The sequence below is a fragment of the Pantherophis guttatus genome, chromosome 5, assembly GCF_059756535.1.
Source record: "Pantherophis guttatus breed Tessera chromosome 5, ASM5975653v1, whole genome shotgun sequence".
Taxonomy (NCBI): Eukaryota; Metazoa; Chordata; class Lepidosauria; order Squamata; family Colubridae; genus Pantherophis; species Pantherophis guttatus.
Window position 1 is genome coordinate 83,862,530 of NC_142067.1, and position 130,578 is coordinate 83,993,107.

Consider the following 130,578-nt stretch of genomic DNA (forward strand, 5'->3'; position numbering starts at 1 on the left):
CCGAGGAAGGACCTATGCTCCAAGGATGCCAAGGTGCAACACCTGCAATCGTGTGGGACATGCCACCCGGGATTGTCCCCAACGAGTTCCAGCTCCTGTCACATACCAGCCCAGAGGAACAGATTCCAGAGGCAGAGGCGGAAGACAAGGTCGTCGTGGTCCCCGGCGTGATCCACAAACTCCACTCGCCACACTGGCTTTAACCAATGATCCACAACCTCAACCAGAGTACGACAGACGACTCCTGTGGACTTTGGACAGTGGTGCAGCATTGCATGTTACCTACAGAAAGGAACTTTTCACAGAAATGCACGAGCCTGAACCAGAACTACGTGAACTTTATTCATTTTCAAATCATCCTTGTTAGGTCAAAGGAAAAGGAACTGTTTATGTTGAAGAGCTCGATGCATTCATTCCTGATGTTTATTACATACCAACAGCAACCAGTAATTTGCTTAGTCAGTGTCACTTGTCTAGAATGTTAAAGTTCCAAGTTCACCACCTTGAAAAAGCAAGTTACATAGTTAAAGATGGAGATATTGTTGCTGAAACCATGTTAATTGGTGGTGTTTATTACTTAAAGCCAAAGCCTAAAACACAAACACAGGCAAGTATGCAAACTCCAAAAAGGGAACGCACGGGCCCAGAGAGAGATGCTCCAGTGAGAGATCCTGTTGCTATTCCTAAGGCTCCTAAAGCCAACAAAAATAGAATTGGTAAACAGGTTGCTCAGAGCAAGCCTGAGGTTCCGCATAAAAATGTTAATGTTGAGAATTCACTAACTGGTAAACCTTTGCATTCCAGGTGTATCCACAAATGGCATAGAAGATTGGGGCATGCCAGTTTCCGTGTTCTTAGGAAGATGCCGGAGTTCGCAAAGGTTTGGATCTAAAGGGGTGTAAGGTGTTTTTGGATTGTGCTGTATGCAAGAAGGCCAAATCCAAAGCAGCAGCCATTCCCAAACGCGCTACACGCCTGTCAACACGCATTTTTGATTTGGTTCACATTGACATAGTTGGTCCTTTCCCGCCATCATTTGGTGGTAGAAAATATTTTCTAACAATTGTTGATAATTACTCTAGATATGGATATGTATATCCTATGAAAGAAAAATCAGAGACTTTTCAGATCTTTAAAGACTTTGCAACCCTTGTTTCTACCCAACACCAAGTTCGCATCGCCAGAATCCAGAGTGATCGTGGTGCCGAGTTCATGTCTCAGCGTTTCCAGGACTGGATGCGTAAGAATGGAATTGTTCATCAGACGTCGGCCCCTTACACACCGGCTCACAATGGAGTCGTAGAACGAAGACAAGGGGTCCTGCAAACCATGATGCATTGTCTCCTAGAAGACGCCAACCTTGGTAAGATATACTGGGGTGAAGCTATCAAGTATGCAAATTACATTGTCAACCGTACTTGGAGCAGTGTAACAAATCAGACTCCTTTCTTCATGTTGTATGGCTACAAGCCCGATCTTAAAAACATCCATATTTTTGGTTCATATGCTATGGTGAACATTCCCTTAGCTCAAAGAAGAAAAGGAAGTCCAGCAGCAAAGAGACTGAGATTTATGGGTATTGATGATAACTCAAAATGGAGCAGATTTATTGACTCTAAACATGCAATTGTGATTTCCCAATCTGCTAATTTTGAGGAAGATATTGACTGGTCCAGGATTCATTCCAATGATCCTGGAGTTTATTTTCCTAGAGATGATACTGCTGATGCCACGCAGATTGATGACCAAGATTCCACTGATTCTTCTCAACCCGATGTTCCGTCTTCGCAAGCCGCAGATGCTGACGCTAGCGACGAAAGTGAGGACGAGGACGAAGCAGAAGACAGGACAGTTGTTCCGAGACGTTCCAAGAGGGCCACAAAAGGGATCCCTCCACAACGATATTCTTGGCAACTGACAAAAGCACCCTTGCCTTTGATTTGCAATGTTACACTTCCACCTGATAATTTCACGCAAATCAAGCAGCTCCCTGATTCAGAGCAAGACAAATGGTATGATGCAATGCAGGTTGAAATGGACAGTCTAAAGAAACTTAAAGTATTTACACCTGCAAAACCTCCAGCAAACAAAAAGGTCATTGGCACTCGATGGGTCTACAGAATCAAAAGGAAACCAAATGGTGAGTCATTGTACAAGGCCAGACTTGTAGCTCAGGGTTTCGCTCAACGTTATCCTGAGGACTACACAAATACTTACTCACCGACAGTCAGAACTGAGAGTGTAAAAATTGCTTTAGTAACTGCAACTATCCTTGGTTTAGAAGTTTTCCAGTTTGATGTTGACACGGCTTATCTACATGCAGACCTAGACGAAGAGATCTACGTGAGAAGTCCTCCAGGATTCCGACAGCAAGAAGGGGATACCTGGTTCCTAAACAAAAGTCTCTATGGTCTGAAACAATCTGTTTTAATGTGGTATTTATGTCTTACTGACAAACTAAATTCAATGGGCTTTATTAAGTCCGAAACTGATGAGTGCGTGTTCACAAAAAGATCTAACAATGCATATGAGATAGTTCTTGTTTATGTTGATGATATTGTTTATATTGGTCCAAATAAGCAAATGAGCGAAATTTTTGCCAAAGCTTTGCAGAGATACTTCACATTGAAATCATTAGGTCACATTAGCACTTATTTAGGTGTTCAGATTGAAAAAACACAGAAGGGGTTTAGTCTTTCACAAGAAGATAAAATTGAACAAGTTTTGCATCATTGCAACATGAAAGATGCTAACACAACAAAGACACCCATGCAAACAGATTTTCACAACTTGACACATGAAGTTATTGTTAGAACCAACACATACTGATTATGCAGAATTATGTTGTTATGCAGATTCTGATTGGGCAAGTGATAAGAAATCACGTAAAAGTACTTCAGGTTATATGATGTTCTTAAATGGATGTCCTGTTTATTGGCAAGTACGTAAACAGAATTTTGTTTCTTGTTCATCTACTGAAGCTGAATATGCTTGTGTTTCAGATGCATGTAATTCTCTAACTTGGTTTGATGCTTTAGTCACAGATATCTGGACACACCCGATCCGACCGATCACCGTGATGGAAGACAATGAATCGGTGGTTTATATTTCTGAATCTCATTTCACAGGTTCTAGGTCCAGACACATTGACATCCGTTATCAAAACATAAAACATTTAGTGAAAAAAGGTTTTGTCAAAATGCAGTATGTATCTACACAAGATCAAATTGCTGATATGCTCAACAAACCACTTCCAGCAGCTCAACACGAGTATCTGCGTAAGAAGATGTGCCTTATTTGATGATGTACTGATATTCGCTCAACTGGCAAAGAAGGGGAATGTCACTGCGTTATTTTATTTCCCAGCTGAACTCATCATTTCTGGACTGTCAGACTCTCCGTAGCTTTGCCAACTTCTTATCAGTAAGCTACGTGTTTCCGTATCCACCCACTTTCCTTCTCACACCACCTTCCTTTGTTCTCTTGCCACGGGTGCCGGTTGCTGAAAGGCAGCTGGCCCAAATTACTTCCAAAATGTAACAATTTACTTTTCTTAGTTAGTGAGGTGTTTTATTTTCTTTATAACAAATAAATGAGTTTTATTAGAAACCTTTCTCGCGTTTCTTTTCAGATTATTGCAACTTGGAATAAGCCACGATACATCTCCTCTAAACCAGGGTAATTAGTCCCAGAGCCAAACATGGGATTAATAAATGCCCTGACATCCCTCAGTCTCAGACCTTCGTTAATAATAACCGCTACCCCCCCGCCCCTACCCTGCAACCTCGGCCGATGGAATGCGCGGAAACCTGGTGGGCACATTTCAACGAGAGGGACCCCCCCTCTTGGCCCAGCCAGGTTTCCTTAATACCTGCCAGGTCCGCTCCCCCCTCCTGAACAAGATCACAAATGAGGGGGGCTTTACTTACTACAGACCTGGCATTGCATAACATCAGACGGAGGCCAGGGCCCTGAGGATCTGCGCCACCTGGAGAATGAGTGGAGCTTTGGGGGCCGGAGCGCACCACTGCTTGAAGACAGCGGGCGCGCGCTCCCCTAACACGATGTGGCCCCCTACTCCCGCCATATCTACCCCTCCCACCCACAGTACTGATGGTAGAAACTTTATCTGGATGAACTTTAGCCCCCCGCCTTGACCCCAGGCCCCCACCCCCCGTGCCGTGCTCCACAGCCATACCCGGCCCTCCCCTTAGTGGGTTATCCCCCATACCCATGGCCCTACTTCTGATCCAACCCTCCCCGCCCGGAACCCCTTAAGAAATTCGCTAAAACTTTATATAAAAAAACCCTCAAGCCCCTCTTCGCAACATGCCACCTCTCTGGGTTCCAAAGCCCTTCATCGAGGTAGGCCTTCGGTAACGTGGAAGGCCAGGCTTGCGAGAGGGGGGAGTCTTGCAAGGCAAAGAGCTCAGCCGGTGAATACATTCCTACAAGTCCGCCTGGGGAAATGGAATAAGGCTAAGGATTCAATGATGGTACATTTAAAGGTCCAGGAGAGACAGTCCACCATTTTGGCGCGGATCAAAACCGGGGCTCCACTATCCTCTCACGGCAGTGGAGAGGAGTCTCAAGCCAATGCCCCGAAAAGCAATGACCAAGCGACCCTCTCTCGGCGGCTGGTATCGACAGGTCTAATTCGGTGGCAGTAACAGCAAGGTGACTCCCTCGGTGACCACACCCAGGCTTAAGCCTCTCCTCACAGCAAGGCATTATAAATGTGACTGGGACTGATGATATAGCCGGAAACCGGGGGTCAATTATAGTCAGGTCAGGTCAGGGGTCCAATAAGTCCAAATGCAGTCCAATACCGGTGCAGTTAATGTCCAGATCAAATGGCCACAGCCCCAACCACGCCCATAACCAGGCCATGGCGGGAAAGGGAAAAATGGATACAGACCAGGGGGAGGCAAGCCAGTCACCCAGCTTTGCCAAACCCCCAGTCTCCATAAGGTCTTCTAATCCCCTTTAAGTCCCCGGTCTTCAGGGGTCTTCAGGAGTCAGCAACCGGTCAGACTGCGTTCTTCCCTTCCTCCCCTCCGCAGTAAATAACCGACCCTGATAGAAAAGTCTAAAGTCAGTCTGAAAACAGCCAGGGTAGCGCCGTTCCACCCAGCACCACCCCAGCGGCCGTCATTTCATCCCCAGTCACCGCAGCCGCCGCTCCAACCGTCACCGCCGCCGCTGACAGCCGGGAGCCATTTCGGGGTGCTTTTCCAGGGGGAGGGATCCAGCGACGCTCCAACGAGCTGCTGTCTCCCCACACCCCTCCCTGCTCCGGCCGCCACTGGGGGGGTGCCAAGGCAAACCGGCACCGCCCTGACCTTGCTCCAGCCTCCTGTTCGCCGCCGCCATAACCTCACGGCATTTTTTGGCTCCAGCCGGCCATGCCGATCATTTGGGGGAGCTCAAAAGCTCACAACAGGCCGCCCACACATTCCTCTTGCTGGGCTGGGGCCAACAGCTGATATTCGGCCCCTCGAGAGTCCTCAACAGGCCCTACCTCTCCCCTGAGGCATCGGAGCTTCACCTACGAGCCGCCATCTTCGCGCATGCTCAGATAAAACCTAATTTGTCTTGGAGTCCTTCTGTCTCAAGTGGCAGTGGCAGGACATTGTTGTTGAACTGGGGCAGGGGCCAGGCACTCAGAAGCTTGATGTCCCAGTTGTCCACACCGATAGCATTTAATTGCCCCTGCTGGTTCAGGGTGTGTGTGTGTGTGTGACTTCAGCAGGCTTTGAAAGGGTAGGTAAAGCTCTCCGAGAAGGCTTCTCTGCTGGGGTTTTGCGGTGGGGGTGAATTTCTCTGTCTAGAGCTATGGACATGGCATACCAGTCGTGCAGTTGCTCAGGCACCCCCACAGATTGTTCTGACTTCTTGATCAATGGCCTCTTTAAAATAGTGTAGGAGTATGCGGTCTGGCCAATGCCCCAGGTTCTCTGAAACCCGTCTAAAGTCCCATACAAAGTCTTTTATGGGTTGATTACTGTGCTTCATCACCTTTAGTGTGCCTTCATTTTCATTTATTCGATCTGGGTCTTCAAATCTGGCCCAGAGCAGCACAACAAACTCATCGACATCATTTAGTCCACAGAGCCTTCATTGTGCAGCTGGGCTATCCATTCAGAAGCCTCCCCTCATTCATCCCATCAGATGAATCGCTGATACCAAGTCCTGGTCTGACTCGTATTGGTCTCCATACTGATCTACATGAGCCCAGACCTGCTGAGGAAGTAAGCCAGTTTGGCAGACGTACCATCAAAGATTGCTCTGAAGCAGGGTGGCGTTGGCCTCGCGGGTTGATTGGGCCTGGCAACAGATGGCTGAGCTGGAATCTGTGGTGCTTCTGGTTGCTGGACTCCAGCCAGCTGCTGGGGGAGGGGGGCTGGCTGCTGAGCTGTTTGCTGGGCTGCAGAAAGGGGGGGAACTCCAGCCAGCTGCTTGATTAGCCCCCCTGTGGTACCGGGATCGTTGGGCCATATTGGGGCCATGGGGATCCCTGGAAAATTGGAGCAGACAACGCTGGATACCACTGGCACTGGACCCACCTCTGGCCAAGATAGAATCCCCAGCCTGGAAGTATACATTCAGCAGGAAGTAGCACAAAGGCACGCTTGCGAAGGGCCCCAGCAGGGGGTTTTTGCATTCCCCATGCTGGCTGTGTCTGATGTCTCCCGGCTGCAGGATGGCCATGCTGCACTGATCTGCTCATTTCACCCCTGGCCGGGTAGAGAGGTGCCTGTGCCACACTAATTCCTCTGCCAGGTCCTGGATCACGGAAGGTGAATGTAGGTTGCGCTAAGCTCCATTTCACTTGAGGAAGTTGAGAGGGGGATGCGTAACTTCCCACTTCCATCCGTTTGAAACGCTCAGGAAGCCCAGTTAACAATTGGCTTTGCATTGAGGGCAACAGATTCCAGTCCCAGGAGTCTCCAGATCCCATAGCTGTCCCTCTTCTCCACTCTGGCTCATGGGGCGACTTCATTGGGCTGGGAACAGCACTATATCCAGGGGGTCTCTCCTCTGGTCCCCTTTCTGGAGTTGGGTCAGACTGGCAACTTTTCTAGGAATCTGACTCCTTGGGCCGAACGCCTAGCCTTTGGGCCTCCTCTGCAGCCTCAATGGCTCACACCATTTCTTCAGAAGGAGAAAGCAGGGTGTCGGTAAATCCTTGAGTATCCATTCCCACCGCCCCCTCTGTGATCACTCCTTTCTCCTCCATTTTCACTGAGTCTTCACACCACCTGAGGTTTAGGAAGATGCTGGGGCTCAGCACCCCTGACAGCCCCCTTTCAGGGTGCCGTTATGCTTCAAGGTGGATTTGGGTTAATGTCAGTGTTCCAGAAAACCCCCCAACTCCAAGTAAAGACTCTGAAGCAGGCATTTTTCAAAGTTCTATTTACTAGAATTGGTAAACTAGCACATCTGGGAACACCCAAATCTGAGAGGTCTGGGTTTTCCCTCAGTAAATCAAAACCCACAAAACCATCCCCTCACTCCTCAGTCAATCACATGCTCCAATCAACTGCCGTCCCATCTCGACACATTACTCCGACCACTCCTTCTCCAGATGCAGGATTGCCCTGACCTTGACTGACAGAAAGAATGCTATTATGTCTACAGACAACCGCACTACTAAATCCCCCCTCCTTCTTTCCCACACATGAGAAGGTGGCAGCATGGAAACTTCCAGCCTAATACGGCTTCCAAAGCTGACAGGAAGATGGCAGTTTTGGAAGATGACAGGAAGCTGTTCCAAGATGGCATTCACTCTCTCTGTGCCCCATCAGTTTTGGGGTGATGGGCGGACAACAGACACACTTGTGTCTGCAATTCCATGAGTAAGGTCTGCCAAAAGCGTGCCGTAAATTGCACACACACACATCCCAGTCCGACACTACTCAGTCTGGTAACCCATGCAGCTGAAGCATATGGGTGATCAATAACTGGGCCATCGCCTGCACGGAAGGGTGACCTGCACATGGAATAAAATGAGCAATCTTGGTGAGCATGTCCACCACCACCAAGATGGTTGTGGCACCCTTCGATGGGGGCAACTCAGGTGTGAAATGCTCCCGTTTCGGACCGGCTAGGGCAAGTAGGTAGCAATGGCGGCAGGCAGTTCAGAGAACCGGTAGCAAAAATCCCTGCCCCTGCCCCCCATGCCGAGCTGAGCCCCGCACCCATCAGAGCCTTTTTTTCCTTTTAAATGGCTCTGACCAGCCAAGCTCTGACATCCCAGCTGAGTTGCCTGCTAATCAGGCAACTCAGCTTGGATCGCCAGAGCCATGTAAAAGAAAAAAAGTTTCTTTTTTTCTCCCCCCCCCCCAGCCTCCAGCTTGCTTACCTTAGCTGCTGATCGCATGACGATCGCAATCCATGCATCAGCAAGCAACTGAATCTCCCTGCCTGCAATCAAGCTCATCGGTGAGCAGCTCTTTCTGCCTGCCTGCCTTCCTGCCTAGACTTGTGGACTTCAAAATGTGAAGTTACGCAAGCCCAAAACTTAAGAGAGAATTTTTACAAAATGTTTTATAGATGGCATCTAGATCCTAAAAAGTTAGCTTGTATGTATCCAAGTGTGCAACCTAAGTGTTGGAGATATGAATGTGATGATGCCACGTATTATCATATATGGTGGACATGTAAAAAAATTAAGGCATTTTGGATAAAAATATGGTGGATTATTCAAAATATTCTCAAGAAGATAAAATTTACTCCACAGTTCTTTTTGTTAGGTATAATTACAGACTGTACTTGTCAGATATATATTGATGGTCGTGCTCATTTGGTTCTATGAGGAAGTTATTTGGTCAATACAGCTTGAGGTTCAAAAAGTTGTTTTATTATTTACAAAATATATACATGCATACAATAATGAACAAGGTGTCCTGTTGCACCTTTTACCCTAACTGTATGACTCAGATGTTGAGAGGAGAGATAAGTTCACGTGTTGTCTTGCTGAGAGATAGATGAGAGAGAGAAAAAAAACAGGGAAGATGTCCAAGTGGTTTCTGGGTAAGAGTTCATTGGCTGATATACTCACATGTGATGTCTGTAAAGACTTTACCCCTTTCTAGTCTCTGGTACATCATATGCAGGCAATATTCTGACAGACCCCTTCTATTGCCAAGTGTGATGGAACAGTGTTCAAAGATAATAATAAACACAAGTATAAGAAAAAATAAATTATAAGTACAGTCCAACTGATTTGCAGCGGTTCCAATGTATTTCACAAGGTACAAGTTTAGTTAAGAAATCGGCAATTTGGTCCTTGATATCGCAATGAACAAATTCATCAAAACCCTTTTTAACTAGGTCTCTCACATTTTTATAACGTATATCAATATGGCGAGATCTGAAGCTGACATCATCCCTGACTGAAGAGGCTATGATGGACTCATTGTCCTCGTGGAGAGTGATAGGTAGTGAAGGTTGTGTCCAAATATCTGAAACTAATTCGTATATCCATGTGAGAAGTGTGCAAACGTCAGAAGCACTGGCATATTCAGCTTCGGCCGTGGAATTAGCGATGAAGTTTGGGCGACAAACGCGCCAGTCTATGGGACAACCATTTAGGAAGTATATAAAGCCTGATGTGCTTTTTCTTGATTTTTCATCCCCTGCCCAATCGGCATCTGAATAACAGATAAGTTCTGTGGTGACCCCTTCATCAGGTTCTAATAATAAGACCATATCTTTTGTATTATGCAAATATCTGAGTAACCTTTTCATAGCAACCCAGTGTTGTTCTTTGGGCTCATTTACTTGTCTAGATAAGAGATTTGTACTTAAAGACATATCGGGTCTACTCCATCTGCTGATATAAAGGAGTGATCCTATGATGCATTGATATTGAGTTTTATCATGATGCTTGTTACCGTCTAGATAAGCAATTTTATTATAGTCAGTGCGCATGGGTGTAGCAGGCAGTTCGGAGAACCGGTAGCAAAAATCTCTGCCCCCGCCCCCCATGCCAAGCTGAGCCCCGCACCCATCAGAGCCTTTTTTTCCTTTTAAATGGCTCTGACCAGCCAAGCTCTGACATCCCAGCTGCTAATCAGGCAACTCAGCTTGGATCGCCAGAGCCATGTAAAAGAAGTGCATTTTGGGTCTAGCACAGCTGCTTTTACATTGTGGGTGAGCCAGTTGTGTTGTGTTGTGTTTTGTAGGTTAAAAAAGGGCAAAGAAGTGACATTGACTTGGCCACACCCACCCAGTCACCTTACCACCAAGCCACGCCCACTAATTAAGCCACGCCCACAGAACTGGTAGCAAAAAAATTTAGATTTCACCTCTGGGGCAACTCGGTTATGAAGTCCAGTGAGACTGCCTCCTAGGGTCTTTCCGGCATGTATAGTGGCTGCAAGAGACTAGGGGCCACACTGGTAGCATTCTTGGCCTGTCGACAGATCCCCTCATATCCCAATACATCATGCCAGAGTCACGGCCACCAAAACATCCTGGAGTTGAGGTGCAGCATTTTGAAGACCCCAAAGTGACCCGCTGCTGGGCTGTCATGACACTGCCGCAGCATGAGGCCATGAAGAGGTCCTCCAGGCATGTAGTTGTGGTCACGGAAACTCAACAAGTCCTCTGTATACATCCAAGGGCTTTCCCATCTCCCATCACCTTCCAGCTCTCAACGATGAGCCGCCATGAATGGATCCTGCCGCTGTGCCTCCTGAATCCTAACCTGGAGGTTCACAGGCTCCTTGGTGCCTATGGGAGCATAGGCCTGTAGGAGCACCACCCCAATGGCCACATCCGATGCATCCAGCTCCACCACAAACAGTCAGAATGGATCAGGATGCTTGAGGATGGGCTCGGAGGTGAAGGTGGCTTTCAGTGCATTAAAGGCTCTCTGCTCCTCAGCACCCCAAAGGGAACTTTTCCCCTTTCTTGAGTAGATTAGAAATGGAAGCACTCAAGGCAGCAAAGTGGGGAACAAATGTGTAGTAATAGTCTGTGAATCCTGAATCCCAAAAGTCGCTGCACGTCTTTGACCTGCCATGGCAGTTGCCACACCTGCAATGACTCGACTTTCTCCTGGTCCATCTCAACTCTGGCAGGCGAGAGACAATGACCCAGAAAGTCAATCATTGTTTGTGCAAACTGGCACTTCTCTCACTTTGCAAATAGGTGGTTGTCCCACAAGCGTTGTAACACCAGCAGCACGTTTCCAGTGTTCCTGCGGGGATGATGACTAGACCAGGATGTCATCAAGGTAGATAACCATGAACTGATCCAGCAAGTCCCAGAAGACGTTTTGCATAAAATGCTTGAACAAGCTGGGCGCATTGGTCAATCCAAACAAAATCATGATATATTCAAAGTGACCGTAAAGTGTGTCCAGAAGGCTTTCTTCCATTCATCACTGGCATGAACTCAGACCAAGTTGACACACACACACACCCCGTAGGTCCAGCTTTGTGAAGATCTTGACCTGACGAAGCCGCTAGATCAGTTCAGGGATGAGGGGAAGCGGGTATTGATTCCGTACTGTTATCGCTTTCAACTTGCAATAATCACAGCACAGGCACAGCTCCCCTGACTTTTTCTTGATGAACAGCACCAGCGCAGCCAATGGGGAGGTAGAAGGCCAGATAAACCCCTTCCGGAGATTCTTCTCAATAAAGTCCCACAATATTGCCAACTCCAGTTCCAACAGGGAGTAAATCCGACCCACTGGTAATTTGGCATCAGCACAAAATCAGTTGGGCAGTCATAAGACCAATGCTGGGGCAACCAATCTGCCTCCTTTCCCCCAAACATGCAAATAGTCCACCAACTCCATATGTAGGTCCAGGTCCACGTGGGTAGCCACAACCCCTGCACAGGCATGCAGGTGACGGGTGGCACACTTCTTACCAGGGAACCACACTGCCCCAGATGACCAGATGACCTGTGGATCATGAGCCCGAACCACTCCAGCCCCAGCACTAGCAGGAATGCGGCCTGATGTGCATGTGAAGGGTTCTTGCCACTGCAACCACAGGGCCTGAACGTAGGGGCCGACTGTCAATCGTCTCCATCAAGACAGGTGGTGACACCTGCTGCTGGGGGATGGACCACTGCATGGCAAAGGCTGAGTCTATGAAATTGGCTGTGGCCCCCAAGTCCACCAAAGCCTGGATCTCCACCGCTCCCTAACCAGGCACGAACACACTCATTGCTAGCACAAGGTGCTTCACAAGAGTCAGCGAGGGTGAAGGTGGCTGGCCCATTGCCCAGCAAGTCTGACCTACGGAGCACTCTAGGCCGGGCCATGCCCATTTCCCTCCGCTGCTCCCACTGCTGCTTTGGGGTGCCTTAGCAGGACACTTGGCCACCATATGGCCTTGGCCGCTGCAATACAGACAAAGGCCTCTACTGTGGCACTGATCCTTTTCGGCTTGTGTCAGGCGAGGTCATGCAGCCCCCAACTGCATTGGCTCGTCTGCAGGTGGTGCCGATGGCAGCGTCTTGACAGGTACAGGCATGGCCTCTGTCCATCTTAGCACCTGTCGCTGCTGGAGCCTTGCGTCGATGCAGAGGTACAGGTGCATGAGCTCCTGCAGAATGTGAGGGCATTCAGTGCATGTCAGCTCATCCAGGAGACCTTCCTGAAACTGGTCCATAAGCGCTGCCTCGTTCCATTGCAAATCCTGGCAGACCACCCAGAAGTGAGCGATATAGTCTGTGAGTGAGCCATGCCCCTGCCACAACTCTCTCAGCTTCCTGTTTGCCATTTGGGCCCTAACAGGGTCCTCAAACATGGCCCTTAGCTGATGGCAAAACTCGGCATAATTATCCAGCAATGGGTTGGGCTGGGTCAGCAGGGGCATCGCCCAATGTGCAGCTGCCCCGACAAAAGGCTAATCAAAAACCATTGCTGGATCCTCTGAGAGAGTCTTAATGTAAACTGAGATTGATTTCTAGCTTTTTTCTATTTTATAAGTGTTCATTATTATTATCACATTATCAGATTTCCATCCAACAAAGTGAAGCCATACGTTTTACTGACATTTTTGTGAAAAATATTGCATTACTAGCCACACAATTGCTTGAAAACCTCACAGATGAGTAAAACCTCAGGATTATGCCATTGGAGTCCTTCTTCCAAACCTTAAATACATTATCATCACCTTACTCAATCTCTTTAACCTTTCTGGATTTAATTTGAGATATAATGTCATAATGAGTTCCAAAATTGAAAATGTGAAATGAGTGGGAAGTGGCAAAAATGGAAATGACTTTAAACAGCTTAACAGACTGTTCTTCTCTTGGCAAATTCTGCCCTCACAATTGACAGCAATGATGTAGCACACAGTGAACAAGAGTTAGGCTGCCTAGAACATTGACACAGATGCTTCAGGGCAGATCTGCCATACCAAATACAGCATCCGTGACATTAGTGACTGCTTGCCAAGTGCTCCAAACTTCTGTGTGGTTTGCCATCTGAACTAGGCAGCAAAAATAAATCTTCAGAGCCCGTGCGGACTGCTTATTTCATTTGGATGATGGGCTAGTTAGATTGTATTCACAAGTGGTGCCAGGTATACTGAAGCAGCTTTCCTCGGTTTGGCAACTTCTAAATATTTTCGGATACAACATCAGAACCCTAGCTAACATTGTCAATAGTCAAGCTGCAGTTGATGTATTTACCATTGGTTGGAAAAATAAAAAGTGATCTCAAGAAAGTATGAGGTGTTTGAGAAAGATGAAAGAATTTGAAACCCTTCTAAAAAACTCATATCAGTTACTTATATAATCATGTATAAATGTATATAGTGATAATAAAATGATTAAATTTATATGCCATCCAGCTTTGGGGACTCATACCAGGGGTGGGTTCTACTTACCTTTACTACTGGTTCACACCGGGATCGCGCGCGCGCGCTCAGACTTATTATTTCTTTTAAAAATTTATATGACCACCAGTGTCACAGCTGTGACTCTGGTGGCTAAAAAATGAATTAAAACCAAAAATAGCAGAACTGTAATTAAAAACAATAATTAAAAAAATAGATCAACCATTTGTAGAGGAATGGCCTTTAAGGACAAGGAAAAGATGCTAGCAAGATAATGATCAGCCAAGGCAGGGCTTGAGTCCATTAGTTTCTTGGTCTGTTCCATCTTATATGGCTCACACAATTGACACAACCTGTGTCAAAAGTCTAAATAGATTTTTCCATTAAAAAAGTGCTGCAATATATTTTATAACTTGTATTCAAAATTGCAGACTGCTGTAATTGCCTATGTTTTTTTTTATTATTTTATTTAAATTTTTTAAAAATACATACATTCCATCTTTCTTTAAGCAGTGTGTCATCTGGGTACAACTATCTCTGTGCAAAATCCTTCAATATTTGCAACATCATTCACATTCACATCAACATTACTTCTCTTAACTTTAAAATTACAATACATTAAATAATTAAACATGATAAAACTCTTTATTTTCTTCTTACTATCTTCTAACAATAGTACAGTAAGAATATTGAACATAGTTATTTTTGTTATACATATGCTAAAAATTATCTTATTTATATCTCTACCTTAATATACAGTATTTTCTATCTTTCTTTAATCTTCTTCATTTCCAAATTCCTTTTTTATTCTCTAAACATTGATAAAATACTTCCCATATCATATAATATTCAGTTTGTTCTCTCTCCTTAATTACTAGTGTTAAACTGTATCTGGTGGCACTTCCAACATTTAGCTTTAAACATCTTTGCCAACCTCGCTGGTGCAAAGTGCCATCTATAAAACATCTTATACAAGTTCTCTTTATATGCAGTTGACATTGTTAATTTAAAATTAAGAGCCTTGATAGTACAGTGGTCTACGCACTCTGTTATTAACACAGCTGCCTGCAATTTACTGCTGGTTCGAATCTCTCCAAGGCTCAAGGTTGACTCAGCCTTCCATCCTTTCTAAGGTAGGTGAAATGAGGACCCAGTTTGTGGGGGCAAAAAGCTGACTTTGTATAAATATACAAAAGGATGAAGGCTATTGCTGAGCACATTGTAAGCCACCCTGAGTCTCCGGAGAAGGGCGGCATATAAATCAAATTAAAAAAAAAAAATTCCTGTCCCACAATTTCTGCCATTTATCTAGTTGGGTCTAGGACTTTTCGGCTCAAACTCTTGGTACTGCCTGTTTCTCCACCAGGGTTTCGCCTCCATGTTATTACGCCTCGGCACTTTGGGCCATGGCCCCTCCATCCCAGTTCGTTCGCTGTGGCCCATTCGTCACAGTACAGTTCGCATTGGGCTTTGGACAGTTCGAAGCCAGCCAATCGATGAAGGGGCTTGGGTGCTTTGGGAATAGAGCGGGGGCTGCATTTCAGAGGGAGGCTCTGTCAGTTCGGAGCCTCCCGAGGCAGCCGAGAGGAGCATGGGGGAGGGATCAAGCCATAAAAGATGGGGGAGGGGGTGGTAGGGGTTCCCAGGGCTTCTCCCTGTGGAAGAGGGGGCTGGGAGGCAGCAAAGGTATTTCTATTCCGACCGGGGCTGCCCTAGTTAGTAGAGCTTGGGGCTGTGAAACCCCTACCCTGCCCCAGCCAGGAGCTTCTCACCTGTCAGTTCAGAACCTCCCGAGGTGGCCAAGAGCAGCGCAGGGGGAGGAGGGCTGTAGAGGACGAGGGATCCATTAGGTGGGGCTTTTGCAACCAGCTGGCCGGCCTGATCTTTTGCTTTTCCTTGTGGTTTCTGAAGATCTTTTGCTTTTCCTTCTCCTGGTTTCTGAAGACCTACCTGTCCCAAGAGCCTTGCTCTCTTCTAACCCCCATCCCCACCTCTGCGTTCCCTCTCTGCTTCTCCCAGGTTTCTGGGAGTGAAGTATCTGGCATTTGTCAAAACATGGGTTAGATTCAGTGATGGAAGAGACAGACACAGCTCTTTAGTGACAACAGCTCTTTATTAGTAGACCAGTGCAACCCAACAACCTGCTTGTCTGGCAGCATCCTCTTTTATAGAGGGCTGCCAGACAGCTTAACCAATGAGCTTCAAATATTTTCCTGCCATTTTGGAGGACTTGAGTGAAGCCTATGACTAACTCCTTATATGGTCATAACCAGTGGTGGGATTCAATTTTTTTAACAACCGGTTCTCTGGGCGTGGCTTAGTTGGGGGTGTGTGGCTTGGTGGTCATGTGACCGGGTGGGCATGGCTAGCTGCTCATGTGACCAGGTGAGCGTGGCTAGCTGGTCATGTGGCCGGGTGGGTGTGGCTATCTGCATAGAGACTACTCAGAGGGCTGAAAAAAGTCATTTCTGACTGGTCCTCGCACTTTTGACCGGTCCTCGCACTTATGACCATCCTCATATTTATGCCTGTTGCAGCATTCTTAACAACTGTGTCATTCATTTCACAACTGCTTCTCTTCATCATGGTGACAAGATAGGGCAAAAATGTAAAATGTGAGGACAGTCATAAGTTCGAGGAGTGGTCAAAAGTGCGAGGACCAATCAAAAATAACTTTTTCAGCCCTCTGAGTAGTCCATATGCACAAAAGGACTACCCGGAGGGCTGAAAAAAATGATTTCTGACAGGTCCTCGCCCTTTTGACCTGTCTTCACACTTATGACTGGTCATCATTTATACCCATTGTAGCATTCTTAGCTCATAGTCTCCTTGTTGCAGTTTTTAAAAAGCAGATAAAAAACTGGAGGCCGGATCCACACTGCTTCTCTTGTAATTTGTTGTTTTTCTTTCTTCATATTGAAAATATTCATATAAATCCCAGGTGCAAAATGAATTGTTACATTGCATTAAATTTTAAACATGCCGGTAAATAAAAAGTGTTGCTAATGTACCCATAAATAAAATATGGCATGCAATGTTAAAGGAGAATGTGTTTAATTCAGTGGTGGGATTCAATTTTTTTAACAACCGGTTCTGTGGGCGTGGCTTAGTTGGGGGTGTGGCTTGGTGGTCATGTGACTGGGTGGGCGTGGCTAGCTGCTCAAGTGACCGGGTGGGCATGGCTAGCTGGTCATGTGACCGGTGGGCGTGGCTATCTGCATAGGGACTACAGAGGGCTGAAAAAAGTCATTTCTGACTGGTCCTCGCACTTTTGACCGGTCCTCGCACTTATGACCATCCTCACATTTATGCCTGTTGTGGCATTCTTAACAACCGTATCACTCATTTCACAACTGCTTCTCTTCATCATGGTGACAAGATAGGGCAAAAACGTAAAATGTGAGGACAGTCGTAAGTTCGAGGACTGGTCAAAAGTGTGAGGACTAGTCAAAAATAACTTTTTCAGCCCTCTGGTAGTCCATATGCACAAAAGGACTACCCAGAGGGCTGAAAAAAGTGATTTCTGACTGGTCCTCGCCCTTTTGACCGGTCTTCGCACTTATGACTGGTCATCATTTATGCCCATTGTAGCATTCTTAACAACCGTGTCACTCATTTCACAACTGCTTCTCTTCACCATGGTGACAAGATAGAGCAAAAACGTAAAATGTGAGGACAGTCGTAAGTTCGAGGACTGGTCAAAAGTGCGAGGACCAGTCAGAAATAATTTTTTCAGCCCTCTGAGTAGTCCATATGCATAAAAGGATACAGCAATAGAGAGGGATGAAGGAAGGGAAGGGAAATTAGAGTAGGAGTGAGGGTAAGAGAGGGAGGAAGAGAGGAGGAGAAGGAGAAAGGAAGAGGAAGTAGGAAGGAGAAGAAGGGGGGAAGAGAAAGTAAGAAGGAAAGAAAAGAGAGGGGTGGTAGGTTTGAGGAGAAAGATTGCTGTACAATAAAAAAGATGAAAGGGAAGAAAGCCAACCCCAAACAAATATAAAGATATTAAGATAAAGAATGTATGGTTAAATTTTAAAGAATAAAAGAGAGCAAATATGAATAAATAATAATTATTATTTATTATAATTATTATAAATAATTATTTATAATAATAATTAATAAATAACACACATACAAACATACAATGTATTTTCTTTGAACAGAGTATTTGGCCGGTTCACAAATTTAAACAGTGTTTAGTCATTTCAATTAAATTTACAATTTCTATATTTCCTTTTTGCCATATTTATTCCTCATCTATTTTTGTAAAAAACCAATATTACCCTTCATCCTCATCTCTAATCTTAATCAAATTCAATTTTTCCCTTCTATTCTATATTATACCCTTTCCCATTGTCATCTATTTTTATATCCATCCTCACATTGGTTAATTATGTAATATTACAGTTGTTTAATATAAATTCAACATTTTAATATAAATCAATTAGTTATATAACTCTCTTTTTTGTATATTAATCAATATGAACATGAGTATTCCAATTATTTCCATGCAATCCAATTTCTCACAAATCAATTAATTATATTTACCAATAATAATAAACCAAATAATTTCCCCCATATATTCCTCCAAACCACAACTTAACCATTTCTGCTTTCAACACAATATACAATTAATAGTATCTCAATTATTACAATTCCCTAGTTAAATAGAGCTTTTTTTCTTTTGTGTTTTAAAATCTTGAACTCTCCTCTTTTCCCCTAAATTTCCCATTGTTTGCACCTACCTTTTTCGGTGAGGAAAAAGAAAAAGAAAAAGAAATCTCTCTCTACCTCATTTTGCCACATTGCAACAACAGCAAAGCCAACAGCCTGCTTTACTTTCTGTTTCGTTTTTCAGCATAGATAGGGGGAAAAAAATCAGCACTCTTTGCAAGCAAGCAGCAGAGCCATGAGCAGAACAGCTGAGAGCAAATCAGCTGAGAGTCGGAGCCGATCAAAGCAAGGGCTAATTAGCCTATGCTGAAGCTCAGCGGGCCAATAAAATTACAAAAAAACACCGAACCCTTTGTTAAATTGCTGGTTCGCCCGCCCCTCGCCCACCACTATTTATTGGCAATAAATAGTGGTGCGGAGGGGCGCAGCAAGGGGCGGGGCGAGCCAGCAATTTAACAAAGGGTTCGGCCGAACCCCCTAGAACCGGCAGAATCCCACCACTATTATAAACTGCCAGTGTTCCTCTCTGTAACATGAAAACAGGATGTTCAATATCGGAGAACTAAATCCTGTCATGCTACATTTAGTATTTTTTCAGCATCATGGGAATAATTCATGCTGATGGAGATTGCAGGCAAGTACCAAAATTGGCTTCTCTATTAGCCAAATTAAATATTGACAAAAGAGAGCAACAACTAGATCTACTTGTGGTCATTCATTTCTGAATCATTTATACACAAAAGCATGTGGAGATCCTGCAAAAATTACTCAATCAGAATCAACCAATTTTAGGTGCATCCAACAATGTATTTGTTCTAATGGAAAATACTTATAAAAGAACTTATAATTGACTTCAGGAGGAAGAGAGATGTACATTTACCATTGTACATAAATGGTGAGAAGATGGAGAAGGTTGGTAGTTTTAAATTTCTGGGCAATTATATCTTGAAGGACCTCTCATGTACTATGAATGTTAATATGCTTGTGAAGAAGGCACAGAAGAGGCTGTACTTCCTGAGAATGCTCAGGAAGATAAATCTATCTCAGCATGTACTTCTGTCCTATTATCACAGCACCAATGAGAGTGTCCTGACATATGGCATTCTTGCATGGTATGGGAGCAGCTCTATAGCAGACAAAAATGCTCTACAGAACATCATTAAAACTGCCCAGAATATCATCAGGCTCCAGCTACCAGCCCTGGACGACATCTTCGAATCTCACTATTTGAGGAAGTTGTATAACATTCTCAGAGACTCTTCCCATCCTGCTTACAATCTTTTTGGACTGTTGCATTCTGGCAGAAGATACAGAACAATTAAAACTCGGACCACACGTTTTCTGAATAGTTTTTATCCCAGAGTTATAATTGCACTCAACAATGAACTAAAGGGCCACCATCAGTGAGCTGTTGGACAGCATTACTTGGTCTGTTGTGTGGATGTTTGGGTGGTTTAGGGGTGGGAAATTTGTGGTGGGTGGGGGGTGTGTTTGGGGATTGGTATGTGTGTTGGACCTGGTCTTTGGGTGTTAAGTGAATTTCATTGTATGGGTATACTGTGTATACATGTACAATGACAATAAAGTTATTATTATTATTATTATTATTATTATTATTATTAGTAGTAGTAGTAGTAGTAGTAGTAGTAGTAGTAGTAGTAGTGATACAAATTGAGATTTCCAACATTTGCTGATTCTATCCACAAAGCAAAGAATAGTTTTGAAGGGAATAAAACAAGAGGTTATGAGGATTAGCAATAATCTGTGCTTTGACTTGTAACAACAACAGAAGCATTGTTCATTATACTGTAGAGGAAGATTCACTTATTTTATTTGGAAAGATTAACATGATTAATTTTCTCTCTTTCAGTGAAATAGAATAACAATATAACTAACATGAACTTGATTTATCTATGTTTATTGTTTTAATTGCTGTTTTGATTGTACACCGCCCAGAGTTACTTCAGGTGAAATGAGCAATTATATAAATAAATAAATTTATATTAGATGCAAATATTTTTTTTTTGTTTTTTGTATCTAATCATATTTATGACTATGTCCAGGTCGTTGTTGTGGAGAGGGATGTTAGTATTTATTTAAGGCAGAAGTACACATTCATCACATTAAAAAAAGTCACAAATGAAAAACAGGTTACTTCCTGTAACTAGTTCGGTTTGATAACAATCTGCTCATACAGTATACGCCTCATCAACCTGTATGGAAGATTGTCAGTGTCTTTTATAATTGATGAGGTTGTTAGAAGATTATCTGTTCCATGTTTATCCTCCCAAAAACAATTCATTTTTCCCTTTGTGTTACAAAGAAGTAATGCGGGCAGTCTTGGGCTCCAGAATACCTAAGTAAGCACTTGCACAGGAAACAATGCCAGAGTTTTATGGATGCTCAGCTGATCACTTGAAAGAATTCTGGTAAAAGGTAGGTAAAATTTGTTTCTTTGATATGGTTTCTTTGAATCATGCTTATCTAGACTAGGATGTAGAGCACTTGTCTTCTATTAAGCCATGGAAAACAATATTGCTCTGACTTTTCACAGGCTGTCACAGTAAGAGATTTGCCAACTAATAAGACAATGAAGATTATCTTTAATTTAATAGGCAGATCTACAGGTCCCTTCCTATAGCTGGAATAACACTTTTGCTATATATTTCACATTTAGTATAATGACAATACTGAAATGTATTGTGTGAATAAAGAATGAAAAAAAAATGTTCCAGATTTGAGGTTGATACAAGGGAAAAGTAGGAAAAGCAGTATTGGTTGAGATAGAATGTGGCATATCTTCTTAGAGATAGGTACTGTAAGTTCAGTCTTACAATCTTAGTTGGAACTAGAGGAACAGGGGCTCCCAGTGAAGAATACAGAGTTCTTACACCAAACCACAGATATTGATTACCAGAAATATCATCTTAAAGAAGAAAGGATCTGCCAAAAAAGATTTAGAAGGCTAAAAGCATATGGATCCCAGGCTGAAATAAGAAGTTTGATTTACGAAAAAATACTAGCAAATCTAAAGATAAATTCCTCAAGAGCTGTTTGAAAAAGGAGTTATTTGTCGATATGTTGAAATAGGAGAGAAAATAAACCTTAAGGAAGATTAAAGCCTGGCTCCAAATGTTAAGAAAACAGAAGGAAGTAGAAGATTGGACAGTAGTAGGCTGTAAATCAAGCCCTAATGAAATAAGATAGATGCTAAGGACTAATATGAAGGCTTTAATATATGGACTTTGGGCAGGAGCATTTGAAATCAAGGATCTAGACTGTCAGATCTGATGGAAGATCTGTCTCATATTTGGACAGGTGATCTAATTGCATCAGAAACCAAAGGTAAGGCAGTTTCCTTGTCCCTGAAGGAATGAAGGAAAGTCTCATTGGTATGTGTCATATTGTTTGGAGAATTCTGATTATAAGTAGAATCAATGACACACATATATAAGAACTTCTGGCCAGTCTCAAAGGAAAAAGTATCCATAGAGGCAGGATGATTTGTTGAAGGCCATAGTGCCATTCTCTGAGGTCACTTGTATCACTTTATCTTGAGCACCAAGCTAAAAATATAGTTCTTTGAAAAGATGATGTACTTCAAGTAGTTAATATGATAATGATCCTCTGCAACCATTTCAGGGCCCAAATAGTAAAAATCAGCTCCTGAGGCTTTCATTAGGACATTTCTTTAACAGTCTTCATGGGAGGTTGATAGAAAGTATATCTTCAACAAAGTTTTTTTTTTTTTTAATTCTGCCTAATGGAGGTAGTCTTGTACTATGATTGGGATATAATGACATAGTCTGGTAGTCTATTTTAGGGCTTTCAAACTCCTGGCCCAAAAGCCAGATGCATCACACGCTAGCCACGCCCACGCCTAGTTTAGCAAAGAGGAAAAAAGTCCTGATACGTCACCATGACACCGCTGTGATGATGTGAGTCTGACACCTCTGTTCTATTTCATATACTAGGATCAAAACCAGTATTGAAAAAATGTTTTTGTTATCATTTAGCTATAGCTAAGAATTTTGACTATGATAGCTGCCATGTGGCTAAGAAGTTGATCTATTGACTTCCAGTGGCACCGCAGGCGTCAAAGACGCTCCTTTTGCGAGCGCCAGCCCTGCGATCTCGTAAAGCTGCTAGAACAGCGCAAATCAGCTGTCTAGTGGCTTGAAAACTTTCTCCCCAGGAAAAGGGGAGGAAGAGAGCAGACGGGTGCATGTAGAGCTCCCCAAGAAGCCCCAGGAACAATTCTGGGGCTCGAAGGGTGAGAGCTCCCTGGAAGCCCGACAGAGCTCCAGATCCGGGACGATTCTGCTTTAAGCCGTGACTACCCCTGCAAACAACGCTTGGAATAAAACATCATTTGGAAGCAGGCTGAGCAAACCAAATGTGTATTAACTCCAAATTTGTATTACTTCCTTCTGATTTACTATGGGGAGAAAGTGAAACCAAGATGGCGATTGAGCTTTAATGGGGCATGAAAGCGAAAGTTAAAAAGGAAAGTTTCATTTAGTGCTGGTAGCCCCTGTTCAAAACTAGAGATTTTTGCTTTAAAGAAAAAAGAAGATTAAGGCTAAAAAGATTACAGCAGCGACTTTTTTTTTTTTTAAAAAAAGGATTGATATCATTTAAAGATTGGGAATTTTTGGAGTTGGTGGATTTGTTATTCTGGCTGCTAAACAAATTCAAATTGGAAACTAAAAATGGCTTCAAAACAAATAAAGACTATTGTTACCAAAAGTTCTGGGACCTCGCCAGCTCAAACATCCAAATTGCAATCTCTCTCTGTTCCAACAGAATCACCAATATTAACACTTGAAATGTTGCAGGAAACCCTTAAAACACAAGCCTCTGCTATAGAAAAAAAAATGTTTCAATGTTTGAGGATAAAAAATTGCTGGTACAGGCCCAAAGGGAAGCTTTGATTACTCAAGAAGATTTAATACAACTTTCAACTACTGCTCAAGCTTTGGAGATGTTCGATAAAATAGAAAAACCTAAGGATCAAAGACAGACCCGAGCAGCAGCCAAGCGTCAAGAAGAATTAAGAGTGCATCAACTTCAAATGATTCAAGATACTACAAAAACAGAAGCCGTGGGAGGAGCAAGGCCAAAAAGTAAAATGCATGGAGATTTCCAGCATATGCTCCAAATGCTTCAGGGGGCCGAGAATGCCAACTAGATTTCTGACTTGGAATGTTAATGGCCTAAATTCACCACAAAAGAGGAGAAAAATATTTCATTACTTGAAACAGTTTAAAAATGATGTAATTTGTTTACAAGAGACTTACATTAGAAGTAAAGATCAAAAATACTTAATAAATGCAAGGTTAGGTATACATTTTGTTGCATCTGCTCCCGAGAAGAAGAATGGTATAGTTATATACCTAAAAAAAGACTTAATTGCCAAATTAATTGAAACAGATGATCAGGGAAAATTTATAGCAATTGAACTTTTAATAAAAGGAGAAAAAAATACTTTTAATTGGAGTATATGCACCGAACCAACAGCAGGAAAAATTTTAAAAGCTTTTACATTCCAAGTTACTACAATGGAATTATAAATCATGCATTTTATTGGGCGATTGGAATGGAGTTTTGGATACTAAAAAAGATAAGAAGGGACTCTTGCAAAGTATCTCAACGTGTGCTAGATTGCCAAAATCGTTTTTTGAAATGATGGATGATATGGAGTTGGGAGATATTTGGAGAGAGAGGAATTTTGAAGAAAAAGACTTTACTTTTTTCTCTGATAGACATCAGTCCTTCTCTAGGATTGATTTCATATTAATTACTAATGATCTTTTTTCTAGGGTGAAGAAGACAAAGATCTGCCCAAGAGTTTTAATGGATCATAGTCCAGTTTGGATGGAATTAGAGTATGGAATGGGATCTAAGAGGTCTTGGAGGCTAAATGAAAGTCTGTTTAGATATGAGGAAAATGTAAAAGAATGCAAAAAATTTTTGAACTAATTTTTTACTATAAATATGCATCAGGGTACATCTATGGAAATGGTTTGGGATGCAAGCAAAGCATATATGAGAGGTATTTTGATATATTTGAATAATAAACATAGATGCAAACAGGAGAAAAAAAGGAAGGATTTAGAAGAGGAAATTAAAAAAAAAGAACAAGCTTTGATATTGAACCCAGCAGACAAGAAAATAAAAGAGGCAATTAACTTATTGCGAGGGCAATTTAATATGCTAATGGCAGATCAGGTCACAATTAATTTGCAATATGATAAACATAATACTTTTTGCAATGCTAATAAACCAGGGAGATGGTTAGCATATCTGTTAAGGAAAAAACAAAAGTCACGGACCATAGAGAAAATAGAATATAAAGGTAAAGAGGTTTATCAGCAAAACATGATTTAAAAAGCATTTTTAGAATTTTACATGAGGTTGTATACTAGTGATAAAATTCAAAGTATAGATGTAGATAGATATTTACAGAAAGAGAATATTTCTATAATTACAAGAGAGCAAAGGGAGGGTTTAAATCAACCAATAACTTCTGAAGAGATCATGCTTGCAATTAAGCAGTTGAAAGTGGGTAAAGCCCCGGGGACAGATGGTTTGACAGCTGCTTATTATAAACACTTGCAGCTAGAAATGGTGGGACCACTTAAAGATTTATTTACCAACATACAATCTGGAGGAGATGTACCCCCATCCTGGAGGACAGCTTTTATTTCTTTGATTCCAAAGGAAGAGCAAGACCTCACTCAGCCAAAAAATTATAGGCCTATATCACTTTTAAATACAGATTATAAGATTTTTGCTAAAATACTAGCAAATAGATTAATGATAGTCATGCAACAAATGATTCATAATGATCAAACTGGTTTCATAAATGGTAGACAAATGAAGAGTAAGGCAAGTGGTTAATTTATTAGAGTATTTGGGGAAGAACAACCAAATCCCTGCGGTGCTAATTTTTCTCAACATGGAGAAAGCATTTGATCGATTGAATTGGCATTTCTTATTGAAAATAATAGAAAAGATATAGTTTGGAGAATATTTTACACAATCTATTAAGGCAATATATCAGAAACAAACAGCGCAAATAATAATTAATGGTAGTTCAACAGATACTTTTAATATAGAAAAAGGAACAAGACAAGGATGTCCTTTGTCTCCATTATTGTTTATCTTGACTTTGGAATTTTTGTTGAGTAAGATACGTGGGTCGGACAAAATAAATGGAATTAAAATTAGACAGTATGATTACAGAGTACGAGAATTCACAGATGATTTGGTTGTTACTTTAACCCAACCATTACAGTCGGTTGTAGGTTTAATGGATATAATTAAGCAATATGGGCAAGTATCTGGATTTAAAATAAATGCAGGGAAAACGAAGATAATAACTAAAAACATGACTACAAATCAAAAAGATGAATTAGAAAGATTAACAGGATTTGAAATAGTTAAAAAAGTTAAGTATTTGGGGGTTTATATTATGACATCAAATGCAAAACTATTCACGCATAACTATGATCCATTGTGGCAAAAAATACAGAGAGAGATGGAAAGTTGGAAAAAGTTACAGTTATCCTTGTTAGGAAGAATAGCAGCAGTAAAAATGAATGTTTTGCCTAAGTTTTTGTTTCTTTTTCAAATGATACCAATACTTAAAAAAGATGAAAATCTGAAGATATGGCAGAAGGGTATTAATAATTTTGTCTGGGCAGGGAAGAGACCGAGAATAAAACAAAAAATAATGCAGGATATACGTGAAAGAGGAGGTCTCAAAATGCCCAATTTAAGACTATATTGTGAGGCAGCTGCCCTATGAGCAATGAGCGATTGGATAAACTCAACAGAAGAAAGAATATTGAATAGTGAGGGATATGATTTGGTTTACGGGTGGCATGCTTATTTATTATATGATAAGAAAGTGGATAAGACTTTTAAAAGTCACATATTAAGGACTTCTTTATTGCGTGTCTGGAAAAAGTATAAGTATAAATTAAACAAGAAGTTACCAATGTGGGCAGTACCCAGACACGCGATAGAGAATACAAGCGTAGAGCAAAAACAAGATGTGATTACATACAAAGAGCTTCTTAACAAGGAAAGAGGTATACTACAATTAAAATCTTTGAATCAACTAAGAGAAGAAGGGATAATTCAAGCATGGTTTCAATATGTACAGTTGCAAGCTAGATGGAGAGAAGATCAGAAAATTGGTATTTTGCAAAATGAGGAGAATTTGGTAAAACAGATTAGAGATCAAAGTCAAATGCATATAAAAAGGTTGTATAACGCATTGGTAGAAATAGATTCAGAAACAGAGTTAGTTAAGGATTGTATGATAAAGTGGACACAAAATATTGAAGAACCAATAATGATGGATACGTGGGAAAATATATGGGTTAGAAATGTGAAGTTACGCAAGCCCAAAACTTAAGAGAGAATTTTTACAAAATGTTTTATAGATGGCATCTAGATCCTAAAAAGTTAGCTTGTATGTATCCAAGTGTGCAACCTAAGTGTTGGAGATATGAATGTGATGATGCCACGTATTATCATATATGGTGGACATGTAAAAAAATTAAGGCATTTTGGATAAAAATATGGTGGATTATTCAAAATATTCTCAAGAAGATAAAATTTACTCCACAGTTCTTTTTGTTAGGTATAATTACAGACTGTACTTGTCAGATATATATTGATGGTCGTGCTCATTTGGTTCTATGAGGAAGTTATTTGGTCAATACAGCTTGAGGTTCAAAAAGTTGTTTTATTATTTACAAAATATATACATGCATACAATAATGAACAAGGTGTCCTGTTGCACCTTTTACCCTAACTGTATGACTCAGATGTTGAGAGGAGAGATAAGTTCACGTGTTGTCTTGCTGAGAGATAGATGAGAGAGAGAAAAAAAACAGGGAAGATGTCCAAGTGGTTTCTGGGTAAGAGTTCATTGGCTGATATACTCACATGTGATGTCTGTAAAGACTTTACCCCTTTCTAGTCTCTGGTACATCATATGCAGGCAATATTCTGACAGACCCCTTCTATTGCCAAGTGTGATGGAACAGTGTTCAAAGATAATAATAAACACAAGTATAAGAAAAAATAAATTATAAGTACAGTCCAACTGATTTGCAGCGGTTCCAATGTATTTCACAAGGTACAAGTTTAGTTAAGAAATCGGCAATTTGGTCCTTGATATCGCAATGAACAAATTCATCAAAACCCTTTTTAACTAGGTCTCTCACATTTTTATAACGTATATCAATATGGCGAGATCTGAAGCTGACATCATCCCTGACTGAAGAGGCTATGATGGACTCATTGTCCTCGTGGAGAGTGATAGGTAGTGAAGGTTGTGTCCAAATATCTGAAACTAATTCGTATATCCATGTGAGAAGTGTGCAAACGTCAGAAGCACTGGCATATTCAGCTTCGGCCGTGGAATTAGCGATGAAGTTTGGGCGACAAACGCGCCAGTCTATGGGACAACCATTTAGGAAGTATATAAAGCCTGATGTGCTTTTTCTTGATTTTTCATCCCCTGCCCAATCAGCATCTGAATAACAGATAAGTTCTGTGGTGACCCCTTCATCAGGTTCTAATAATAAGACCATATCTTTTGTATTATGCAAATATCTGAGTAACCTTTTCATAGCAACCCAGTGTTGTTCTTTGGGCTCATTTACTTGTCTAGATAAGAGATTTGTACTTAAAGACATATCGGGTCTACTCCATCTGCTGATATAAAGGAGTGATCCTATGATGCATTGATATTGAGTTTTATCATGATGCTTGTTACCGTCTAGATAAGCAATTTTATTATAGTCAGTGCGCATGGGTGTATCTGTGGGATTGCAGTCTTCCATGCCACATCTTTGTAACAGGTCTTCAATCTTATCCTTTTGTGAGAAGCAAAAACCTCTATCAGTTTTAAAAATTTGTACACCCAGATATTGGTCTATATGATCTAAGGTCTTTAAATTAACATGTTCTCTTAATTTGTTTGCAAATTGTTTGCTGGATTGTATGTTGGGCCCGATATAAATCAAATCATCAACATAGATTAAAATAATTTCTTTTCCCCCTTTATAAGGTTTTGTCATTACGCACTGGTCTGATCGAATCTGATTATACCCCATTGATTTTAAAATTTTGGTAAGGCAGTCAAACCAGAGTTTGCCTGATTGTTTTAAGCCGTATAACCCATTGTGTAGCCTCCATGTTTTGCCGAATTCAACTTGGAATCCTGGTGCCCCATTGACATAAATTTCCTCCTCTAATGGTGCATGGAGGTATGCGGTTTGGACGTCAAATTGGTAGACTTCTTGATTTGAGACAATGTCTGAAGTCAGTGCCGTTTTTACGCCTTCTGGTTTTACTGTGGGGGAGTAAGTTTCATCGTAATCTTCGGGAAAGCATTGGGCAAAACCTTGGGCTACGAGGCGGGCTTTGTATAGATATGTGTTGTCAGGGAGTGTTTTAATTTTGTAAACCCATCGAGTGCCAATCGGGTGTTTGTGTTGTGGAGGTGCTGTTTTTGTGAATACTTTTAAATTTATTAAACAGTCTATTTCTTTGGACATAGCATCCCATCATTTAATTGTTCTGATTCCGGTAATTGGAGCATGTGTTTAAAAATTTTTTGAGTGATGGGTATTTGGTCTGTCTGTGTCACATTGTTCACGTCAAATCTTTTAGGTGGGATGCCTTGTGTAATTCGTTTGGATTTTCTGATTGGTAGTTGTGTATCTGTGTTGTTTGTTCGTGGTGTAACTTTTGGTGTTGTTGTTTGTACATGTTGAATTCTCTGTGGTGTATCTGATGTATTTGTTTCTTGGGTTAATACGTATGAGTCATTTGAGTGTATTTTGGTCCAGTTGTGGTTTTCTATGAATGTGGCTGAACGGGAAAGTATTACTGTGTTGTTGTTTTTTATGAATCGATATGCTTTCGAACCTGGTGCATATCCTATGAAACGTAATTTTTTGGACACCTTATTCCCCTTCCGTCTGAGTGGTTTGGGGATATTGATGTATGCATAGCAGCCAAAAACACGAAGATGTGTGAGGTGTGGTTGAGTGCCATATACAAGAAAGTAGGGTGTTTGGTTAATAACCTTATTCCATGTGCGGTTAAAAGTGTAATTGACATATGCAAGGGCTTCTGCCCAATAGCTGGGGGTACATCAGCATCTAACATGATGCTGCGCATCATAACATGATGCTGCGCATCTGTAATATTCCATTTTTTCTTTCACAAATCCCATTCTGCTGGGGGGTAAAAGGAGATGTTTTGTAGTGTATAATGCCTTTGGAGTCAATCCAGTTTTGAAATTGTACAGATGCGAATTCGGCTCCACAATCTGTTTGAATTTTCTTTAATTTGATATTGTGTTGGTTTTGTATGAGAGTGTAAAAATTTTTTATTTTTTGGAATGCTTGAGATTTTTCAGTAAGGGTATAGATATGTCCGAAACAACTGAAATCATCGACCAAGTTCAAAAAATATTTGCGTTTGCCCAAAGAAAGTGGAAAAGGGCCTACAATGTCAACGTGTACCAATTCGTACATGTGTTTTGATCGTCTGGTGCTGGTGTGGGGAATTGGAGTGGCCTTTGATTTTGCAGCTTTACAAATCTCACAGTCAAGTTGGATAGGGCAATCCTTAGTGTATATGCCTTGGGAATTTTTTTTTTTATTGCAAAAGTTTTACAATTACATTTTCACCCTATTTCCCCTGCCCCTCAACCTGCCCAAATCTCCCAACCTCATCCTCCCTAACCCTCCCTAACCCTCCCCTCCCCCCGGACTTCCACACAATATACTCATATCAAGTAAAAAAAAACCTTTGTATAAAACTTGAACCCCTCCCTCCCCTGTATAATTTTTCATCTTGATTACATTAAAATATTTCTATCTTAATATAACATTTTCAAATAAAAGCTATTTGATACTTCCTAGTTTGATATTTGTTCTGAACATAATCTATCCACTTTTTCCATTCCCATTCATAAGTCTCTTGTGAACTATCTTTTAAATATGCTGAAATCTTTGCCATCTCTGCAAAACTGGCCATCTTCAAAGTCCATTCCTCGATCGTGGGCAAAGCTTCATTTTTCCAGTATTTACCTATCAATAATCTCGCAGCTGTTATCATATACAATATCAACTTTGTTTCACCCGAGGTAAAACCCTTAACTATACCCAATAAAAACAATTGTGGAGAAAATTGAACTTTTTTCTTCAAAACATTCTGCATAACCCACCAAATTTTTATCCAAAAAGCCTTAACTTTCTTACAGGTCCACCAAACATGATAATATGTAGCATCTAAGCAATCACATCTCCAACATTTTGGCTGAACATTTTATAACATTTTATAAAAATTTTCCCTTAAATTCTGCGACTGTGTAAACTTAACGTTCTGAACCCAAATTTTTTCCCATGTTTCCAACATCACTGGTTCTTCAAAATTTTGTGCCCACTTAATCATACAATCTTTAACCAATTCAGTTTCTAAATCCCTTTCTAACAAAACATTATAAAGCCTTTTAATATGCATTGGACCTTTTTCTTTTATATGTCTAACCAGTTCTTCCTCATGCAACATAATACCAGTTTTTTGGTCCTCTTTCCATCTCAGTTGAAGTTGATTATATTGTAGCCAAGTTAAGTTAATCCCTTCGTCCAACAGTGTCTCTAATGTCTTCAAGTGCCATCTGCCCGCATCTGTAAAAAGAACCTCTTTATATAAACCCCCCCCGAGTGACATTATATTTGTATTCCACATAATATGACCAAGATCCAGCCATAGCGATATTTTGTAATCCCATTTGAATCGGTGCTTCTTCCAAACCCTCATCAAAGAGTCTCTAAGTATATGGCTTTTAAATACTTTATCCACTTTGTTCTCATAAAATAAGTAGGCATGCCATCCGAATTCAAGATCAAAACTTTCTATATTCAGTATTCCAGTCTTTTTCCTTCCAAACCAATCACTTGCTTGAGTCAAAGCTGCTGCTTCATAATATAATTGTAGGTTTGGAAGTTTAAGACCTCCCCTTTCTGGAACATCTCATAATTTTCAGTTTCACTCTTGGTTTTTTCTCGTTCCAGACAAACTTGTTCACTCCACTTTGCCACTCTTTCAATTGTTTATCACTTTTAAGCACCGGAATCATTTGAAACAAGAAAAGAAATCTTGGCAAAATGTTCATCTTAACTGCTGCTATTCTTCCAAGTAAAGACAGCTGCAGTTTTTTCCAATTCTCCATATCTTTCTGAGCTTCTTGCCATAACACCTCATAATTATTTTGAAACAATTTCATATTTGATTCTGCAACCTGAACACCTAGATATTTTACCTTTGGTACAATCTCAAAACCTGCCCTCCTTTCAAGCTTGTATTTGCGATCTTGTGTCATATTTTTAACTATCATCTTAGTTTTTTTCTGGTTCAGTCTAAAACCTGAAACTTTACCATAGTCTTGTATAATGTCTTTCATCTGGATTATTGATTCCATTGGCTGTGTTAGGGTAACAACCAGATCATCTGCAAATGCCTTTATTCTGTAGTCCTCTTGCCTTATCATTAATCCTTTCAAGATATTAGAGTCCTGAATTGTGTTTAACAAGACTTCTAATGTTAAAATAAATAACAATGGGGATAACGGACATCCCTGTCTTGTTCCTTTTTCAATTTTAAACTCTGTTGTCAAGCTTCCATTGATGATAATCTGTGCCTTTTGCTCTTGGTAAATTGCTGAAACCGCCTGTATAAATTGATCCCCAAAGTCCATCTTTTTTAAAGTCTTTAATAGAAAGTTCCAATCCACTCTATCAAAGGCCTTTTCCGCATCCAAAAAGACCAGCACTGCAGGTACCTGTTTATTCCTCTCAAGATATTCCAATAAGTCTATTACTTGCCTTACATTATCCTTCATGTATCTACCCTCGATAAATCCCGCTTGATCATCATGAATCACCTTTTGAATTACTGGCATCAACCTGTTGGCTAGTACTTTTGCATAAATTTTATAATCAGTATTCAGAAGAGATATTCGTCGATAATTCTCCGGTTTTTTAGGACCTACTTGCTCTTTTGGTATCAAGGAAATATAAGATGTTGTCCATGATGGGGGTATTTTACCCCCTTGTTGAATATTACAAAATAGATCTCTGAGTTGTTGCACCATTTCTGCTTGCAAAGTTTTATAATACACTGCAGTCAAACCATCTGTTCCAGGAGCTTTAGCTGTTTTTAATTGTTTAATTGCTACTATTATCTCCTCCTCTGTTATAGGATAATTCATTCTTTCCTTTTGTTGATTAGTAATTTTTGTAACTCTTTTATTATCTAAGTATTTTTCTATAAGTCCATTCTGCATATCATCTTTAGCATATAGTTTAGTATAGTAATCCACAAAAGCTTCTTTAATTAATTTTTGTTGAAAGATTTCTTTCCCTCCAATATCAATACTATCAATAGTCCGTATACTCTGCTTCTTCCTTAATGTATAGGCCAACCATCTGCCCAGTTTATTGGCGTTACAAAATGTATTATGCCTTGCATATTGTAAATTAGTTGCAACTTGTTCCGCCATAAGCATTTGAAATTGATCTTTCAGAAGTTTAATAAGACCACGTGTTCTTTCATCTGTTGGATTTTTAATAAGTAGCTGTTCTTTATTCTTTATTTCTGCTTCCAATTCAGATCTTTTCTTTTGTCGATTCAATCTATGTTTAGAGTTCATATAAATGAGTACCCCTCTCATATAGGCTTTACTCGCATCCCACACAATTTCAACTGGGGTACCCTTATTCAAGTTCATTTCAAAAAATTCTTTCAACTGCTTTTTAAGTTCTGTTATATTTTTTTCATATCTAAACAAATTTTCATTTAATCTCCATGATCGTCTCTCAATTTTAACCATCTCAATTTCTATCTATACTGGGCTATGGTCGGTCAAAGTTCTTGGAAAAATCTTTGTTCTTTTTGTCTTAACAAGTAGATCATCTGACAACAAAATAAAGTCAATCCTAGAGAAGGATCTATGTCTATCAGAAAAAAAAGTATAGTCCAATTCTTTTGGGTTGTGTATTCTCCAAATATCTTTTAATTCCAAGTCTTCTTTCATATCAAAAAAAGTCTGTGGTAGTCTAATCCTAGATTTCGCCAAACTCTTTTTATCTAGTTTAGAATCAATTACACCATTCCAATCTCCCATAATTAAAGTAGATCTATAGTCCCATTGCAATATCTTAGTGTGTAGCATTTTGTAGAAATGATCCTGTTGTTGGTTGGGAGCATAAATTCCAATCAAAAGAATTTGGCCGTTTACTGTAAGCAATTCAATTGCTATAAACCTACCATCTTTATCTGCTTCTATAATTTTAGCTGTCAGTCTTTTGTTTACATAAATGACCACACCATTCTTTTTTTGCAAAGTTGAAGCTATAAAATGTGTTCCTAATTTAGAATTTATCAAATATTTTTGATCTTGAGTTCTAATATGAGTTTCTTGTAGACAAATTATATCATTATTAAATTGTCTCAAATATGCAAATAACTTTTTCCTTTTCTGTAATGAATTCAACCCATTCACATTCCAAGATAAGCACTTAATTGTCATCTTTATCGTTTTGAAGCGACGAGCCGAATAGCCGAAGACCCTCCGAAATCTTCAGTTTTGCTCCCCCCATGGCTTCAGACTCTTGTGTAGTACTCATAGCTCCCTTTTTGTATTGTCTTTCCTGTTGTTGCTTTTCTTTAAGTTGCTTAGATTTTGCACGAGTTATACGCTGGTCTTTGACATCAACCATCCGAGCCGGGTCCAAAATTGGAGAAGATTCTATCAGGTGCTCCTCCAAGAAACCTCCTACAGCACCCTGCACCTCTGGCTCCACCTGCTTAGACTGTTCTTGCAACTCTTGCTGGAGTTGCTTCTTATCACTCTCCTTAATCTCCAACACTGTAGACGTATGTGGAGATGGTGTTCTTTCTTTAAGAATATTAGAATAAAAATGCTCCGCCTTCTCCACAGTATTCAAGCGATGTCTTTCTCCATTATATTTCAAAATTATACCAATTGGGGCATCCCACCGGAATGGTATCTCTTGTTTTTTCAGTTCATTTACTAGAAAGCCAAAATCTTTTCTAGCTTTCAACATTTTGGGTGGCAATTCTTTATAAACTCCAATTTGAGCCCCCCCCCACTTGCACAGAGGAGAGAAAAGATTTTTGCAGGATATCATTTCTTATTGCTCTGTCTGTAAAATATATCACCACATCTCTAGGCAGTTGTCTCTGTCTGGCCACCCAGGAGTTCACTCTGTAAATTTTGTCTATTTTATAAAAAACCACATCAGGATTAATTTTTAATATCACTGCCAAAGCCTCAGCACAAGTCTGTCTCAAATCCTGTCTGTCATCCTCTCTGATTCCTCGAAGCCTTATAGCAAATTCCATGGCCCTGAATTGCATCATTACATTTTCATTTTCAACTCTCTGCATTTTATCCTCAACATCAGAAATTTTATAATCATTGTCCTTAATCTTAACATTGACTTCTGATTTGAGTTCTTCCACTTTAGAGTCCACTTTAATAATAAATTCTGCAAGGCCAGACGCCACATCCGTTATTTTTTTAGTCACCTTGCCATAATCCTGTTTCACCATATCTTTAATTTCATTAATTTCCTGCATAATTTCCTGTTGAGATTTTTGAAGTTTATCATCTATTTCCTGTTGAGATTTTTCAAATTTATCATCCAAAGCCTGAGAAATAAATTCTTTTAAATTTTCAAAGTCAAAATCTTTTTTCTGAGTCTGTTGGGCGGAAGGAGGCTGTGATTCATGTTTGTGTGTGGGGGATCCCCCCCCTTCTGCCTTTCCTTCCTGCTTCTTTGAGGCCATCCTGCCACGTAAGTTAGTTTTTCTGAAAAGGGAAGTCCTTTTTTCTTTTCCACCTCCATAGAAACTTCTAAAAAAGTCCCCCAGGTTTAATCAAATAGAAACTAGACTGGAACAGACTCAGATTTTAAAGAAAAAGTTTTTTCCTCTTCTCCTATTCCTCTGTATTACAGGCAGAGTAACTTTGTAGCAGATCAAAATAGCTTCACAGAATCACTTTCACTACCTCGTTAACTCTGCTGCTGGGCACCATTTTTTTTTCAAATCAGTTTCACTCGATCGTACTTTCTCTAAGTTAAAAAGTCACCAAAGCATTAATACTTGCAATTTCCAAGTTAGGGGGTTCAAGTTGATATTTCCGCTGTTTGTTGAGGTTGGTTTCGTTCAATTAAAATGTTTGTAGCAGCCGGCTTGTTCTGCAGGAAGCAGAATCGTCCCACACCGTCCGGAGTCTGGCAAGTTGAAAGGGAGCCGCACCTGTTTCCTCCCCAGCAGCGATTCTCTGGGGGCTCACAGGGGCTCAACCAGTACCTTGCCGTCTCTCCTCCTACAATCCTTCGGATTTTGGAGTTTTCAAGCCGCTTCTCGATGTCGAAGCGGCTCTACAGACGGCGGGGCTGGCGGTCCTTAAGAAGAGACCGTCTTCGCCGGCGGCCAACAAACCGGAAGTCCACCTTGGGAAAATTTTGAGTATTGTCTACAGCAACAGTATTGGCATGTGCTAAATGTCTGCGTAATAAATGGGCACAATTATCATGTAAAACTATACGAGTTTGAATTTTTGTTTTTGAGGTTCGTTGGTTTTGTGATGTGGGTGACGTTGGAGAGAGGTGTGGTGTGGTGTGTTGGTCGTTATGTGATTCGGAAGTGTCATGTGTATTGGTATGGTGAGGTGTGGTACCTTCGTGGTGGGTGTCAGGGGTACAGTCGGGATGATTGTCAGGGTCAGGTCTCGATGAGGATTGAGGTAGTTGAGTCATGGGTGAGGATGATGTGAAGGAATCTGGAATAAGAAAAGGTAAATCATTAATGACAGAAATATTAGCAATAATAGTGTTATCATGTTTGGATTTTATAAAACAGTGTTGATCATCAAGAGATATTTTAAAACCGATTTTACCTAATTTTGAAGTACTCAAAATATTGTGGCCAAAGGTAGGTGTATAGAGCACTTGACTAATTTCCCCTATACCGGGTATAAAGATAGATCCTTCATATTCAACTGTATTGGAAGTACCATTTGCTGCTGTAATTGAAATATTGGTTGGGTGTATATCATAAAATATGGATTTGTCATTGGTGGTAAGGTGTATGCTTCCAGAATCAATGACCCATAGGTGCGTGGTGTCACGCAGATATTGTTGGGTGTTGGGAAAGATGCTGAATGTTTGGGATTCGGAGTTAGAATATATAGATTGTTCAGTATGTTGTCCCCTTCTGTCTTTATAATCTTTGTGTGTGGGACCCTTTCTAATGTAAAATTCAGTGGCCATGGATCTTTTAGGTTCAGTATGTTCTTTGATAGTATGATTTCTTTTGTTAGTCTTGTCTGTAGGGGTGTATCCCTTTGTATCATGAGTGTGGGTGGTGTTGTCACCATGTGGAGGATGGGAGTTGTAGGTATGATGATGTCCTCTATAGTTACAATAATTAAAATTATTTTGATATTGAGAAGGGTGTTTCTGCCAGTTTTGGTAGAATGGTTTGTGTGAAGAATGGGAAGGATGGGAATCATGTTTAGGGTAAAAAGGGTGGTCAAAAGAAGTAGGGTATGTATCAGTATGATAGAGTCTTCTATCTTCGTCTATTAATTTGGATTTGATTTCAGCGACAGTGTACATGTGGGGGGGTAAGGAGTGGAGACTATTACTGAATCCTGACCAACCAGGAACGTGTTTAATAGAATTGAAAATGATACCAATCATGGCAGTTTCAGGTATAGGATGATTGCGTTGAATCAGTTGTTTTCGCGTGGATTCGAGTGGAAAAGATGTTTGGCCATAGATGTGCCAGGTTTATATATGGTGCTATAAAAGTCACTGGCAAGAATAGCGATAGTTGCAGGCAAGGGTTTGTTGTAATGGTTTTGTAAGTATTGCCATACTTCTTGTGCAGTAAAACCTGTAGGTATAGAATGAACAATATCACTTTCTAAAGTTGACATAAGAGTGGCATAAACACTATTGTGAAGAAAAGTTAAGTCAGATGACCAAGGTTTAGTAGGGGGAGATTCAATTATAAGAAACGTGCCTTCTCTTAAAAGATGTAAATGAGTTTCTTGTTCCCAAGTAGAGAAATTATTACCTGAGGTTTGTAATTTTGTGAAGTTTGGTGATAAAAGTAATGGGCCATGTTGTTTAAAATGTTGCAAAACAGTTTCAATTTCTAAAGATAAATTTACATTAGTAGATAAAGACAAAGAATGATTAGTTTCAATATTTAAATCATTACAGTTTATAGTAATAGAAGGCTGAAATGAGTTACTGTCAGCAGAGATAGGTAATTGACCGTTGGATTGTTGATTGGAGTCGTTTGGTGTGAGAGAAGATGTTGCAGGTGATTCAACGATAGGAGGAATAATGGAGGTGGTGGTTGTAGTTTGATTCAGAAGAGCTGCTGCGACGGCGTCGGCTGCTGTAGAAGGTAGATTGGCTTTTGATGCAAAGGCTGCAAAAATCGTATGAATTTGTTGTTTGGACGGGGCATCTGTAGTGTTGGAGGTGGCAGCAGCAGCGGCGGCATCTTCGGCGATAAGGGGGGAGTGAGGCGACAGCTGCAAAGACTGAAAAGGATCTTTTTACATTGGAAACAATATTGGTATCAGTAGAAATATATGCAGCTGCTGCAGCTGCAGCAGTATAGATGGGGAGGTCTGCAGCGGCGGCAAAAATAGAAAAGTTCTGAAAATTTAAAAAAAAATCGGGAGGATTCGAACTCGGTGCTCTGGATGAAGAAGGTAGGGAATCAGTCTGAATATCTCCAGTTGTGGGGTGGGTAGTAGGATGTATGGGGGTAAGGGGGTTGGATGAGACCTTGTGGTCTGAAGTGGTAGACGTCATTTTGTTTAAAGTGTGATCATATAAATTGTCGGCCATTTTGTGGACTGCATGGTGGAGTGTGGGGGTGGCCATTTTGTCGGCCATTTTTGAAGCCATGCTTTTGGGGAAGATGGAAGCCATATTAGAAGCAATAAAGTCAATAGGTGGGGAGGGAGGATTTTTAATATAATGGGTGTTTAAAAAGTCAGTCTGGGAATCTATGGGTTGAAGCAAAAAATTGTTGCTTACCAGATCTGGTAAGGTTGAAAGGGTGTTCAACAGTTCAAGAGTTCTTTGAGGAGTCCAGTCTGCATTTAGCAGGCCTGTCGCATGTAAAGCTTGATATAAATGCTGTTTTGGAGAAGCTTGAGAAAATAAAAGTTGGTCTGAAGTTATAGGGTTGGAACAGACAAGGGATTCAGAAGGTTGAAGTCCTTGATGATAGTCATGAAGTGGAGTAGAATTGAGATCGAAGCAAGGTTGTTGTAAGCGTGGTTCTGTTCTTTCGGTGTTCGGGTGAAGAGGAGAAAAAAAAATTGGGTCCTTTCGTAAAGAGGTTTGTACTTGCTGCGTAGCTTCAATAGAAAGTTTTTTTAGTTTTTTGGATAATGATTGGTGCTGTTTTGTTAAGGATACGGTTAATGCATCAATCTCTTGTAAAGATAATTCGTTCAGGTTCAAGGATTCCATGTTAGGAAAAATCGTTCTATGATTTTAAAATTTACAAAAAAATTCATAGACCTGAGCAATAATTTTTCATCGTCTGCTACCATTTGTCAGATATATATTGGTGGTCGTGCTCATTTGGTTCTATGAGGAAGTTATTTGGTCAATACAGCTTCAGGTTCAAAAAGTTGTTTTATTATTTACAAAATATATACATGCATACAATAATGAACAGGGTGTCCTGTTGCACCTTTTACCCTAACTGTATGACTCAGATGTTGAGAGGAGAGATAAGTTCACGTGTTGTCTTGCTGAGAGATAGATGAGAGAGAGAGAAAAAACAGGGAAGATGTCCAAGTGGTTTCTGGGTAAGAGTCCAATAAAAGAGTTCATTGGCTGATATAGTCACATGTGATGTCTGTAAAGACTTAACCCCTTCTAGTCTCTGGTACATCATATGCAGGCAATATTCTGACAGTACTGTTATAGAGACTAAGTTGATTTTAAATTTAATAACAGCAGCCAGACTTTTGGTGGCGCAGTATTGGAAGAAGGAAGACTTGCCTACTATTGAAGAATGGACATTAAAAATAGTGAATTTAGCAAAGATGGCTAAAATTTCAGCGTATTTGAAGGATCATTCAAATGAAAGATATATATCAGAATGGAGAAGATGGATTGACTATATTCAAAACAAATACCAGACTAAAAAGCTTCAAATAGCCTATGAATGAAACTATTTTTTTTAAAATTATGTTTTGTTACTGGAAAGGGGAGTTAAAGAGCAAGAGGGAATTAAGACCTTACAGAAAATTAGCATATTTTAGTTTATGTTTGTTAAATGTTATACTCTGTATTTGCTCTGGGAAGTCCGGGGTGGGGGGAGGGGGGTTGGAGGGAGAGGTGGTGTGGGAATCAGGTGGCCATAGTACATGTATAGACCAGTTTAATTGGTTGGACACGTGTATGGAATTTAGCACCGAAATAATCTGACTATGAAAAGCGGGTTCAGCTACATGACCATTGGAGGGGCCCTATTTAGATTGGAGGATGTGTTTGCTGCATAGCAGAGACATCTCCTTGTAGAACATTCCTGACAACTGAGGTAGATCTCTGGTAACGGGGCCTCTCGGTTGGCAGGTGATGGGATGCTGGGAACGAAGCCAAATATGATAACATAGCAGAGTTAAGTTTTGTTTTTACCTTAGGTATCGCTTTCCTAGAATTCACGTGATTTACTGTAATTGGTAGAATGTGAAACCTATATGGAGAATATATGGATGCTTTTCTATTTCATGTATGTAATATGAGATGTGTAGCCATAATAACGCCTTCTGATGACACTGTATTTTGATAACTAATAAGAGATGGCAGACTTTTGTTCTCTGCTTTCTCATCCCGAGAAACACCTGTCCTTGTGCTTTCTCTAATCTGGACTACTCATGAGGAGCCCGCCAGGGTAAATGCAACATCTGGTGACCCCGACGTGATAACCTTCGTGGCTATACGTCTCTTGGCACCCTCATACTCATTCGGCTGGAATAAGCCTCTGCAAACCAGGGTCGGTCGTCTGCGGATGAAGCACCCTCCCATAAATCGTGAGTATGGGGGCAGAATTCTCTAAGCCTCAGGTCGCGTACCTCCACAACTTAGGGAATTGGCCAAGTACCCCAACGTGATAACCCTTGAGGCTATACGTCTCTTGGAACTCCTGTTCTCACTGCCTGGAATGAGGCTGCGCACCCGATTTCGCCTGAAACACGACGATAATCTTTCGTGAGAATGGGGGAAGGTCTTTCCAAGCTACAGACGAAGCATCTGAAGAGCTTGGTGAGATATCCAAGACTAATATTACTATTTTAAAAGATAACGGGAAAGTCCTGCCCGTGAAAGAATTTGATTTACTTTCTAAAATACAATTGGCAACATTATCCGGCTTATCCGGAAAAGGGCTGTCGAGCCTCGGTTGGGTCTCGCCATCACTAGGGAGGACGACGAGGAGGGGGCAAGCTGTTGGACTCTCCGGGGGCGTGTCATCAGCTGTTTGAGAAGTCTTTACCACCCGCACACAAAACGAAGCAAACTCTTTCATCGGAGATGGGGGGGGCATGGTGTTTGCAGATGACGCTGCCTTGTGCTGTAACAGAGGCGCGCTCCTCCTACAGGCCAGCTTGAGGAAGGAGGGATGATGTTGACTGTTTGATTGTTAATTGATTTATTGTGCTCCTCCTTCAGGCCAGCTAGGGGAAGGAGGGGTGATGTTAACTGTTTAATTGCCACTTGATTTATTGCTGTGTATATAAAAGGCGCTACACTGCGATTGCGTGTAGCGCTAACTTTAAACCTTGTTTCCGGCTTGTGCCTTTCTCCTGCCTGTGTTTGCTGTGCTGAACCTAATTAAAGGATTGCAACTGCTTTATTCCGTTCTGGTGTTGGCTTGTTTCCAGTACAGTTGGGTGGACTGGCCGAGAAGGGCTCTTTAAAAGTGAAAATGTGGAAACAGATGGGAACATGCCTCCACGAACCTCCCCAGCCCTGAAAAAATTCCTGCACTCTGGAGATTGGTTATAGAGTGTTTAATGATGAAAAAAAAAAAAGCCTTCAGGACACTGTTAATGGTTCCTTTTCAGACTTTGTTGAGAGACTGCAAGTTGCGCTCTCGCGTTAAATCACCCACGCAGATGCACGGCATGAAATTAAACATCAGCTCCTTCTGAAGGAGTCAGTTACACCCCCACTAAGCAGAATTTAAAGAAACAGTTAGACAAAAAAAGGAGGGGGTGGAATATAGAAGAAATTCCTGAAATGCCTTCTGTCTGCTGCACGTTCCTTATCTGTATGTAGGGCATAAACTATTGCAATCTCTTTCTGCTCCGGCTTTTAAAGTTACCCAAAGTTAAATTTGCAACAATTACTGGGTACTATTAATTGGGACTGCTCATATTTTTCTTTACCTATGCATTTACTTAGCCCATTATTTGAGTTATTGACTAAAGGAAAAAAGCCAGGAGATTTAATTAACATCTTGAGTATTCAGTTTGTGGATTGGATCCCTCATAGAAATTGTCAGTTTGTTAATATTTCCTACTAGTAAGCTACCCAAAGGAGTATTGGCTGCTTTAAAACAGCAAAAAGTATATTGTATTGAATGGCTTTATTTGTCTCATTACCATCTAAAATGTTTTAATAAATATTATTATTTCTATCTCAAAATCTGACTTTCACTTTTATCTTCAGAATAATTCATCTCTTCAGTGTGCTCTAACTAATTATGTAATCTTATACTAATTGTCTGCGGCTATATTAGCTTTCCACACTTTTTCTCAACAACCTTTTAATCTGATCTCTGACTCTCAGTATGTTTCTCAGGCTGGAAAAAAAGAAATTGTTTATTGTTCTTCCCACCTGGGGTTTAGCAGGTAATAAAATTAGAGCCTGTCTAAATGGGAAGACTCAGATAATTTGAACTGATCAACTTGAAGTGATTTCTGTTTAAAATATTTTGTTGATGTACATCTATAATGATAGTGTGTGGAATTAAATGTGGTTGAATGCATTTTTGATATGCTTGGCTGGCCAGCAAAAATTGACTGGGCTTGAACTTGAAACTGTGGAGAGCCGGGCAGTGGTTACGGGCCCAAAATATGACCATTGTGATTATGATTGCTGCCTGTGTTTTCCGCGGTTTTGGGGATAAGCTAGTTCATTGAAATAATTTGAATGACTGATTTGCATGGAGGACGTATTATACAAAAGGTCTGATTGCAGTACAGATGTGAATGGGTGTGTATTGGATTGCATGAAATGTAATTTTGTGTATAAGCACCTTTTTTCTTTTCTCTTCCTGCCTTCCAAGGAGGAGGGAGGCTTGTCTGTTTTTTAAAAAAATTTTCCTTTCTCTCACCCCCTTTCCTTTTTTCCCTGGGAGATGAGAGGCACGAAGGGGGGGGGGGCTACGGGTTTTTTTGTTCCTTTAAACATTTTTTTCTCTCTCAGAGAACCAGCCAGAGAAAGGCGGGGTAAAGTGTGATATCTGATACCTGCCTTTGCAGTTTCAGAGCATTGACTCAAAGTACCTCATTTAGATTGTTTGTTTTATTTTTGAAGCTGTTTTTCTTACTCCTTTATGTTTTTATGTCTGCGTGCATTTTGCATACTTAACAGATGGCACGTTTGTTCTTTGTTTGTCTGTTGTTTATTTGTTTGTTTGTTTGTCAGCAGCATAAGCTGCTGCCTTTTTAGGAATTATCACAGAGATGAGTTAGAAATCACAATATGTAGACAGAGAGATAAAATACATAGGACATTTAATTAATGACAGAAGATAACACCTGAAGAGATGAGGAAATTTTTAGGATTGACTGGATATTGTAGGCTGTGAATAGATAATTGTGCTATTTTGAATAAAGACTGGTATGCAAAGAACCCAGTGTTACAGGGCATGTAAGAGAGAGTTAGTGAAGGAAAGCAGAAAGTTGACTTTTGGAAGTATGCTTGTTTTTTGTTTGAATCAAGCTCAGTTTACAAGGAGATTTAGAAGGACGATCAGATATTGGTGCAGAGAAGGAGTTGAATTGATTAAGAGAAGACATTTAGGTAAGTTGGTTTGCACAGACTTGGACTGGCTTGGAAGTCAGAATGGCAGTGGGAGAAAGGATTTGAATCTTTAGCGTTATAAGGAGATTTGTTTATTGGAAGGTTATAGATGTTGTGGGTGGCAGAGACAGAGATTTCCATCAAAATAAAACCCTGGTACAGCTGCGGCAGTGCCTGGGGACCATCAACTGGGCACGCCCGTTCTTGGCCCTCACCACTGCGCAGCTGACCCTTCTGTTTAATGCACTACCTGGGAAGCCCTGCTTTCCACATGTGATCAATTACAATTTGCACTCGCTGATTGGCCAGGAGAAGTGTCATGCCACCCGCCCCCAGATCAGAGATTGTCACCTTTAAAAACCATTCCTTTTGTTTGGAACTCCCCGTTGGCATCTGGCCCCATACTGAATGCTGCCACTGTGTTTGCGGATGGCGGTAAAAAATATGGAGCCTGTGTATGGCAACATAATGGAAAATGACAAAAAAAGATTACTCTCCCTCAAACATCAGCACAACGTGCTGAACTAGCTGCCTCTATTCTTGCCTTCCACACGTTTTCAAAATCTCCTTTCAACCTTATCCTAGAAAGCCTCGATGTCACTCAAATTGTTAAAACTATCTATGCCTCCTATCTTTCCCCCTCTCTCGACCCGCTGTTGCTCTCGTTGTTCCTCACTTTGCAACAATTAATACATTCACGAAGACACCCTTTCTATGTGGCTCACATAAGGAGCCATCAGCCCTTCCCTGGGTCCCTCCAGGAAGGGAATGATGCTGCTGATGCTGCGGCGTCCTCTGCCACCTCTGGCACACTTCTTCTCCACTCTTCTTTTACTGTTTCTGCTCTCACACCATGGGACAGCCATGCTTATTTTCATCAAAATAAGAAAGCTTTGGCGAAACAATTTGGTCTCACGGCAGCCGAAGCGACTGCCCTCATACAACAATGTCCTACCTGTAGTCAATAAGCTCATTCTATCCCTATGGATGTAAACCCTAGAGGTCTCAAAGCTTGTGAAATTTGGCAAATGGATGTAACTCAGTATCCATCCTTTGCCCCATGGAAATATTTGCATGTTTCCGTGGATACTTATTCAGGATTTATTATTGGCATTCCCAAAAAGGGGAGAAGCAACCAAACATGTAATAAATCATTGTATTCGGACTTCTGCATCGATGGGACGCCCAATTGAACTTAAAACTGACAATGGACCTGCGTACACCAGTACTGCCTTTGCAGACTTTTGTAACAAGTGGTCCATCACACACAAATTTGGCTTATAAATTGAAAGAGGAAAAATGCCTCGGACTCCCAGCCATGCAAAACAAACTCAATCTTTGCTTATATACTTTGAACTTCCTTAACCTGACTGGACAGCCTCCCACATCGGCTGCGACCCGTCATTTTTCTGCTTCTCCATCAGCTACCCCAAACCATAGGTCTATTTCCGCCAACTACCCGATCCTGCATGGAAAGGACCTGCTGACCTTATTACCTGGGGCCGTGGATACGCTGCTGTCCAGGACAATGATTGCATCATTTGAATCCCCAAAAGACACGTAAGACCATTTCATTTACAACAAAAAGAAGGAGAAACCCCTGGTGCTGAGATTTAAGAAGAAAACATCTTGCTGAGTTCTCCCGACAACAGACTCTTAACGCACGGTGGTGACCATCAGCTTTGCAGGACTACACCGGAAGCTAGTCCCCTGTGCACAACGGAAGATTCATCAGGAGGAAACTACCTTCACATTGTACATATACATTTTAACACTTTCTTACACATACTAATGTTAGTAGAAGTTTGGGAGTGGGTATTGTGGGTAATTGTTTTTCTAATTTTGCTAGTAATTTTGTTTCACACGTATAAGTGACTATGATTTGTTTATGGCCTTGGACATTGTTAGCTTTGGGACTCTCAAGTGACCATGTAAGGAATATCAAATCCCCACATACATACACTTTAAGTCAAGTACGCTCCCGCCACAAACACATTGTCTATGCATGAGGTCCTTACTTTCTACCTAAGTCTACTCCACCACCTAAGGTTCCCATATTGACATTTCCAGCTGAAGGGGGGGTGAATAAGGACAATGGGCCTCTGCAACAATTGCATAGAGGAGACTATATATCACGGATTCTGGAATCAAGTCACGATCTTGCATCTATTGCCCCTACATCTCATGATCCTTCATGTCAGCAGCCGCTACATTCAATTATGATGGGACAGTAATAAAAGACATTCAAATAGCTGCTAATCGGACAAACTCCACTACTCCTATTTCCCAAACCACACCCACCACTGACACTGGGTGGCTCATTAAAAACTCAGATATCCAGAGGCATCTTGCCCAATCTCGGGTGGCAATGAACTATCGGGATCTTCATTTATTAAATAACTGGACAGTACATATGTTCAACGAGACTATCAAGGTGCTGAAGCTGATGAACAAAGAACTGGCTGAAATCAGGGAGGTAGTCTTACAAAACCGATATGCCTTAGATATTATGCTAGTAGCTAAAGGAGGCATTTGTGCCATCATACACTTACATTGTTGTACCTATGTATATTGTATCTATAATCATACTGCTTGTTTTGCTTCGTTGCTGTATCCTATGTCTCCGCTCCCTTCTGCAAATGTGCAAAGGTTTTATTCCCTCCAATAGGAAGGACGTCCTGTTAAGTGAAGCCAAAGCCCTTCTGGAACTGGAGGAACAAATCAGGTGTGGTCAGAGAAGGTGCTCGGGACTTGCAAGATAGGGCTTCCAAGATAACTCAGAGGTTACAAACTCCTGACATGTGGTTTTCTTGGGTGCCTGAAACCGGATGGATTTACAATTTGTGTGAGCGATTTGTGGAAATGTATAACTGGAATACAACTCAGAAACATGATGGCCTACCTCGCTTGACATCTCCTGGCCACTTTCCCACTAACTTTGTTCACCGTAATAAAAGGATGGGTGAGCTAAAAACATTTGCAGAAACCAGATGGCTGAAGAACATATTGTCTACTGTACTCATGATCATTGCTTTGCTTATTTCTGTATGTTGTAGTATCCAATGTATTCCTGCTTTGTTTGCTATGATGACAAACATATTTGCCAAACATAAAGAGAACATCATAATAACAACATAGCTGAACCCTGTTGCAAAAAAAACAAAAACAGAGGAGATGTGGGAATCAGGTGGCCATAGTACATGTATAGACCAGTTTAATTGGTTGGACACGTGTATGGAATTTAGCACCGAAATAATCTGACTATGAAAAGCGGGTTCAGCTACATGATCATTGGAGGGGCCCTATTTAGATTGGAGGCTGTGTTTGCTGCAAGGCATAGACATCTCCTTGTAGAACATTCCTGACAACTGAGGTAGATCTCTGGTAACGGGGCCTCTCGGTTGGCAGGTGATGGGATGCTGGGAACGAAGCCAAATATGATAACATAGCAGAGTTAAGTTTTGTTTTTACCTTAGGTATCACTTTACTAGAATTCACGTGATTTACTGTAATTGGTAGAATGTGAAACCTATATGGAGAATATATGGATGCTTTTCTATTTCATGTATGTAATATGAGATGTGTAGCCATAATAACGCCTTCTGATGATGCTGTATTTTGATAACTAATAAAAGAGATGGCAGACTTTTGTTCTCTGCTTTCTCATCCCGAGAAACACCTGTCCTTGTGCTTTCTCTAATCTGGACTACTCATGAGGAGCCCGCCAGGGTGAATGCAACAAGGTGGGATGGCGGGTGGGTGGTGGGTGGAGGAGGAGGAATGGGGAAAAAATCTGTTGTATTTGATAAAACTTTTTAATAAAAAAAAGAAAGAAGTTGATCTATCATGTGGGCTCTAACTAGTTAATATTGGCTGATATTATAAGCCATGTTTGATAGAAGCAGAACTCTGTTATTAGGAAAGTTGGGAGTTCAAGTTGCCAGGGTTGAGAAACACTGCTCTACAGTCTATAAAATTAAAGAAAAGGATCCCAGGCTGAAGGAATTACTGATTACTGCAAAGTAGAGAAACATTGTATGTCAGGATTACATTGTCAAGTGAAAATAAATCAGGGGTGAAATGCTCCCAGTTTTGACCGGCTCGGGTGAGTAGAAAGTGATGGCGGCAGGCAGTTCGGAGAACCGGTAGCAAAAATCCCTGCCCCTGCCCCCCATGCCCAGCTGAGCCGCGTGATCATCAGAGCCTTTTTTTTCCCATTTAAATGGCTCTGACGATCCAAGCTCTGACGATCTCAGCTGAGTTGCCTGCTAATCGGTACCAAAAATCCCTCTCCCTCCCCCCCTCAGCTTGCTTACCTTAGTTGCTGGTCGCAATGCCTTGCTGTAATCCCTGCAATCCATTGCATCAGCAAGAAACTGAATCTCCCTGCCTGCAATCAAGCAGGCAGGGAATTGTGGACTTCAACTCCCAGAATTCCTCAGCCAGCAAAGCAAAGCTGGCTGAGGAATTCTGGGAGTTGAAGTCTACAAGTCTTAAAGTTGCCAAGGACGGAGACCCCTGTTCTATTGGGTAAGTTTTTTTCCCCTTTGGGAGCTTTAAAAAAATAGTTAATTGGGGTTTTTTTAGTTGTTCTTTTTTTAGATCTAGCCATTTAAAGTTTAGGAAGTTTTAAATTTAGCTGCTTTTATATAAAAATAAAAATAAAATAAAATAAAATATTTGTGCAGCTTTCTGAGATTTAGTGTGTTTCTGTAGTGTTTCACTCTAACTACACAAACACACAAAATCTCACAAAGCTGTATGTGGAATTTTGTGTGTGTAAAGTGTGAAAGTTGGTTTTTTGGGCTTTTTGTGGCTGTGTGAGGTTCCTGCTTGTTGCAGGGGCCATTTTGGGTCTAGCACAGCTGCTTTTACATTGTCGGTGAGCCAGTTGTGTTGTGTTGTGTTATGTGTATGTAAAGTGTGAAAGTTGTTTTTTTGGGCTTTTTGTGGCTGTGTGAAGTTCCTGCTTTTTGCAGGGGCCATTTTGGGTCTAGCACAGCTGCTTTTATATTGTGAGCCAGTTGTGTTGTGTTGTGTTTTGTAGGTTAAAAAAGGGCAAAGAAGTGACATTGACTTGGCCACGCCCACCTGACCAACAAGCCACGCCCTCCCAGTCACCTTACCGCCAAGCCCCGCCCACTAATTAAATCACGCCCACAGAACCGGTAGCAAAAATATTTAGATTTCACCCCTGAAATAAATCCTTGAAGTCTGTAAACACGAGTTAATTTCCCTAATAGTGTTTTCAAATATGCACAGAGTACAGTATACTGGAGTTCAGGACAGAACAAACTTGGAAGTAGTGGACTTACAGGATGTTGATTTCCAGCAGTCTTCTTGAACTCTACAAGTCCACTCAGTTCTTACCAAAGGAAAGTAGATTGCTTTGGCAGCAGGAGGGAGAGGAGAAGGAGGAGGAAACAACAACCACCTATTTGGTGATCCACATTATTCCTCTCTGAGCAATTCCTCTCAATATTTCTTAAAATTGATGCCCAGAACCTGATACAATACCAATTAATACCGAATTACTTCTGTGTACCAAGTAATACAGAATTATTACTTTCTGTGATTTTGAAACTATATTTCTATTGTTGGAGCATATTTTTTACATCATACTCTTATTTGGTTTGCAATGAACTTCTGTTTCACAGTGATTGCAAGGTGGTTTTCATTGAAACTGTCACCAAGCCAAACATCTCTCATCCTATAATTAGCCACCCATTTCTCTAAACTACCATGATTGCTTTGAAGTTTATTTCTGACTTCTAAGGTATTAACTATCCTATCTGCTTATTTGATGAGCATTCCCTCCACCTTCTTATCCAATAATAAAAATACTGAAAGCTTCTGATCTAGGGATGGTATTGAGGTCATTGCTGTACTTCCACTTTAGTTTAATTAGAACCACTTTAATGTGGTTTGAATTTAGCTTTCCAGTCAATCCATATAGCTGCTTAATTATTGTATCATCTAGACTACGCATCATGGCAGGAATTTAAGATAAAAATCAAATGCATTTTAATAATTGTTTTCCAATCTCTAAATGTTGACATATAACTTCTGAAATGTCTATTGATAGTTTTATATTTATATTTCCATTACATTCATGAAATTATAAATGCATATTCTGCTTTAAGTTCTTCCTGGAACATAAAGGCTGACTTGCCCTAGCCAAATTGAATGAATCACTTTCAGAAGCAGATGCAAAACCTAAAATGTATATTCAAGGATCAGATCAAATACTAGAATTCAAATTCTTATTGAATAAACTGGAGATCCTGGCTCAGTCTTCTTATTACTGTGACTAAAACATAATTGTTTCACCTAGTATTTAACTTGAGAGTTATCAGTCCTCCTAGGTAAACCAGACAAAAATACAACCATACATTTATTGTAAAACTACATTAATAGCATCTTTCAAACCTGAAAGTATAAATCTTCCACTGTGACTTTAACTGCCTGGCCCATTATGGTTAGTTTTTCCTAGGTTTCTTTCTGACCATTACAAAATGGTGAGCGCCCTCCTCTCTAACCTGATCTTTCTTTCCCAGAGAACATTTTTTCCCTCTCTTGAAGGTCATTCTTATAAATCATTACAACAGTTTAGCTTTTCCTGTTTTGACAGTATTGACACTAATATACTTTGAGGTTCTGCTTTTGCCAAAGGAAGTGACATAATTACTTACAACTATTTGAGTTTCAACTCTTTAATTGTCAACAATTATTTCACCCAACAGCAATCTTCAAACATATTAGTGCCACCCTGCAAGTCAGTACATTATGTAAGAAAGAGGAAGATAATTCATTCTCTTCATGTTCTTATTTCTTAATTATGCTTCTGTGTTCTCTATGTTCTGGAAGGTTTGGTAATTTTACAAAACAGATGCCTTTGCCACTGGATTTGGTCCTCCTTTGAACAATTTGTCAGTTGTTTCCTACTAGCAAGATGAATGAAAACATAGGCATTCTACTTCTACTCTCTTCGTCTCTCTTTCTGTGTGTTCCTGCCATCTGTTTTTTCTCTTGACTGATAATCCGTATTTCCCCAGAGCTTGTGGAACAGGTGTTCAACTTGCTTCAAACTATCTTTACTTAGAATTTTTTAGAAAAACATGGAAATTGAACCTGGGTACATAGGTAAGTGTATTCTTTTTTAAATTCTTCTTTGTCAATAAGTGTTTTTATTTACATATTATGTTTAAGGTAGTCCTTATTATGTGTCCAGTTCCTTTAATGGAGTTTTTGGCTCTCCATCTCCCACTCTCACCTCTTCTGCTATATATGGCATATGAAACATTCACTGTAACTAGACAGTGAATAAAATATTTGCATTTGCTTTACAAAAGAGATGAATATACAAATGTTCAAAAAAAAAACCCTAAACAGACATGTAAAAGTTCAGTTTCTTGGTGGAAGCAAAAGATTTTAGAATAAAACACTGTTTTAAAATTTAAAGATGATTATGTGTAAGGCTCTACTTTGCAATCAGTGTTGCCTTTTTTTTTTAAGTACTTGTTGGATCCTATCTCATTGCCCTATGGGATACTGACATTGTTCTTTTAAAATTTGTATTTTCTTTAATTTCTTTTAATTTTCTTGCCTCCTTTTTTTTTTAATTCTCTCCTTAGAATGACATTTGGTCTCCAGCTGCCTGAAGAACTTTTCTGTTGGTTGGTTGCTTTTTTTATTACCCTTCTTTATAATTTAATCAGTGGTGGGATTCAATTTTTTTAACAACCGGTTCTGTGGGCGTGGCTTAGTTGGGGGTGTGGCTTGGTGGTCATGTGACCGGGTGGGTGTGGCTAGCTAGTCATGTGACCGGGTGGGCGTGGCTAGCTAGTCATGTGACCGGGTGGGCGTGGCTAGCTGGTCATGTGACTGGGTGGGCGTGGCTATCTACATAGGGACTACTCAGAGGGCTGAAAAAAGTCATTTCTGACTGGTCCTCGCACTTTTGATGGGTCCTTGCATTTATGACCATCCTCACATTTATGCCTGTTGCGGCATTCTTAACAACCATGTCACTCATTTCACAACTGCTTCTCTTCATCATGGTGACAAGATAGGGCAAAAACGTAAAATGTGAGGACAGTCGTAAGTTCGAGGACTGGTCAAAAGTGCGAGGACCAGTCAAAAATAACTTTTTCAGCCCTCTGAGTAGTCCATATGCACAAAAGGACTACCCGGAGGGCTGAAAAAAGTGATTTCTGACAGGTCCTTGCACTTTTGACTGGTCTTCGCACTTATGACTGGTCATCATTTATGCCCATTGTAGCATTCTTAACAACTGTGTCACTCATTTCACAACTGCTTCTCTTCACCATGGTGACAAGATAGGGCAAAAACGTAAAATGTGAGGACAGTCGTAAGTTTGAGGACTGGTCAAAAGTGCGAAGACCAGTCAAAAATAACTTTTTCAGCCCTCTGAGTAATCCATATGCATAAAAGGATACACCAATAGAGAGGGATGAAGGAAGGGAAGGGAAATTAGAATAGGAGTGAGAGGAAGAGAGGGAGGAAGAGAGGAGGAGAAGGAGAAAGGAAGAGGAAGTAGGGAGGGGAAGAAGAGAGGGGGGGAAGAGAAAGTAAGAAGGAAAGAAAAGAGAGGGGTGGTAGGTTTGAGGAGAAAGATTGCTGTACAATAAAAAAGATGAAAGGGAAGAAAGCCAACCCCAAACAAATATAAAGATATTAAGATAAAGAATGAATTGTTAAACTTTAAAGAATAAAAGAGAACAAATATGAATAAATAGCAATAATTAGAAACACACATACAAACATACAATGTATTTTCTTTGAACAGAGTATTTGGCTGGTTCACAAATTTAAATAGTGTTTAGTCATTTCAATTAAATTTACAATTTCTATATTTCCTTTTTGCCATATTTATTCCTCATCTATTTTTTTAAAAAAACCAATATTACCCTTCATTCTCATCTCTAATCTTAATCAAATTCAATTTTTCCCTTCTATTCTATATTATACCCCTTCCCATTGTCATCTATTTTTATATCCATCCTCACATTGGTTAATTATGTAATATTACAGTTGTTTAATAAAAATTCAACATTTTAATATAAATCAATTAGTTATATAACTCTCTTTTTTGTATATTAATCAATATAAACATGAATATTCCAATTATTTTCATGCAATCCAATTTCTCACAAATCAATTAATTATATTTACCAATAATAATAAACCAAATAATTTCCCCCATATATTCCTCCAAACCACAACTTAACCATTTCTGCTTTCAACACAATATACAATTAATAGTATCTCAATTATTACAATTCCCTAGTTAAATAGAGTTTTTTTCCTTTTGTGTTTTAAAATCTTGAACTCTCCTCTTTTGCCCTAAATTTCCCATTGTTTGCACCTACTTTTTTTGGTGAGGAAAAAGAAAAAGAAATCTCTCTCTGCCTCATTTTGTCACGTTGCAGCAAAGACCCTGCTTTACTTTCGGTTTCGCCTTTTCAGCATAGCTAGGCTAGGGGGAAAAAAATCTGCTCGAGCACTTTTTGCAGAGAGCAATAGAGCCCTGGCAAAACAGCTGAGAGCAAATCAGCTGAGAGGCGGGAGGCTGATCTAATCAACTTGTGCTAATTAACCAATGCTGAAGCTGAAGGGGCTGTTTTTTCTTGCTGTTTGCTTGCAAGGAGGTAAGTGCTGTGAGGCACAGGGCAAAGGGTGGGGGCCACCCTCCTTGCCATTTAGCCTCTCCTCCCACCCCCCTTGCCTCTTACCGCCCCCTAAGGCATTCCACCACCCCCCAGAGGGTGGTACCACCCACTTTGGCAACCACTGGCTTAACTACTTAACTACTTAACAACCAGTTCTTCCGAAGTAAAATCCCACCACTGGGTCTACCCATTTATTTTTGCAGGCATCGGTCTAGTCATTTGTTTTCTTTTAACACTGATCAGCTGTAGGGCGGCTCTTTAAAGCCCCGCAGCAGCTGCGAGGCCAATAAAATTACAAAAAAACACCGAACTGTTTGTTAAATTGCTGGCTCGCCCACCCCTCGCCCAGTCTCAAACCTTCTCTTCATTGCGAAGGTTGTTGAGAGTGTGGTTGCACGACAGCTTCCCCAGTACCTGGATGAAATGTCATATCTAGATCTGTTCCAGTTGGGCTTCAGGCCTGGGTACAGCACGGAAACGGCATTGGTCGCGTTGGTTGATGATCTCTGGAGGGCTCGGGACAGGGGTTGCTCCTCTGTCTTGGTCCTGTTAGATCTCTCAGCGGCTTTTGATACCATCGACCATGGTATCATGCTGCACCAGTTGGTAGAGTTGGGGGTGGGAGGCACCGTACTACGGTGGTTCTCCTCCTTTCTCTCCGACCAGTCGCAGTCTGTGTTGACAGGGGGGCAGAGGTCGACCCCGAGGCCCCTCATATGTGGGGTGCTGCAGGGATCGATCCTCTCGCCCCTTTTGTTCAACATTTATGTAAAGCCGCTGGGCGAGATCATCCGTGGTTTTGGGGTGAAGTACCATCAGTACGCTGATGACACCCAGCTGTACATCTCCACCCTGGACCACCCCAACGATGCCCTTGAAGTGATGTCCCGGTGCCTGGAGGCTGTACGGATCTGGATGGGGAGGAACAGGCTCAGGCTCAACCCATCCAAGACTGAGTGGCTGTGGTTTCCGACGTCCCGATATAGTCAGCTGGTGCCATCACTGACTATTGGGGGTGAATCATTGGCCCCCACGGAAAGGGCTCACAACTTGGGTGTCCTCCTGGATTCACGGCTGTCTTTAGAAGAGCATTTGACGGCCGTGACCGGGAGGATTTTTCATCAGGTTCGCCTGATTCGCCAGTTGCGTCCCTTTCTAGATCGGGACTCCCTACACACAGTCACTCATGCCCTCGTCACCTCTCGTCTGGACTATTGTAACGCTCTCTACATGGGGCTCCCCTTTAGGTGCACTCGGAGGCTCCAACTGGCGCAGAGTGTGGCCGCACGGATGGTGATGGGAGCAACGTGGAGCTCCCATGTAACATCTCTCCTGCGCGAGCTGCATTGGCTCCCGGTGGTCTTCCGAGTGCGCTTCAAGGTTTTGGTTACCACCTTTAAAGCACTCCATGGCTTAGGACCTGGTTATCTACAGGACCGCCTGCTACCACCAATAGCCTCCCACCGGCCAGTACGCTCCCATAGAGAGGGGCTCCTCTGGGTGCCGTCAGCCAAACAATGTCAACTGGTGGCCCCTAGGGGGAGAGCCTTCTCTGTGGGGGCACCTACGATCTGGAACGAGCTCCCCCTGGAGATACGGAGGATCCCGGATCTTCGCACCTTCCGTCGCGCGCTTAAAACGTTTTTATTTCATCAAGCTGGCCTGGCCTAAATCTTCTCCTTTTTTAAATTTAAATTTTAAACACAAATTTTAATCTGTTTAATTATGGGGTATTTTAAAATTCAACCTCAATTATTTAATTTGTTTTAATTATTTTAAATTTTGTATCTCTGTGTTTTATCCTCTGGCTGTTCACAGCCCTGAGTCCTTCGAGAGAAGGGCTGTATAGAAATTTAATAAAATAAATAAATAAATAAATAAGGGGCGGGGCGAGCCAGCAATTTAACAAACGGTTCGGCCGAACCCCCTAGAACTGGCAGAATCCCACCGCTGAATTTAATCCTTTGTTTTCTATCCTTCCATCATTGCCTTTTTCCTGTCCCATTCAACTAGGAATTAACAACAATTTAATGGCACATAATCAATTCAGCATACTGGGCACATCTAGAAAAGATTATTTTAATATTATAGGCACATATTAGATACACTATTTCAGTAATGTATAGATATGCATACATAGAAAAGTAGGTGCACCAAAAACATCACTTTAGCAGCAATGGGACCCATCCTGTTTTAACATGTTGCATATTAATGTAGAGTTTCAGTCTTATGATCATGGCTACCACCTTGACTTTTTTGACCTCCCATTGTGACTGCAGAAAAATATCCTTGTATTCCAATCTGTTAGCATTAAAAATGCTTGAAATGGTAATTGTCAGGGTTGGTTGACTTTACGTACTAGCAAAGCCAAAAGCAGTCATTGTTAAATAAGCAATGGTTTTGTACAGTGCCTGAATCCAGTCTAATGAATAATACTCTCTTGAGTTATGCAGTACATTAAAATCTGGCTTCGCTTGAAACTTACTGGTATATCCCAAATTCCTAGATCTGTCTTTGGTATATTAAAGGAGAAATGTCCTGGAATATTCTCTTTAACTCCCAGATCTTCAGGGTGCTGAATTTAGCATGTAGTCATTCATTTTCTGATTTCATGACTGGTTTTTGAATGAAACCTAGTTACCACAAAAGAATAAGTAGCTTATTGTATCCTGACATAGTGTTTATTTGGACTACGACTTGCTTGTGCTTAAGAAGTAGCAGTTCACTAACTGCTAAAAGTAGCAGTTCACTAACTCCTGAATTCTGTTTAATACCACAGTTTTCCAGTAAAGTGGACCAGTTATGATTTTTGCATAGCAAAAGAGGCACTTTCCCCAGGTCTGGTAAGGTAGATATGCAGATAAGAGTGGCAAATAGTCCCAATTATAGGAATAACTATGTGCTCTCCAATATTCTGACCCATCTCTTTAGATATTACTAGTAGTCTAAAGTTGATTTTATGAGTAAATGAGGTAGTTCTCGTTTCGCAAGCACAATTGCTTATGATAAAATGATCACTAAACGACATGGTTGTTAAGTTAACTCTATGCTAGAGAAAGAGAGGAAGAGAGAGACATCCTATAAGCCAGGCTTGCTTGCTGCTGTCTTATTAGACAAAATTCTCACTCCAGCATGCATTGCATCAGGCATAGAAATATGGGCATAAATGCATGCATGGACTGGAAAAATATTTTTTTACTATGACTTACTACTGTTTATTACTGTCATATTTGCAAATGGTTATTAAGGAGTCAATTATTAAATTAGAACTACTTGTAATGGTGACCCCCAGGGGGAGGGCCTTCTCTGTGGGGGCTCCCACCCTCTGGAATCAGTTGCCCCCTGAGATAAGGAGAATCCATGACCTCAGTGCCTTCCGCCGTGCCCTTAAAACCTTCCTTTTCCAACAAGCCGGGCTGGCCTAATTCTTTTTACATGTTTTTTAATTGTTTGGTTTATTGTTTTAATTAATGGGGCCAAATTTATATATATTTTTTAACTGTATTTTAATATTTGTATTTGATGTTTTTATTTGGCTGTTCACCGCCCTGAGTCCTCAGGGAGAAGGGCGGTATACAAATTCAAAAATAAATAAATAAATAAAATTAAAAGTGCCTAGTTGCCAAGTGCTTCTTTTTTTAGCTACCTGTGGTTGGCTAAAACTGCATTAGAAAGTTCTCAGCAGGAAAATAAAGGAATCACAATTTAAATCTCCTGATATTTACAGAAATTTTAGTTTATTGAGGACATGATTCAACCTACTATAACTGATGTATATAAACTCATGGTAAAAAAATACTAGTGGCCTGTCCTAATTTTGAGAGAATTCTGCAATGCCCCACCAATAAAATCACACTTATTTTTGTAGATAAAATAAGTATTCTTGCCTTGGTTACTTTTCTATAACAGTGTTTTCCTCCTTGAAGAGTGGTTGAAAAGAAACTTGAGCAATTTGAATTTGTTGACTTGAATTTAAAAGGAGGGAAATTATATATTTTAATCTAAATATCCTTTAGTAATTGGACAATTTGAGCCTTGGAATTTATTTACACCCTCAATGCCTATGGTGACTTAAATTTAACATAGAAACAGAGCAAAACAAACAAAAAAAATCATGGATTTCTTTACTATAATTACATATTTTAAAATTACTAATTTAGCCTTGATTTCAGCAGGTTCCATGTGGTGTGTAATAATAAAAAAAATAAATGAAAGGAAGCAGTCACATCTGCACTGTGACAACAAAGGGGATTCCATGAAAAATGAAAACACAGAGAAAACATGAAAACATGTGAGCAAGTGCAGGTGCACATATATTGATTTTCCATAGTATGTAATAATCACTGAAGAATATGTAAGGGCAAAAGGAGAATGAAGAATTATGTTATTGAAAGGAATGAGATCTGTAAGAAGGGATCAAAAGCACAAAAGGCAACAGGAGAGAAAGTTTGCAATCAGAATCAAATTGATACACCCCCCCCCCAAATTGAAAGCACAAATGTGCTGATTCTTGAAAGACAAGAGTACAAAAGGTGCCCTAAAGTAAGACTTTTCAAACGTTCAGTTGTGGAACCTGTAAGCATACAACCTGGAACTCCAGATGAACAACAGCAAAAATGACAAAAAATTGGCAATAAACCAAAAAGTAAGCTTTTTATTATATATGCAAAATTAACATTTCAAGTACAACAAAAAATAGACTTTGATTTTTACAGTTGCTATATTTGGGTAGGTTAATGTTTTAACATTTTAACCAAATTAATCAGCTCTCAACAGCTAGGATATGGCTAGCTGTTTTTCCTTATTTAAAAGTTCAGTATGTGGTGCAATTAATATTACTTGTAGGCAGAGTTCACTTTCTAATATATTTAGCCTACTTCGATACTTGTCTTGATTGCAGCAGCAGTGGATTTAATTTTCCATTTTTTGTACTATCTGCAATTGTACCAGTTTGTAAGCCAGTCATCTACAGGTAGTCCTCGACTTACAACCACAATTGAGCCCAAAATTTCTATTGCTAAGTGAGATATTTACATGAATTTTGTCCCATGACCTTTCTTGACAGATTTGTAAGTGAATTATTGCAGTTGTTAAGTTAGTAACATAGTTAAGTGAATCTGGCTTTCCCATTGATTTTGCTTGTCAGGTCACAAAAGATGATCACATGACACCAGGACATTGCTACCATCATAAATATGAATCAATTGCCAAGTGTCTGAATTTTTATCACATGACCATTGGGATGCTGCAATAATTGTGTGAAAAATGGACATAAGTCACTTTTTTCAGTGGTGTTGTAACTTGAACGGTCACTAAATGAACTGTTGAAAGTTGAAGACTATCTGGAAAAATTTTGACATTATAGACATAGTTATTAAACTTCTTTAAAAAGTAATACGCATATCTTGGGTGTATATCTGAGGGCATGGATACCACTAAAGTCACTTAAGTACCCATATTTCTCCTGCCTGCCTTGAAACATGATTCTCATGGATGTTTACTCAAGAGAAAGTCTACTTCCAAAGAGATTTCAGGCACATGTGCAGTGCAGCCAAAGAGAACAACTTTCTTCATTAATTTTTCAACAGCTTAACGGAGCTTATTCCTAAAGTGTGCACAGGATGCTATCCCGATTATGAAGCAGCCCTCTTGGGGACTGCAGAGATATACATTTTGTGTGCAATATGGAAAGTGCAGAGGGGGAGAGGTACTCACAATTGCTCTTGCAGAGTTAGAAATATAGGTAGTCCTTGGTTTACCACAATTGGGACTAGAATTTCCATTGCTGAACAAAGCAGTTAAGTGAATCAAACCCAATTTTATGACCTTTTGCCCCAATTGTGAAGTGAATCACTACAGTTGTTAAATGAATCATGCTGTCATTAAGCAAATCCTGCTTCGTTTTGCTTGTTTGAAGCTGGCTGGGAAGGTTACAAATGGCAAGCACAAAGCCCCAGAATGCTGCAATTGTCATAAATAGATGTCTGTTGTCAACATGTTGTGACGATCTAAATGCAAGGACTGGTTATAAAACACTGTTTCAGTGTTGTAACTTGAAATAGTTGCTAAATGAATGGTCATAAGTCAAAGGATACCTGCATTTATCTGAGTTGAGGGACAGGTAGAGTTGGGTTTTGTGTGTCCATATGTATGTGGCAAGAGAAAGCTACTCACCTTCTGCATAGAGCACTTGCAAACAATGGTCATGTACAGTCAGCAAGAGAGAAAAAGCTGAATCAAGGCAGGGATGAATGGTTAGGTGTGTTCAGGCTTTTCCCCCCATAAGCCTTCATAGAATTCATTCAGCTCCCTGTGGAATTCTTGGGTTCTGCATAACCAGTTTACAAAATCCTGAATGTAGAATGCTCTATTGGACTCTGTGAATCACATATATGGGTTATGAACCTGCAAAGCTCCCACTGCCACAATATTAACATTTTATTTGTCCTTCAGCTCCGATCACCCTTAAATGTTTGCCAAGAATTTGCTTAATATGCTTATTGCAACCATTTATCTCATTTGTGAAGCTACTCTGAGTGGCAGATTTTGAAGCTATTGTAGCTTCTCCCTTCAAAGCTTCCATTTCTGACTTGACTCATCTCCAAATGTGCCACTCTTGCAGAGAATCCTGCTCCACTACACTAATATTGGCATCAAGGAAACAGTACGACCATTCCATTCCTCTGGGTTCAGATATGAGGCAGATTTTTCTAGATGATTTTACACGATCTCAAAAGAAGTGTACACTTCATATCTTCCACCACCTATATCCATGTCCCAATGTGACGTTCACCTCTGAATCTTTCTTCAACTGCTTTACAGACATTATTTGAGAATTAATATTCCAAGCCAATGCGACTCTTTAAGAAAAACAAAAGGGCAGAGCACCTTGCTTGAAAGAGGCCAAGAAATCAGTCAGGTAGAATGGGAATAAAACTTGAATGCATGAAATTTGGAATATGATTTATATTTCTTACAATTGCAGGCTGCAGCACTCATCTGGATAAACTGCTATGCTGAGGAGACCTGTGGTTGAGACATTGATCTTCATCCAACATTATCAGTTGGATATTTGCTTCCAAAGGGAAGTAATTTTTAGCAGGGAATCTTTTCTTCAGTTACTTTAGGACATATCATGCCTCCTATAGATAAGAATTATGCTGTTCATGTATGAATCAGAGGCTATTGAAGATACAAATTGCTTAATCTCAGTTGTGGAATCCTTGATGCTCTCTGAGCTTGGTTGTTTGCTTGCAAATGTTTCATTAACTTACTAGGTAACATCTTCAGTGCTAGAAGCAGCAGGGCTTGCTCTGTTTATATACAGCAGCTTGCCCTGTCTGTTGGCAGAGGTGTTAAACTCTGAGCTACATATATTCTATTCTATTGATAATTTTATTTCTCTTGAGTTATCACTTGTGAATTCATACCACACACTCCTGTCCAGTTAGGTACCTTCAGATCCACTGCATCCATGTTAACTGCAAGGGTTGAGTAGGAGCTTTGCTTAGTTGCCTGGAGCGTATGGAAGGGGGTATGTCTGTCAAATGATTCTGTAAGCTCTAGAAGGCTACAAACACACCTTTGTATTAGTGAACAACCAATACTTCTTCACAGATAAAGAACTGCAGTTAAAGGTAAGTAACCAATTTGGATCCACCATAATAGAAAGATTATTCTTTCTATTCATTCTTCCAAAGACTTATGTTTACAACTGTTTTGTCACTATTTTGATCATTTAACCATTTTGATCATTCAGCCATTTTAACAACTTACCCTACTTTTCAGCTCCCACATGTTACGTGGGCCATCTGTTTAAAAAGTACTGGTAAGTTTTAATTTTAGAAACTTCCCTCATCCCACTTTCTTTCATTTTGCTAAAAATGGATCATGGTAAAAATGGTAAGGGAGAGCATATTTCAAGAAAATTTGTAGGCTCAAAACACATCAATTTTATTAAAAATAACTTAATCCTTACAGTGCTTTTTAAAATTTTTGTTACAGTATAATGCAACTCCTTTGATTGGCAGCAGAATAAGGTATTAATTGTATCAAACACAATTACTTAAAATAATAGGTATCTGAAATGACATTTTATAAAAAATTGTTTAGTCATTTGTTTGCAGTTAGGCATAACTGGTGTTGCAACAATCATTTCAGAATAGGAGTTTTACTCTCAAGTAAAAGATACTCTGTCTATTGAAATTTGGAGGCTTGTCATTGTGCTAAATTTCATGTAAAGTCACTTACCAGAACTAACCTAATTCTGATTCTGAAGCATTTTATCCTATTTCCATTTTTAATAATTCATTTTAAGTATTTCATGAAATACTTCGGGGTATCTTTCAGCCACGAGTATAAAAAAGCAAAGGAAGAACAATATTAAGTTATAACCTAAGCAGATGCTACAATTGTGATGTCATACCTTGTAGTAAGGATATTTATTTCATTTAAATTTATTGACTGTCCACATCCAGTGAACTCTGGACTGTAGACAAAACTAAGGGACTTAAAACCAGCTAAAAATATTAAATAAACAGATAGTTTGAACTATCATGCTTTCCTGACTAAATTCATAACTGACTGACCAACTTAATAGGCTTTACACAGGATGATTTGGGATAAAAATGTAGTTTGAGTTGTGACCATTCATTCAGTGACTGTACACATAACACTCCATGAATGGTATCTATGACTGGTCTTTTAAGTTCTAGCTATTGCAGCACCCTGCAGTCACGATTGCAATTTGGGCACTTGGTAACTGGTTCATACTTATGACAGTTGCAGTTACATGACTGCCACTTGCGACCTTCCCTGCTAACTTCCCACAAGTGAATTGGAAAGCTGGCAGAGAGGGTGGGTCACCCCATCTCAAGGAGTCCCAATATGGAGAACAAAATTCCAGGGTGTCATACTCCATACTTTTTTTAAATTTGAAGGATTTTGCATACTTCTAAACATATGCTTATGAAATGGGAATATTATCCTAGTCCAACTATAATGTACTACAATATCCAACAGACTTCTTATATTATTAATTGGGGTCAGATGATTGAACCCATTTACCTTCATTCTTTTAAAAAGCTGTACTGTCACAAACCTAGAGTTTCATCCCATTGTGTTCAAACACTGCATCAGGTAATAGTTCACAATCTGCATACTAAGGTTAAATTTTCACTCAAATCTATTGAAGTAAATTAATAATTCATGTAGACTTCTTCTGGGCCTATAAAGTATAAATAACACAAAACTAGTCCTTTGATGACAAACAAAACCAGGTAAAGTGGAAGGCGGTTTAATACTACATTTTAAATACAGATTATACTGAAGTGCAAGAAAAGGGTTATAGCTTTGAAAATGTATTAAAATTGTAGGGTTTTTTTTTAAGAACTGCAGTGAACACTAATTTATTTCACAATTTGAATTATTTATCTGTAACATATTAAAATAGAAAATACCTACTAAATTTCACATAGAAAATATGACTACAAGTTATAAAATACTGAAAATATTTAAGCACCAGAATATCAATATTTGACATTTTTATGGATATATCAGGAAAATATTCAATAAAGTGCAATTAATTTCATTCCAACTTATGGCAAGTATTTTCTAAAAATATTTTTAACATTTAAGACTAGAATGATCCTCTATAATTATCTTACTGAAGAATTTTTATGGCAGAAATTTATTGAAAGCACACATGCCTCAGATTTGAGATGAGAAACAAATGATTCGAACAGTTTGGCTTCCTTGTGGAAATGAAAGTGGTATATATATTTTTAATAGAGAGGATAACCTGAGTGACTCCCAGAAAATTGTGTAGCCTGTGATCAACAGCTAAACATGACAAATCAGTATAGAATAGATCCAGGAACACAAAAGGTAACTTTGGAAATATATTTCATTATTACACAAGTAATTGTTACACAATTAATTGTTCTGGATTGAAATTGCCCTGCCAATTATTATGCCTTTTGATAAAATTCTTAGTTTCAGTATTTCTCTAGGAGTAAAAATAAGTTGAACTAGACTCAATGACAGCAGGGCAGTATTTTTTAAAATGGGGTCTTCCAAATTAGTCTTCTGTTACCAGCAGAATGAACAAATCATAATTATACCCATTAAAGCTGCACCTCCAATATAGTTAAGTGCACAAGCCTTTTGAAACCTTATATATTTGTAGGAATGCATTAAAAGTGTCCTAATTACAATGGCAATGACTAATCGAGGAAAAAAGTGTAAGCAGTACTATCAAGCTGTACATTTTTAACAGCAGTTGCATTTTATAACAAAAATGTGTTCTGCGCTGAATGCCAGTTTTCCTACATATGGAGAATTTGCGGTAATATGAGATTTTTAAAATAATGAATCCTCTGACAATGTAACAAAAATTTCTGTGTACAAATGTTTACTTCATTTGCAAAATGGCAAATGACAAATTTTTAGATATGGTATGTTCTAGATTTATATTTTACAGGGGTGGGTGCCTTCGTTCCCCACCTCTGTTTTACAGTATTTTGCAGTGTGACAAAAACCTTCAGAACTGATTTTAAGGCTTGCTTTGAACCATATATCTACATTTTGTCTCAGCTTGACACAAACAAAAAAAGATTCCACATTAATAAATGTGGGTAGCTGATAGATATTTATCAGCTTCCATTAATTTTCATGAAATGTTGAGCCTAAGGAATATTTGAGAGATATTTATTCATTTTTTAAAAATGTTTCAGAATTATGCTTGTTTTCATGAATTTTCATATATATCTTTCATTCCAAACTGTAGGAATCATAATTTATAATATTCTAGCAGTTATCCCAAGATTACTCCAAAATGTATTCAGTAATACTGCAACAAGAAATTGAGATCAAAGTGTGACCGTTATAGACACATTTTCACTAAAAAAGATACTGAAATCATAGTACTGTATATAGCACCTTTCTACATGAAACAAGTTACAAGAGTCTTATAAGGATATCTTTGGAACTCTGGCAGCCACCTCTGGGTAATAGGGCTATATTGACTGCAAATAGTTGAGTGTAAAATAGGTGCAATATTTCTGGAAGATATGAATAAGAATTAGGAATGAGTTCTTCAGTTTTAAACTGTACATTCATGGGCCATGATGGTACTTAGACACCAGGACATTATGGTAAATGAAATTCTAGTCTGCTATTCCCCAATTACATTTCAAAGGAAATTAAGCAATTTATCTGCATGACAGAAATAAGTTACTACGGTGTCCAGTGGAAAGACTCTCTTATTACCTTGTTTTTTTAACTTTGTAATAAATTAACAAAATCATATGTGCTGATTAAAGGCAAAGATCACATTATTCCTTTTTTATTTTTTAAGAAAACCTATACAGATCTCACATTTGGCCAATAAGGAGGGCCCATAGAGTAATACTGGTTCTTTGCCTTTTTACAGCACAATTGCATAGAAGGGACATTATATTTCGCTTCCTGGAGCACACAACATAAAGAAACAAACAATAGTGACTAGGATAAAGATTAGGAAAAGTGTAACTTGTTGGAACCAGACACAACGGTCAATCTGTTCTTGAAGTCTTTTATTAGCTTGTAGTAGTTGCCTTAACTGAAAAAAGGGAAAAAAACAGAAGATGTTATCAACAAAGAAGTATTTTTCCCAGCTGATTTTGTCTACAATTTACCAATATACAATATAGTTGGGATATACCGTAAATAGAAACAATTGTAAATCTTTTTTAAAATCACCAAATCACACACATAAACCAAACTATAAAAGAAACAAAAATGTATTTCAGTCACATGTATCAAAAATATTTTAAGAAAAGGCACAATCTTACAATTTAATAGTTTGAATATATAAAAACAAAAAAACTAGTTTGGATTTTGCATATCAGAATTCATTTTAAAAGAAAAACCAAATGCAACAGAAAAGACCAGTTTTAAGGGTTCCTCATGTAAACATGACTAAGATCAAAACTTTTTAAAGTCTGGTTCTTCTAAGTTTCTGTTGCTAAGAAGTGATGTTACAGGATTTAGTTAGTGCAAAGAAAAAAAGAAGCCTACAGGAAAGTCTTGAATTTCATAATAAAGACCAGTGTACGTGTGAATGAAAATGCATGTTTTGAACAATCGTCTTAGAAAGAATCTTACTTTCAGGAGGAAATCAATTTCAAGGTGGACAGGGGAGGCAATTTTTTAATATAAATGTATGTTTAAGAATGAAATTTTATAGGACTTCCTGTTTGCTCTCTGTCGCTGCCAGACGGTCCCTCAGGACCGCCAGCCCCGTCGCCTGTAAAGAGCCGCCTTTACATCTGAAAGGCGGCTTGAAAAACTCCATTTCCATAAGGAAATGTGTGACAGAGCAGGTGAGGGCAGGTAGAGCTCTCTGCGAAGCCCCCAGAGTTTCTTTTTTACTCTTGGGGACAAAGCAGATGAGGCTCCCTATTTCCCTCGCCGCCGCTCCGGGCTTTGGGAGACCTCTGCCTTTTTGCAGAGCCAGGCGACGAGAACAAGCTTTTTAATGAAAACTAACAGATTGTTTAATCAAAGAGGATGAGATCTGGACCTGGGACCCTAAATCGCAAGTATTTTCAATGACTTTATAAATGATATTGAAGAAAGGAAAAAAATTTAAAATGGCGACTGCCGAGGCTTGAGAAGGGAAAGCTGAAAGAGAAAGTCCTTCCGTTCCAATAGTTTAACAAGCCACAAAGTAGCGGAATAAATACTGCTGGCTACAATTGAGAAGAAAAAGTTTTACTTTTATGTTTCTTTCTTCCTGGAGATTTGATATTGATCTTGTTTGGAAAGAAGCTTTCTTTTCTTAAAATAGAGTTTGTCTGTGTGGAAGGATGGCGTTTAACCTAACAAAGCCAGACAAACAAGCAGCGGGGGGGATTCCCCCATTTACAAACTATGTGAACAAGTTTCAAACCTACAGACTCAGAAAAATGATTTTAACTTAATTGAATTTCTCTTGGAGGAGATGGTAAGAAGGGATGAGATTGTGAACCAGAATCTTGAAAAATTCAAGCAGGAAATTAAAGAATTGATACAATCAAAGTATGACAATTTGAAACAAAAGATTATAACAGTGACTGATGCCTTTTCAGAACTATTTATAAAGATGGATGATAATATTAAGTTATTAGAGTCTAAAATGGAGGAAGTTGATGACAAGATTTATAATTTGGATAATAAAATACAAAGAATTGAAAATGATTTGATAAATACTCAAGACAATAGCTCAGAAGAAAAATTTAAAATGGAAGTTGATCATAAGACTTGCAATGTAGAAAATATAAAACAACGGATTGAAAAAGAAGTTTTAATGATGCAACACAGGTTCACAGAATTTGCTATCAGAATGAGAGGAGTACAGGAAAATAATAGGGATGATTTAAGGAAAATATCTGCTGAAATTCTGGCTGGGATTTTAAAGGTTCATCCTGAGGAAGTATTTTGCAGGATTGATAGAGTCTACAGAGTAAATTCTTGGATTGCAAAGCAAAGGCAACTGCCTAGAGATGTGGTGATTTATTTTACAGACAAAGAAATAAGAAATGATACTGTGCAAAAATCTTTTAATTCTACTTTACAACTGTATGGAAGAAAGATTTGGATATATAAAGAACTACCGTCTAAGATGCTAGTAGATAGAAAGAAATTTGGATTCCTGGTGACTGAGCTTAAAAAACTAAATATTTTATTTAGGTGGGATGTTCCAGTTGGAATAATATTGAGATATCAAGGAGAAAGATACCAATTAAATACTGTTGAAAAAGCGGAAGAATTTTATTATAAGACTTTGAAAATGAGTTCAACATCTTCATGCACAACACAAGATAAGCAGAAGGAGCTGGAAATAATGGAAAAACATCGAGCTACAGAGGTCTTGGTAGATGAATTGCCTTTGGATCCTTTAGATGTTTCAGTTGGACTACCTATAAATAAGAGAGAAGCGGTGTTGGATTCTAATGTGATGACTCATCAAGTCATAGACAAGCATGGAAATCAATCAGTTGATACACAACTTATAGAAAAGAAACATGAATGGCGATCTAAGCCACAAAAGCAAAACCAACAAGATCAAGTTATAGATCAGAATGAAAATCGAACAGTTGATATACAACTCATAGAAAGGAAACCAGGATGGAGATCAAACCCACAAAAAGTCAAGAAAAAAAGAAATAGGTCTCACAAAAACAAAAAATTTTAAACTAGGCAACAGCGAAGCCAGTTATCTAAAAGATGATTGAATACATGAAAAGACAGTTGAGGCGAAGTATTGGTTAATATTATCCTGAGGAGAGTGACAGACCTCTGCAATGCCGTATTTTTGGGATGTGAAAAGGGCCTTAAACTGTTGGATTGGAATTATCTATTTTGGATTCTTTGATAAATGTATTACGTTTATGCTGAGCTATATGGCAAGAGAGCTACGTTGGGGCACGCAGAAGATCTGGTTGCTACCCCATTATGATGGTTGGAATTAATAATCTTGAAGAAAGCCACTATTACAGATACTATATGGAATACAATTATAATGTCACTCGGGTGGTTGTTTTCTTTTTTTTTTACATACATGAAGATATTTATTATTGATGGGGGCAGATGATAACTGAAGATTCCGAACATTCTGTTGGAATTAGGATGTCATGTTACCCTAATATGGGTGATGGAGTTAACAATCTAGTTGAAAGATATTACAGAAGACATTTTATGATTACAAGTTTAAAGTTATTGATTTTATTTATATAAGGGAATATTTTTTTTTAGTAGGGCGGGCAGAAGAATAAAGATATTAAGAATTGTTATGTATGGAAATTTTGTAGGAAAGTGGGTGGAGACAGGCTAGTTTATTGATTGTTTAGTTTAAGAAAAGGGATGTTTAAGAGATATATTTATGGGAGTGGAGGAAATGGACAGACTATGAGTTGAATAAATGTTAAATTAGGATTTATTATATAGTTTTATAGTGGAAGGCTGCTTTGAAATATTATATTAATATACACAAAAGATTAAATGTTAAATTAGGATTTATTATATAGTCTTAAAGTGGAAGGTTGTTTTGAAATGTTATATTAATATACATAAGAGGTTTAAGAGATATATGTATGGGGAGGAGAAAAAGGGCAGATTATTGTTAAATTGGGAGTTATAATAATATTATTATGTTAAACTAGAAGTTATTACATAATGTTATAGTAGAATGTTATTTTGAAATGTATAGTAAAAGGGGGATATAATAATATTATTAGAAAGAAAGGGTCAGTATTTGGGGGATGGAGTAAGGGGATGGTAAAGTATTATATAATCTGTTATGAATTTGGATTTTACTTTGAAGAAGTCACAGGGGGAGGGGTGGTGAGGGGGGGTTAGGGAGGAGGGGGGAGAAAAAAGGGGGAAAATTTGTATTTGAAAAACTTTTTCAATAAAAAAAGAATGAAATTTTATAGAAATATATCTAATATCAATTATGGAAATTAGTTAAGAACGGAAGCTGATAATCTAAAAGTTGTATGTGTGTGCATGTAATGTATAGTACTGGAAAGCAACTGATTTTCTATTATGTTTGGAAATGTCAATAGCTTTTTGGAAACCTGCCTTTTCAAGAGATTTTGGTGGGTGGGTAATAGACTAAAAAAATCCCAATTTTTTATTTCCCTTGCTATGGCATACTTAAGGAATAGTATAGCACAATTGAAAGAAAAGTAATAATAATGGTCATACACGTTACCTGAAAGTGTAAATCTTCATTGGTTTTTGAAGGATTGTTAAAGGCATTTTCATTTATGGTTAAAGAAGAAGGCTTGCTACTTTCTACAACATGGCATCTTAACCTGAAACAGAAAGCAATTATTTTGAGTTCACTTCTGCAGAATTATAGTTGTTTATTCCCTGGGTTTCCATGTTTTTTATCTTAATGTTTTTCATATTTTATGTTTTTACATGTTTCTCCTTATACCCTGGCATTAAAATCAAAGAGAAGAACATCCAGAAAACCACTGCATGAACAAAATGACACAGAACCAGTATACCATGCAGGACATGGGAATGGGGCAGGACACAGCACAAAATAGAAATATTCCTTTTGTAAAGGAATGTACTTGATGAATATAAACTCAAATATAAAACATATGTACATATATAAAGTGTGAGCAAAACAAACTGACGAGGTGAAAATAATTGAATTTTCTTGGCTTCTCTTTTCTACAGTGTAGACATTGAAATGCAGTAAGAACAGACAAGACAAAAAGGAAACTGCAGAATGTTTATTGACAGGATATACTTGTACATGGAAATATCTCCCTTCCCAAAAGTTTAGCTGAGCCAAGAAAAAGACCACCTTTTTTCCTTTTGAACTGTTTATAGCTCTAGCCACAGTTTTGTCTTTTGTTTAGCAATTTACACGTTTGGTTTTATGCAAAACTAGCTTTGCAATATTTAGCCAACTTTCACAGGTCTCAGAAGGTAAGTAAGATCTAGACTGGTTAATACCTGAGTAACCAGGAAATTTTAAGTTTGACTGAGAAGAAAACATTCTGGAAGAAGGTATATAATGATGTCAATTTGAAAGTCAATATAAAATGTTTACCTATGCTCCATCACTTTGTTTCTAGGAATTTCTTTCCAAAATTGAGATAGTTCCTGTGCTCCTGTTCCAGAGCACTGTTCCATTTCTGCTGCCATAATTAGAAAACGGTCTTGCAAAGAAGCAGCACAACCTATTCAACCAACAGACAGCTTAATAAAAATTATTGTATTTCATTTAGATATAATCAATAGCCCATAAGGGGAAATATTACATTTTAATAGATGTGTACATACTATGTACTACACAGTTAATTTACTACAACAAATGTAGCACAGCAAATAATGAACACAAATGTGCAACTCCCCAATTTCACAAAACTCTTGAGAAGAATAGAAGATGAAAAGAAAAAAATGTGGAGACTTTATGGACTCTAAACTTGACAATGTGTTTAGCCAAGTGCAAAACTTCAGAAAGAATATTCTGAATGGATGATCTTACAAGACTGATGGACAATAAAATAACTTATGTTCAAAATTTTTAAGTTAATTGAAATATAAATACACTGCTCAAAAAAATAAAGGGAACACAAGCAGAAGACATCCGAGATCTGAATGAATGAAATAGCCTTATTAAATACTTTGTTCGTTACATACAGTAGTTTTGTGTTCCCTTTAGTTGTTTGAGCAGTGTATAAACTACTGTATGTAAAGAACAAAGTATTTAATAAGGCTATTTCATTCATTCAGATCTCGGATGTCTTCTGCTTGTGTTCCCTTTATTTTTTTGAGCAGTATATTTTCAATGTAGAAATCTACTTAGAACAAATATAACTGGGGTTAAACTGGATTATTTTATTTATTTTGCTATTCTAATGTCCTAAATAATTTTTAATCACTAAGATACACATGTTTTATATTTTAAATTTATCCATGAGAAAGTCATGTGAAATGCTTTAAACTAAAATCAAGTTACTATAAATTTTAAAAATGATCAGGGCATATTTGCACACAAATATTTTATATTTTTATATAGTATTTGGCAATGGAGGATATTTAAAAATATTAATCAGCATTAGCATAATTTAATAAACTCTGTAGGGTACAACAGAGAAAATTTATTTCTCTAAGCTTAATGTTTTTCAAATTTCAAATTGTTTTAAATAGCTCATAACTTGAAAATGCATGAAAAATTAATGGTTTATTTTTATGAATTTGGAAAAACTTCAGATATATTTTAAGAAAGGTATTAGAAGACAGTAATGTGTAAGTAAAAAGACTGAGAATTTAGATTTTACCATTTTGTGACTATTTTATTTCAAGATTAGGAGCAGTTCTGATGCTCCTTCTCCTGTCCAAACAAACATAATACAGGAATAATTGAACTAATTATTTTAATTAAGGCAGAATTTAAAAGCTACCATTTAAGTTTAAATATATGATCTGATTTCAACAGCACCTTCTTTCCAGAACTTGTACAAAAATTATCAACCTTCTCAAGGCAAAGTATATTAGACAATGACTGCATTCTATGTGTAGATAGTAATGCAATTTGTTACTTACCCCCATGAAGAGATACAACAATATCTACTGAAATACCAGGTTCACAACTGCTGTTACTTGGTTTTACTCTGTACTTGTCAGGAGCAGTTGTTCTCACCTATATGAAGGACATTCACATTAAGAACAGTTCTCCCATAAACCATTTTATATCTGAAACCTATTTCTATTTTTAAGGAAGCCGTGCAATTCAATTTTGATTTTTTTCATGTCTTTATAAGGAATGAAGCAAATATTTTAGGAATACTTTTAAAACATGAATTTTGTAGTTTAATATTCAGTTAATTGTAATGTAACCTGTTTAGCTCTGTGGTTTATAAGCTCCCCATTGTCTTAAGACCAACAAAACTCAGTGCAAGAAAATAAACCATCTCTTTCCATAGCACTCATTTAGTTTTCCTTGAAATGTACCATCATGACAAAAAGATAATACTTGCCCCCTTCAGCCCAAAGGGTTCGTCCAACTAGGGACTATTACTCAGGTAACCTGAATCTTTACTGATGAATATAGAACCACCTAGGGAACTACAGAGAAAAATCAGATTTCTGAACCCCATTACAAGATATTTTTTAAAAGCAAACATGTAAATATATATTAATATGCTGCCTATCTACCATCTAAATAAGTTAAACATAAAAACTGTATTATTTACCTTAAATGCCACAGCATTTTTAGTAACATTTGTCAGAACTATCAAACATTTCTTCTCTGCAGTTTCTTTGGACCCAAAATGCAATTCCTCTGCCGGACTATTGAAAAACATAACATTTTCTACAATAACTATTTGAAAAGATTGCAGACATACATTATTTTCTTTAAAATAGTTAAGAAATTTATTTAAAACAATTATACGTGATTTATCAGGCTCAAAGATAATACTTCAAAAGCTTTAAATTTTAAGGAATATGTTGAAGGCTTTTAACAATACTTCAGGTAATTTTTTACAATACACAGTATAATGTGCAATGGAGATGAAATTCTACTTTGCATTCCAAAATATGAAACATTGTTAAAATAATGCAACATTTGAAAACATGCATTATTTGAAAAAATACAACTGGACTCCAATGAATCGAGGACAAAGCAATCATAATATTTAGAACAAGTAACAAAAAGTCTTCTCAAGTTTGTTTGGTTTTTGTTTTGTTTTGTTTTGTTTTGAAGTCTCCTGTCCTGTGCTTCATAATATGGTCAGTATCTTGCTGAACAAGAATGATGGATGTTATACTTTGATATATTAGTGTGCCTTATTGGAAAAGGCTAGCCCATTAGCTTTAGTATAGCAGCAGCTCTTCAAAGTCTTTCCCTGTCCCATGAAATAAATGTTAGAAAAAGTAGAAAAGAACTTGAATTGAAGATGTTGAAATTGATCTTCAACATCTGAAGTTAAATTACTTTTTTCATATCATCTGCCAGTCTATAGCAAAAATACTGGTAATTTGCATACTGAACCTATTGGCTTTAAAAATATACCTTATATGGGAGCAAGGAATTTGCAATAATAAGATTTATAATGTATTTAATTTAAATGTAACTGTCCATGCCATCTTAGAAATGGCTGCCTAAACTTGTTATATTTAAAAAATGAATTCTCGTTCAGTAAACACAAACCCATACTTTGTAACACAGTGTTATTAGAATAATTTTTCACATTAGTTTTTATAAAGGACTACAAAAAGCTTATAGAAAGTGAGGCATAATTACATTTTTTTGTTCCAAACTGGGAAAATGTTTTGCCACCCAGCCTTCAGAGGCTGTTCTGTCCAAAATAACCTACTTCTTCAATTGAGGCTGTGCTGCTATTAAAACATGTAAAAGTCTACAATGTGAAGGTGATTATTACTGTCTTTTACCTGATATGCAATAAAGATCCTTTAAAAGTGGTAAGTGCTTTCTTGGCATTTTTTGTTTTAGAATCTAATTTGTCACACTCTTCTGATTTTGGAGTTTGTTCTGAAGTATTTCCCTAAGCAAGCAAACAAAAACAGCAGCTATGTATATTCAGGATTAATTATTTTGTACAATAGAATAGAATGGTACAACTACATTTTCAGCTACTGAATTACAGTACATCAAAAATAAGAATACCAAATGTAAATAGGATCATATAATAGAGAGAGGAGGAGGCGGGGGGAGAAAAATGTAGGATATATAGTCTATCCTACTATGTACTGATGTATGTTTCAAACACTGCAAAATTTTATAGAAATAATTATCTTTTTCACAATCTTGAAAAAATCTGGTTGTACTTGGTATTGTAAGTAACATATTATGTATTCTAAACCTTCAAAACAAAGATGACATTCCTATACACAATGGGAATTCTTTAGAAAAATTGTTACCATTAGCATTGATAAATAATTGTTACTCTCACTTTCTTTTCAAAAAGAAGTTGATCATTTATATTTTGAGTATCATGATGGTTTTACATGAATCTTGTACAGCTACACATGGACAATTTTGTTTAATGTACTTCAGAAAGCATTTTATAAAGCTGGAAAAGACTTGCCAAAATGATCAGAAGATTAGCATAATCTGGAAAGGGTACAAAATTTAGGTACTATTTCATTTTTTTTAAAATACAAAATTTTAGTATATATATATAAATCCAGGGTCATCCAACAAGAACAGTGGAGAGAAAAGACAATAAAATGTACAGAATTTTGTATGTACATAACCTTTGATGGAGGCTACAACTTTAGCTTTGAGGAGGGGGTAAAAAGATTGATATAAGATAAGGCCACTGATACCTATTAGTTATGCATGACTGACTTTTTTTCTGAAAATATGACAAGCAACAAGAGCAGAAAATAGTATAGTATAGCTTTTTATGTCTTGTGCCTTGTTAAGTTTATACACGGCTATTTTAGGACACAAATTTTGGTCTAATATAGCCCTTTTTAAGATAAATTACTGCTACAATTGCTATATTTTTCTTTATTTTAATGGAATACTGAGTACAATATGTTAGATTGGTCTCACCATCCTTGCTTTGAATTACTAGCAATGGTAGGTGGATTTTGATGATAAGAAGGCATAAGCAAAAAATGACTGCAGTTTTATATATCTTACATCTAACCATTTGTACATTTAAATGAAACTAGTGAACATGTAAAAGTTAAAATTTTGGCAGATAGTAAAGGGATAGTAAAGTGGCAAAATAGTCCGTACATCTTTCATGGGCCTTGGGGAAGCTAAAGATTTCATGCGCTGGTCAAGGCTTTCAAATTCAGTGTCATCTTTACTTTCCAACATAATACTATACTTTGTTAATTAATGAACATATATGAATATGTATGGAAGGAAATTTAAAGTATTGCAGTAGAATATTTCCTGTAGTGGTTAGTATACTTTGACCTATGAACTAATGAAAGCCAGAGAGAATAGTTATCTGTCTCCATGATCGTAAGTAAAAATCACATTAAAGTGTGATGGAATATATTTGAAGCCAAATGCCCAAACTATACTTTGATGGGTGGAAAGGCTGGTTTATCAAAGAGAAAACAAAAGCAGCAGCACAGTTAATCCTCCATAATAGCCCATGCGTTGCATGGTAAGAAATACAGGTAGTCCTTGACTTACAACCATTCATTTAACAGCCGTTTTAAGTTACAACACTGAAAAAAGTTACTTATGACCATTTTTCATACTTACAACTGTTGCAGAATCCCCATGGTCACACGATCTAAATTTGGGTGTTTTGCATGTATTCATGATGGTTGAACTGTCCTAGGGTCATGTGATCTATCTGTAACCTTCCCAGCTGGCTTTCAGCAAGAATAGTCAATAGGGGAAGCTGTATTCACTTAATGACTGCATGATTCACTTAACAACTGCAATAATTTGCTTAACAATTATGGCAAAAAGGGGCATAAAATAGGGCAAAACTCAACAACTGCCTTGCTGAGCAACAGAAATTTTGGGTCAATTGTGGTCAGAAGTTGAATAAAGTACATATAGATGAAATAAAGTGGGGACAAAGAGATGGCAAAGATTTTCAGCACATAGTCTTGATATGGATAGGACTGTCAATTTACTGAGATAAAGAAATAAATGTAATAATGTGTAAGCATACACACACCAGTTTAGGTTCTAAATGTAGAAATTAGATGTCACTTTATGAATACTTCGGAGGACAGGACTGCAGCTTAAGTTCCAGTCAGTATTGATAGGAATACAGGGCGTTTTAACTAAAAGATTCTGATTATGCTAGATTGTCTTTCCTTAGGTTAAGTAGAAATATGAATCTTGGAATAGCTCGAGTTTCAATACTACTTTATTTTAATCTATATTTTACATGTGGGCAACAATTTTGAATTGGGACCAACATTTCAACTGTTCATGGGCATAAAACAGTGTCACATGACTGCCTCACTTAGCAACAGCAGTCCTGAGAATTCCAGTTGTCACTGTAGTTGGAAAACTGCATGGGTCATTAAGTGAGTACTTCACACAACTTCTTATAAGAGACAAAAGAATCAAAGTTATGTATCAGAAAGTGAAGCAGAAAACTGAAATTCCACATCAGAACAAAAATGTATTCCTCAGATGAAATTTGGCAGGAATTAAAATTGACTGTCTGCAGTTTGTTTATAACATGGACTTTAGATTCTGACAGCAAAATATAATGGTCAAATACTTCTTAGGCATTTTTATTAGGTATTGCAAATTAACAGTAACATGGGAAATACAGACATGAAACAGTGAGAGATGTCATTCTCTTATGTAGCCTTCAGTTGAGGGATACCTTTTTTGAATTGAGTGCTTGGTCTTCAGTAGTGTCTAAGTTGTCTTTGTTATTGGTGTCTACTTCTTTGCATTCAGCTTCATCTTCACTAGTAATAGGTCCGTTTTCACATAATGGAGTTTGGAAATCATCATCAACTAATGGAGGATAACTGTATTTGAAAGCATCCTATAACAAAAAGTAACAAATACATTATTTGTGGCTATGAAAGTCAAGACTTGTGGGTGGACAGAATATGAAATTTTATAGAAAAGAAACTGGATTCAATTAGAAACAATCCCAAAAGTGATGTGGGTGGAACAGTCAACTTGATTCGCTCTTTAAGTGGTTCCATTTCAACTGAACAGTTTTTGATGCAGCAGAAGCTGAAATTGTTTGCTTGTTCTGGTTTTCATAAATCTAGAATCTACAAGATTCTGAGGATTTGGTGGACTACCAAATGACAGAAAAATCTCTCTTTGCTGCTAACACTGGAAAGGAAGTGCTAGACTCTTTAGAACCCTGACTGAGTGTTTAAAGGAACATATACCTTCCACCAACAGCATTTTGAGGGAAAGACCAGCGAAGCCCTTAGTAAGCTGTCCTGAGAAATTGGCAAGCTTGAGAATGGGTTGAATTGTGGGCTGCAGTTTCTATCCGATAAAAGATTTGATCCTAAGAAATACACTACGATTGCCAGCACTATTTCCTGGTGACAACTACAGATTTAAACTGCAATGAAATACCACATCTGAATACTTTCTCCCCATTTGGAGAATCATACTTTCAGATTCCTTCCAAAGTAGCCATTCCTAGTGCTGAATCTGTAAAGAATAAAGGATATGGACATGCAGGTTTTGGAGGGATTTGTACATCCCTAACACACAATGACTGAATATTTCAACCATCATTAGTCTTCTATCTTTTCTTATGCAAATATGAAATCCTGTAATAATCACAAATGATATTTGAAAAATATCCATATAGGGGCTTACAAAACATGACCTTGGAGCTGGCTAATTTAATTCATTATTGTTAGCCCTGCAGCTAGCTAATTAAGGCTTTTTTTAAAAAAACGTAAATCAGAGAAAGCATTCGTAGACATAAAAAAATAGAAAATTATAAAGATTGAACAAAATGTTTGTTTTCCCATTAATGACTGTAATTCAATATCAAATATATTGAGTGAATATACCAGAAAAGTAATAATTCCTTTATTGTAGTTATTAATAGTCTTCTCATACACATTATAATAATTGCACAATTGCATACTTACAGTCCCACCCATATAAGGTGGTAGGTATTCAGCAGTTATGTACTCCTGGATTTCATTCTTATTGGTCAACTTCAACAAGGTGGCTGCTTCTGGACCCAGCCAATTTTTTACAATTTTAAAAGCAGCTAGATTAAAGAGACAGGAATAATCACGATAGTAAAAGCTTTTTCCAACCTATTTTTATTAATATGAGATATAATGCAAATTCACTTCAGATTAGTGCCATTACTTAAAATGGGAATCATATAAAATAACTTAACAGAGTCCCATGTTTCGGAAAACATGTTCAGAATCGACTGGAACATAGGTAAATTTAATTAAATAATTTTTAAGTGACTTTTGATGCCTCAGATAAAATAAACATAGAAATCTAAATATATGCTTTTAATTCAACTGTTAATCATAAGAATATCCCTACCACTAATGAATTCAAAAATCTTTGAAGAAATATTAACTTCTACAGTTTTAAAGATACTCTCTAAAGATAATTTAAAATTGCAACTCACCATTCATTACCCAAGGCAATTCAAAAATCACAATTTTTGCTGCAAGAACAAAAAAAGAGTTTTTATTTATCTATTATTTATTCATAAAATTTATTTGCTGCCCATCTCGTATCCAACAACTCTGGGAGGCTTTTGTTTCCATGAACTTATTACAGTAAATGTGCTTTGATAATTTTTAACTGCTACATTTTTTTCAATTCTCTCTTCAGAGAGATTATTTTAATAATTCTTATTTTTTTAAAAAAAAAAAAGATTAGTTTTTTTTAAATGTATTTCCTGGAACTATGGAGTGGTATAAACAATGCCTTTAGCTAAAATTAGCTTTTTTTCTTGGTGGGTCTGGCTCCTGAATCTTAAGGATGAAATTAAATCAATCTGGTTAAAAAAAGTTAAACTTTAATCCAAGGGGCTCTCATTGAAAATGAAAATGTCAGAAGTTTTCTTCAGCAGCATATCTATAACACTATTCTTCAACTCAATCATCTGCAGCATATGGAATCTTCCAAACTGATATAATACGTGCTAATTTCTTACCTCTCTTCTCTCACAGGCCAGAACTTTTTCTGGTTATTCTGACTAGGCCAGATCCACTGCCTTCTGTCATGCTCTTCGAACATTGCAAAAATATTCCTATACGTCAGCATAGATGTCCTCGGAGGACAGCTCAGTAGTCTAGTCCTTGAGGTATACCTGTATGACAAAATCGCTCAGATCCGGCGGGTTTTGGACTCTGACTGGGTAGATCAGGGCAGAGTGACGAGGAATAGTCTTGAGAATGTTATTTGGGAGGAGTCTGACGCTGTGACTCCCGATGATGTGGACAGGATTTTGGGGAGACTTAGTGCAGCCACATGTTTACTGGACCCGTGTCCCTCCTGGTTGGTACTGGCTTCCCGGGAGGTTACACGAGGCTGGCTCCAGGGTGTTATCAACGCTTCACTGAGTGAGGGCCACTTTCCCGCTGCCTTGAAAGAGGCGGTGGTGAGGCCTCTCCTCAAGAAGCCATCCCTGGATCCGGCAATATTGGCCAACTATTGTCCTGTCTCCAACCTTCGCTTTATGGCGAAGGTTGTTGAGAGTGTGGTCGCGCGACAGTTCCCACAATTTCTGGAGGAAACATCTTATCTAGATCCGTTCCAGTCAGGTTTCAGGTCTGGGCACAGCACGGAAACGGCATTGGTCGCATTGGTTGATGATCTCTGGAGGGCTCGGGACAGGGGTTGCTCCTCTGTTCTGGTCCTGTTAGATCTCTCAGCGGCTTTTGATACCATCGACCATGGTATCATGCTGCACCGGCTGGAAGAGTTGGGGGTGGGAGGCACCGTGTTGCGGTGGTTCTCCTCCTTTCTCTCCGACCGGTCGCAGTTTGTGTTGGCAGAGGGGCAGAGGTCGACCTCGAGGCCTCTTATCTGTGGAGTGCCGCAGGGATCGGTCCTCTCGCACCTTCTGTTCAACATTTATGTAAAGCCGCTGGGCGAGATCATCCGTGGCTTTGGGGTGAGATACCACCAGTACGCTGATGACACCCAGCTGTACATCTCCACCCCAGGCCACCCCAATGATGCCCTTGAAGTGATGTCCCAGTGCCTGGAGGCTGTGCGGATCTGGATGGGGAGGAACAGGCTCAAGCTCAACCCTTCCAAGACTGAGTGGCTGTGGCTCCCGGCATCCCGATATAGTCAGTTGACTCCATCACTGACTATTGGGGGAGAGTCTTTGGCCCCCACAGAAGGGGCTCACAATCTGGGAGTCCTCCTGGATAGGCAGCTGTCCTTGGAGGAACATCTGACAGCTGTAACCAGGGGGACCTTTTGTCAGGTTCGCCTGATTCGCCAGTTGCGGCCCTTTCTTGATCGGGATTCCCTGTGCACAGTCACTCATGCCCTTGTCACCTCTCGCCTTGACTACTGCAATGCTCTCTACATGGGGCTCCCCTTGAAGAGCACCCGGAGGCTCCAACTGGTCCAGAATGCAGCAGCGCGGGTAGTGATGGGAGCAGCATGGCGCTCCCATATAACACCGCTCCTGTGCGAGCTGCACTGGCTCCCAGTGGTCTTCCGGGTGCGCTTCAAGGTGCTGGTTATCACCTTTAAAGCGCTCCATGGCATCGGGCCTAGCTATCTTCGAGACCGCCTGCTGCTACCAACGACCTCCCATCGTCCCGTGCGCTCCCACAGAGAGGGCCTCCTCAGGGTGCCATCAGCCAATCAATGCAGGCTGGTGACCCCCAGGAGGAGGGCCTTCTCTGTGGGGGCACCTACCCTCTGGAATCAGTTGCCCCCAGAGATAAGGAGAATCTTAGCACCTTCCGCCGTGCCCTTAAAACCCACTTTTTCCAGCAAGCCAGGCTGGCTTAAGAAGAAATTTTAAATGTTTTAATTGGTTTGTATTTTTAATTTTGGGCCAAATTTATATATATTTTAATTGTTTTTAATATTTGTATTTCATGTTTTTTAATTCTGGCTGTACACCGCCCTGAGTCCTCAGGGAGAAGGGCAGTATATAAATTTAAAAATAAAATAAAATAAATATGCTTCTCTTTGCTCTTTATACAGGGAATCGTAGATAACATTTATCCATCCTATCCTAAAGAAATTATCTGACAAAGAGGATGGCTTCTATCTGTCATTTCTCCCATCTGATCGTTATTTGGTGCTAACATCCTGGGTTGCCCAATTTGATTGTATGTCTCTGCTTGTGACTGAAAACTTCTTTTTGGCTTCATTTTTTTCTATTTTATCTATATTTCAGCCACCACATTGGTGGCTTTAAGCCCTTCAGAAAGATTTGATTTGATATGGATGGCTTCATACTTACTGAGAAAATTAGGATAATATACTTTAAAACAGCTAATGATATACCGGACAAAATCAAAGTCCTAAAATAAAAACAGATTATTTTTATTATTATTAAGTCAGCAGATATTTTGCTTAGAAATCACCCTTAAAGGTACAGAGTATTTTAGAAGTGAGTTAAGAGTTTCAAGCATTTTTTTGTACCAAATAATATAGAATATTGTATTTCCTTACTAGAAAAAATATTCAAAGGTTAAATCTTAAGTTTGCAAAGTTTATATACACTGAAGCAATCTGTTCAAACTGCCTATAATGTTAACTGGGTGTGCAGTTTTAATAAAATCCTCTCAGAGTTTTTATTAGTTGCAATGAGAACAAAAACCATGTGGCATCCTGCATGCACTCTCATGAGGTTCTTTCCTGACTTGTCACAAGAAAACACTTGATTGCTTCATCAGAAGACTGATATAAATGCATTTTCCCCAATAGCTATATAATGCTGAGTTGCTGTTAGGTCTTAAATAGCTTTCCATGGGACTTTGCAAACCAGCATACATTATTACATAATTTTCTCTTATTAAGTAAATAGAATACTTATGCTAGCTTTTATTAAAGAGCAAACTTTGTGATTAATGAGCCAGTCAATCCAGAATACTTAAGATGTATCCCAAGGAGCAAATAATTAATTTAAATTCCAGTACTCTACCTAGAGGATTATCTAAGGCTGTTCTGTATAAATTAAATTTTCAAGCCACAATAATATGAAATAATTTAAAAAATGCTTACGATATTACTCAGTCCAGTGTCAGCCATGTCGAACACCACTGTCAATGGCTTTCCATTTTCTCTTTTTGCATAGCGCTCTAACCAAAAGGCTACTAGTTTCTTTTTTTCAAATTGTGTTTTAGAATCTTTTGTATGTAATTTCACTCGGAACCAAACTAATGTGGGGAGGGGAAAATACATATAAATGTGTCAAAAAGGTAAGAACAGCTTTCAGGCTATCTCTAAATGAAGATACTATTTGTTTGTTTTTTAACATGTATGTTTTCTTTTTTTCATATGTCTCTGTAACTTCTTTATTCTTTTAATTTAAAATTTTAGAAGATAAAACATTACAAATCAAAAATATTTTATTCAAAAATCAGGTAAAATTAATTTTTCTTTACTAGTGTGACATTAAAAATCAGTGTTACTGAATTAAAAACAACAATTCAATGTGGATGATTGACGAATATAATGTCCAAATATAATTGTCTATTTTAAATTGCACAGTATCTGCTATACACCTTAAAATAAGGCCAGAAGACCTTTGAAAATTGCTATTTGATTATGTACCACTACTTCAGAAAAATTCTGTATGTTTGATCCTTTTAACAACAATATTTTATCACATACTATACCAGTGATGGCTAACCTTTTTGCTGTTGCGTGCCAAAAGCAGGGGGAGCGTGGGGGGTCGCGCATACCCACACCCATAATTCAATGCACCCTGGCCCCCACGCATGACCCCCCCATGCTCCCCCCGCCTTTGCCACACGATGGCACAGTGGGCCCGGTAAACCCGTTTTTCGCCCTCCACAGGTTCCAGAGGCTTTCTTGGAGCACGGGGAGGGCGAAAACAGCCTTCCCCACCCCTTGGAGGCCCTCCAGAGGCCGGAAACAGCCGTTTCCCAACTTCCGCTCCCACCAGAAGTCAGAAAACGGGCTGTTCCGGCCTCCAGAGGGGTGGGAAAGGCCGTTTTCGCCCTCCCCAGGCTCCTAGAAAGGCTCTGGAGCCTGGGGAGAGCGAAAAACGGGCCTTTCTCACCCCCCTGGAGGCTGGAAACAGCCTGTTTCCCGACTTCCGGTGGATCCGAAAATCAGCTGGCCGGCGTGCGCATGCATGCTGGAGCTGAGCTAGGGCAACCCTCGCGTGCCCACCGATATGGCTCTGCGTGCCACCTGTGGCACATGTGCCATAGGTTCGCCATCATGGCACTATACTATCACTTTCCAGTAAGTATTTTGGTTCACATTTCAATCTAAGTGTAACAATTTCTGCACTTTTTAGATATTCCAATTACTATAAAGGCTATTCATTCTAAATTAAAAATATACACCTTAACATCTAAAATGTCTAAAATTATGCTCCTCTAGCATCTTATAAAAGTATAGATTTCAGAGACAACCATGCTGGACTCCACAAATGTTCAGAAGCTCAAATTAATTGAGTTTGTCCAGAATGCAGTCTACCCTTTTTATATTCATCAAATAAAATTGCTAACACTGCAGTGACAATATGGCTCTAATGCAAATCAAATTTAATGAGAGTAATTATTTATTTTCACTGAATTGGATTGTAATAACCAGGTCTGAAGTAGGAAGACTGAAAACAGACAGAAATTTAATCAGAACAAGGATCTTTGTATACAAGCCTCAAAAAGCAGCATTATGCATGGAAAATCTATAGACCTCTGAATCCACTTTTATGTGATGGCGACAGTCTGTTACATTTTTTATCACTTCTTGTGATAGATTTCTTGTACAAAAAATTATTTTGTACACAATATAGCCTCTTGAATTGCAAATGAAATCACAATCCTTCCAAAAATACCAAATAAACATCAATTCAATCCACAATCTAGCCCAATTCATTCTGAATTATCACTCAAATCATTACAGCCCTCAATTCAAAACAATTACTGAACATATTCATACATAATCATCCATGGTTTATTTCATTATTGTTTATTGAATAAACCACAATTCGATTTATTTTTAAGCCAAGATCCAAGAAACCATATTATGGCTTAGTGAACAAAAGGTTTAACTCTGAACTAGATAGAATAGGGGAAAAAAACATTAGCACTTTCAAATTTAAAATGAAATCTAAAATATGTTATGTTATAGTTATATCACCTCTAACTTAAATATAGTATTACTTAAAGCTCTATTTTTATACCTGTTATTAAACTAAAAAATGCAATTGTTTTTTTAATAGATATATACAGATTGCATTGCTCCTCTTAAATGTCAGAAGTTGTAAGCAATTTTAAATGTATATCAGTACTAAAGAAATACATGGGTTTTGTTAGATACCTCCACCACCAATGTCACTGATTTCAGTGACTTTATACCAATCCCTGTATTACTTTAAATTCTTCATTCTGATTGCATTTGTATAAATGAATAAGTAAATAAAATTGTAAATTTGACTTACATATTTTATAGCCCTCCTTATCATAACCATGTAGGTAAATAGCACCAACATCAAGTATCAATTTTGGAAAAGAAGATTCAGTCAAATCTGAAGAAAACAGTCTTGTTTTATTATTACAATAATTATTTTAGTATATCAAATACTGTAACAGCAATCTAAAATCTTAAATAAAAAGGGAAAATAAAATTGCTATTTTTTAATCCAAAGAAAAGAAAATGTTATATTTATATTTTAGACCAAAGGGTAATAGTTACAACTTAAAGGGTAATGCCAAATTTAGATACAAATTTTTAAATCTAAAATGGAGTTTAAAATATTAGTTCAAAGTTAATTATATAATTATTCTTATTCTCATGTAATAGCAGAACCTCTGACAATTAAGGAATTAGGCAACTACATTGAAAATCTGCAAGCAGAGTTCATGGTTTGATTCTTGGACACTGCACAAAGACTACTGTGAATTAGATCAACAGTCCCCAAGCTTTTTGGCTTTAGGGACTGGTGGTGACAGGGGGGAGGGGGAGAAGGGATGATTCTGTGCGAGCAGCGGGTGAATATGTGCAACTCATTCTTAGCAACAAGCAGTCCTGGTTGCTGTTGTTAAATGAGGGCCATGCAGGTTGTTCAGCAAACACCTCACAGGATTATGATTTCAAACTTCCTGCCAGTTTCCCCAATGACTTTACATGTAGAAAGCTGGTGGGGAATGTAAGAAATCGCAATCATGTGACTGCTGGGATGCTACAATGGTTGGAATTACAAAGATCTGTCATAAGTACCATTTAATCAGCATCATGTAACTTTGAATAGTTTGAACTTTGAACCTGAGACTACCCATATAAACATAACATTTAATAAATATATTTATTAAATTTGTATGCCATTCATCTGATTAGTTATACCCAGCCTTGAAATACCTAGTTTCATTTTGTTCCAGTTTAGAATACAATTTCCTCTGGCAACAGTTACTTTCAGCTGTTTCTTATATTTTTTTTATCAAATGCATATCAAAACATTTTTCAAAATGATGAGATATCTTACCATGAACTGCATACTCTTTCCTCCACTGAAAGCTTTCATCAATCATCTTCAGTGTATCATCCACAATATCATCTCGCCATATTAAGAAATTATCAACCCAGATATCATCTTGATGCAATCTTTCTATATCTCTGGAATCATATTTATCTCTTTTTGCTAATCAATATGAATAGAAGTTAGTTATTTAATATGTTCTCATAAAAACTGGGTCATAAAGAATATATTTAAAAGAAGTATTTGTAGCAAGCTAGTATTTAATTTATAAAATAATTAAACAAAATATATATCCTTTTTCTTGACTTATGGATGTAAACCCCCCTCCCCAAAATTGCGAATGAGTTCTAACCAATTTTCAAGTCCTTGAATATTTCAAACCTAAATGCCTGAAGAGGAAATGCTTTTTCAAAATCATATTTGAGCTAGCAGTAAAAATGCAGCCTAGCCTTTCTGCTATTGAGAGGCTGCACAACTGAACTGGAAAATCATATTTTTGATTAACCATAGAACTTTCTAAGTTTGGCTATCCATATGATTCTGTTTTTTTTTTTATCAAAGAACCCATATTCTGTGAAAACCTAGGCAAGAGCATAAATTCAATATGAAAAGGTTAAATTTATAATAGGGTAGTGTTAAGTGTTGTTTGTAACCACAATCAGTGTATATTTTTTATTATAATTGTATAGTATGGACAGGTCAATAATGCTTCCTTACTCTGCATCTGGTTTTTATCTTTAGATTACAGATAAGTAGTATTATAAGCATGAAAGAAAATGAAGCTGACTCAAGGAGCATCATGATGTAATGGGAAGATTGTTACAATAAACAAATTTCATTGGGAGTATATGAAGAGATAAGTGGAACCAAATGTTTACCTCTTAAAAACTTTAATCATGAGGATTTTCAAACTTAAAACTGTAGTCATTCACACAATCTTTAGTAGTCACAGAATACAAATATAAAGAAATTAAGTTATGTACCTCTGTCAATCAATATGTTTTCTTTCCTATTACAGTCAATCTGTAATGTTATAAATGTACAGGATAAACTATAGTATGAACAGAATATTCATATTACCAACCTGATAAATATTCTGTCTCAAAACGTTGTCTGATTTCACTTATTAACGGGCCCCTGTTACCCTGCTGAGAAAGAACACGAACTCATCAATACATTAAACATTTTTATTTTTAGGTTGAGCAAACTTCACACTTTTTCAGTCTACTATACTTTGGTTTTCTACTGTACTTCAAGTTCAAGTAATAAGTGCTAAGTAAGCAGAGTTTCTAAGCACATGCAGAGCTCAGGAATGTGTTCTGTTATTATAAAAAATTCATGCATAGGGCGGGTTGTTTCATTTGAGAGTCATTCTACTATTGTTACTACCAGAATTACAAGTCCTAGAGGACAGAACTATTACAACTCATTCTGTAAACTGGGTTCTGCAAGAGGTCTAAACACATTCCTCTTATAAATAAATTTGAATCTCTGCTTAAAAGTCAGTTTTAAGCCAAAGTTTCTTTGGTTGGCTTCCTCAAAAAGGAATACCTGGGGCCCACTGTTCTTTGCAAGAATGAGTTAACTTTTTAAGCACATCTGGGAAAGGAAGGGGGGACACTCTGCACCAGTTTCACAGGATCAGATAGTCAATTGTCCCTATGAATGAGCCTCTCTCTATACCTGTGTACAATTGATCGTTTCTGACCAGTATGGTCACAGGTTGTGGGAAGAAGAATTGTTCCTCAGCACAGTCTGTAGAAACCTGTACTAAATTATCTTCTCTGAAGAGCTGCTTTACTAGACTCTAAAAAGAGGATGCTGTCTTCTTATCTCAGCCATACTCTACTATATTTGAATTTTATTTTATTTATATCCTGCCTTTCTGTTTTACCCATCTCTACAAATGAATTCATCGCATTCCGCTCTCCCTAGGAGGGGAAAATACGAAGAGTATTCTTTTCCACCTCTTGTGGTCTATCTTCCAGACTGCCTATCCTCAAGGGCACGCAGCTACTCACATCCGCCATGGTCCTGCTCACACAAGATTAGGAGCCGCAGCAAGGCGAGCGAGAAAAAGGGAAGAAACTCACGAACCAAAAGCAAAGGGCGCGTGACCCAGACTGAAGTAAGAATTGACACCAGCCGGCGCCGGGCACCTTCGGCGACAACCGCCGCACAACAGGCGTTGCTGCCAGCCAATCCCCGTCCTTCCCTTCAGCAACAGCCGCCCTCTAAAAGAAAAAAAAAAAACAGCGAAGAAAGTTCCCACCCTCTATTTCCACATCCTTTCAAAGCGCGTCCAGCCCTTTCCTTGCGCAATTCCGCTGTCTGCTAATTGGTTGCGTTGGCGTCTCCTCAGGGAATTGGCGTCTTGACGCTCTACAATTTGCGAAACAGGAAACAGCCAAGAATCAGGCCCTTTCAATCCGCCCCTTGGGTGGCGGGCTCTGATGGATGGCAGAGTGGTTTCGGGTTTCGGGTTTCGAGAAGGTCGGCGCAAAGCCTTACTACATTGCCTATGAAAGGGATGAACGCACGATGGTGAAAAAGTAATTGCGTGGTATGTTTTAATACATTTTTGTACTGCCATGCCCTGCTACATTCTGCTGCACGTCCAAGTCTTCGATTGGGAAGATGGGATCCAGATCCTAAGCACAGGAGGTGGGTGGGTAAAACCATTTTGTAGCCTGGATTATCAAGAGGAGGGTGTCCCTAGTAGCAGCCGCCAGCTTGTCATGGAATCTAGGATTTAAGCATCACAATGTAGTATGAAATCTCTTCAGCAGGATCTCAGCCCACAAAGAAAAAAGCAAGTTGAAGCACAGACTTGTTAATTAAAATGGGCTCTGTGACTCCCACTGAGCCTTGATCCAATCACAACAGAGCTGGAAGGGACCTTGGAGGTCCTCTAGTCCAACCCCCTGCTCAAGCAGGAGACCCTATACCAGTGATGGTGAACCTTTTAGAGACCAAGTGCCCAAACTGCAACCCAAAACCCACTTATTTATGGCAAAGTGCCAACATGGCAATTTAACCTGAATAATGAGGTTTTACTACCTAAAATAATGATAAACAAGCCAGAGTTCAGCTAATTGTTCTAAGAAAAATGTGATAAATGTACTTTTATGCCCCTTCATTTTTCCCCCTGCTTTTGAAATATTACATTTAGCAATAATAAAAAAAACTTTTGTAATATCATTTCTCTCTTTCCCCCTTTTCTCTCTTTCTCTCCCTCTTTCTCTCCCTCCCTCCCTCCCTCTTTTTCTTTCTCTTTCCCTCCCACTCTCTCTCTGTTTCTTTCCCCCCCCTCTGTCTCTCTCTGTTTCTCTCTCTCTCTTTCCCTCCCTCTCTCCATCTCTCTCTCTTTTCCTCCCCCTCTCTCTCCCCCTCCCACCTGGGGAGTGGAAGAAACCCCTGAACTTAATAAAAATTAAACATTAAGGGTTACAATTAAATGTGTCAGGGGATTAGAGCAGAAATAACATCACCCAAGTTCAAGTATGCAGCACCAAATGTTTTAAAGCTCTATGCAGCAAAATTAAATGTTCACTCTCTGGGTCCCATTCTCCTAAACTTCTCCGGATTGAGTGTAATTCCTCAGGCATGAAATCTCACTTCTTCTCAACCCAAAGGAAATTCATAATTTCTCCTCCCTCATATTTGGGCAAAAGCCCTCATATTTGAGTTTGTAAATTTTTTTAAAATCCCCCAGCTAACTAGTAGATCACTTAAAATTCAGATTCAATTTGTAACTTTCTGCATTTCTTTAATTTCTTAGTGGCCTGTTTAAAGAAAAATCAGGTTTCCTCCACCAGCTCCACCAGGATAAAGTTTAACCACATTTCCTACATTTTGCCCTTTGTCACATTTGTATCTTTCAATCAGGATTCCGCCCAATAGCAGCGAGATGCACTTCGCCAAGGAATTCCCAGTAGTTGTATTTTTCAGATCCGTATATCTGCCATTACTTTGGGGGAGGGGGCCATGTGGGTTACATTGCTTGAAAGCTGGCGGAGGATGACTAAGAAAGTTCCCTTAGCATTTTCTCAGAGTGGCCAGTAGAGTAACATCTTCACACGTGCGGATTGGCTGAATCCACATCGGACTGTCGGGAGGTGTTTCTAATTCCTTTATTCTAACTATGGCCTGAGGGCCCCTCAGAGCCTGCTTTCTTTTCGCCCTGCTATCACCCCTGTTCAATAAAATGCTAAGTTTTGAGAGTCTTTACTTTCTTGAATAATGGGGAGAGGCTGGGCCTTACAGAAAGCAGGTTCTGCAAATGTGATCAACCCAGAGAGAAAAATTTTACTCTACCGAGGGGATCCTACAAACTATGTCTGAACACAGCAGCGAGCAAGGAGAGGCTGAATGCTGGGGGGAGACCTCCACAGCCACCCAGCCAGATGCCGGCCCCATATACCCCATTGAAGACATCCAAGCTGTCCTGGAAGGCCCCATGAAACCCAGGTGGTCAATTGGCGTGGGGAAGAAGGACAGCTAGGAAGGGAGAACCAAGGGAGTCACCCTCAACTGCGGTAGCCGAAAGCCAGGGTAGAAATGGAGTTGGAGGCCCTATCCGACCAGGAAGAGCTGATCGAAGAACCGCTGGGCAGTGACCGACTCAGCATGTCACCTGGCTCATGATGCAGGCTCTGGGGGACCTCAATGTCTGAAGGGAGCCGGATCATCAATGGAGGAGGGCAGATGCAGCACCAGCAGCTGATGAAGCCAGAGCCATCACTCTGGACCCCGCAGCAGCCGACCAAGCCTCCACTGCCGCCGGAACAGCAGCTGCGCTGGGAAACCCTCCTCTCATAGCACCAGCCCAGGTGAATGCCCCCGGCCAGCTCAGGGGACCTCAGTTGTAGAGGAACCCCACCCCCCCGGGAGTAAAGTATGAGGGAGCCCCCAGAAGTTGGGCTTTTTCTTAGCCCAAGTCCTCACATATATGCAGGAATACGGCCAAAACTTCCTAACCCAGGGGGCGCGAGTTCGAGTCGGCACCCTGGCCCTGGAGGGGGCAGCTGCCTGATGGATGATAACTATAATGCCGACGCCCTGGAGCTGCGAAACTTCAACCATTTTATGATAGCCCTGTGACAGCATTTTGGGGACCCACTAGCTAACCGCAAAGCCCGCAATCGCATCAGGGTCATGAAACAGGGTTGCCAATCAGTAGCAGAATACACAGAGGAATTCCGCGACTTAGCCTGCCATATTGACTGGCCAGAAGACATCCTAGTGAGCTGGTTTAAGTATCGGCTGAATGATGACCTGTACATCGCTTGCTTAGCCCGAGGAGCCCCTAACCACTTGCATGAATGGTACCTGATGGCAGAGGAAGCCGAGAGTGATATGACCCGAAACCAGTACCAAGCAGTTAGAGTGTGGACAAGGTCCCCACCCCAGGGGAAGAGGGAACCGTTCAAGCTGCAAACCGCCCTGGCACCGAGGCCATCGGGATGCTTCAAATGCAGAAAGGAGGGGTACTGCGCAGCAGAGTGCCGTTTGAAAACTCCTGCCTGTCTGGAGGAAAACCTGCGAAATCGACTCTCCAAGGAAAAGAAACTGCTTTGAGAAGCAGAGAGGCCGTGGCATTTCCATTTATATGCCATTTCTTTAGGGGAAGGGGGTGGGATTTCTAATTACTTTCTTTATTCATTACTCTCTTTCCTATGTATCCTGTATCCTGCAATTTATTGATTTATAACTTTTAGCCTGGGGCCTAAGCGCCCTGGGATTTTTGCACCTTTTGGGGAATGTAAGGGGAGGGAGGGCCATGTGGGTTACATCGCTTGAAAGCTGGCAGAGGATGACCCTGAGAAACTTCCCTTATCATTTTCTCAGAGCGGCCAGTACAATAACATTTTCACACCTGCGGATTGGCTGAATCCACATTGGATTGTTGGGAGTAGTTTCTAATTCCTTTATTCTAACTGTATGGCTTGAGGGCTCCTCAGAGCCTGCTTTCTTTTCACCCTGCTATCACCCCTGTTCAATAAAAGGTTCCTTTTGAAACGCTAAGTTTCGAGAGTCTTTACTTTCTTGAATAAGGGGGAGAGGACGGGCCTTACAGTATTACTCATTCTTTGCCTTTGTATTGTTACAGCATTCTTCCAACCATTCTTCCAATGCTGTAAAGGCAGCCTTCGTACATATGTACACATACACACACAAAACATAAGCTCCCAACCCCTTGATCAGCAGAGCAAATCCCTATATTAATATTTCTGTCGTTTCACCATCCAGGTCTGCAGCATTTCTTCATTTCAGTTTGCTAGCAACATTTTTTACTATTTCTTTCTATATACACACAACACCTCCTCATTGTAAGTGTCCCTCTTTCTCTCCCTCTCTCTCTCTCCCTCTCCCTCTCTCTCCCTCCCTCCCTCCTTCCCTCCCTCCCTCTTTCTCCCCTGGGGGCGGGGGGGAAGGAAATCCTGAATGGGTGGTGGGAATCTGACGTCTGGAGGCCAACAAGCCCAGGAGAAGTGCAACGAAGCTCTGTTGGCTGGGAGGGAGGCGGGGCATCCCATCACAGGCAGCTCTGCAGGAAAAAAACTGATACCCGGGAGGCCAGAACAAGCTGAGATGACGCCAGGGTCACATTGTGGCTCCACGCTAAATTTCACTTTGCTGTGCAAGGCACTGTGAGAGTAGGGGGCAGGCCATGGAGGCAGCAACAGCAAATGTACCACGACGAAGGTGGAATGCTGTTTCACACATTTTTTTTTAATCTCTCAAATTTTTGTTTCCCTGCAAATGACAGCGAGAAACATAACAGAAACACAATGGAGCTGGGCTGGGGCAATAGCGTGCGTGCTCACAGAGAGGGCTCTGCATGCCACCTCTGGCACATGTGCCATAGATTCGCCATCACAGCCCTATACCATTTCAGACAAGTGGCAATCCAGTCTTTTCTTAAAAACCTCCAGTGATGAAGGCCCTACAATTTCTGAATGCAAGCTGTTCCACTGGTTAATTGTCTTCATTGTTAGGAAGTTTCTTCTTAATTCCAGTTGTTCTCTCCTTGATTGGTTTCCTCCATTATTTCTTGTCTTGCCTTCTGGTGCTTTGGAAAATAAGTGGATCCCCTCTTCTTTGTGGCAGCCCCTCATATAATAGAATGCTACCTACTGTCATGCCCCAAAGTCTTAACATCTTTTTTGTAATGTGGTAACCAAAATTGGATGTAGTATTTCAGGTGTGGTCTTTCTAATCCACATTTTTCTTTATTTAGAATTGACAACTAAAAAAAAATCAGAAAATGGATTTTTACTGGTCTCCTAATAATTTGATCTACAATCCTCTGAAGTTGGTAAATAATTATACACATAATAATTGTCCAGGTTATTATTTATGTGGACAAGGTTACCTTGGCTTGAAAGAGTGTTACATTCTGTGGCATGATTCTGGAATGAGGAAATTCTAGTGTTGTAAGTCCTAACCATGCCAATTTCCAGGTAGGTGGACCATCTCCCAAAATTCTTAAAAATGATCAACCACCTTGTGGAATTGTGAGAGTTGAAGTCCCAACACCTAGAAATTTCTTTTTTAAAAAAAAAATATATATATTTATTAAATTTCCAAAGTTTAAAATACACAGTACAAAAAGAAACACAATACACACAAAAAAAGCAAGAAAAGAAACACACAAAAAACAAAAAATAAAAACAACAAAAAACAAACATCAGAATTTCAATACTAATAACAACTTTTCTGCAACGTTAACTCTAACCTATTTAACCTCTTTACACAAATTCTACTTCTAAATATCTCTATCTTAAACTTACATCTTTATCTAAATTATCTTGACTTCTATTTACAATTCAGTCTCGTAACAAAAACATCTCTTAAGTTTTATGTTTACTCTCCAACCAGGAATACCATTTATTCCATATTAAATAGTACTCAGTGTCCTCCCTCTCCTTCATTTCCATAGATAATGTGTCCATCTCTGCACATTCGTATATTTTTTTTATTATGATTTGATCTGGAGGGGTGTCTGATTGTTTCCAATTTTGTGCTATCACAATTCTACTTGCCATTAGTATGTGTAATATGATATATTGTATACTTTTCTGCATTTTCCCTTCCAGAATACCCAGGAGAAACAATTCCGGCTTTCTTTCTATCTTCTGCCCTGTTATTTCATCCAGCCATTTTTTAATCTTGCCCCAAAATTTCCTAATCTTAGGACAAGTCCATGTGGTAGAATGTTCCTTGCTTGTGTCCACACCTCGAACAATTCGGAGATCTATTCAAGTACATCCTGGCTAATCTCGCTGGAGGCAAATGCCATTGGTAGAACATTTTGTAAAGATTTTCTTTATAAGTAGCTGACATCGTTAGTTTGTAATTTCTCTCCCATAATCTATCCCATTGATCCAAATGAATATTATGTCCAAAAAATTTTGCCCAACTAATCATTGTTTCTTTCACAGTTTCCTCTTCCATTTAAATTTCAACAAAAAATTATACATTTTTGTGATCATTCCCCCGCCCTCCCCGGATCCTAATAATATCAAGTTCCAATTGCTCCCTGTATATGCCAAATTGTTCCTTATCTTTTTTATATTCTGTTTTGATCTGTAAGTATGGCCACCAATCAATCAGAATTTGGTACGTTAAGTTTTTAAAAGTATATATTCATAATATTTTGGCTTCTTCTCAAGTACTGATTGCTATTTATTGAAGGTAAAATAATTGCTATTTATTAAAGGTAAAATAATCAAAATCTTTTGCAGTATTAATAAAGCTCTTTACATTTTCAGATTTAAAAATGTTCTCTGGATCAAAAATTACAGAAGAATCCTTGTAGTGGAATTCAGAGAAACACCAATCTTAATATAATGGAATCTTGTTAAGAAAAGAAAATGTGGATGCATCAGCAAGAGAAACTGTTGTCTTATAATGGGATACTGCTTCTTTTCCAACTATCAAGAGGGAACAATTCACAGAGCGATGATAACACAATTACTACATTGCATGTGAAAAGAATGACATTTGACAATGGCACTAAATTTTTTAATGAGGTGTCCACTGGATCATTTTGCATATATGGTGAAGATATTGAAATTATTCACTGCAGCAATGCATCTGATTTCAGAACTGGAATTCTTCACCCTTGCATTCTTTTGAAAAAGAAGAAAAAGAAAAAAATTAAATATATGCTATTGTTGATTCATACCAATAATAAATTTGAACTGGTTCTGCAATTTAAATTAGACTATACAATCAAAGAACCTGTAAAATTATTGGCTGGTCCAACAATACTATGGTGTTATGAAGGACATCTGTTACATATTTCTCCCCAAACTGGCATTGTTTTATGTGCCCCTATTCAGTTTTCTTCTGTCCAATGGGCTGGTCAAATGAAAGGTGAGGGTACAGTTGTTTTAGGAACCAGAGCTGCTGGTTTTCCAGGAGACAATAAGCAAAGTAGTGCTAGGTCAGACCTGGCCATCTGGGGATATGAGTGTTTTGCATATGGAGTTGACAAACAAAAAGTACTATTGAATGCTAGTTTCTTGCCTCACGCTTATGGCAGTGTGGTGCGTTGTGTATATGTTTGCAAAACTGAAGTAAAAAGAAGCAAATATAAGACATCACTGATTGCAGTTACTTGCAAAGGCCAATTGATTTTTTTTCAAGATGGTTGGCCTAAACACCTCCTGCAGCTTCCATATGAAAATCCTTTTTCGGTACAAATAGCTGCAGTGGATGGAGATCGCAAATTGGTGATCGTGATGTTTGCTTCCGGAGATGTATGTGCTATATGGAAACATAACTTGCAGGTATTGAACTGATGTTCTAAAACAATTATTATTAGAATTGTGGAGATTCTGTCTCATTGTTTTTGTAAAATATTACATGTCTAGTTATTCCAGTCCAGATTAATGAAAGAAATGTGGATGCATGTTCTGTTACTTTGCTTAAGTGTTGAACATTCAATCAAACAAAATCTGTTCCCTGCAGTTATGATAAAGGACAGCCATTGTTTACATAGGAACTTAATGTGCATTATGGAGTTCTGACATATGAAGGTTTTCTTGGTCCTTGTAGACACAAACCTTATCTTTTAAAATGAGTGATACAGTTTTGACATAATTTAATTGATTCACTCCTTTTTAATTTTATATCTGTTCTGTGTCTTAATTAAATCCTTGCTCTTTATATCAAACCTGGTTGAACATATTTATTGGTAATGGGCTCTGTACAAGCTCACAGATAAAAAATTTGTTTTAGAGCTGCAAACTATCATTAAGTTATATAAGCACAAACATGTACATATATACAAGGGATAAGCCCAGGTTATTCCGGGCTTATATGAAATTCTAACCAATTTATTATTTATTTTGATTAGATTTAAAATATAAGTCATGGGAAGGATCATAGTTTTTAAAAGAACAAATTTATAAATTAAATACAATATTCACAGTTAGTGCATGGTAGATTGTATTCAATCTTGGATTTACAAATGTTCCGTGTAAATTGACATTATGACAGAAATATGAGTAAAATTATTCTTATGCAGTGCGATCTTGTAGTTGCTCTACCATGTATCTTAAGCTGCCTTTTCAGTAAGTACAACTAACATATTTTAATAAGTGCAAATAATGCCTATCGCTGCAAAATTTCAGATAAAATGCTGTCTTACATATTTTAATCATGCGCTGTATGTATATGACTAATTTTAAAAAATCATTACATTTCTGATTTATGTTATAGGTGGCTTTTTGCTGGAAGAATGTGAGATCTGTTCTGGTAGATGATTTTGCTGGTATTGGAACTGAACAAATCTTAGTTTTTTTAAAGAGTGACTCTATTTCAGAAACATTAAAGGCATTTCAAATAACAGATTTTGGAAATATTAATTATGAGGTAAGATATGCTACAAATAATTGAGAAATGTTTATTTTAAAAATTACGCTGATTATTGCTTTAATGTTTAATGTTTAATTTATTTAATTTAAATTTAGTTTAAAATTTAATTAATAATTTAATATTTAAGTTCATATTTCAGTACAGATTGTAGCATTGCATGCAGGATTTCAATGAACATTTTGATTCAAATTACTGACTTTGGTCATGTCATCCTACAAATCAAAACTTTGACTCAATTAGTTACAAAGCAGACAAAAGCCTTCCTACGTAAGGCTTAACATGGTTTATTATTCCAGTACAAAGTACTTATAAGCATTGGGCTTGTAGATTTCGGTCACCATCTCCAGTACAACTACAAGTAATTTAAAGCTTCCATTTATGTTTTATTTCAGGTTCTCATATTATTTCAGTAGCATAGTGAAATAAACCACATATAAACTACACTGGAATGGATCACACATGTTAAGTTAAAACTAACAAAATACATTATGGCACCTTATGGTACAGTATATAAACATAGCCTGTGTTTAATCTTAACTATGATTTATTGAATAGCATAAAGTCAATTCTGCAATTTATGCATGAGACTACCATGATTTATCTCATCTGATTCTAAAAATTAGGGTTTGAATGACATACTAAGCTTTGCTTTCTGTTTCTAAAGGACAAGGTTGGATTTATTGGATGTAGATATATAGATGGTAATACATAAATCCCAAGATGCATTGTGTTTATCAGTAGTTTTGTGTGATTTAGCATTCTGATCAAACTTGGCCACTGTGTATGCCTCATTTTCAAGCTTTTAAATTACTATACAGTCTTAGTGGTGTGATTAGCATCTTTAGAATATTTTTTAAAATTGTGATACCCTCACCCCCCCTCGCCGCCCCCGCAATCTAATCTATGTTACATCAAAAATCAGACTGCAACTACATGCAGCATATTTTAAACAGTTCAGAAATATATATAAGCTATATCTGGTGTGGGATATATTTTTTTGTCTCCTCCTCTAATATACAGGGTTGCATACAAAGCAGTGTCAGTCTCTTCTGCTGCCTGACCAGAAGGGGTGTGATTAGTTTCAGTTTTCCTGTGGAAAGATCTTAAATTTATGTTTGGATTCTTGTGATATTCTCCACTTTACAGAGTATTCTGTATAAATCTTTGGTGTTTAATTAGTATGTGCACTGCTTTTTCTTAGAGTAATATAAACTATGAAAATGACTGTTCTGCTGAAGAGATACAAGAAAATCGCCTTCTTACTATCAAAGCCCTTGAAGCACGATTACAGGTTGGTGTATAGCATCTTTTTCTTGGATATACATTTTGTTTTATTTAATGAAACTTGTATTTTGACATGTTTTCAGTCCATCTACTATGTAGGTATTACAGCAGAACATTAGCAACTATTCACAATGATAAGCATGGCAAAATATATATTATTTTACTTGAATTTAGAAATACATTTCTGGAAGTCTAGAAGTCAAATTTCTAACCTAAGTAATTTTTAAACCATATGAATAAAAATAAATCTTTAGCATCTTTCAGGAAGAAAATACCATGATGCTTACAAGAGTATCATCACAAAGCCTCTGTTCTTTTATATAGGCTGGTTTTGCATCTGTTCGAGCCATTCAACAACATTTACGCCTCAAAGAAAAAGTTTTGATGGAAAGCTGTCATGCATTATTAGATCTTGTTCAAGATTGGAAACAAAGAATTCCTAGGATCAAAAAGGTATTTTGCAGCAATGTTAAAAGTGGAATGTAATTTTTTCCCTATTATATAGGTATAGAACTTCCATTTCTAGTAACAGAAACAAAAATAATAATGGGTCTGGTTAAACAAGTAATGTAATTATTTTTTAACAGAATGCCGGTTGAAAAATTGTTGCTGTCGTGTTTAGAGATCACTGAAATATTCAGCTTGCCAATAACACATATTTTTATAATATTCAGGATAATGGTAACTTTTCAATAGTTTATATGGAAGCATATCACCTGGGCACTTGCATAGTGCAGTTTACTCAATTTGAAATTGAGGGGAAAAATCAGAATGGGTATAAATACTTGATAAGGATGATTTAAAATCGCATATATCTACTGTAAAAGTATACCATACTGTGGTAATACAACAACAAATTTTCATTATACAAAAAGTTATTGGACTTTATATTTAAAAAAATATTAATCTTTCCATCTAAGGAAAATCTTGTTTCTCTTTGGGATGAAACAGAGGAAGAATTTCATAATGGTGTATTGACTCCAACTGAAGATGAAGAACAAATTGTAAAGAAGGTTTGGTATCGTGTGGTGGATGACCAGTTAATAGTTGGAGTAGAAGTCATGGAAACATTCAACTTGTGAGTAGTTTAAATTCTATACAATCATGTTGAATCATTGGCAACATTTATATGGTTGAAGCTTGAATTCCAAAATAAAAGAAATCCAGATATACAGATATTTAAAAGAATTCCAAGACAAAATATTATGATACATCTTATGAATAAATATTGAAGATATATTTAATTACATTGTATTTAATATAAAGTTGACACAAAGCAGTTGTGAATTATAAATATCAAATACAGGTAGTCTTCTACTTACGACCATAGTTGAGTCCAAAATTTCTGTAACTAAGCAAGACAATTGTTGAGTTACATGCCAGTTGCCAAGTGTCCAAATTTTGAACATGTGATATTGGGGATGCTGCAACAATCGTAAACTCTGAAAAACAATCATAAGTCACTTTCCAGTTCCACTTGAACTTTGAAAGTCACTAAATAAATGGTTGTAAGTTGAGAACTATCTGTACACAAGAGCATAGTACACTACAAATGCTGAAGCTATAAATATATTTGTTTACATTGTGTTCTTTTGTTTTGAAGCAGGCAACTCAGTGATGCCAGTTTATCTCTGATAATTGGCCAGAAGTGCCATTTACTTTCTCCATCAAAATGCCACTGTAGAGTAGTTACAGTGACGAAAGCTTCAGAAGCTGAGCCTCTATCATGTTGGCACTTGGAACCATTGCCTAAAAAAATCAAGTTAAGTTGCCTTAATGAAGAAAGCAAGTGCAATGGAAAAGACTCAGAAGTGAAGAGGAATAAGGCAAAAGCCATTACAGCAGTTACCCAACTGTCCCCTTTCTTGGCATGGCATGAAATAACTTGCATGGTACTGCTTCATGCAAAGAAGAGCAGTAACAGTGAAAACTGGCAGAAAAGCAAAAGATTGACTTTGCTATGTGGAGATTTTTTACTAAGTCTGGTAGAGATTTCTACTGGAAAGCTTTCAATAAATTTGAAAGAGTATCCAGGTAAATATATATTTACAATAAGAAATCTATACAATAAAGAATGAAACTTTTTTTCAACTTAAGATTTCCATTAGTGTTTTTATACTGTATACAGTATTGTCTGTATGTTATAATTGTGATCAAATTCAATATTTTTGTTTCAAAAGAACCTTTAAAAATATTTAGAATAACATTTTCTATAATATAAATAAGACAACACTTTTCTATTTTTTATTTATTTATTTATTTTATTTTAATTTATATGCCCCCTTCTCCGGACACTCAGTGCAGCTTACAAGGCGTTAAGCAGTAGCCTTCATACTTTTGTATATTTTATACAAAGTCAGCTTATTGCCCCCACAAACCGGGTCCTCATTTTACCTACCTTAGAAAGGATGGAAGGTTGAGCCTGGTGAGAATTGAACTCACAGTAATTGCAGGCAGCTGGAAGCTAAATACTACCTTTAACAGTAGCATTATTTATTTATTTATTTATTTTTCATATTTGTATACCGCCCTACTCCCGAAGGACTCAGGGCGGTGAATAAATACAAATACATATAGAAGTTAAAAACTATTAAGAAACAGATTAAGTAATTTAGGCTCAAAGATTAAAAACATCCAAATTTATCTAAAGAGGTTTAAAACCCAATTTAAAAGCCAGTTTAAAAGCCAATTAAAAAGGGAGAGTTAGGCCAGATCAGCTTGTTGGAATAGAAATGTTTTCAGGGCACGGAGGAATATGCGTAAGTCTTGGATGTTTCGTAACTCCGGAGGAAGCCCGTTCCAGATGGTAGGTGCCCCCACAGAAAAGGCTCTCCCCCTGGGGGCCGTCAGTCGACATTGTTTGGCCGACGGCACCCTGAGGAGTCCCTCTCTATGGGAGCGAACTGGTCGGTGAGAGGCTATTGGTGGCAGGAGGCGGTCTCGTAAATACCCTGGTCCTGAGCCATGGAGCGCTCTAAAGATAGTAACCAAAACCTTGAAGCGCACCCGGAAGACCACTGGGAGCCAGTGCAGCTCGCGCAGGAGGGGGGTTACATGAGAGCGCCACATTGCTCCCATCACCACCCGCGCGGCCGCATTCTGGACCAGTTGGAGCCTTTGGGTGCTTCTCAAGGGGAGCCCCATGTAGAGAGCTTTACAATAATCCAGGCGTGAGGTGACAAGGGCGTGAGTGACCGTGCGTAACGAGTCCCGATCCAGAAACGGATGCAACTGGCGAATCAGGCGAACCTGATAAAAAGTCCTCCTGGCTACGGCCGTCATATGCTCTTCAAAAGACAGCCGTGAGTCCAGGAGGATGCCCAAGTTGCGAACCCCATCTGTGGGGGCCAACGACTCGCCCCCAATAGTCAGAGATGGCGCCAACTGACTATATCGGGACGACGGAAACCACAGCCACTCGGTCTTGGATGGGTTTTTTTTTTATTATTTTTTTATTATTTAAATTTCTATACCGCCCTTCTCCAAAATAGGACTCAGGGCGGTGAACAGCCAGAATAAAAAACAATACATACAAAATTTAAAACAATTTAAAATAATTAAATATTTTTGGCCGTAAATTAAAATAACCCAATTTAAAATCAATTTAAAATTAACTCAAGCCAGCCCCGGGTTGAGTCTGAGTTTGTTCCTCCCCATCCCCATTAGTCTGCATTAGTCTGCTGCGCCACTCAGGCTCTTTTTGATCCCTGTCCTAAGACCATGTCTCAACCCTTCTTCACTCTCCCTTTATAGATAGCCCTTGACTTACGACCACAGTTGAGCCCAAAAATTTTTGTTGCTAAGTGGGACAGTTAAGTGAGTTTTGCTCCATTTTACAATCTTTCTTGCCACAAAATCATTGTGGTTGTTAGTAATTTTTTTGTTAAATGAATCTGGCTTCCCCATTGACTTTGCTTGTCAGAAGATGGCAAAAGATGACCTTGGGAAACTGCAACTATCATAAATATGAGTGAGTTGCCAAGCATCTGAATTTTGATTATGTGACCATGGGGATGCTGCAATGGTCATAAGTGTGAAAAATAGTCCTAAATCACTTTTTTCAGTGTTGTTGTATCTTTGAATGGTCACTAAAGAAATTGTTGTAAGTTGAAACTACTTGAACCCAGTTTTTATAGGCTTTTGGAAGAAAGTTTAGAATTTCCTCATTTATTTCAAATTAATTTCATAATTCTAAGCAACCCCCAGATGTTCTTTGTTAATTCTAGGAATTATATGGAAGATGTATACAAGCAATATTATATATGGGTCTATCAGAACATATGTTTCATTAAATAATTTCTTCAGTTGTGACCCCAACATTCTGAGCATCAAAAATATGACACTTTCCTAAACAAAAAAAAATGCAATAGCGTGCACTTGCTATTTTAGTAAATACTTTCATTGTACTACAGTTGCAAGAAAAAGTATGTGAACCCCTTGAGATTACATGAAGTTTTGCATGAATTGGTCATAAAATGTGCTCTGAACTTCATCTAAGTCACAACAATAGAAAAATACAGTCTGCTTAAAATAATACTACAGAAACATTAGATGTTGCCATGGTTTAATTGAACATAACATGTAAACATTCACAGTGCAGGGAGGAAAAAGTATGTGAGCCCCTAGTCTAATGACTTCTCCAAGAGCTAATTGGAGCCAGGAGTGAGCCAACCTTGACTCCAATCAGTGTGATGATATTGGATGTGTTGCTGACAGCTGCCCTGCCCTTTAAAAACACACACCTGTTTTGGGTTTACTGGTTTCAAGAAGCATTGTCTGATGTGAACCATGCCTCGCAGAAAAGAGCTCTCAGAAGACCTACGATCAAGAATTGTTGACTTGCATGAAGCTGGAAAGGGTTACAAAAGTATCTCCAAAAGCCTTGATGTTCATGTGTCCACGGTAAGACAGAATGTCTACAAATGGAGAAAGTTTAGCACTGTTTCTACTCTTCCTAGGCGTGGTCGTCCTGTAAAAATGACTGCAAGAGCACAGCGCAGAATGTTTCATGAGGTAAAGAAGAATCCTAGAGTGTCAGCTAAAGACCTACAGAAATCTCTGGCACATGCTAACATTTTTGTTGACACATCTACAATAAGGAAAACATTAAAAAAGAATGGAGTACATGGGAGGACACCATGGAGGAAGCCATTGCTGTCCCCAAAAAAAATTGCAGCACGTTTGAAGTTTGCAAAAGACCACCTGGATGTTCCACAGCACTACTGGCAAAATATACTGTGGACAGATGAAACCAACATTGAGTTGTTTGGGAAGAACACACAACACTATGTGTGGAGAAAAAAAGGCACAGCACTCCAACATCAAAACCTCATCCCCACTGTAAAACATGGCGGAGGGAGCATCATGGTTTGGGGCTGCTTTGCTGCCTCAGGGCCTGGACGGATTGTTGTCATTGATGGGGAAATGAATTCCAGAGTTTATCAAGACATTTTGCAGGAAAACGTTCGACCATCTGTCCGCCAACTGAAGCTCCGCAGAGGATGGGTGATGCAACAGGACAATGACCCAAAGCATACAAGTAATTCAACAAAAAAATGGCTTCAACAGCACAGAATACGCCTTCTGGAGTGGCCCAGTCAGAGTCCTGACCTCAACCCAATTGAAATGCTGTGGCATGACCTTAAGAGAGCGATTCACACCAGACGTCCCAAGAATGTTGCTACACTGAAACAGTTTTGTGAAGAGGAGTGGTCCAAAATTACTCCAGATCGTTGTGCAGGTCTGATCTGCAACTACAGGAAACGTTTGGTTGAGGTTATTGCTGCCAGAGGAGGGTCAACCAGTTATTAAGTCCACAGGTTCACATACTTTTTCCTCCCTGCACTGTGAATGTTTACATGTTATGTTCAATTAAACTATGGCAACATCTAATGTTTGTGTAGTATTATTTTAAGCAGACTGTATTTTTCTATTATTGTGATTTAGATGAAGTTCAGAGCACATTTTATGACCAATTCATGCAAAACTCCACGTAATCCCAAGGGGTTCACATACTTTTTCTTGCAATTGTATATAAGAGTGCATTTTTGTATGCCACTTAAAGTTTGTCATGTCTGAAATGGTATCTAAACATAATAAAAATACATTTTAGAAACAAAATTAAGTAGATATCGGTTTTAAACATATTGCACTGCTTAGCTTCATTGAAAAAAAATTGTGTTACAGGTTCTACAGAAGATCTTTTGGCACTCTGTTCAATAACACACAAATCCTCTTTCCAAATAATCTCCTCTGACTGCACATTGTTTCCAGTAAACAAGCATCTATTGGAACAAATGGAGTGTGCACCAATTGAAAAATATCCGGATTATATGGTCTGCTGGAAATCTGGAAATCTGAATGGCACTCTTTTCAAGTGGAATCTAAAAACACCTTTTGAAGGATTTTTAACAGTATTCTGCAGGTAGCAACCATTGAAAGGCTGAAAAAGACTATTTTAGCTTCTTTTTGAGTATTAACAATTGTCCTGAATTATTTTGTAGAGGTAGTAATTGTATATGTTGCTGACAGAGGATCCCTAAATGACCATTTTTTTAATCATTGTACCACTAGTATCTGCTAGATACTGCTAGATACATCGGCAAGTGTTTCATTTGTTTATTAAAGAAATTTAAATAGTTTACATAAAATGCCATTAAAAAAACTTAACTACTGGATTAAGGCAGTATCTGATACACTTTAGAGGAATTTGAAAAAAGTACTTTATTTTTTCTCAGAATTAACATTAATAATCAACCTTTTTTTTTTTTAATTATATAATGTGTTGGAAGAGAAACAATATTTTCAGTATCATAATGCTGCTAAGTAAATGTCAAATGAATCTTAAGAGAACAAGTCATGAGAACATGGTACATAATGCTGCCTCTGGATTTTGCAAGTTTTTGAATGTTTAAGACAGGTGTTTTCAACATTGTTTTTATGCTTGGCATTTATTCGAAAGATTTTTTTTCCAGGCAAAGTAGAGTCATGTTTCTTTGTCATGAGAATTTTGTTTTCCATATAAATCTTTCCATTGAATACATGGTGACAACTGTCTTGTTCATCTATTTCACAGACATCAACTTGCCTTATTCCAGTGCCTTCATGCCTTCATTGGATTGCTACCACCAACTTGCAAGATAAAATTACTGAAGTTAGGAAATAAGAATCTACTTGCTGAACAGCTTGGACTGACTTTAATAAAAGAAACAGAATTTTTCCAACATGTTTTATCGTCAGCTCTGAGACAAATTGAAAATAACTTTTCTCTGAAAAATGAAGGAAGCAAAGAAAATAATACCACTTCCACAGTTGAACATTTCAAAGAAGCATTTATAAAAGAACAAAAGCAAAGTATGCTGAGTATGAATAGAACATTGAGTGGTTCCTTATTCAGAAAGCATATTTTGAATGTGTTTGATTTGCAGATGAATTCTGATATGATGTCATGGTTATGCTCTTCAATCTGACTTTACTTTGCAGTATTTATTAACTAGAAATATAATTCGTTTATAATATAATATATTTAAGTCTACATTTAATTAGTCTGTAAGATTAAAAAAAAACAAACCTGCTTGTGTTTTAATTCTATTTCTAGGAAGTTTCTATTACAAGAAAATTATTGTGCAAAAATTTCAAGGGCTATGGGCAATTATTACTTGGCTAAGCAGACATACATTTACCAATATATATGCATTTCTCACAATTCTGTATTCACATATTGCTTTATTCTAGAACAGCACTTAGGAGTCTACGGGGAGGAGGAGGATAGTATGAAATACTTGATTTGATACCATTTACAGATAAAGGATGGTATAGTGATATACCCTGATATTTGCTGTAATCAACATTGAGTTTTCTAAGATGTGTTATCTAGGAAAAAATCCTGCAGCAGATAGCTGTATTAGAATACAGCTAGGTACCTTGTTGCAGTGAGATACTAAGAGCAGCTATCAATTGTTCACTTATTTTTGTATAGATAACATTTGTCACAACAGGAATGATGCATGAGTGCTTTAGATTCAGCATTCAGGATATTTTTTTCCAGTTAATATTCAATATGGAGTTTTTATCTATGGAATGTTGTGGGTGGCCACTGATAATTATATTAAGGATATTCTTGAATGCAGTTGAACAAATCTGAGAACCTGCAGAGTTCTGCGTGAGAACCTGCTGCATGAGTAAATTAAATTATCCCATGAGTATGTTCCGTATGTATCTGTTGTATTCACTACAAATATAACAAATATTTTATCATCATGTTCTGTTTAAGATATTATGTTTAATGTCAGCATACAACGTATATTTAGGTTCATACTGTACATACTAACAGCAATCAGCATTCACAATTGATCCTATACTAGTTTACCTATAGCTGTAGTCATCTTAAAAATCTTTGGCTATCTACAGTTTAGTAATAAAATATGGTATGGAAATTGGCAGTGTGCTTCTTATAATCCTGTGCATAGAATAATAAGGCATGTTGTTCTGGCAATTATAGAACTTGATAATTACAACTTTCACTTTTTCTTGATCACTCTTAGATTGCTGTGGGCAAAATGCTAGTCAGACCTTGCTTCAGATAATTACAATTTGTTAAAATACATTCAAAACATATTTGGCACTACGAAAGAAATAAAATGCAAATGTATGGTCTATAGCAGGAGTGTCAAACTCATGTTGCCACAGCAGCATCACATAACGTATCGGGACTTTTTCCCCCTTCGCTAAACCAGATGTGGGCGTGGCCAGTGCTTGATGCATCCATCCCATGGGCCGGGAGTTTGACAGCCCTGGTTTATACTTTAAAGCATATTTATCAGACCCTTGATTTTAAAATTCTTTTTCAAAAGAATAAGTGGATTGAAAAAAGCAAGTGATCGCTGTGATGAGGGGAAACCATCATTTCAAAAGCAGCTAGCTGCAGGTTCCAGAATGTCTTTGGGAAAATTAACTGGAAATATTAAACTTTCCAACTGTTCCTATAGTTTCCTTACTTTTTTGCTGTCTTCTGTTTCATGGCCAAAGAATATCTTTCTACCTCTATCAATACTTAAGCATTGGTCTCTGATTTTAAAAATCCGTTGGCAACTGATAAGCAAATTTCACATTCAGAAAATAATTTCGGACTTCTGGTGGCTCCGCGGACATCAAGGACGGTCTCCATTGACCGCCAGCCACCCGATCTGTTAAAACCGCCCTGACAGCGCTAAACTGCTGTCCGGCGGTTTGAAAAAACTCTCCTTCGGGCAAAGAAGGAGAGGAGAGTTGGAGGGGGTGGGTAGAGCTCCCCGAAAGTCCCTGGATTAATTCCAGGGACTCGGAGGGTGAGAGCTCCCCAGTTCAGCCCTCCCATTGCTTCAGATCGCTGGTGCCTCTGCTAGCCAGAGCCAGACGTCGCGTCCAATTCTGCTGGCAAACGGTGAGTTTTAATGATTTCTAACAAGGCAGACAGAGCGGAAGCAAGAGTGCAAGCCTTTTAAAAGAAACAGAGCTTAACTCCGTGAATACATTGTTGCAAACGGAACTTTCCTGAGCTGGAGGCTGGAGAGGAAGCCTTTCTTATGGGCAGAAGGGAAAGTGAAAGTTAAAGGGAAATTGCTTGTTAAGAGTCTTCTGCTTGAAGAGAAAATTGCTGGGGACTGAGAACAGACCGGAGAGAGGATTGTTTATTCTGAAAAACTCTGAAATAAACATTGTAAGACTGTTTATAAGACTTTGTGGCTGTAAAAGGAAAAAACTCATTTTAAAATAAAATGGCTGCTAAACAACCAAAGCCACCAACTTCTAAAGGGGGAGGAGGTTCCCCTGTAGTGACTCAAAAGCAACAACTTCCAGCTGATACACAGTCACAAGACCTTAAAGAATTTATAATGGGTGCCCTGAACAATCAGGCAGAAATGATGAAAGAATTTTCGGAGGAGTTAAAGAAAATTAAAGATGTGGTGGAGGAAAAACATGATGCAATAAGAGATGACATTGTCTTTGCAGTTTCAGGACTGGCTAACCATATGTTAAAGATTGAGGAGAGAGTACGGGAAGTTGATGAAGCTAATTTGGAGCTAGCAACTAAATTAGGAGAGGTTATGATACAAACAGAGAAAGTGGATGATGAAATGGTCATGCTACAATACAGATCAATGGAATTTGCCCTGAGACTGAGAGGTTTGAAAGAAAAGAGTGGTGAAAACTTAAAAGATATTTGTTCCAATGCTTTAGCAGAGCTGATTTCAGAAAGGCCAGAGGATGTGGCAATTCAAATGGACAAAATCTATAGGGTTAATTCCTGGCTGGCAAAACAAAATCAGCTACCAAGAGATGTGGTGATCTATTTCACAACAAGGAGAATTAGAAATGATATTCTGCAAGCTTCTTACAGAAACAAGATTCAAGTGGATGGACAAGAGCTGGTGGCCTTGAAGGAGCTTCCTCCTAAAATGTTAAGAGATAGAAAGCAGTTTGGTTTTTTGGTGAATGAATTAAGAAACCAACAGCTCCAGTACAGATGGGATGTCCCATTTGGGATAATAGTGACATACGCTGGGCAAAGACATCGCTTAAACACAGTTGGAAAGGCAAAAGATTTTTACGCCAATGTCTTAAAGGCTGGACGGCCACCCTCACCAGGGGGTGCTAGAAAGCAATAGGAAATGATACAACAGGAGAAAGATGGAGGGCAACCACAAACCTATGCTCAAGCTTTAGCTGGAGGAGCTAATTTGGAAGAAGACTTATTGCTGAGTGGGGGTCCACCACCAACCCTTGAGCCATTAAAGATGATAGAATTGCCAAAAGATCAACGATTGACAAGAGCCACTTATAAACAGCATCTGGCACGACAGCCTCAAGATTCAACCCAACAAGTCCAAAAAACACAAGCAGTGGGAGGAACTAGGCCGAAGTCCAAAATGGCGGAGGAGGTTCAGCTGATGCTCTCAAAGCTTGGAGGGCCCAGAGATGGCAAATAAATTTTTATCTTGGAATGTCAATGGTTTAAATTCTCCACAAAAAAGAAAGAAAATATTTTACTACTTGAAGCAATTTCAGAATGATGTTATTTGTTTGCAAGAAACGCATATCAAATCCTCAGATCAAAAGTACCTGATAAATTCGAAATTAGGTACACATTTTGTGGCATCAGCACCAGAGAAGAAAAATGGCCTAGTTATATATGTTAAAAGAGGCTTATTGGCCAATTTAATTGAGGCTGACACTCAAGGTAGATATATTGCAATTGAATTAACAACACAGAACGGGAAGCTGCTTGTAATTGGAGTATATGCACCTAATCAACAGCAAGACAAATTTTATAAATTTTTACATACTAAAATATTACAATGGGATTACAGATCTTTATTTTTAATGGGTGATTGGAATGGGGTAATAAATACCCAGAAAGATAAAAAAAGTCTTTCCAAAATATCCATGCGTGCTAAGCTGCCTAAATCTTTTTTTGATATTTTGGAGGATATGGAGCTGAGAGACATTTGGAGAGAAAGGAACGTATTGGAAAGTGATTTTACTTTTTTTTCAGATAGGCATCAATCTTTTTCTAGGATTGATTTTATATTAACCACAAATGATCTTTTTTCTAGGGTGAAGAAGACGAAGATATGTCCAAGAACTTTAACTGATCATAGCCCGGTTTGGGTGGAACTAGAACAGGAAAGAGGGGAAAGGAGGTCTTGGAGGTTAAATGAGAATTTATTTAGATATGAAGATAACTTAAATGAACTTAAAAAACAAATGAAAGAATTTTTTGTTAACAATATGAATAAAGGTACCTCGATGGAAATGGTATGGGATGCGAGTAAGGCATATATGAGGGGAACATTAATTTTTCTGAACAATAAATATAGATTAAAACAACAAAACAGATGGAAAGAGATAGAGGAGGAAATTAAAAAGAAAGAACAATTGCTTATAACTAATCCGGGAGACAAAAAGGCAAAAGATATGATAAATATCTTAAGAGAGCAATTTAATATGTTAATGGCTGGGCAAGTAGCAACCAGCATACAATATGCCAGACATAATACATTCTGTAATGCCAATAAACCTGGGAGATGGTTGGCTTACACGATGAGAAAAAAACAAAAATCACGTGTTATAGACAAGATAGAATTTAGAGGTAAGGAGATTTACCAACAGAATTTAATAAAAAAGGCTTTTTTGGAGTTCTATACAAAGCTATATGCTAAAGATGCAATTCAAGATGTTGATATTGATAGATATTTAAAGATAGATATTCCTGAACTAACGCTGGAACAGAGAGAGAGATTGAATCAGCCAATAACTTCCGAGGAAATTGTTGGGGTAATTAAACAAAAATAGGTAAGGCTCTGGGAACAGATGGACTAACAGCGGTTTATTATAAACATTTAAAATCTGAAATGCTAGAACCACTCAAAATCTTATTTAATAAAGTACAGGTAGGAGGAGGAGTACCACCTTCCTGGAAAACAGCTTTTGTCTCACTAATTCCAAAGGAGGATCAAAATTCCATCAAACCTGAGAATTTTAGGCCAATTTCACTTTTGAATACTGATTACAAGATTTTTGCTAAGATACTAGCTAATAGATTAATGCCAGTTATGCAACAAATAATTCATAATGACCAATCAGGGTTTATAAAAGGGAGACAAATGAAATATAATGTTAGACAAATTGTAAACTTACTGGAATATTTGGAAAAAAATAACCAAGTCCCTGCAGCGTTTATATTTTTGGATGCAGAGAAGGTATTTGATCGCTTGAACTGGCAATTTTTGTTTGAAATAATAGAGAAAATGCATTTTGGGGAATATTTTACACAATCAATTAGAGCGATATACCAGCAGCAAACAGCACAAATTATAGTTAATGGAGGTTTAACAGAGGTTTTTAGAATTGAGAAAGGAACAAGGCAGGGGTGTCCTCTGTCCCCATTGTTGTTTATCTTGACTTTGGAAGTGCTATTGAATAAGATACGTGACTCAGAAAAATTGAAGGGTATTGTAATTAGACATCAAGATTATAGATTAAGAGCATTTGCAGATGATTTGGTTGTTACCTTATCCCAACCTATAGAGTCGGCTCCATATATATTGGATATAATTGATCAATACGGGAAAGTATCAGGATTTAAAGTTAATTCACATAAGACAAAGATGATAATTAAAAATTTGTCTGTATTTGAAAGAGATGAATTAGCAAGAATAACAGATTTTGAAATAGCTAAAAAGGTTAAATATCTAGGAGTGTATATAGCAGCTTCAAATACAAAATTATACAAAAATAACTATGAGGATCTCTGGCAGAAGGTACAGAAGGATATGGAGAATTGGAAAAAATTACAGTTGTCTTTATTGGGAAGAATTGCAGCAATTAAAATGAATGTGTTACCTAGATTCTTATTTTTGTTCCAAATGATACCTGTGCTTAAGAAAGATGAAAATTTGAGAGAATGGCAGAAAGGTGTTAATACTTTCATCTGGGCTGGGAAAAAACCCAGAATAAAGATGAAAATTATACAAGATACACATGAAAGAGGGGGTCTCAAAATGCCTAATTTAAGATTATATTACGAAGCAGCGGTTTTATCACAAATTAGTGACTGGTTTAACTTAACTGAGGGAAGAATTCTGAATCTAGAAGGTTATGATTTGTTATATGGATGGCATGCCTATTTGTTATATGACAAAAAAGTGGATAAAGTATTTAAGGCCCATATACTTAGAAATGCTTTGTTGAGGGTTTGGAAAAAATATCAATATAAGTTAAATTATAAGATACCTGTATGGGCAAATCCTAGACATGCAATAGAAAATATAAGTATAGAACAAAAACAGGAGGTGATTACCTATAAAGAGCTTCTTATTATAGAAAGGGGGGTAATGTATTTGAAATCTTTAGATACATTGAGAGAAGAAGGCATAATTTATACATGGTTTCAGTACGGTCAGCTTCAAGCTAGATGGAAGGAAGATCAAAAAACTGGCTTCGTGCAAAATGAGGAGAATTTGGTAAAACAAATTAGAGATCAAAAACAAATGCATATTAAAAGGCTGTATAATGCTTTATTGGAAATAGACTCTGAGACGGAACTGGTTAAAGATTGCATGATTAAATGGGTGCAAAATTTTCAAGAGCCAGTGATGATGGAGACTTGGGAAAAGATCTGGACTAGAAATGTGAAATTTACACAAGCACAAAATTTAAGAGAAAACTTTTATAAAATGTTTTATAGATGGCATTTAGATCCAAAAAAATTATCATGTATGTATCCTAATGTGCAAGCTAAATGTTGGAGATGTGACTGTGATGATGCAACTTATTATCATATATGGTGGACTTGTAGAAAAATCAAAGCATTTTGGATAAAGATTTGGTGGGTGATGCAGAATATTTTTAAAAAAAGACTGAAATTTACTCCGCAGTTGTTTTTACTGGGTATAACTACGGACTGTACAGTTGCAGAGACTAAACTGATTTTGAACTTGATAACAGCAGCAAGATTGTTGATAGCACAACATTGGAAGAAGGATTTTTTGCCTACTATTGATGACTGGATATTGAAAGTAACTAATTTAGCTGAAATGGCTAAAATTTCAGCATATTTGAAGGATCACACACAAGAAAGGTATATACAGGACTGGAGAAGATGGATTGATTATATTCAAAATAAATATCAGACTAAAAAATATCAAATAGCTTATGAATGATTTTTTTTAACTGTATAAGCGCTATATAAGTGATATTAGAAGTATTATGTCTAAGAAGTAGGATTTTATCTATGGGGGGGTTAAGAATTTTTTTTTAGGGGGTGTTAGTTTAATGGTTGGTTAAGCAATTTAGTTTATTGTTTAAAGTTAATAGAAATACCTTGTGTTCTGCTCTGGGAAGTCGGGGAGGGGGAGGGGGGGTTGGGTGGGAGGGTTGTGGGGAAACTGTTTGTTTCACCAATAAAACTTTTTTCAATAAAAAAAAAGAAAGAAAATAATTTCACGTTTTCTGTGATTTCAGCCTGCAAACCTATATCTTTTAAAATTTCTCTTAGGATAGTTATACTAAGCATTTTCACTTTAGCAACTGTTTTCCATTTATTATATATGATTAGAACTAATACAGCCATCCATACGTAATAGTAATGAATGCATTGTTTAACTATAGATGTTAATGTAACTAAAGTAGCATCATCCACATACAAGAAAGAGGAGGGAAATTTCTTGGAATACTTAATACTTTGCAGAAGTTTTCCCTAAAAATAGAAAAATGCTAAGGATAGTATATATCTAAAATATATGTAGAACAGCCTAGTGCACATATTCTGGAGAGTGAGAAGTTCCCTGATGATGGGCTCTAGCATGAGCCTGAAAGCTTAGAAGAATAAAACCTTGGTTCTGGTGACCGACTCAGATTGGATCCTGCAACACTATCCTGACACATCTATATTTACCTTCATTCATGACACTGAAAATAGCTTAATAAGAACCAGATGTACACAGGATATAGTTTGCAGCAGTGGTGAAATCTGAACCGGTTTAGTACTGCTTCACTGGCCGCACATGCGCACCATGCATGCCATGCACCAAACACGTGCTGCGTGGGTGCATGCACAGTGCACCAAATGTGAGCTGCGTGTATGCGCAGTGCACACCAAAAGGATGCTTCGGAAGGTAAGTAAAACAGTGCATGAGGGTGATCATCTGTGGTGCATGTGGGAACCTTTTTTTAAGACTTTTTAAAAGCATTTTTTACTACTGGCTCAGAAGAATTTTTAAATGCTTTTAAAAAGTTTTTAAAAGGCTCCGACGATCACAGCTGTGCCGCGCGATCGTCGGAACCTTTCTTTACTACCTATTCGCTACCTATTGGTAAAAAAATACTAAAAAAGTTTTTTTAAAAAAGTTCCCACAATCACATGTCTCTCAGCTGATCATCAGAACTTTTTTTAAAAAAACATTTTTTACTACCTGTTCGGGCGAACTAGCCCGAACCTGTAGCATTTCACCCCTGGCTTGCAGGCTGACCTTGGGGTATGAGGAAGAAAACAGAGCATCTGGATAGTATTGCTTAGATGTATTTATAAGGGTGAAAATATTTGAGCTTTGAAATAGTGATTCTGTGAAACTAATTGCAATTACTGTAATTTATCTGGAGACTTCATTATTTTCTAAATTAACACATCAATAAATCCAGCAGTCTTGAACTGTACTTTTAATGGACTGCTTGGCTTATTGTTTCCCACTTTAGTTCACATAAATATTTTTGCAGACTGTTATCTCAATATGTGAGATAAAGTCCCATATAATAATTATTTATATAGAGAGAGCCTGGATAGCTCAGCAGACTAATGCATTGTAATTTAACTCTAGCTGTCTGCAATTAGTAAGTTCGAATCTTGCCAGGCTCAAGGTTGACTCAGCCTTCCATCCTTTCTAAGGTAGGTAAATTGAGGACCCAGTTTGTGGGGGCAATAAGTTGACTTTGTAAAAATATACAACAGTATGAAGGCTATTGCTTAACGCATTGTAAGCCGCCCTGAGTCTCCAGAGAAGGGTGGCATATAAATCATTTTTTTTTAAAAAAAAAATTTAAATGTATAATATCCTTATAGTACTTTCCCATTATTCAAAGTAACTTAAAACAATTTAAATATAGAACTTCAATTATTAAGCAATACGGGACAAAGGATAGGATTTTTATTAGTTTTTGGAAAATGGAAAAGTTACTAAATATTGGGTACAATGCTAGTTAAATCTTATTGTCTCTGGTCTTTGTCAGTAGCAGTTGAGCCAATTTTGCTTTTTATTAATCTATGAAGAAAAATTCACCCCTAGCACATTAATTATAATAAGCCAGTAACAACTTGTCTACTACAAAGAACATTGTATGTATTTTTTGTAAATTGGGTTTCAATTATATTTTTAATTTTTTTAAATAGAAGTTTTATTTTGTTTATCCTGTGCGAAACTGATTCATAAAAGGAAGCATGAAGGGTTGAAACACTTCTAGACATATGCAATCATATGAAAAAGCAAATATATCACATGTAAAGTTTTCTTTTCAATATATGTGTGGACATCAATATTTTATATTCATTTAAACCAGAGTTTTCCAGCCCCCAGGACGTGACCTGTTTGGAATCGGGCCACATGAGCAGTGTGCCGGCGCATGCATGTGCACCCAGCTAGACTTGCGCGAGCAGCGGCCTGGTTCCCCCCTCCCTCCCACCAAGCTGCCAAGTCGTAAAGGTTGGGGAATGCTGATTTAAACAATATATAAAGATAATAGTGATGTACTTAAACAAAAAAACCTATGAAAAAATGACTGCAATAACTTATTCAGCATAAAATTGCAGGCATGGCATTTCCTTCTGTGGGGAAAAGTAAGTACATCCTTGGCTCTAGTACCTAGTATTGTCCCTTTTGGCAGGAACAACCTTAAATAGGCATTTCTTATCATTGTCTACCAGACACTCACATCAACTAGGAAGATTTTTTTGCTTCTCCATGCAGAATTCTTTCATCTGTGCAATGTCTGAAGGGTTACATACACAGCCCATTTCAATTTCAATTCACCCCACAGTACCCCATGACTTTGAAAGGAGATTTAGATATGGGCTTTGAGCAGCCATTCCAGATCCCTTCATTTCTTTCTTTTTTTCCCCTCCAACCATTCCCTGATAAATTTAATGGAATGTTTAGAGTCATTGTGATGCAAGGTTCACTTTTAGTTGAGTTTCAATCTTCTGATAATGGTCACAGTTCATCCTTAAGCACCCATGGGTACAATGAAGAATTCATAGTGGGTTCTATGATGGTGAGCTGCCCAGGTTCTGTAGCAAAGCAGCACCCAAACCGTTACATTTCCACCATCATGCTTTGGTATCAGTTTTTTCCTAGTGAAATGCTGTCTTTGGTTTTGCCAAATACATCTTCTGATACTATGAATAAATAACTCTATCTTGCCCCATCTATCTAGAACACATAGTTCCAGAAGTCCTAGTCTTTGTCTATGTGTCCATAAACAAATTATTCTTACCTGATGTGCCTATATTCTGTTCAGCAAAGGCTTCCTCCTGGCCCACTTACCATGTAGATTTAATTTATGCAGCTCTTTTTAATGGTATACTCATGTACTTTGTCATCAAGAGCACCAAGAACTATCGATAGGTCACATAATGAAATTCTAGAGATGTTAGAGACACTTCTTTCAGTATCTTGTATTCTGTTCTCAGGCTGAACTTGCTGGGACTGCCTGGCCTGGACAAATTGGCAATTTGTAATCTTTACATGTAGATGATTTTACAGACAGTGACATGATTGATATCCAATTGTTTGGGGTTCTTTTTCAATCATTTTCTAGTCTCGGGCATCTATAGCATTTTTTCTGAAGGTTCCAGGGAGCTACTTGGATGTAGGCATGGTGATACCAAACACCAATATAAGAAAATAAACTAAATATCTGAGTTTTAAATAAGACATGCCCCTTCCAGATTCTTTCTAACAATGTTCTGATTGTTTGCATCTGATTGAGTGAAGTTAATTTTAAGCATTTGAAATAGTGATAAATATGGGGCTGCACCAGGGGTGAAATACTCCCGGTTCGGACCGGATCGCCTGATCCGGTAGCGATGGAGGTGGGTGGTTCGGAGAACCAGTAGCAAAAATCCCTGCCCCCCCCCCATGCCCAGCTGAGTCACAAAATCATCAGAGGCTTTTTTTATTTTTAAAAGCATTTTTTCTACAACCTCTTCGGCCGAAAAAATGCTTTTAAAAGTAAAAAAAAGCCTCTGCTGATCAGGCAACTCAGCTGGGATCGTCAGAGGCTTTTAAAAGCATTTTTTTCTACAACCTCTTCGGCCCAAGAGGTTGTAGAAAAAATGCTTTTAAAAGTCTCTGACGATACCAGCTGAGTTGTCTCATCGGCAAAGGTTTTTTTTTTCTTTTAAAAGCCTCTGACGATCCCAGCTGAGTTGCCTGATCAGCAGAGGTTTTTTTCCTTTTAAAAGCCTCTGACGATCAAGCAACTCAGCTGGGATCATCAGAGGCTTTTAAAAGCATTGTTTTTACAACTCTTCGGCCAGAAAAAAAGAAAAAAGTTGGCCACACCCACCCAGTCACATTACCCCCCCAAGCCACGCCCGCAGACCCGGTAGTAACAAATTTTAGATTTCACCACTGGGCTGCACTTAATTTTTTCTACATGGAACATTTATATTTAGAGATATTTAAATTACACAATGGACTACAAAATGTAAATGGTGCATGATATTTGTAATATTTCATTTATCAATACTGTTGAAATGAAGATAAAATATCTATATTTTGAAATATAATATAATTAAAAATCTCAATGGGTATTTTTTCATAGTACTGTACCTCTATGCTGTGAGACTGATATAAAAATCTTCCCACCCTTCTTTTTACTTTTTGTATGCCAGGACAGTGTAGAGAGTAAAGAGGATTATTTTGAAAGAGAAGAGAATTATCTTGAAAGAACAGTGAGATCTGTTACAAAAACAAGGCAACTTGCAAGATTTTGTTACTAGAACCAATCTTAAGGGTAATTTAGTCTTCTGGTGGAGTTGATTTCTAGGTCTCGTCTACACTATTGACATCAATCTTCCATGTCTGATTGTGATTTACCTCTCCATTCTTATTCTCCTGGGAATAAGAGAGGTTTCTGTCTGAAATGTTTTTCCTTCTTTGTGCATGATTGGGGCTTAATATTTTTCACCTTGTTGTTTGTTAATGGATCTTGCTTATTTCTGCTCTCTACAGACAGTACAAAATCTCACAGACTTGGTGTGAAGGATGCCAGGTGAGATATTCCTACAAAATAGGTGGTGGTAACAGTAAATACCAAACATATCTATCAAGGCAGAAAGCAAGATCAGATGTGTAGTCCTGAGAGAACAATTTTGAAACTTTCAGTCTTTCACTTTATGGGATCAGCTGTGCCACTGTAAAATTAAGCTGATTATAATGAATTTGTTTCTATCCACACATATTTACAATTTAGCAACATATTGTATATAATCAAGAAGAAAAGAAAAACATGTATCCTCTGGGAAGCAAAAGTCGTGCCTCATAACTCCTGTTTCTAGGAGGCTGGATATATGTACAGCGGTATAAGAGACTTAAGCTAAATTTGTTCTCATCTAGATTTTCTTTGTTTTAAAATCAGAACTTCATTCCTTTAAAGCGTCTTTTCATTGACTAACATGAAAGCATCAATCTTCCTGAGGTTGAGGCTGACTTTTTTTCAGCTTTAGTGCATGTGAAAATAAATCTGTTATGCCCTGCTTAGCATTGAGGACTCCTGTTCCTTTTCATTTACTTTTGCTTCAGTGTAATTGTTGAGTCTCCAACTAGAAATGATCTAACTCTAGCATGCCAATTCAGTAAAAGTTCTACTTTGCCAATAAAAATGTAATCACTATGATTGCAAATAGGTTTGAGAAGTATACATGCCTTAACTATAGATACTCCTTGATTTATGACCATAATTGGGATTGGGAAATTAGTTGTTAAGTACAGATAGTCCTCAATTTACAACTGCTCATTTAGTGACCATTCAAGTTACAACAGCACTGATTTATGACCGTTTTTCACACTTATGACCGTTGCAGCATCCCCATGGTCATCTGATCAAAATTCCGATGCTTGGCAATTGGTTCATATTTATGACAGCTGCAGTGTCCTGAGCAGTGGTGAAATGTAAAATTTGTTACTATAAATTTTGTGTTCTGTGGACGTGGCTTGGTGGGGGGGGTGGTAATGTGACTGGGTGGGCGTGGTCAACTTTTTTTTTTTACTTTTAAAAGTATGTTTTCTACAACCTCTTCGGCCAAAGAGATTGTAAAAAAATGCTTTTAAAAGGCTCTGATGATCCCAGCTGAGTTGCCTGATCGTTAGAGGCTTTTGTTTTGTTTTAAAAGCATTTTTTAAAAATAATTTACAACATTTTTTGATGGAAACCAGCATTTTGCCTGAGAGAGAGAGAGGGAGGGAGAGAAAGAGAGAGATAAAAACAGTACCTAAAAAAAAATACAGGAAGTCCTCAACTTATGACAACAATTGAGCCCAGAATTTATGTTGCTAGGTAAGAAATTTGTTAAATAAGTTTTGTCCCAAAATGTAAGTTTACGTCTTTTCTTGCCACATTTGTTAAGTGAATCACTGCAGTAGTTATATTAGTAATACTGTTAAGTGAATCTGGCTTCTCCATTGACGTTGCTTGTCAGAAGGTTGCAAAAGGTGATCACATGACCCTGAGACACTGCAACTGTCATAAATATGAACCAGTTGTCAAGCATCCGAATGTAAATCACATGACCATGGGGATGCTGCAATGATCATAAGTATGAAAAACTGTCATAAGTCACTTTTTTCAGTGCCTTTGTAACTTTGGTCACTAAATGAACTGTTGTAAGTTGAGGACTATCTGTACTGAACAAAGTAAGTGAATGCATTAATATTAATATTCAGGAGGTATTGACTATAACTATACATGACAAAAATATGTAGAATAGATATGCTGATAGTTTGGAAAGCCTCCTTATTTGTAGAACACACTTCCCAACTTTCATAAAATGAAAAGTCGTAAAATTAGAATAGGTTAAAATGAACTTTTAACACACACACACAGGTTAAAATGAACTTTTAACAAACACACACACACACATCTACTTCACAGTCTGCATACCAGTCTCATAATATTCTTCATTGTCATTGGACTGCCAATAGGCAGGAATATGGAACAAAGCTGATGACTTCAGTGAGAACCTCTGGGTGCCACCAGAGGTGAGTGAATTAAGCATTTCCTGGGCTGCCAAACTGTATTGCAAGGAGATATACTTCTGTCTGCAGCCCTTGTAAGACTTCACTAAATACCATGAAGGGACACTTGGAGCTGTTTATCTGTTACATGTAATGATGCTCACTTTAACTACTGATAATTAACTGGATTGCATACAAAGTATTTGTCTCTAGGGATCTTCTAATTTGTATGTTGCTATTAATTAATGGATATGACCTAAGAAAAAAGGGAGGAAAGGAAAAATGACGTATCAGTAGTTCTTTTTTATGCTAGACCAAAGAATTTCACTTGCTTGTAACACTAAATTTCATACATGTATGAAAAGTCAAATGATTGTTGACCAAAGCAACTAGTTTCTCATGTGGACCATGTTTCATACTTCAGAGTTACAATAAACAAATAATCTCAACTGTTTTTAATGATATCATTGTACTCTTCTATAGTGAAACCGATTCACTCTTGGGAATTGTTAATATTTTCCCTCTGTGAATATTTGGAAGTATTCAAGACAAAATCAACAAAATTTATAATACCATTAAAGCTTACAAACCTATTACAGGGTAATTGCTGTTATTTGCTGGATTAGTGTTCTTCTATGCAAGTTTATTCTACCTTAATAATGGGAGCATACACATTCCATGAAGAAAAGAAAATGTAATTGCATTTGAATAACTATAAGGTTTGGTTGGATTATTTATTATTTATAATTCACTTGCATAAGGTTGCTAATTCAACCATTCTGGGCAATGTGCATATAAAAAATATAACTCAATACAATAAGACAGTAAAACAAAATAATAAAAGATGACTATAACCAGGGAATCACTATAACCCAATATATTAATGTCAATTTATTCAGGTGGACTAGAGTAAAGTAAGGACTTCAAGGTTTTTTGAAGGTTGGGAAAGCTGAGGCTCTTTGAATCAGGGTCTGTGCCAACTCACCACAGCCAACTTGCTGCGGCCAACTCACCATGCCCAGCTCGCTGCAGGATAATCTGTTAATTAGTTACATTAGTTAATGGTAGAATAAAATCATTAAAGGATGTAAAAGGAGGAACAGAATGAAATATGAATGACAAAAATTAAAAAAAAATATTTTAAATAATTAAATTGAATTATTACATTGTCCTTTGGTGAATTGTCCCACAGCATGTTGGCCATGGCGAGTGTCCCCCAGTGAGTTAGTCATAGTGACTTAGCCGCAGCAAGTTGGCCGTGGTGAGTTGTCTATAGCGAGTTGGCTGTGGCGAGCTGTCCCATTCTGCTTGAGAACCATTTGGGGAGATACTGTTTTGCTGGGCATCACTGTGACAGATAAGATAATCCTTCTGGGTCTCATCAAATAGCCTTCCTTGAAAGATAGGACCTGGAGTATGCCCCCTTATTGGATCTTACAGGGTGGGAATGAGAGACAGTCCCTCAGATAGCCTGGCCCTATGCTGACCCACTTCATGGGTGACAACCAGCAATGCAATTCATGCAGTAGAGGTGTCATAGGGCTATATTGATGCATGCCAATATCTGACCACACTACTGCATTCTGAATAAATTCTCATCCTATTGGAAAATGAAAAACCTTTGCTGGCTAAGTACTGTGGGAGTTGTTGTTCTGTTATGCCCAACAGGTTAGAAAGCCTAGAAGGGGTGGGGGAGCATGTGACCAACAATAAATTCAGCTCTTAACCTGAAGAAATATTTCCTGCCTCCAAATGGATTTACTCATTCAGGAAATGGGAATTAGACTAGCAATACTAATCTTCTGTAATTTCTTCAGCTGGGGACCACTAATAGAACCAGATAAACTAGTTATTATTGCAAGCTTGTCATATTACTCATTTGAGATAAAGTCAATTTTTAATAAGAACTTTGTGGATGGGGCTTCTGGTTTGCTTGCCTCCGGTGAAAGATGGTCCCTTCTTAAGGACCGCCAGCCCCGCCGCCTGTAGAGCCGCTTCGATACCGAGAAGCGGCTTGAAAACTCTGAAATCTGCAGGATTGTAGGAGCAGAGTAGGCAAGGTACAGGTTGAGCCCCTGTGAGCCCCCAGAAAATCGCTACTGGGGAGGAAACAGGCGCGGCTCCCTTTCAACTTGCTGAGACTCCAGACGGTGTGGGACGACTCTGCCTTCTGCAGAGCAAGCCGGCTGCAGCAAACATTTAAATTGAATGAAACCAACCTTAACAAACAGCGGAAATATCAACTTGAACCCTCAAATCTGGAAATCGCAAGTATTATTGCTTTGGTGGCTTTTTGACTTAAGAGAAAGTACGAATGAGTGAAGTGGTTTGAAAAAAAAATGGCGCCCAGCTGCAGAGTTAACGAGCTGAGAGTGAGAGTGGATTTGTGAAGTTACTTTAATCTGCTACAAAGTTGCTCTGCCTGTAATAAGGAGGAACAAGAAGAGGAAAAAATTCTTTTTTAAAATCTGAGCTTGCTTCAGTCTATTTCTATCCCCAATTTGATTAAACCTGGGGGATTTTTTCAGAGGACTTTGTGGTGGTGGAAAAGGAAAAAGGATCTCCTTTTTCAGAAAATCTAACCTACGTGGCAGAATGGCTTCAAAGAAGCAGGAAGGAAAGGCAGCAGGGAGGGATCCCCCCCACACAAACATGAACAGCAGTTTCCTCCTGCTCAACAGAGTCAGAAAAAAGACTTTGATTTTGAAAGCTTAAAAGAATTTATTTCTCAGGCTTTGGATGATAAATTTCAAAAATCTCAACAGGAAATTATGCAGGAAATTAATGAAATTAAAAATGTGGTGAAGCAGGATTATGGCAAGGTGACTAAAAAAATATCGAATGTGGTGTCTGGCCTCTCAGAAATTATTATTAAAGTGGATTCCAAATTGGAAGAATTTAAATCAGAAGTCAATGTTAAAATTAAGGATACCGATTATAAAATTTCTGATGTTGATGATAAAATGCAGAGAGTTGAAAACGAAATCACAATGATGCAATTCAGGGCCATGGAATTCGCTATAAGGCTCAGAGGCATTAGAGAGAATGACAGACAGGACTTGAGACAGATTTGTGCTGATGCTTTGGCTGTGTTATTAAAAATTAATCCTGAAGTGGTTTTTTATAAAATAGACAAAATTTACAGAGTGAACTCCTGGGTGGCCAGACAAAGACAATTGCCTAGAGATGTGGTGATATATTTTACAGACAGAACAATAAGAAATGGCATCTTGCAAAAATCTTTTCTTTCTTCTGTGCAAGTGGAGGGGGCTCAAATTGGAGTTTATAAAGAATTGCCACCTAAAATGTTAAAAGATAGAAAAGACTTTGGTTTCCTAGTGAATGAACTGAAAAAACAACAGGTACCATTCCGGTGGGATGCCCCAACTGGTATAATTCTGAAATACAACGGAGAAAGACATCAGTTGAACACTGTTGAGAAGGCGGAACATTTTTATTCTACTGTTCTTAAAGAGAGATCACCATCTCCACGTACATCCACAGTGCTGGAGATTAAGGAGAGTGATAAGAAGCAACCTCAGCAAGAGAAAGAAGAACAGTCTAAGCAGGCGGAGCCAGTGGAAACGCAGGGTGCTATAGGAGGTTTTCTGGAGGAGCACCTGTTAGAATCTTCTCCAATTTTGGACCCGGTTCGGATGGTTGAAGTCAAAGATCAGCGTATAACTCGTGCAAAATCTAAGCAACTTAAAGAAAAGCAACAACAGGAAAGACAATACCAAAAGGGAGCTAAGAGTACTACACAAGAAAGTGAAGCCATGGGGGGAGCAAAACCGAAGATTTCGGAAGATCTTTGGCTATTCTGCTCGTCGCTTCAAAAAGATGAAGATGACAATTAAGTTTTTATCTTGGAATGTGAATGGGTTGAATTCACTACAGAAAAGGAAGAAGTTATTTACATATTTGAGACAATTTAATAATGATATAATTTGTTTACAAGAAACTCATATTAGAACTCAAGATCAAAAATACTTGATAAATTCAAAATTAGGAACACATTTTATAGCTTCAACTTTGCAAAAAAAGAATGGTGTGGTCATTTATGTAAACAAAAGACTGACAGCTAAAATTATAGAAGCAGATGAAGATGGTAGGTTTATAGCAATTGAATTGCTTACAGTAAACGGCCAAATTCTTTTGATTGGAATTTATGCTCCCAACCAACAACAGGATCATTTTTATAAAACGTTATATACTAAAATACTGCAATGGGATTATAGATCTATTTTAATTATGGGAGATTGGAATGGAGTAATTGATTCCAAATTAGATAAAAAGAGTCTGGCGAAATCTAGGATTAGATTACCACAGACTTTTTTCGATATGAAAGAAGATTTGGAACTAAAAGATATCTGGAGAATACATAATCCAAAAGAATTGGACTATACTTTTTTTTCTGATAGACATAGATCCTTCTCTAGGATTGATTTTATTTTGTTATCAGATGATCTACTTGTTAAGACAAAAAGAACAAAGATTTTTCCAAGAACTTTGACCGACCATAGCCCAGTATGGATAGAAATTGAGATGGGTAAGACTGAGAGACGATCATGGAGACTAAATGAAAACTTGTTCAGATATGAAAAAAATATAACAGAACTTAAAAAGCTGCTGAAAGAATTTTTTGAAATAAACTTGAATAAGGGTACCCCAATTGAAATTGTGTGGGATGCGAGTAAAGCTTATATGAGAGGGGTACTCATTTATATGAATTCTAAACATAGGCTGAATCGACAAAAGAAAAGATCTGAACTGGAAGCAGAAATAAAGAATAAAGAACAGCTACTTATTAAAAATCCAACAGATGAAAGAATATGTGGTGCTATAAAACTTTTGAAAGATCAATTCCAAATGCTTATGGCGGAACAAGTTGCAACAAATTTACAATATGCGAAGCACAACACATTTTGTAACGCCAATAAACCGGGCAGATGGTTGGCCTACACATTAAGGAAGAAGCAGAGCATACGGACTATTGATAGTATTGATATTGGAGGGAAAGAAATTTTTCAACAAAAATTAATTAAAGAAGCTTTTGTAGATTACTATACCAAATTATACGCCAAAGATGATATGCAGAATGGACTTATAGAAAAATATCTAGATAATAAAAGAGTCACAAAAATTACTAATCAACAAAAGGAAAGAATGAACTATCCTATAACAGAGGAGGAGATAATAGCAGCAATCAAACAATTAAAAACAGCTAAAGCTTCTGGAACGGATGGTTTGACTGCAGTGTATTATAAAACTTTGCAAGCAGAAATGGTGGAACAACTCAGAGACTTATTTTGTAATATACAACAAGGGAGTAAAATACCCCCACCATGGACAACAGCTTATATTTCTTTGATACCAAAAGAACAAGCAGGTCCTAAAAAAACCGGAGAACTATAGACCAATATCTCTTTTGAATAATGATTATAAAATTTACGCAAAAGTACTAGCCAACAGGTTGATGCCAGTAATCCAAGAGGTGATTCATGACGATCAAGCGGGATTTATTGAGGGCAGATACATGAAGGACAATGTAAGGCAAGTAATAGATTTATTGGAATATCTTGAGAGGAATAAACAGGTACCTGCAGTGCTGGTCTTTTTGGATGCGGAAAAGGCCTTTGATAGAGTGGACTGGAGTTTTCTATTAAAGACTTTTAAAAAGATGGACTTTGGGGATCAATTTATACAGGCGGTTTTAGCAATTTACCAAGAGCAAAAGGCACAGATTATTATTAATGGAAGTTTGACAACAGAGTTTAAAATTGAAAAAGTAACAAGACAAGGTTGTCCGTTATCCCCATTGCTATTTATTTTAACACTAGAAGTCTTGTTGAATACAATACGGGACTCTAATATCTTGAAAGGTATAGTGATAAGGCAAGAGGACTACAGAATAAAGGCATTTGCAGATGATCTGGTTGTTACCCTAACACAGCCGATGGAATCAATAATCCAGATGAAAGACATTATACAAGACTATGGTATAGTTTCAGGTTTTAGATTGAACCAGAAAAAAACTAAGATGATAGTTAAAAATATGACACAAGATCATAAACATGAACTTGAAAGGAGGGCAGGTTTTGAGATTGTATCAAAGGTTAAATATCTAGGAGTTCAGGTTGCAGAATCAAATATGAAACTGTTTCAAAATAATTATGAGGTGTTGTGGCGAGATGTGGAGAAATATATGGTGACTTGGAAAAAACTGCAGCTGTCTCTACTTGGAAGAATAGCAGCAGTTAAGATGAATATTTTGCCAAGATTTCTTTTTTTGTTTCAAATGATTCCGGTGCTTAAAAGCGATAAACAATTGAAAGAGTGGCAAAGTGGAGTGAACAAGTTTGTCTGGAACGAGAAAAAACCAAGAGTGAAATTGAAAATTATGCAAGATGTTCCAGAACGGGGAGGTCTTAAACTTCCAAATCTACAGTTATATTATGAAGCAGCAGCTTTATTTCAAGCAAGTGATTGGTTTGGAAGGAAAAAGACTGGAATATTGAATATAGAAAGTTTTGATCTTGAATTTGGATGGCACACTTACCTATTTTATGATAATAAAGTGGACAAAGTATTTAAAAGCCACACACTTAGAGACTCCTTGATGAGAGTTTGGAAGAAGCACCGACTCAAATGGGATTATAAAATACCGCTATGGCTGGATGTTGGTGATATTATTTGGAATACAAATATAATGTCACTCGGGGGGGTTTTATACAAAGAGGTTCTTTTTACAGATGCGGGCAGATGGCAGTTGAAGACATTAGAGGCACTGTTGGACGAAAGGATTAACTTAATTTGGTTACAGTATAACCAACTACAACTGAGATGGAAAGAGGACCAAAAAATTGGTATTATGTTGCATGAGGAAGAATTGGTTAGACATATAAAAGAGAAAGGTCCAATGCATATTAAAAGGCTTTACAATGTTTTGTTAGAAAGGGATTCAGAAACTGAATTGGTTAAAGATTGTATGATTAAGTGGGCACAAAATTTTGAAGAACCAGTGATGTTGGAAACATGGGAAAAAATTTGGGTTCAAAACGTTAAATTTACACAGTCACAGAATTTGAGGGAAAATTTCTATAAAATGTTTTATAGATGGCATTTAGATCCTAAGAAATTGTCATGCATGTACCCTAATGTTCAGCCAAAATGTTGGAGATGTGATTGTTTAGATGCTACATATTACCATGTTTGGTGGACTTGTAAGAAAGTTAAGGCTTTTTGGATAAAAATCTGGTGGGTTATGCAGAATGTTTTGAAGAAAAAAATTCAATTTTCTCCACAATTGTTTTTATTGGGTATAGTTAAGGGTTTTACATTGGGTGAAACAAAGTTGATATTGTATATGATAACAGCAGCGAGATTATTGATAGGTAAATACTGGAAAAATGAAGCTTTGCCCACTATCGAGGAATGGACTTTGAAGATGGCCAGTTTTGCAGAGATGGCGAAGATTTCAGCATACCTAAAAGATCGTTCACAAGAGACTTATGAATGGGAATGGAAAAAGTGGATAGATTATGTGCAGAACAAATATCAAATCAGGAAGTATCAAATAGCTTTTAATTGAAAATGTTATATTAAGATAGAAATATTTTAATTTTGTGAAGATGAAAAATTTATATGGGGGATGGAGGGGTTCAAGTTTCATATAAAGGGTTTTTTTTTTTTGATGGGAGTATATTCTATGGAAGTCCGGGGGGGAGGGGAGGGTTAGGGGGGGTTAGGGAGGGTGAGGTTGGGGAGTTTGGGATGGGTTGGGGGGGGATGGGGTGAAAATGTAATTGTAAAACTTTTGCAATAAAAAAAAAAGAACTTTGTGGATGGAACTGAATGATAACACTGGAGTCTTAAAGATAGGAATGTTTTTTTCACAGATAATGGAACTCATGCGTATGAATTGATTTCAAGGGCTTGCTGCTTCTTGCCAAACTTTTAATTTCATGCTATGAAAGTAAGGAGGGAAGGAAGAAGAGAGAGGCATAATTAGGGCATTTATCTTATAGCACATAGATTCTATTTTAGACACAATGCACACAACTTCCTGGCACTGTCAATATAATGAGCGGGCAAGAGGTTTGAAAAAGCTTATATAAGTTCAGAATCTTCTGAATGCAGGTATTGTCTGAAAATAAAATAATAAATAAGTATTTATTTATTTTACTTGCTACATTTTAGTTGACAGTATAAGGCAATGTTTTGTCCCACATCTTGACAACTTTGTAAAGGAAGTTGTCTTCTGTGGCTATCACAGCTGAACTACTATTTCTAAAGTTTGTGTTTCCCCATCTCCCCCCTGACATTTATCTATTGCTTGTGCAAAATAAAACTGATTCTCATCCAAAAAAAATCTTACCTACATTTGCAGTTAAATCTGCAAAACTGTTAAAATTACAAACCATAATATTTTTTTAACAAAAGATAAAAATGTTTAACAAATGGCAAATTGTTTAGAAGTTAGCAGAAATCAAAAAATAAAAATACTAACGTACCTCTATGAATTATTTTGAATATTGATCTTCCATAACTAAACCAAATATTCTAGCACTAAAACTTCACAGGTTATTGTAATTAACTAAGATTGGTGTATTGTTCAACTGATTATTGCTCTAGCCTAGCATAACTCCAAAAAGTTAAAACATATTATTAAATCTAATGATATAGGCAAAAGTTACTCAATTTAATTTGTTGGCAATTGTTCATTGATTCTGAAATTCAAATACCAAGTTTTTACAAATCCCTATTAGCACCTGCTTATCTTCTTAACCAATTTAAATTACAGATCATGGAAAATTAGAGATTCCTTTGAGAAGATTTCAAAAGGTCAATATAGTGACCACCACCACATCATTGAAGCCCTGCCTTTTCTATGTCTGCTTGACATTTTTTTTTACCCCACTGCCAATGCCTCTGGTTCCAGACTCTAGCCCAAACTTAGTATCCGTTGCAACCAGACATATCCTTGGCAAAGAAAAAAATCTTCTCATAGACAAAAGGATCTGAAATTAGAGTGCTGGAGTAATATTAACTTTCATAAAGCTTTAATTGAAGGAAAGATGGGCAACCAACTTTATAATATAATTATTGTGACACCTTAAAGACAATTCACAATCACATTATGTATATCAGTCGATTTCATCAAACATATGAAGTTCAGTTGTGGAAGGTGAGTATTATCTATATGCACAGCTGTTGTAGGAAGAAGAAAAAGGGGAAATCATGAAAGGAAAAGTGAAGGAAAGAACTGATTTATTGTGAGTAGTGACGCAAACCAACAACAAAGAGTCTTATGAAATCTTCAAGTCTTCCAGATTTAATAACATGTAACCCCCTAAGTGTAATATACAATACATCTCAACAATATGCCATTGCAATCTATATAAATAATTTTTATGCAAAAGAGCAGAGATTTCACACTCCAACACTTTGGAAGAGAAATGTCATTGCTTTGGAATTACAGAGCATTAAAGATGTATTTGAATGGGTTTGGCTGGAAGTTCTCCTACAGCTGATTTCCTAATTTGAAGAATACCCATTTTTATGTCTTTCACTCTTTCTGACTAATTTACGTTCACTCACTAATAAGATGGATGAAATACTTCTAAACAGATCTCTGATTTTTACAACTCAATAGCCCTCTGCTTCACTGAAATCTGGCTAAATGAGTCAATTGAGGATAGCAGCTTGCATATCCCAGGGTTTCAGAGGGCCAACAGAATTACAGAAACATCCGGTAAAAAGAAGGGAGGGAAGTCTCTCCTTTTATATCAACAATCGATGGTGCAAAAATGTAAACACACTAAAGAAATTCTGTGATGTGGGCTTAGAGACATTAACTATCAATTGCGAACTGTTTTATTCTCCATGAGAGTTTTCCCCATTCCTTCCATTTGCACTCTATGTTCATCCACAAGCTTGCATAAACAATGCATTACAAACTCTAGCTGACCAGATTATGTGGGCTGAAGAAAAATACCCAGATTCACTCCTCATTATGTTAGGAGATTTCAACAGTGCTAACTTAAGCCAAGATCTACCAAAATACTTTCAGCATGTCAACTATCTTATTAGAGGCAAGAATACTTTAGACCAGGGGTGTCAAACTCAAGATCCATGGGCCAGATCCAGCCTGAGGGGGTGCTTAGATCTGGGCCGCAAGACCACCCTGTAAACAGCAAAGGTGTGGCCTATGGTGCCTCTGCATGTATGTCAGGGTTCCAAGTAACACCCCCAACAAAAGAAGAGTCTGAGGCTAGAAATTCCTCAAAGTTCCATTTTATTAGAGATGTCATATTGGCACATCTGGGAAAACCCGAATCTGAAAGCTTCCAGGTTTTCCCTACCCAAAAGAAAGTCCAAGTCCCTTTCCCTGCACCCACATGTCCATCACATGGCCCAATTAATGCACAGTCCCAACTGGAGATGCCTCCCAGTCACGCCACTCCAGGTGCAGGTCCGAATGTCCTTGACTCTCAGAGAAAGGAATGTTATTATGGCTAAATATCTCCACCACTCTATCTTATCCCCCCACCCAGTTTCCCATAGCATTAAGTGTGGCAGCCCTAAGATCCAAAGAAAAAGACTTCCAGGGCTGACAATGTAGCCGCCCCCCTCAACTGATGATCGTGTCCTGCTACGAGAGGGACATAGGGGGTTAATGCAATATCCCCTAACCACCTCTTCCCCCCCCAGGAGGACCCTTTGGCTTATCAGGGAATTTATCATGAAATTGTTTCACTAATCTGTCTGCTTTTATGTCCCAGCTTTTAACCCAAGTAGTGTCATGTCCCTGTCAGAGTCTGAATCCAAGGAGGAAGATGAACAGCTGACAGAGAGCGAGAGAGTGGCTCTGTTGGCTGTGGAGGAAACTGGGGAAGGGCAAAGTCAGGTTGGGCAGAGCAGGGGAGAGGTAGAACAAGGGAGAGGGGGTTCAGATGAAGACCAAGGTCCACCCCATCCTCATCCTAGAGCACGCAGGGAAGAACGGAGAAGAGAGCAACGTGGGTTGCATGGCTTACGAGGGAGGAAAGGGCCCCAATTCCCTTCACTAGGCACACCTGGGAATGGAGTTTAAAGGAGAGGCAAATGGGAGGGGCAATTGTCGGGAACAAATGCTGAGTTCATCTTGTGTTAACTGCTTTATCTGAGTTCCTGGCATCTTCCCAACTGGTTTGATTCACTGCCATGCTACTTCACTTCTGGGATTCCTTTTCTTGCTTGCCCTGCCAGATTAATTACCTCATCTTGCCTTGTTGGATCTATAGTTGGAAGTTTTCTGTTTATAATGCTTGGACTGGAGTATTTACAGCCAATGGCTGTTACAGTTTTGTGGGAGAGTTTTTCTCCAGACCGGAGAGTAAAAGGGATGTTGGGGGCAAAGTTGGAGCTAATAAAGGGACTCATACTTATTCTATGGCTGTGTTGCCTTTGTGCCACGCCCCGGGTCATCACAAGTAGCTTCAGACACAGTACCCTTTCCAATGAACTAAATACTGTAATCGACCTCTATACAATCTAGAGTCTAGAATTTTCAGAGTTCTGGTTCACATCGCAGTGAGATTGGACCCGAAGAGCAGGTCTCCGCACTCTCGTGCCAAGTT

The 130,578-nt window shown here is 38.3% G+C and overlaps 2 protein-coding genes and 1 long non-coding RNA gene across 13 annotated transcripts; 2 read left to right on the forward strand and 1 right to left on the reverse strand.

The window, feature by feature from the left end:
• The first annotated feature begins 50,745 nt into the window (after window positions 1–50,745).
• On the forward strand, window positions 50,746–60,490 carry LOC117675935 (uncharacterized). Its single transcript, XR_004594304.2, has 3 exons — window positions 50,746–50,836; window positions 51,328–51,369; window positions 60,371–60,490. It is a non-coding gene; the product is annotated as an uncharacterized LOC117675935 (long non-coding RNA).
• An 823-nt stretch (window positions 60,491–61,313) lies between these two features.
• MOSPD2 (motile sperm domain containing 2) lies at window positions 61,314–87,273 on the reverse strand. 6 transcript variants are annotated; one of them, XM_034434977.3, is made up of 15 exons: window positions 87,038–87,273; window positions 86,101–86,161; window positions 85,023–85,178; window positions 83,982–84,068; window positions 81,566–81,720; window positions 80,802–80,862; window positions 77,985–78,023; window positions 77,479–77,603; window positions 76,224–76,391; window positions 73,330–73,442; window positions 72,129–72,225; window positions 71,479–71,575; window positions 69,980–70,109; window positions 69,122–69,224; window positions 61,314–64,984 (listed from the first exon to the last, which is right to left on the reverse strand). In XM_034434977.3, exons 1-15 carry the CDS (start codon window positions 87,044–87,046, stop codon window positions 64,838–64,840), a joined length of 1,548 nt encoding a protein of 515 aa, XP_034290868.1. In that variant the 5' UTR covers window positions 87,047–87,273; the 3' UTR covers window positions 61,314–64,837. The 6 variants fall into 6 exon arrangements, with proteins under 6 accessions (XP_034290868.1, XP_034290861.1, XP_034290884.1 ...); XM_034434970.3 differs by having other exon boundaries at window positions 86,101–86,164; window positions 87,038–87,269; XM_034434993.3 differs by having other exon boundaries at window positions 86,101–86,164; window positions 87,114–87,253.
• FANCB (FA complementation group B) lies at window positions 87,183–105,625 on the forward strand. 6 transcript variants are annotated; one of them, XM_034434957.3, is made up of 10 exons: window positions 87,183–87,579; window positions 92,260–92,337; window positions 93,794–94,816; window positions 95,751–95,903; window positions 97,108–97,197; window positions 97,515–97,643; window positions 98,111–98,268; window positions 98,794–99,224; window positions 103,377–103,614; window positions 104,266–105,625. In XM_034434957.3, the coding sequence occupies exons 3-10, from the start codon at window positions 93,896–93,898 to the stop codon at window positions 104,657–104,659; spliced, it is 2,514 nt and encodes an 837-aa protein (XP_034290848.1). In that variant the 5' UTR covers window positions 87,183–87,579; window positions 92,260–92,337; window positions 93,794–93,895; the 3' UTR covers window positions 104,660–105,625. The 6 variants fall into 6 exon arrangements, 5 of the variants coding, with proteins under 5 accessions (XP_034290848.1, XP_087751385.1, XP_034290853.1 ...); XM_087895259.1 differs by having other exon boundaries at window positions 98,797–99,224; XM_087895258.1 differs by having other exon boundaries at window positions 87,426–87,579; window positions 92,260–92,482.
• Window positions 105,626–130,578: the final 24,953 nt, after the last annotated feature.

Bases quoted from the DNA above. Each gene is read 5' to 3' on its own strand.
- FANCB (XM_034434957.3), top strand. From the start codon at position 93,896: ATGTGGATGCATCAGCAAGAGAAACTGTTGTCTTATAATGGGATACTG. The intron at 99,225-103,376 runs GTAAATATATAT...ATTGTGTTACAG, and splicing joins AAATTTGAAAGAGTATCCAG to GTTCTACAGAAGATCTTTTG. The intron at 103,615-104,265 runs GTAGCAACCATT...TCTATTTCACAG, and splicing joins TTTTTAACAGTATTCTGCAG to ACATCAACTTGCCTTATTCC.
- MOSPD2 (XM_034434970.3), bottom strand. The intron at 78,024-80,801 runs GTAAGTATGAAG...TTGTTCTTGCAG, and splicing joins ATATTATCCTAATTTTCTCA to CAAAAATTGTGATTTTTGAA. The intron at 71,576-72,128 runs GTAAATAATACA...TCCTTCATATAG, and splicing joins AAAATGCTGTGGCATTTAAG to GTGAGAACAACTGCTCCTGA.